The sequence below is a fragment of the Thamnophis sirtalis genome, unplaced genomic scaffold (assembly GCF_051295495.1).
Source record: "Thamnophis sirtalis isolate CommonGarterSnake01/CBP01778 unplaced genomic scaffold, rThaSir2_p1.2 scaffold_2, whole genome shotgun sequence".
Classification (NCBI taxonomy): Eukaryota; Metazoa; Chordata; class Lepidosauria; order Squamata; family Natricidae; genus Thamnophis; species Thamnophis sirtalis.
In genome coordinates this window covers 1,015,787-1,157,980 of record NW_028261382.1, presented here as the reverse complement: position 1 = coordinate 1,157,980, position 142,194 = coordinate 1,015,787, and the positions used below count along the sequence as shown (strand labels likewise).

General features: G+C 47.4%; 3 protein-coding genes across 5 annotated transcripts in view; all 3 read right to left on the bottom strand.

Annotated features, from left to right (window-relative positions):
- ANXA2 (annexin A2) overlaps positions 1–6,960 on the bottom strand; it is an 18,339-nt gene extending 11,379 nt beyond the window's left edge. The window contains exon 1 of the mRNA XM_087703968.1: positions 6,849–6,960. The gene's annotated coding sequence lies outside the window, so the exon portion shown is untranslated. The remainder of the gene's footprint in view (positions 1–6,848) is intronic.
- Positions 6,961–18,011: 11,051 nt separating this feature from the next.
- ICE2 (interactor of little elongation complex ELL subunit 2) lies at positions 18,012–40,316 on the bottom strand. Its single transcript, XM_087703961.1, has 15 exons — positions 40,270–40,316; positions 37,869–37,973; positions 35,602–35,863; positions 34,474–34,593; positions 34,135–34,269; positions 32,644–32,769; positions 30,921–31,080; positions 28,627–28,796; positions 26,430–27,324; positions 25,313–25,476; positions 23,330–23,459; positions 22,790–22,874; positions 21,677–21,727; positions 20,283–20,541; positions 18,012–18,534 (listed from the first exon to the last, which is right to left on the bottom strand). Exons 1-15 carry the CDS (start codon positions 40,308–40,310, stop codon positions 18,340–18,342), a joined length of 2,898 nt encoding a protein of 965 aa, XP_087560087.1. The 5' UTR covers positions 40,311–40,316; the 3' UTR covers positions 18,012–18,339.
- Positions 40,317–50,146: 9,830 nt separating this feature from the next.
- Positions 50,147–114,970, bottom strand: RORA (RAR related orphan receptor A). Of its 3 annotated transcripts, none has more exons than XM_087703960.1 (10): positions 114,949–114,970; positions 68,402–68,487; positions 65,878–66,019; positions 64,277–64,675; positions 60,850–60,971; positions 59,742–59,874; positions 57,742–57,849; positions 57,191–57,301; positions 55,417–55,529; positions 50,147–52,805 (listed from the first exon to the last, which is right to left on the bottom strand). In XM_087703960.1, exons 3-10 carry the CDS (start codon positions 65,888–65,890, stop codon positions 52,641–52,643), a joined length of 1,164 nt encoding a protein of 387 aa, XP_087560086.1. In that variant the 5' UTR covers positions 65,891–66,019; positions 68,402–68,487; positions 114,949–114,970; the 3' UTR covers positions 50,147–52,640. The 3 variants fall into 3 exon arrangements, with proteins under 3 accessions (XP_087560086.1, XP_087560084.1, XP_087560085.1); XM_087703958.1 differs by lacking the exon at positions 114,949–114,970 and adding an exon at positions 98,276–98,391; XM_087703959.1 differs by lacking the exon at positions 114,949–114,970 and adding an exon at positions 98,276–98,391 and having other exon boundaries at positions 64,496–64,675.
- Positions 114,971–142,194: the final 27,224 nt, after the last annotated feature.

Below are 142,194 nucleotides of genomic sequence, written 5' to 3'. Positions count from 1 at the left end.
GAGGAAGTCGAAGCCAGCAGCCTGCTGCACAATTAATAAGCCAGCTATTAAGGGTGAGGCCAGGATGGGAAGCCACGGTTTGCCAAGAATGTTCCAGGCCCCACCAACCTCATTTGTTCCTCAGTTCTGAAGGCTTCAAGGGGGGAAGAAAAAGAAAAGTGAAAGAAAAGAAGGAGGGAGAGAAGGAAGGAAAGCATTCAGCACATGCTCTAGAAAAGACGGGGAAGAATCTTGAAAGTCAAAAGAAGAAAAAAAGGGGGGAGAGAAATGTTGCAGGGCAGAGCGGAGGGCCCCCATCCAGCAAAGCTGAGGAAGGTTTTCCATCCTGCAGAGCCCAGATTCCACTCCCACTGTGGAGCAGGAGGGGGGCTGCCTGCCCCTCCCACCCCTGGCCAGGCTTCAGAGAAGTTGTTCCTCTCTGTCCCCAACTCCTATCAGTCTTTGCAAGCATCCTGTTCCTTCCGGGCTGGGCGGAGGGACGGTGGTCCTTGGAGGCTGGGATCCTGCCATACCATTCCTCTCCCTCTTCCAAGAAGGAGGCAATGCCAAATTCCTTAGCTCGGAGAAGGCTTCCAGGGCTGCCCCCAAATGCAGCCAAAAAACCCAGACTATTGTTTGCAAACTTTCCTTTTCAAATCCACTCTCTGGGCAAAGCAAGCAGCCAGCTTGCAAAATCCAGAAGGGGTTTGAGAGATGGGCAATTGGGGACCCCCCATCGGGGGTCTCCAAAGCTGGCTGGGGAATTCTGGGAATTGGAGTCCTTAAAGTTGGCCAAAGTTGAAAAATGTCACTTTAAGCCAAAGAGAAGAGCTTTCCTTCTTGCTATTTCTCTGCTGGCAATCCTATGCCCAGGTATACTGCCTGCTGCTTTGGAGGCTCCACAGCGCCCACCAGGGCATCTCCTATCTCCTTCCTGGACCTCGCTCCTCTCTTCTCGAAATGATCTAAACTCCGAAGTCCCGGGGCTGCTCGTTCATCCCCATCCAACGCCCGCGACTCGGTTTTATCCTCCACCGGAGCCCCGGAGCGCTCTCGGTCTTCATTTCCAGCGTCAACACCTGGCAGAAGCAGGAGCAGCAACGGGGCTCCAGCCTGGAGGAGGGGAGAGGACGGAATGCCAGGAACGCCTGGCGGAAACACACCCACCCACGCGGGCACACACACACAGGCGCGCGCGCGCGCAACCCGTGCCAAGCGCAGCCCTCCTGCCAACCCGCCGCTGGAAGCCCGGGCGGATCCCGCTGAGCCTCCCCCGGGCCCAGGAGGGCCAATCAGTGCGAGGACGGTGTGTGTGTGTGTGTGTGTGGAGATGCCTCATCCAAAGGGAATCCTGCAAGGGTCACTCCCCCCGGGGAGCGATCTTTGATCGGGGAGAAAAAAAGATCGCCAGGGTTGAGCTACGTGGCAGGCCGCCCTTACAGGTGAGAACTGCTGAGCCACGGTGCGGCTGCTACTATGCCGCTGCAGAATCTGGGCGTTTCCAGCCAGGAGGAGAGGATTCTAGTCCTCATGGAGGAGCGTTCGAGCCCCGCCGGGGCGTTGGTTCAGCAGCTTAAAGGGGCAGCCTCTTCCCTTCCCTAAGCGTCCTTCTCAGATCCAACTTGGTTCCCATTAAATGTTTCATTCAGCTCCACACCGGGAGGGGGGGGGTTGAATTTACAGAGAACAACTTCTTGCCTGAGGCTTAAAACAAAAAAAAAAAGGCATATTTTAAACCCAGGTGTCTAGTCCGGAGGTTCTCCGTCCTCCAGGTCGTGGTTGCCCCAAAGGTGCTTTTTTCAAAAGGCAACTGGACTTTCTGGTTTTTTTTCCTTGAAGTCCTTTCGCTTCTCATCCGAGGAGCTTCTTCAGAACCGAAGAACCGGAGCTTCTCGAATGAGAAGCGAAAGGACTTCAAGGGAAAAAAAACAGAAAGTCCAGTTGCCTTTTTGAAAAAGCACCTTTGGGACTTTAAACTCAGCTCCCTTTGTTCCTACCCCCCCTCCCCCTCCCCACTGGACTTTCTGGTTTTTCTCTGAAGACATTTCGCTTCTGGCTCCAAGAAGCTTCAGAGAGCTGAAGAAGCTCCTGGGATGAGAAGCGAAACGTCTTCAAGGGGAAAAAAAAAACAGAAATGCCAAGTTTTCTTTTGTTTGTAGCAAGTCCTAACTAACCAACTGCGGCGCAGAAATTGAAGGGTTGGGAAGGGAGGCGCAGAGGCTTGTTCTGCTTCTATCTGGCGCTGCTGCTCTGTGCAGGCATGAGAAAACAGCAAAGGGGATCAAATCCCAGCTACTCCTGAGAGTGGGAATGAAAGGCTGAGTTGTGTGCTCAGCACAATCGGGCACAAGATGCTTACGCAGCAGACCAATTTTTGGGCCTCTTCCAACCCCAGTGAATTATCTTGTGTTAGATTTCCCCCCAAGGACTGATGCAAAACTTCAAGGCAAAGTCTTGGCCGTATCAGTGCAGTCTTCTCCAACTTGATTCCCTCCCCCCACACACACACTTTCATACCCATAATCCTCAGCCAGCAGGGGCAAAGACAGTGCAAAGGAGTTGGTGCTTCTTGGGCAGAATAGAATTTGATAGGGCCACATCTGGAAGTCACCAAGGCAGAAAGCAGATGCTTCGATCCAGAGACCTTCCCTCTTACTTTCCCAATAAAAGGCAAGCTTTCTGGTGTGAAAGTTAGGCCTGCGACAGCCCTGTGAGGTAGGCCAGGATGTTGGTGCCCAGCAGGAATTAAGAAAATTCGAAATATGTTTGAGTAGAGATTTGAATGTGGAGTCCCAAGCTTTAATGGTCCCTAGTATTTCTCAAGATTGGCAAATGAAGGATGGGTGGACTTCAACTCCCAGAATGCAACCTGAAGATGGGTGGACTTCAACTCCCAGAATGCAACCTGAAGATGGGTGGACTTCAACTCCCAGAATGCAACCTGAAGATGGGTGGACTTCAACTCCCAGAATGCAACCTGAAGATGGTCGGATTTCAATTCCCAGAATTCCCCAGCCAGCCAAGCTGGCTGGGGAATTCTGGAAATTGAAATCCGACCCTCTTATAAGTTAAGAAACACGACCATAATCCCACAGTAATTGCTGTTCAGTGCACCAAAAACCCTTTGCAACTAGTTTTTTTTTTAATCCTTTTAATCCATCCTTCCAGCAAATTACCCTTCTCTTAAGAAAAGCCGAATGGCTGTTTCACAGCCCGAAGCTCATCCGTGCTGGGCCAAGATCTAAACTGGCTTTGCCCAGACAGACAGACTCCTGGCTGGGACCGCTGCCATCACCCCTGGCCGCTCCCTGAGGTGCAGCCATTGCCTGGCAGGTGGGAAAAAAGGGGAGGGGGCTCTCCTCTTGCCAAGGAGGGGCTGCAAACTGCGGGGATGGATTCCTGGCTTGGAAGGAAACCTGGGTGTGGTTGGGCAGGAATGCAGGCAGGGAAGAGGCGGCTCTGGAAAACCCAGGGAAGGGAGGATCAGCAGGAAGAGGCCATCATCCACAGCTGCAGATGTTTCCTTCACTAGGAAGGTGGGGGGGGGGTGTGAAGCTAAGAAAATCTACTACTCATTGTCCTCCTCACCCCCCAAAAAATCAGGCAATGTGTTCAAAACCAAACATTGTACAGCACCGCTGTAAATTCAGAATGCAGAATAAAAGAGTTGTTTAAGGGATCTTGGAGGTCTTCTAGTCCAGCCCCTTGTTAAGGCGAGGGACTCTATGCTTGGGGTCTCCAAATTTGCCCACTTAAAAGACTTGTGGACTTCAGTTCCCAGAATTCCCATGGCTGGCTAAGGAATCCCGGGAGTTGAAATCCACAAGTCTTAAAGGTGGCATGTTCGGCCCATATTATTCTGGACAAATGGCTGTCCAGCCCCTTCTTGGCCACCTCCAGAAATGGTGGTGCTGAACCAGGGTCCACCCCGCACCAGGCCTTTACTGGACACTCCCCTCTTTTTTAATTAAAGAGTTTTTTTAAAATTAAACACACATTAAAGCATTGGACAGAGTGTAACCGCCTTGGCAATGTCTCTGCCATACATACTAGACTATAAAGTTAAATATTATAACCCCCCATGATTATTTACAATTGGTCCATTTGGTATTTAGAAATATAAGGATATTGTTATTTCCCTCCATGTTGCTTTGTTCTTATCTTATACATTTTCACTGTTATAGTTTCATACGTAATTCTAATCTCCATTCTATAAATCTTAGTCATTGCTTATTTTGAGTCTTTCCTTTTCTGTCCCAACCGTCAGTAAAATTTATCCCAGATCTTATAATATTCTGAATTTGTCTTTGCGCTGAGTTCTCCTCTTCTAAGCCTGCAGCTTCTTTGCAAAATAGGGTCTGTTTCCCCTTGCTCCCCAGCCCCCACCGGAGAATCAATCCCGGATGAAGATCGGTGGATAGTTTAGCTCCAGCTTCCCTGGGCCCTGAGCCCCCCAAATCTTTTAGGGTGGGTGGAGGTTTGAACCCAGGTCTCCATCCCTGTCACCTGAGGCTGCGCCACCTCTTGGCTTCCCTGCCTGGTGGAATTTCTTCTCCCTCCCCTCCCTCTCCCCAGCTCCTCTCTTCCTCTCCTTCTTCTCCTCTCTCCTTACTACCCCTCCTTTACTTCCTCCCCTTTACCCTTCCTTCTTTTCCCTCGTCTTTCTCCCTCCTTCTGTTGTTGCCCTTGTTTATTTTCTTCATTCTGGATGGATTTTCGGGGTGAAATTCCAACGATCCCAGCTTCATATTTAAATTTCTTCTTCCACGTCTTATTTCTCTATAATAAGCTGGTGGAATTTCTTCTTCTCCCCCAGTCTGAGGCCCTCGGAGACGGAGAGGGGGGGCTGCCAACCCCTTTGCAAAGAAGCCGGAGCCCATTTGGGCCTCTTTTAATACCAAACACATTCATGCTTAATAGCAAACAGATTGGTTGCAGTGGGAGGGCTGGGCCCACTTTTGATGGGAGACTCAGCAGCCACTGCAGCAACACGAAGGATACTTAGAAGAACCTCTGGTTCCCTTTCACGCCCGTCCTTATCTGAGACAACGGAGGAGCCATTGGGAAGTCTCCAAAAGCAACAGATACAGGCCAGATTCCCAGATTCCTAGGCTGAGGCGCAAAGAGTCACATCTCTGCTCCCAGAACTCTTTTGAGGCCACAGCTCTTGACACCCAATTTCCAAACCAGGCTGCAAAGGTGATAGTCCACAATATTTCGGGGTGGGGGTGGGGTGGGGTGGAGTTGGGTAGCTTTTTGTATATCCCTGTGAGGTTTTTACTGCTCACCAACTGCATGAAGAGGAGATACGGTTCCTCCACCCTCCACAAGCTCCTTCGGAGTAAATTAAGCCCAGAGTTTGGCTTAACTGTTTTGCAGCAAAAGTGAACCAGAAGCTGGTCTGATCTCTGCCTCTCCGTTCAAAGAACAAGGAGAGCTTTCTGTTGTGCAACAAACTCCATTTTCTCCCCTAAAAACATACCGCAGGACAATAAACTATACCGACATTCAAGGGACCGCAGAGAGTCCTGGCAAGAGGTGGGAGGATGCGGCTGAAACAGGGTCACAGATGCGGGGAGGGTCTTACTCCCACCCGCCCTCACCCCGCAGAATCCCCCCTTCTCCCCCTCCCTCCCCCTTCTCCACCAGACGTTTGGCAAACCCGCGCCAAGCACAGGGCGTGGCGCCCGCTTTGCTCAACAGCTCGTACCGCATTGCTTGCTGTAACATGCCAGGCGGGGGGGAGAATCACACTGGGTGACATCACAGAGACGGCGCCCAGCGCGCCCCCCCACTCCCCGAGCCACACCCGAGGGAGGGTCGGTGCAAGGAGAGGCATCACCGCTGCAGCTGGCAGACAGGAAAAGCACCAAGCTGACTAAATCGGGGTGGGGCGAGGTGGGAGGTGGGCATCAGCGGGCCTTATTAAGGGGCTCCATTGCAACAGCTCTGCAGCCCCCCCCCCCCCGCTCCTCTCGGGAGAGTTTGAGAAAAGCTTTTGCGTCCTCCCGAGTCCAATCCCCCCCCCCCGACACACACACACACACAGATTTCCTTTACGGCCCTCGGACCTGGGTTGGCAAGCGGGCATCAGAAGCTCCGGGCTGAAAGCGGGCGAGGCGAACGTGCCTGACCCTCCTCCACACACCCCAAAGAGGAGGGTATGAGGGGCTCCGGGGCAGGAAAAAAAGGAGGTGGGGCTTCAAGCAGCCTGCTTCTTCCACAGGTTTGGGGAGGGGGCTTTCTTCATGCCCGTTTTGAGGCATTCAGCCCCATGCGAGCCCCCGACTTACACAGGACCGCGCCCTCGCTTGCCAGCTGAAGCGACGGGTGTGAGCCCTGAAGGTGGCCCGATGGAGCCCAGGAGAAAAAGGGGACGGGGCGCCTCCCCCTTGCAGGAAGGGTCCCAGGAGGGGAATTCCCGGCACCTACCCGGGGGAGAGGGAGGGGGGTGTTGCAAAAAGCCAACGCCGCTTGGCGCGCTCTCCGACGGGGAAAAGCAGCCCCGATTTTCTACCCGCCCACAGAAGAGAGTCCCGAAGCAAAGAGCAGCCGGGGGTCCCGCGGACATCCTCCCCCTGCCCCGCCCCCCAAGGGCTCCCCGCCATCCTTGCAAGAGCCCGGAGACCCCGAGGGGGCTCGGCCACAAGCCCTCTCTCCGCCCCCTGGCAGGACCCAGCTGGGACCCCCACCCGAGGCCGGGCACCGACGGGCATCAGCTATGCCCGACGGCGGCTGGGGCAAGGACGGGGGCGCAGCGGGAGACTCCGGGCAGGGGAGGGAGGGCGCTGCGGGGCGCCGGCCATCCCCGCTGCAGAGCCTCGAGGAGGGCAGCGGCGGCCGTTGCCGGCGAGGAGGACGGGACTTACCGGGCGGGGCTGCAGACTCCGAGCGCCGGCCGGCCTAGTAAGAGCGGGCGGCGCCCGGACGGCTCTTTTGTAGCCGGGCTGCCTCCCAGTCCCCGCCCGCCTTGACGGAGGCCAAGCCCGGCCCGGCCGCAGCCTCTGACTCAGCCCCGCCGGGACGGGAGGGGCCCTGGCGCAGCTGGCACCGACCCCGCGGGGGGAGGGGGAGGCTGCAGGCGCTTGGCCCCCGGCCCGGATCGACGGCGGGGCGGGAGGAGCGGCCGGCCCAGTCCCGGCCTCCAGAGAGACAGCAATGGGACCTCCGGGGCAACAGCAACTTCTGGGGGGCAGTTCTCTCCCCCTCCCCCCAGTTGCATTAGACCCGAGAGCAGTGCTGCCCCGTCCCTTTGCTCAGGCAACGCAACCCCCCCCCCCCCACATACACTGGTTCTGCAAGAGACGTCTGGCCCAGTTGTCCCCAAAAGTGCCCTGGGGGGGGGGATAGGTGCCAAGGGCCTCCTTTGAAGGCTGAGGGACCATCTTCTCTGTAGAGGGTCAGACCTCCCTCTAGGGGTGAAATCCAGCAGGTATTGACGGGTTCTCCGGGAGTGGAAAATTTGAGTAGTTCAGAGAACCGGCAAATCTTTGCAACTTTAATAAGATTTGTATGCCGCCCACTCCCTAGGGACTCTGCTGGCCCCAGGAGTGGGGAGGGAATGGGGATTTTGCAGCATCCTTCCCCTGCCACACCCACCAAGCCACGCCCACAGAACTGGTAGTAAAAAAAATTGAATTTTGCCACTGGATAAAGACCCCGCCCCCTCTGGAGACTCCAGCCAGCTTCTTCTGGAGCAAGCCAACGGGGCAACTCAATGAATGGGAGAAGCTTCCAACTCAAGGAGAAGACAAGGACTTCCTCCTTTCCCTCTCCCACCAATTCCACCAGCAGACCTTGGTCCCCAGTGAGGTCAGAATCAAAGCTGGCTTTTGCCGCTGAGGCTTGCCTGAAGGTCCCTGAGGGAGACTTCATCCCAACCCAACTGGGCTTGAAGTTTTCCTTCCAGTTGAGATGAGTTGAGGGATGTAGCGAGGAACTTTCCTTAGCTGAAATGGAAATGGACCATCCTCTGAGCATCCCCGCCCCCCTCCCAGCTCCAACCAGGCTTCACTTTTTAATCCACATGGAGTTGGCACCCAACCAAGTGGAGTCATGGCCCCCTGGTATGGACTGGATGAAGCTGGCCGTGTCTTGCAGAACCAGAAGGGCTTCGCAGGCTAAGTGGATTGGGGCTGGGGGCTTCTGGAGAAACTTGTTTTTCATGACCCTCCTTTGCCCAGGGATGAGATCATGGCCACATTTGGGGGAGGGGGGGAATCAAGATCACATTGGCCCTTTCTCAATGGTCTCTTGCAACTCTTCCAACTGCCTGCCTGCCCATTTCACTGACCAACTCAAGAGTTACAAAGCAGGACCAGCTGGATTGAAATCACCAAGTCCCTCCAATTTTCTAAGGGCGGTTCAACCACTCAAACCCTAGACATTGTCCAAGAGGCCTTTTGCAACCCAAAAGGGGAGGGAATATAAAGTGACGGTAAAGTTCACACAGCTTATTGTTTTTTTTTCCTGGTTTTATTGCTCTTTTTTTTTGTATTTTTCATTTAACCAACTTGGTGTCTTTGGAACTGTGACTAGAACAAAAGGAGGGATTTGTTTTCTCTTTCCCTGCAAAACAGGATCCTCCAGAGCAACCGATTTCTTTCGAAATCTATTTTTCCTCCTGCTTGAGCAGGGGGCTAGACTGGAAGACCTCTAAAGTCCCCTCCGACTCCGTTGATCTGTTATTTCCAGTAGAAAAGACAAGGGGGCTGCTTCGTTGGTTGGAAGGCTGCTGCACCGTCTTTGTCTTGATTTAACCTTTTAAATCTAATAAATCTTAGTAATAGAAGAATTCTATCAGCTGGCACTCAAAAACGTTCCTTGTGCACGATATTCACGCAACGTGAAATATTTCGTGTTTGGGAATATAGGGAACTTCTTAAACCTCCTTTGCCTGTTCTTAAACTTCTGCTGCCATTTTTAAAGGGACCGGTTTTGAGTTGAGAAAGATCCGAACCCTAACCTCGATGACGTTGAAACTGTGATGAGCAGGCTTGTTGTTGGCTTGTGGTCAACCAGGCGGAGGAAGAGGGCCAGCGGCCTCAGGCCTCATCCTAACCGGCTGATCCTCCAGAAGAGAGAATGCTTTGCCTTAAGTCTCTCCTCTCTGAGCCAGCACTCCTGCCCTGGGGCAGATTGGTGGAGAATTTTGTTTGCTCTGTTTAATCCTGTGCAAAAGAGCATCTAGTATCTCTGGAAGGAGGAGGGGAGGAAGAAGGGAGGGAGGGAAAATAGCAATAGCAATAGCAGTTAGACTTATATTCTGCTTCATAGGGCTTTCAGCCCTCTTTAAGCGGTTTACAGAGTCAGCATATCGCCCCCAACAACAATCCGGGTCCTCATTTTACCCACCTCGGAAGGATGGAAGGCTGAGTCAACCCTGAGCCGGTGAGATTTGAACAGCCGAACTGCAGATAGCAGTCAGCTGAAGTAGCCTGCAGTGCTGCATTTAACCACTGCACCACCTCGGCTCTTCATGTAAATGAAAAATGCTCCAGAGATGGAAAGAGGAGTAGGGGTGTTACACACCCAATTTAGTCTCAACCACATTGACGTAACTTCATTTCCAGCCTCCCCTGTGGTTATTTTTATTTCTACCTTGTCTGCCTTTATTATTTATATAAATAGCTCAAGGCAGTGAACACATCCAACACACCTTCCTCCTCCTATTTCCCCCACGACAACAACACTTTGAGGTGGGATAGGCTAAGAGCGGAGGTCTGGCTCAAAGTCACCCAGCTGGTTTTCATGCCTAAGGTGGGACTTGAACTCCCGGTCTTCTGCTTTCTAGCCGGGAGCCTTAATCACTAGGCCAAGCTATATTTCAAGAGCAGAAAATAGGACAGGTATCGCCCCAAGATCCGGGCGCATCTCCTCTTTTTTCACCCAGATCTTTGTATCTTTAACGCATTTCTACCCAACATCTTCTAGCTATTATCCAGCCCATGATGGATAACATCGCCACAACAATATTCTAGGACAGAATAAATCATGGGGTGCAAAATGATTTTAGGGTATAACATCAAAACATCACAGGTGTTCTGGGAAGCCTCTTGTGCACCCAGATCCGTTTACCAGAGAAAGGTGACTTGTCCCTATTTTGATTTCCGAGGACCCCAAAAGGTGGGAGGGGACACAATTTGCAAGCCAGTTTGCCCAAAGAAACGATTGTGAATCCCTGCGAAGTGTGAGAGGCGTCCCCTAAATTTGAAAAAAAAAACATTCTAGGCTGCTGAATCAGGCAGTGATCGACTGTGAGGCAGCATCATGTTTGAATGCTGACCGTGAAAAAGACTTCACGGAAGGCCCGTTTTATTACACAACACCGATGGAATGCGGCTGTGTATCTGGGCATCTGTTGTGGTTACACAATTACTCCACTTTTGCCCTCAAAAAGGGGAGAATAGCACCAGAAAGACAACTTCCACTCCACCCAGTTGGCCCTGCCCAAGACATCCGAGGTGCCCAACCTGGCGGGCAGAGTATTTTTCTAAGGAAGCCCATGATCTGCCCGTTGCTCCTGCGGTGTTTATATTGCTATGGCCATGTTTGGTGGCTGTTTTGACGGAGGGCCCGTCCGTGTTGGACAAGCACTGGAAAGGCAAATGGATCTTTGTTAAGACGTTTGGAAGACAACTAAAGACGCAGCTGCACTCAAAAGACGATAAACCAAGGCTACAGCGAATGCTGGTCTGTATTTAATGTGTTGAGTTTTGCACCTAAAATTACCTAGGCCCATGATGTGCCAGGCAGAGCTCTTTCTGTGGGCACGTGCGCCATCTCCAGCTGCTCTTCTCTTTTCCGGGCAGCTGGTCTTCATAGGCGCTAGTGCCGGAAAACAGCCTGAAAAACGCCCCCAAAATGGCCATTTTCTGGGCCGTTTCTCAGACCAAAAATGGTCCAAAAAACAGCCTGATATTGGCCCCCAAAAACCAGGCATGCATGTGCCAAACAGCTGGTCTTCAGCTTTCCAGCGCTCCGGTGTGCGCATATACACATGCATGGACCACACAGTTTGGGCATTCGGTGCTGAAAAGGTTCCCCATCACTGACCGAGGCCAAGATTACTCCCACAAAGAGCCGGTTGTCAGAATTGTTTCCAGGTCAACCAGAGAGAGAATTGTAAGTCTTTATTAAACATAAACGTGGGGATTTCAGGAGGGCCGGAGATACGTGTTCAGACGACCTCGGCGTTCTGACGGGTACCGTCTCGAGTTAAACCTTGGTTAAGGCGAGGGGCAATGGAGCCAATTTATGGAATCTCTCAGAGTTAGATCTACAAGCTTTTGCCAGTCATTAACTCCTGCTGAACCCCCTGCACGGAGATATTGCCTGTGGGGGTGGCGGCACCCACAAAATGGAAATAAAGCAATGCTTAGCAACTGCTTGGTGTAAAGGGGATGAAGGAAGCATGTGTCAACATCGAATAAGAAACAGGCGTGGCTAGAATTTTACCCAAAGTCCGGCCATTCCAGTTTCGTGACTCGCTTAAAAAGGAAATTAATGTGGAAAAAAAAATAACAAAGGGTATGTGAGTGGGTGGATGTATTTTTTTTTGGGGGGGGGTGTAGACTCCTGATTTTTTAATGTTTCAACCGCCAGACATGATTACACGTTGCAATCAAATAGCAATAGCAATAGCAGTTAGACTTATATACCGCTTCATAGGGCTTTCAGCCCTCTCTAAGTGGTTTACAGAGTCAGCATATCGCCCCCAACAATCCGATAGATAGATAGATAGATAGATAGATAGATAGATAGATAGACAGACAGACAATATAGAGATAGATAGATAGATAGATAGATAGATAGATAGATATAGATAGATAGCAATAGCAATAGCAGTTAGACTTATATACCGCTTCATAGGGCTTTCAGCCCTCTCTAAGCGGTTTACAGAGTCATCATATTGCCCCCAACAACAATCTGGATCCTCATTTTACCCACCTCGGAAGGATGGAAGGCTGAGTCGACCTTGAGCCGGTGAGATTTGAACAGCCGAACTGCAGAACTGCAGTCAGCTGAAGTAGCCTGCAGTGCTGCATTTAACCACTGCGCCACCTCGGCTCTTTTTCACGAATGGCAGAATGTAGGAAAGTTGAAAAGTTCCAACCGCCCAGCAGATCCATCAAACCTTGTTTATCAAGGAAGCCCCCCCCCCTAACCCCCCCAACCCATTAGGAGTGTTTGGAAGAATTCAGGGCCTCCTCCTCTTTGACTATTGGCTGCTTCGTGGGACTTCACCCGAGGGACTCTGGGCATCCTCAGAGCCCGCTGGAAGGCCAGGAGGGTTGGGGAGAATTGAGAGGTTGGGGCGCAAAGGACAATTCCGAAAGGCCCCTTCCTGTTTCGCAGCCCCGCCAGTTCCCGCTTTCCCATCCTGCCCGCCAGAGAAAACAGGATCTGGAGGGGAACTTCAGCAGAGTCCACTTCAGCTCCCCACTTCCAGCCGGACTATCTGACTCACAGCTGCCATAAAATTCAGGTGTGACTAACTTCACAACTTGCTTAGCAATGGAAACTCTGGCCCTGTTGTCACAAGTTGGGGGATTACTTCCATTCTGACTCCTGGCCGTGGAGAGGCACAGTTTGTGGTTGCCTCCAGCTGCACTCCATGGCTCTACTCTGCCCTGAACTCACAAACTGCAACAGGGAGGAAAGGGGAATGTTTTGGGGTGGGTCTTGCTTTTTTGGGGGTACAAAGATCGGAGCTCCCCTTCTTCTTCGCTCCCAGATAAGGCCGACCCGAGAGAGCCTGCTGAGGAAGGCAACCGGAGGTTGGGTGTCCAATGTCATCCTGTCCCAGCTAAGACAATCTCAAGACCCAGCATGTCTCCGGGAAAGACGGTGCGCCCGTAATCCATCGGAAAGGGAGGAGGGAGACAGCTGAAGGTTCCCAGGGAGCTGGGATGCCTGTGCAGGCACGGACCCGCCTGCTGGCACCAGATCCGAGAGAGCCAGCTAGTTTCGGAAGAGCATCAGAGAAAACCCATTAGCGACATCGATCCACCGGAGTCGCTGCTGGGCTCCTGGCGGCCCTTGATCGATGGATTCAGCCGACTGCAGGGGCCCAGGAGACCAGCAGGAATGAAGCTGGAGGAGAGAAGAGCAGGGCGGGGGGTCTATTTTGCTCTTTCGTGGGCAATTGTGCTTTAAATAGCCAGCGGCTTCTCATACGTTTACCCCAGTGTTTCTCAACCTTGGCAACTTGAAGATGTCCGGACTTCAACTCCCAGAATTCCCCAGCCAGCATTCGCTGGCTGGGGAATTCTGGGAGTTGAAGTCCGGACATCTTCAAGTTGCCAAGGTTGAGAAACACTGGTTTACCCCAGTAACCTTGTTGGCTGAGCAGCATGGAAGCGGGAGTCCAACACAGCCACTACACAGCACGGATCTAGCCAAGGCCTCGGTGGTGGAAAAGGGAGCTCGGCCAGGACCACAAAACTCAGGGCCTCTCAACCGATGCAAAAGTAGACTCTCCCTTCCTTGGTGGAGCTCCAACAGGCAGGGCTGGGTGAAGGAGGAGTTCCAGCGTCTCGGAAGCAGAACAAGAGCAGAAATGGGGGCTTGGATTCCGGAATTGAGGGATAATTAGCAGTTAGACTTATATACCGCTTCATAGGGCTTTCAGCCCTCTCTAAGCAGTTTACAGAGTCAGTATATTGCCCCCAACAATCCGATAGATAGATAGATAGATAGATAGATGATAGATAGATGATAGATAGATGATAGATAGATGATAGATAGATAGATAGATAGATAGATAGATAGATAGATATAGATAGATAGCAATAGCAGTTAGACTTATATACCACTTCGTAGGGCTTTCAGCCCTCTCTAAGCGGCTTACAGAGTCAGCATATTGCCCCCAACAATCCAATAGATAGATAGATAGATAGATAGATGATAGATAGATGATAGATAGATGATAGATAGATAGATAGATAGATAGATAGATAGATAGATAGATAGATAGATAGATATAGATAGATAGCAATAGCAGTTAGACTTATATACCACTTCGTAGGGCTTTCAGCCCTCTCTAAGCGGCTTACAGAGTCAGCATATCGCCCCCAACAATCCAATACATAGATAGATAGATAGATGATAGATAGATGATAGATAGATGATAGATAGATGATAGATAGATAGATAGATAGATAGATAGATAGATAGATATAGATAGATAGCAATAGCAGTTAGACTTATATACCACTTCGTAGGGCTTTCAGCCCTCTCTAAGCGGTTTACAGAGTCAGCATATCGCCCCCAACAATCCAATACATAGATAGATAGATAGATAGATAGATAGATAGATAGATAGCAATAGCAATAGCAGTTAGACTTATATACCGCTTCATAGGGCTTTCAGCCCTCTCTAAGCGGTTTACAGAGTCAGCATATCGCCCCCAACAACAATCCGGGTCCTCATTTTACCCACCTCGGAAGGATGGAAGGCTGAGTCAACCCTGAGCCTGGTGGGATTTGAACAGCCAAACTGCAGTCAGCTGAAGTAGCCTGCAGTGCTGCATTTAACCACTGCGCCACCTCGGGGTTTGTGTGTGTGTGTGTGTGAATCGGGAGGGGGGGATTCCTGTCTGGCACCCTAACTCAGCCAAAGCTGCCAGCTGGGCTAAACCCTTGAGGGACAGGAGGATGATCAGCCCTTGGTCGTTGTGACCTCCTCTTTGGTCTGAGACAAGAGCCGTGTCCAGGGGCTCCAGCCAGCGGTCTCCATGGATGGATCCTCCCAGTCTCAGCAGCGGAGGGGGAGGGGGACGAAGCCTCCCCGGGGAGATTGGAGGCCACTCAGGGAGGCCGAAGCCGAAGGTCTCCCGCAGTGGAACGGAGCCCTTCGCTGCCTGCATCATCGGCTTGGCTGCAAGGCGAGCTCAAAATGCAGCGACGTCGCATCGGATGCACTGCTGCAGGGCCGCATTCGCCCAATGCAAGACCGCCAAAGGGGGGAAAGCAAGAGGGGGTCCAGAGGGGGCTGCTTGGTGAGGCATTAGCCCAATGGGCCAGGACAGTCCTTGACTTACGACAACTTCCGCCACCAAGCGAGTTGTGCTTGATTTCACTGCTTTTGCTATCATCGCTAAGCAAATCTCCCTGCCCCCCCCGCAAATGTGGTTTCCTCCATTGACTTTGTTTGGGGAAGTCCCCCCCCCCCAAGAGGGCGATTGGATGTGCCCCAATTCTGATGAGGTGATTGCGGGGACTCTGTGAAAGTCATTCAGTGCAAAGACGGCTCCCCAAGTTGCTTTTTCAGTGCTGTTGCAACTTTTAATGGTCACTAAACAGATGGTCGTAAGTCCAGCACAACCTATGTTTTCATTTCGTTACAGGCACAGCCGGGGGGGGGGGGGAAATCACGGGCGAACGACGCGGGGCCGATGGGCGTTTGGGGAACCTCTCTGGGTCCTGCCAACGGCACGTTATTTTTATGTAGCAGAAAAACCAAAATTACAGCCGTTTGTGGATTTCCTGTGGAGAGTCAAAAGGGAAGTCTGCGTTTCTGAACTTTGCTTTGCACGGGGACAGCCAATCTCCCCCTCCGACTCGGAGCCAAACTGAAGCAAATCGATTTCCAATCCAGATTTAATCTTACGGTGGGCGTACAGATCCCAAAAAATAAAGAGGGACTTAAGCTTATCATCTCCCTCGGTGTCCATTCTGCAGAGGGCCACCATAACAACTTGACACGACTGATTGAAACAGTAACCGCAAGGAAAATTGCACATCAGGAGTTAATTCTTTTTTTTATTTAAAATTTTAGGAAAAAAAAACACTTTTACAAATGTTTACCTCCCCTCCCCATCCAAATCCCCCTCCCAACCTCCCCCTCCCCCCAATTTCCCAGAACCAATACAGGGTATAAATCTTTTAACAAAGATATTCTAAAATAAACTTTAAAAAAAGTTGGTATCATCTTTCATTTGAGCTTTAACTCCTCTTTGCTAGGCTAACTCTAAACAGATTATATATCATTCCTTGTTTCTTCAGTCATAAACTATCTGGGATTTCTTAGTCCTGTATTTATTTTGAGTATAGTCAATCCATCTTCTCCACTCCAGTTTATATCTCTCGTTTGAGTGGTCCTTGAGATGTGCAGATATTTTAGCCATCTCTGCTAGGTAGGAGTTAAATTCTTTTAAACCAGAGAGGCCTCCAACCTTGGCACAATCCTAAAACCTGCGGACTTCCACAGAATTCTGGGAGTTGAAGTCCACAGGTCTTAGAATTGTGCCAAGGTTGGACGCCTCTGGTTGAAAAGAATTTAACTTCCGATGTGCCGTTTTCCTTGCACTTAAAAAGTTGCTACGGGTTTCAAACCCTCAAAACCTCTAAATGCAGAACTCCCTGTCTTTTTAACACAGTATAAAAAGGGCCCAAGTTAAAGCATTCATTCAGCTACCCACAAAACCAGCCAGCCAAAGGAGGGCTGAACATGGACCAAATTTCCCTTAAAGCAACTGAACTGCCTGTATCTCCAAGCAGAGAAGAGGTTTGCGGCCGCATTTAAGAGGTCCGTTTCCAATAGGAACTTTGGACCGTCATTGCGGAGTCCGAGTTCAGAGGAAAATATCTCGACTCCTCTGTTGCCAAGCAGTGTTTCTGAAATCCCTCTTCCAGAGACAGCCGCAGCTTCAGAGCCCCACCCGATTATTGTGCATGACTCATCTCGCAAATATTTTCCTGGTGGGAGGTCAGACGGGATTTCGAAAGAAAACCTGATGTTCAGCAAGGCTGCAACAACCCGAAGGCTCTGCCTTCTCACTGAAACCAGTTTGTTGTGGCAACCAGATTATAAAAACGTACGGCCCTTCGGGAAACAGGCGAGCGTTACGTGTGGAGGTGGCGAGGCCCAAACCGAGCTGAAACCACGTTCTTTCCTGGAGAAAACCCTGCCTAAAATAAATAATCATCAGGGCAGAAACACCCACAACAACAATAAAATAATAATAATAATAATTCTGAAAGCTTTAGTGCAGTGTTTCTCAACCTTGGCAACTTTAAGTCCTGTGGACTTCAACTCCCAGAATCCCCCAGCCAGCGCAGCTGCGCTGGCTGGGGGATTCTGGGAGTTGAGGTCCACAGGACTTAAAGTTGCCAAGGTTGAGAAACACTGCGTTAGCGCCTGGAATGTGGGACGGGAGGGATGATGCCTCAGACAGCGGGTGTAAATTTTGCAACAACATGGCGCCGCCTTGGCAGTAAAACATTTCTGTGCCATGGCATCAAGGCTGCCCTGCCCACTTCACCCTGGTCTCGCCTGGGGCAGGAGCACGGCACCGCTGCGGCCACGCAACCACGGGCTCCAAGGTTAATTAGCTTGGCGTACAAAACAGCAAAAGAGCGCCAAGCTGGGCAAAAATCCCAAGCAAAATTCAAATTTTGCGTTTCACACACATCCCAAAAAAAAAACAACGAAAGAAATTCGAAATCAACAACTGGGGGATTTTAACTGTATTTTTAAAAGCTCAAACCCAGCCCGGCACTCACTTTGACCCTCTGAAATAGGAAATAAATAAAAAATAAATCGAAGGTCTGAAAGTTTCTAAGGTTGTTTTAAACTCTCAAAACATCTAAACGCATTTGCGCTTTGGAGGATGGCGTGAGGTGCCCGAGGACCGAGGGATGATGAGTCTTAGCAGACCCTTAAAAGACACCAGGGACCTCTAAAAACAAAATCTAAACTTAAAAGCAGTCCGTGGCTGCGACCACCACTGTTTTCCTAACATTCCTGCAGAAAAGGGCAGGGAAATTCAAACCAAGATCTAGCAATAGCAATAGCAGTTAGACTTATATCCCGCTTCATAGGGCTTTCAGCCCTCTCTAAGCGGTTTACAGAGTCAGCATATTGCCCCCAACAACAATCCGGGTCCTCATTTCACCCACCTCGGAAGGATGGAAGGCTGAGTCAACCTTGAGCCTGGTGGGATTTGAACAGCCGAACTGCTGAACTGCAGTCAGCTGAAGTAGCCTGCAGTGCTGCATTTAACCACTGCGCCACCTTTGGCTCTCCGCTCCAGCTGCTCAAAAAGGAGCAGAACTCCTTCAATGCAACTGCCCATTTCAACAGAAAGCTCCCGCAGGGCTTGCTTTTCACCCAGTAACGTTACGGGGAACAAACGGCGAAATACAAGCGGTTGGGATTGTCCAGAGTTGGCTGCCCTCCTTCCCGTGTCGCTCCGGGCGTTCTCAAGGCAGGAGAAAACACTCCGATGCGCCTCTCGAGTGCCGAATCCGGGGAAAGGTTTTGGGGCGACCCTGCCCGGCTTGATGGGATTGTCCACCACCTTCTTCATTCACAGAAGCCCTTTTGCGGAGGAAGACGGCTGCTCCTGCTCGCCATTAAGCCAGGGGGGGCCCTTGGTTGGGACGGGCTTTTTTCCAGAATTTCCGGTCTGGGCCTTGACAGGCCGTCCGGGAGCCCTTGTTCTGCGCAGCCCCCCGCTTCTTCCTCGGGGGCTCGGCCTGCAGGGGTTCAGTGGGGATTGGGCCTCGGTGGCTGGGCGTGCTGGGGAAAGCTTTGGCTTTCCTGCTCATCTAGAAGCCAGAAAGGGAGAGAAAGAGGAAACGGGCTTCAGAATGACTCAACGTTCCGGAGGCCGAAGTTTTAGTTTAGTTTAGTTTTGGTTTATTTGTATGCCGCCCTTCTCCAGGAGGGACTCAGGGTGGCGAACAAACTCAAAGGAGAAAGGGGACATAAACAACAGTACACATAATTAAAATACACGAAAATCACACAGCCATACCAGTCGAGAGGGGAGGGGAACTCATCAACCCCAGGCCTGCCGGCACAGCCAGGTTTTGACGGCTTTCCGGAAGGCCTGGAGAGAGGTGAGGGTCCGGATCTCCGCGGGGAGTTCATTCCAAAGGGCTGGAGCTGCCACTGAGAAGGCCCTCCCCCAGTTTCTGCCAGAACTGGTTAAAATGGAAGCCGTCGCCCTGAAACCCAGGGAAAACTCTTGCCTTTGGGCTCTGCTGCTCCCAAGTGAAAACCCGTCAACGCTGGAGTTAAGTGAATTATGTGTATGCAGTGACAACACAGCCTTTTATTATAAAGGACAGCCCTGTACTTTAGAAAAAGGCAGCCCTCGCGAGTTAGCTAATTGCTTTCTTGGCTTTCTTCTTGGATTTTCCTCTGCAGAGCAAAGGGAATGAATGCATTTATTTTTGTCTTTAATTAACTTGTCCCTTTTTCAGGCTTGCGGCCTGCTTTGTGCACGAAAAGAGGGTCGCTGTAAACATGTGTTGTTGTGAAGGGCAAGGGAGGGTTTCGGTATCACGAGGCTGGCATGATCCGCTTCCCCCTCTTCTGTACCCGTGGAACCCCTTTGCCTCCAGAAGTTGTAAACGCTCCAGCCCTGGAGGTTTTGAAGAAGAGGTTGGGCAACCATTTGTCTGAAACGGTCCAGGGTTTCCTGCCTGAGCCAGGCGGGTTGGACTAGAAGACCTCCCAGGTCCCTTCCAACTCTGCTATTGTATTTCTATTTCTATTCTAATCAAGGAGAGAAGCAAGCTGGAATTGAGAAGAAACTTTCCGACAGTGAGGACAATGAATCAGTGGAACTGCTTGCCACCAGAAGTTGTGGGTACTCCATCATTGGAAGTTTTTAAAGAAAAGACTGGACAGCCACTTGTCTGAAATGGTTTGGGTCTCCTGCTTCAGCAGGGGGCTGGACTAGAAGACCTCCAAGGCCCCTTCCAGCTCTATTCTGATACAAATTCTGATTCTCTGAACTCTTTACAGACCGAGGATTGGGCCTTACAGAATTAAGATATCTCTATCTCTATCTATCTATCTATCTATCTATCTATCTATCTATCTATCTATCTATCTATCTATCTATCTATCTATCTATCTATCTATCATCCATCCATCCATCCATCCATCCATCTAAAATTGAGGACAAAGGAAGGATATGTTAAATCCCCCCAAGTCCCTTCCAACTTTAATTCTATTCTATTCTAACCTCTAGGAGAGGGGTCTCCAGCCTCTAAGACCCCCAGAATACCTCAGCCAGCCATGGGAATTCTGGGAGTTGAAGTCCACAAGCTTCCAAGATGGGAGACCCCTGCTCTCTAAGACGTCTATTTGCAGAACTCCTGAAAAATATACTCAAATGTCTTCTGGAATTACTTTCAAAGGCCATGAGGAAGCCCACTTTGAAAACTAACATCTCTGGAAACGTTTTGTAATTTAAAAAAAAAAAAGGGGGGGGGGCTGTTTTCTTGAAGGGGGGGGGGCTGACACAAACCCTAAGTAGTTTTTCCAAACAACCCTTTCTCACCTTGGTGGTCCTGGCGCCCCCGTCCGCCACGGGTGGGAAGGTGCAGGGGACACGGCCTTGGGCAAAGTGATGCTGCAGGGGGACGTTGGGGTCGAGGGGCACCCAGGGCACAGAGAGGGCAGCCGGGGCGGTGGGCAGGTCGGCGTGAGCGGCGTGCAGGTTGTACATTGCCCGCGTGGCAATTCCATCCGAGCTCTTGTAGATGGACACCGAGGAGTCTCCCGCCAGGTGAGTCAAGAGGAAGGAGCCCTCCTGCAAACTGACAACGCAACCAGCCGTTACAAGCCGGCACCAAACCTGCAGCGCCTTTTCTGCAGCGGCCCCCGTTCTCCTTCCGCAAAGCTCTAAAAACCCGGCTCTGTTCCTGGGCTGCTACATGCGCCAAGCCCCCCCTCCCCTCCCCTCCCCCTGGCTGCATTGTTCAAGGTCCAGATAGGCTGCTTTCGTCTGCACTTCGCATTTGATGTTTTAATGGTTCTTTTTTTTTATCATTTTAATGCTTTTTACTATTTTTTTTTAGTTTATTTTTAGTCTTATACACAAATTAACAAGCATACATTATAGCAATAGCAATAGCACTTCGACTTATATACCGCTTCATAGGGCTTTCAGCCCTCTCTAAGCGGTTTACAGAGTCAGCATATCGCCCCCACAATCCGGGTCCTCATTTCACCCACCTCGGAAGGATGGAAGGCTGAGTCCACCTTGAGCCGGTGAGATTTGAACAGCCGAACTGCAGTCAGCTGAAGTAGCCTGCAGTGCTGCATTTAACCACTGCGCCACCTCGGCTCTGATAGTTATTATTCTTATCACATTTGAACACTTTTAAACATTTATTTTTCCATATAAAAAATTAAAATGTATGACCGGGATTGCTTCGCTTACCATCCCATACACCTATTTTGTTTTACAGCCCCCCCCACTACTTTCCTTTCCTGTTCTCCCTTCCTCCCTTCTCTACTTTCTTCTTTCCTCCTCTCCTTTCCTTTTCCTTAGTAAAAATTAAAGCTTTTTACTATTTCTATCATTTTTTAAAATTTTAACTGTCATGTACGGTTTGAATTGCAAGCCGCCCAGAGTCGTTTGCCGAGGTGGGCGGCTAAGCAAATTAAAATCGAAATCGAAATCCAAAGCAATCAATGAATCAATCAATCAATCCGGCTGCTTCCTCTGGCTCTGTGGGAGGCAAAGGGCCTCCTCTGCCCCTTGTCATGCGGTTTTGAATATGTGTGATGATGATCCAGAATAGATCCAGATCTCCTCCTCTTCCTCCTCCCAAATTCCAAGTGTTCGCTAAGAGGCTCCTGGAGTTCTGGGTCTGGCCTGAGTTTTAAGCGCTTGCTACACCAGGCAACATTCAGAAAGAGAAGGAAGGGAGAAAGCCAAGGACTTACCCAGCCACTTTCTTCAAGATGTTTTGGAGAATATGCAACGAATTGGTTGGACTGTGGAGGGAAGGACAGCATTCACAAAATTATTAGGGGAAATTAATGTATTATGCAAACCGTGGAAACGGCTGTTTGTCCAAGAGATAAAACAGGCTGTGCAGAAATCTGAGGAATGTATGGATTCGGAAGGCAAAAGCTCTCCCTCGGGGAGCAGCCAAGGACCAGCCGGTGAGAGGTCAGACTCCATCAGCTGTTTCAGTTATTTTAAATCCATTCCGAGCAGCTGCAGGATGTGTGGATGAAGCCGTGACGCCTGGCATTTGACAGGAAGTGCGGCACCCTCAACTGTCAGTCACTTTTAGGGGCAACAAGTTCCTAAACCTCATGACTCAAAGGAGAGTTTGAGAAACCCCTGGACTTCGTCAGCTGTCATTCCGCCAAGTGAAAATGTTGAGTAAAAATTGTTTAAAATAAGGAATGTAAGCTTTGGGGAGGGGCTTCTGTGGCTGACTATGTAATCTGAGTATCTCTACTGTAAAATAAAAGCCCCTCCCCTAATTAATATTGGCTCAGGAGAGCAGGAAAGCAGGTAGTCCTTGCCTTATAACCAGTTCCAGTTTACAACGGAACCAAAAAAAAAATGTATTTACAACCCAGGTTTGAAGTACTGACAGCTGACACTCCTCCCACTCGGTTTATGACCAGTGTGTTCACTTAACGGCCATTGCAAAAAAAGTTGTAAAATTGCGTGTGGACACGTGATGACCTGCTTAATAACCAGATCGTGTGTCCAGTCTCAGTTACGGTGATATATTGAGGAGTACCTGAAATCTAAATATTAGTAGCTCACAAATAAAATTTCTATCTAAATGACCATTCCACCGAAAACTAACAAGAGAGTTGAGTATTTGTAGACCAAGGAGAGGAATATATCATACAATTAAAGGGTAAATACTGATTTTTTTTTAAAAAGCCCATGACTTTTACTGCATTTGCTGGAAGAAAATATTTAAATGGAGAAAGAGGAACTGATGGCGAGGGACTCCCTGTAAATCAACCTTTTGTTATGGGAAGTTTGTTTGTTTACTTGTAACGTCGTTCTGCCACCCATTTACTTACTTAAATGTGCCAAATCGTCTTCTTAAGGTCTTCCCCGTCAGCCGCTCCAGCAGGAAGAGTTGGGAAGTCAGGGCATCGATGTGACCTGGAGGAGGGAGAGATTTCCCAAACGGAAATAGCAATAGCAATAGCGGTTAGACTTATATACCGCTTCATAGGGCTTTCAGCCCTCTCTAAGCGGTTTACAGAGTCAGCACATTGCCCCCAACAACAATCCGGGTCCTCATTTCACCCACCTCGGAAGGATGGAAGGCTGAGTCAACCCTGAGCCGGTGAGATTAGAACCGCTGAATTGCAGATAACAGTCAGCTGAAGTGGCCTGCAGTGCTGCACCCTAACCACTGCACCACCTTGGCTCGGAATTTCACTTAATGTCTCACTTAGCAAACAGAAAGATTTGGGCTCCATTGTGCTCATAAGTGGAGGATTAACCTGTCCTACCGTCAGTTGCATAAATCCATTGCTAGGAAGGACACCGTATTCTGTTTTGCAAGGATGTAAACATTAAAAAAAAAAAGGCAACCTTTAAAATCCACTTACCCAGAGTGAAGGAAGTATTGGAGTGTAGCAAACTTTCCATCCAGAGCCGGCAGATTTCGTCTTCGGTCAACGTTTCTACGCCGTAGAAGGGCTGGTATTCTAACTTCGGCAGCACGTAAACAGGGAAGTGCTGGGGAAGAGAGAAATGCTTTCCTACTTCAATGCATTTCCAGCCTGCCTAGAAAGCAGGAAAGCAAAGCGTAAACCTCACCCGAGGGACTCGCCTTCTCTGAGACCAGCTGCTTAGAGTTACAAGTAATAGCAATAGCAGTTCGACTTATATACCGCTTCATAGGGCTTTCAGCCCTCTCTAAGCGGTTTACAGAGTCAGCATATCGCCCCCAACAACAATCCGGGTCCTCATTTCACCCACCTCGGAAGGATGGAAGGCTGAGTCAATCTTGAGCCGGTGAGATTAGAACCGCTGAACTGCAGATAGCAGTCAGCTGAAATAGCAGTTAGACTTATATACCGCTTCACAGGGCTTTCAGCTGCTCTCTAAGCGGTTTACAGAGTCAGCATATCGCCCCCAACAACAATCCGGGTCCTCATTTCACCCACCTCAGAAGGATGGAAGGCTGAGTCAACCTTGAGCCGGTGAGATTAGAACCGCCGAACTGCAGCTAGCAGTCAGCTGAAGTGGCCTGCAGTGCTGCACCCTAACCACTGCGCCACGGCGTTGACTGATTAATAGGAAACTCAAGAATCTGTGTTAACTGTTAGGGATCACTCGGAAAAGTTCTTGCTCAGCCAATTTCTGTTTTTTTCCTATTCTAGAGAAAGCAGATCGTCCTGCTGTATTTCGTTTCTTCGTGAAGCTGGAACTGGAACAAGAAACAAGGGGTGTGTCAGCCCCCTTTTCTTGTGGGTCTTTGGCCTGCCACACTCTCTATCATTCTGCTGTGCATTTTCTGTTGTGGGGAAAATGGGACTGTGGGGGGATTGTACGGAGTGAGATGCCATGTAGCCATAACCACATTCTTTCTAGAAAGCAAAGGTCATCCTTTGTCTCTGGGCCTCTGCACCTGACCGGATCTGGATCTTAATAAATTGGAACTTTTGAGCAATATTTTGCCTTGGACTCTGATTTACTTCTGGATGCTATTTGGAGCCCTGATAGAATGTACCTCTTACATCAGGGTTCACGGGGGAGCATGTGTGAAGTCAAAGATAGAATTCTAGCATAGAAGCACCTAATACTCACCCCGGAACACATCGCCAAGACTACAGTGCTAAAAAAATGGCCAAGGACCCAAAACATTCACTCCTATTTCTTGCAGGAAAGGCTTGTAGGAATTCAGCCCTGTAATTCTGTCCCCTTTGGAAATCCTGTGGGGGAGTGGGAGATGGCGAATCAGAGATGACAGCCCCACAAACTCCCCTTAAAAGGGATTATCCATATTGCAAATCATCTGCCGAGAATTCTCTCTCTTACTGCTCATGGCAGTGTTTCTAGATCACAAACTCATTTCCATTTTTTAAATCGCCATTCAAACCTAGAACCACTACACCAGTGTTTCTCAACCTTGGCCACTTGAAGATGTCCGGACTTCAACTCCCAGAATTCCCCAGCCAGCATTGAGAAACACTGATCTAGAATATGAAAGTCTGCATAAAATTCCTTCCTATGCAAGGATTGAGGAACATTTGAAGTGTCTAGGACAGTGTTTCTCAACCTTGGCCACTTGAAGATGTCCGGACTTCAACTCCCAGAATTCCCCAGCCAGCGAATGCTGGCTGGGGAATTCTGGGAGTTGAAGTCCGGACATCTTCAAGTAGCCAAGGTTGAGAAACACTGGTTTATGGACTCTCCTGCTTACATTTAATGCCCTGGAAGAAACGGTTCTTGCAAACGACCTCAGTCCAAAGACCCCAGCAGGAATCCAGCATCGGAACCGGCTAAAATCTAAATCAGCCAAAGCTTATTTAGTCCCCCACCCCCACCCCAAGAAAGCCACCCTCCCACCCAAGAAGAGAACCTACCCTCCTGAACTTCGCCTTTTTCTGATGGGGTCTCAGCTCGACTTTCTGGATGGTGGTCCGTACCAACAGCAACATGTCATCCAAGCTGTACAATTTATAGACCAGGTTTCCGCGTTGGGGAGGCTGGTAGTCAGCCGCCTCTTCGACTGCGTCCCACAGCATCCCTTTCAGGAGAGAGACGGAGGGGTGGGGCGGTCATTCTGGCTCTAGTGGACAAAGATAGCAATAGCAATAGCAGTAGACTTATATACCGCTTCATAGGCCTTTCAGGCCTCTCTAAGCGGTTTACAGAGAGTCAGCATATCGCCCCCAACAATCTGGGTCCTCATTTTACCCACCTCGGAAGGATGGAAGGCTGAGTCAACCCTGAGCCGGTGAGATTTGAACCGCTGAACTGCTGATCTAGCAGTAGCCTGCAGTGCTGCATTTAACCACTGCGCCACCTTGGCTCTTGTGCTTCGCCCATTAAAGAAATATTTCTCCCCAATGTGAAATTCACCTGGGCCCTGAACAATAGCAATAGCAGTTAGACTTATAGACCGCTTCATAGGGCTTTCAGCCCTCTCTAAGCGGTTTACAGAGTCAGCATATCGCCCCCAACAACGACCCGGGTCCTCATTTTACCCACCTCGGAAGGATGGAAGGCTGAGTCAACCCTGAGCCGGTGAGATTTGAACAGCCGAACAAAGAATGGACGGCGCGTACAGGTGCACCAGAAATGTTTACAGCAGTCTGGAAGTTTTAAGACGGGTGTCAGGCTGTGATGGACAGGTGGGTGTGGGGGATGCAAGATCTTGAACTTTCAGCTGGGTGGGGGAAACCGGGAAGCTTTCAGATTTGGGTTTTCCCAAATGTGCCAACGTGGCTCTCTTAGTACATTGGAACTTTGAGGAATCCTTTGCCTCGGACTCTGATTTATTTTCGGATGCTATTTGAGGCCTGACAATGGATGGGCGACAACTTCCAGAATTCCTCAGGCAGCTTAGCTGGGGAATTCATGGGAATTCCCCATCTTAAAGTTGAATTTTGAGAGCCGAAGTCCACCCACCTTAAAAGCTGGCGACCTTTTGAGAAACACGGGTTTACGGCGACCGCTTATATCCGTCACATGACCTACCTTTCTGAGGCCCCTGGTAACAGGTTGCCCAGGTGAACTTGGAGGAGGTGCCTGCGTTTGCTGCAGTATTTTGCCCTGGCTCCACAGCTGGAGAGGCCGAAGGACGAGAAGGAGCATCTGCCTGGCCGTGGGTAGGATTCAAACCCGCTTCACTGGTTACCGGCGGGGGCCCCTGAGAGTTTGGGGAAGGGGGATTCAGTAGCTTCGTCTGCATTTTCAAAATCCGGCCCAGCGGATCGGTTTCCTGGGATAACCGTGGGGGAAGCCTGCAGGGAGAAGCCTTTGGATGGGTCTCCGAAGACTCGGCCGCTTCTTCCGAGGGGGGCTGTGAAGGGCTGGGGGAAGGAGGGGCAGAGGCCCCAGGGCTGGGGTGGGAAGGGAGCGCGCCCGGTTCAGACCCGTGGCCAGGCTCACGTTCTGTGTCAATGACCAGATGTTCCCCATCCGTGTCGCTGCTGCAGGACAGGGCAGGGGATCGGACGGCAGAAGCGATGAAGGTGCTGCCGTCCAGATTTCTTTCTTTGGCTAAAGCGAGGCTTCTGCCCTCTGAGTCCGTCTCCATCGGCTCCAAAGCTTCACCCGGTGAGTTTCCCTCACTATCCAAATCCGGGGGGTCCTTTCCCGGGGGCGACGTCCTCCCGCTGCCGAAGCCTGTTTCCTGGTCTTTTGCTCGACTGCTCCCCCCTTCTCGCCCCTTTTCCGTTTTCACGCACTCCGAGAAGACCTCAGGCCACCCGGGCAGCTTTGCAGGAGAGACCCCAGCTGGAGAAGCGCTCAGAGGCTTTGCGGCCGAGGCAAAGCTCTCCAGCTGGGTGACGTCCGTATCGAAGTCCAGATCTGCAGAGACGGATTCCTGCAAGGGTCTGCCTTGGCAGGTTTTAAGCTCCATTCCCGGCTGGAAGAGAAAGAGGGGGAAATGGGGATGCAGCCCGGAGACACACAGGAGGCGTCTTCCCAGTTTCTTTTCGGTGTTGAGCATTAACTCTGTCGGGCGAGCGCTGTTTGTTTATTCTGGATTATTATTCTATTACACGACCTGTGTATTTATTTTACACCAAAGGATTCCATGTGGCGATTAAAACAACCTCTCTTTCTTGTTTATTGCCTGTTTAAGAGCCGAGGTGGCGCAGTGGGTAGAGTGCAGCACTGAAGGCTACTTCAGCTGACTGTTATCTGCAGTTCAGCAGTTCAAATCTCACCGGCTCAGGGTTGACTCAGCCTTCCATCCTTCCGAGGTGGGTGAAATGAGGACCCGGATTGTTGTTGGGGGCAATATGCTGACTCTGTAAACTGCTTAGAGAGGGCTGAAAGCCCTATGAAGCGGTATATAAGTCTAACTGCTATTGCTATTGCTATTATCTCTTTCCAACTAAAAAAAAATAGTAGGCTTCAACAGCCAATCTTCTTCTTCTTTTAATATAAGCTCCTTATCCTATACTGCAGCTGTGATACAAGGGTATCTGCCAGAGGGATCTAAAGGCCTTGGGAGTGGAGATCAACAGCTGGGAAACCTTGACCTCTGGCCCTTCAGCTTGGGAGCTAAAGACGCAGCATGGCCTTCTCCAACTCGAAGAGACGCTTGTTCGGCCGGCCGAGACAAAGAGGCCGTCCCGGAACCAGCGAAATCTGGGGGATGGACAGGGGACAGAATGGACCTGCCCTCGGTGTGGAAGGGATGGCTGCTCCCGAATTGGCCTTTTTAGCCACACCAGATGCTGCGTTAGGACCTTCTTCCAGAGCACAGAACCATCGTCTTTGGAGACTGAAGGATGCCAATAAAATAGCAATAGCAGTTAGACTTATATACCGCTTCATAGGGCTTTCAGCCCTCTCTAAGCGGTTTACAGAGTCAGCATATCGCCCCCAACAACAATCCGGGTCCTCATTTCACCCACCTCGGAAGGATGGAAGGCTGAGTCAACCTTGAGCCTGGTGAGATTAGAACCGCTGAACTGCAGATAACAGTCAGCTGAAGTGGCCTGCAGTACTGCACCCTAACCACTGCGCCACCTCGGCTCTTTTAAAAATGATGATGATAATAATAATAATAATAATAATAATAATAATAATGTTGTCTATGTAACAAAAATAAAATAAAATAATATAAAAGTAATAATAATCATCATCATCATCTTCATCTATGAAATTTAGGTAAAGTTCCTTTTAGCACTTCAACCAAAACGAGACTGAAACTCACCAGCACTTCTGGCGGCTTGTCTAGTATCACAGCCCGGGCGACAATACTGGACTGCTTTGTCATGTGGAAATCTGCCAGGAATTCGTGAAAAAGCTGGTTTTTCTCCCTCACCGTCATCTCCTTCTTCGGCAGAGGAGGGTCGATGTAGGCCACTTTGACTGGTTTCAGGCCTTTGGAGGAAAAAAAAAAAGCGGGTTTTCATTTTTTCCCCCCTCCAATAGTAAAGGATAATTATCTTTCATCTAAATATGAAAGTACAAGAAGTAACATTTCCCAGATAACAAGAACTGGATTCGCCTCCCCAAAACTATTTTTTTCCCCCCAAACCATTATTAGTTGGAAAGAGATAAACAGGCAATAAACAAGAAAGAGAGGTTGTTTTAATCGCCAGATGGAGTGTAAAATAAATACACAGGTCGTGTAACAGAATAATAATCCAGAATAAACAAACTGTGCTCGCCAGACAGAATTTAGGCTCAACACCGAAAAGAAACTGTGAAGGCGCCTCCTGTTTATTCTTCCTAGTCTGCTTCCTATTTGCTACCTCAAGATCAACAGTCATTTTGTACAAAAAGGAATGACATTTGTTGGCTTTTGTTTCCAGACAAATGCAATACTTTCAGCAAGATTATTCTGTTTGGACTTAAGGCGTAATTCTGAAGTTCAACAGGAGGCTCAATCAGGAAAATTGACAGGGAAATGGAAATATGCCGAGTCTACTTGGCTCCACGTAGAGTTCTAATTTCAGTTTGAAATTAACTTGCCTAAGTCAACCTTAGAACCACATTTACATTTCTTTTTAGAGGCAACTGTGGACTTTCTGGCTTTGTTCTTTTGAAGACTTCTGAAAAAGCACCTCTGGACGACTGAGAATCTCTACAGACTTTAAGCTATAAGATTTGGGGCAAATGCCCTTCAAGTGGGGTGGGAGTATGAACAAATTTCCAGAGAAAATTGCAGACTACAGGATCCATTTGCACCACTCAGGGGACCCTGAAGACACAGATAAACCTCCAAGGGGCCTCAACGACCCTCTAAAAGGATGCAAATGACCAGCTGTCTGCAAAGAGTATCAACCCTTCCCTTCCCCACCATCCAGTCAGAGGCGAAGAATATTCTTGGCTGAGAAGTGAAACATCTTCAAAAGAAAAAAAACAACAACAAGAAAGTCCAATACAATATAATAGCAGAGTTGGAAGGGACCTTGGAGGTCTTCTAGTCCAACCCCCTGCCTAGGCAGGAAACCCTATACCGTTTCAGACAAATGGCTATCCAGCATCTTCTTAAAGACTTCCAGTGTTGGAGCATTCACAACTTCTGGAGGCAACTTCTGTTCCGCTGGTTAATTGTTCTAACTGTCAGGAAATTTCTCCTCAGTTCTAAGTTGCTTCTCTCCTTGATTAGTTTCCACCCATTGCTTCATGTTCTGCCCTCGGGTGCCTTGGAGAATAGCTTGACTCCCTCTTCTTTGGGGCAACCCCTGAGATATTGGAACACTGCTATCATGTCTCCCCTAGTCCTTCTTTTCATTAAACTAGACATACCCAGTTCCTGCAACCGTTCTTCCTATGTTTTAGCCTCCAGTCCCCTAATCCTCTTGGTTGCTCTTCTCTGCACTCTTTCTAGAGTCTCCACATCTTTTCTACATCGTGGCCACCAAAACTGGATGCAAATATTCCAATTGTGGCCTTCCCAAGGCCTTATAAAGTGGTATTAACACTTCACGTGATCTTGATTCTATCCCTCTGTTCACGCAACCTACAACTGTGTTGGCTTTTTTGGCAGCTGCTGCACATTGCTGGCTCATATTTAAATGGCTGTCCACTAGGACTCCCCTTTCACAGTTACTACTGTTGAGCAAGGGACCACCTATACTGTACCTGTGCATTTCGTGTTTGTTGCCTAAATGTAGAACCTTACTCTTTTCACCACTGAATCTCATTTTGTTAGATAGTGGCCAATGTTCAAGTTTGTCAAGATCCTTCTGTATCTTGAGCCTGTCTTCTGGAGCGTTGGCTATTCCTGCCAGCTTGATGTCACCTGCAAATTTGATGAGTTCCCCATTTATTCCCTCATCCAAATCATTGATGAAGATGTTGAAGAGTACTGGGCACAAAACAGAGCCTTGGGGTTCTCCACTGCATGCTTCCCTCCATGTAAATGCAGCTCCATTGAGGACTACATGTTGAGTGTGGTTGGTCAGCCAGTTACGAATCCATCTGGTGGTGATGCTGTCTTTGGCTCAACCCTTCCCTCAAACGAAGCCCCCCCAAAAAATACCTCCACAAGCTCACCAGTAACAGAAACTGTTTTCACCGACACAGGAAGTTCCCACTGCTGCTTATAATCCAGACCGTGATTGTTCAACAGAGTATATAAAGATTCACCCGTCAGAATCACCTGGGGACAGTATTTGGCAGCCAGTTGCTCAGCATTTAGATCGGTGCTAATGTCCTTTTAAAAAAAATATGGAGATGATAATAAATTGTAAATCAGGTTGAACAAAATGACACGATTACACTATTAAGGTTGAAGAATTAACTAATGTCCCAGAAGTTTATTTTAGCACACGATAATATTAGGCAAACATGACTATTTATATATCCGTGCACTTAAGAATCAACACGATTAGGCAAAGGTGACTATGTATCTTGCCCTTAGGAATCAACAATCGCTTTGTTCAGTCATGAAGTCTGCATCCCGCCCGCCTTCTACAAATACCTCACTCTTACCTATGCATGTGTGGGTGTGTTTGTGCTTAAAGATAAGATATCTTAAATTTTAGAGCTTGCCAATGATCTCATTTTACCATGGAACAACGCTTACTTTTGTTACTCACTGCCCAAATATCTCTCAGAATTGTCCCTAAACTGGCTCTGCAGCAGCTGTTTGAGAGTACAGAACGTAATATAATGATGAAGACATTTTTCTATTGAACTAGAACAATGGCTAACTCTGATTATTGCCAAAGAGAGGACATTTTTGAGTTAGGTGGAACTAAGAGCCGAGGTGGCACAGTGGTTAGGGTGCAGTACTGCAGGCCACTTCAGCTGACTGTTATCTGCAGTTCAGCGGTTCAAATCTCACCGGCTCAAGGTTGACTCAGCCTTCCATCCTTCCGAGGTGGGTGAAATGAGGACCCGGATTGTTGTTGGGGGCGATATGCTGACTCTGTAAACTGCTTAGAGAGGGCTGAAAGCCCTATGAAGCGGTATATAAGTCTAACTGCTAACTGCATATAATCCATTCTAAAAACTAACCAACTGCAAATGTTGGCTTGGTCCAAAGTTATAATTTCTATCCTGTCTACAATAAAAAGGGAAGAAGCTGAAGCAGGCCGATTACCTCTTTCAGACCAATTAGATCGCACAGGTTGGGTCTCCTCCGGATTCCATCCACCAGCCAATGTCGGCTGGCGATTCCCCGGGGGAGAGCCTTCTCTGTGGCCGCTCCGGCCCTCTGGAACGAGCTCGCTGTTGAGATCCGGACCCTTACTACCCTCCCGGCCTTCCGCAAAGCCATCAAGTCCTGGCTGTTCCAGCAGGCTGTGGGGAGCTGAGAAGCATCTACCGCCACGGAAATTGTGAATGTTGGTTTTGTTTTTAATATGTTGTCTTTGTCTCGTTTTCCCCCTTTCCCTTGTCTTTTGTGAGCCGCCCGGAGTCCTGCGGGAGTGGGCGGCATACAAGACAAATAAATAAATAAATAAATAAATAAACAAACAAATAAATAAACCTAATTAAGCCCTTCTGATCAGGAAGAAAAAACTCAAGTTCGCACCAGCGCACGGCTCTTTCGCACAGTGCCAAAGTGTGTTCACACCCGGGGGGGAATTTCTTTCTGCTCGCTTTTACTTTTAAAAGAACAGCTTCAAAACTCACCGCCATGAGAATTCCGAGTGACAAGGGGAGCTATGAAGGTGGAGGGAAAACGCAACAGCCATCAGGATCACCTGCAGGGGACGGTTAACGCGATTGAAAACGAGCAACACGTGGCTTGCCTGATTGCAATGCTTACATTGTGCAGATGGGCAGCCCGGTCCTCCGGAGTCCCACAGAGTCGCTCATGCTTAGCTTTATCCGCAGGTAAATTAATTGATGTTGGCAGCCTGGGGAAGAATCGCTTAACAAGGTGCACCGTTCCCTTGGAAGAGAGAAAATATTTATTTATGTATTTATGCATTTATTAAATTTATAGGCTGCCCAATCCCGAAGGACTCCGGGCGGCTTACAAAGAAGGAAGAAAAAATAAAATAAAAATAAAAAGAATAGTTTAAAAATTCACAACACGCATTCCTTCTAACCGGGGCTGGACCTTAACAATAAGGTCAACAGCCCCAGGGCCTGCCGGAACAGCCAGGTTTTAACAGCTTTCCTGAAGGCCATGAGAGTGGGTATGTATGTGTATATTTAAAGTCACAACCCCTGGTATGCCCAAATATGGGAGGATGATCACTACTTCCATTCTCTGTCCTTCGGCTCATCACAAGAGACCATCCAGACAGAAACCCAATATTTTTTACTGTTGCCTTTTTGTTACATTTGTTGTATTTGTGCTGATAAATAAATAAAGGGAGACTAGTATAGATCTATTTCAAGCTATTTAGCTCTCATCAGCTAGGTTCGATTCCCAGTAAGGGTATGGCTAGCTGATGAGAGCTAAATAGCTTGAAATAGATCTATACTAGTCTCCCTTTATTTATTTATCAGCACAAATATAACATACATACATACATATACATACATACATACATACACATACATACATACATACATAAAATAAAGGAGGAGAACCTTGTGGCTTAGTGGCTAACACAACTGCCTAATATGTAATACAGCACAGGTTCAAATCCCAGTAAGGGTATGGCTAGCTGATGAGAGCTAAATAGCTTGAAATAGATCTATACTAGTCTCCCTTTATTTATTTATCAGCGCAAATATAACATACATACATACATACATATACATACATACATACATACATACATACACACACACACACACACATATACACACTTGGTTGAATGGCTGCCCAAGGAAAAAGCCACATTGGCCTACTTCTTGGAGGGTCAAATAGAGGGACAGTCCACCCCCCCCCCCCCAAATCTCCAAGCAGGGATGGAACTCCTTCTTCCTTAAGAAAAGGTCTGACTGGATGTTTGGAAGGGAAGGGGTTCCATTCCTTGCAGACAGCTGGTCATTTGCATTCTTTTAGACCAGTGTTTCTCAACCTTGGCGACTTTAAGTCCTGTGGACTTCAACTCCCAGAATCCCCCAGCCAGCACAGCTGTGCTGGCTGGGGGATTCTGGGAGTTGAAGTCCACAGGACTTAAAAGTCGCCAAGGTTGAGAAACACTGTTTTAGAGAGAGTCCTTGAGGCCACCCGGAGCTTTTGTCTGTGGCCTCAGGGTCACCAGTCGGAGCCGAAGAAGCTTCTTGGATGAGAAGCGAAATGTCTTCCAAGAGAAACCAGAAAGTCTGGAAAAAGGGGGTTTTCTGGGAAGCTTACCAAGGCAAGGAGACATTTTTCAAACTTGAGGGTCAGCTCTCTACTGAATCGTCCACCCATCAGGCTGGTAACTTGGTGGAGAGAATACCACTCAGGGTAATTCTTCACGCAGCCCATACAAGCACTCAGGAAATCCTCAAGGAAAGGGGGAAAAAAGGACGGTATTTGCTTATGTTTTTACATCATGAAGGAGCTTCTGCACAGAATATATATATATATATATTTTAAATCAATCACTGTATGAGTGGGGAAGAAACCTCCCAACCATCTACTATTATTTTAGAGCACAGGGCTTCCTCAATGTCCGGAAAAGGCAACGGGGCCATCTTTTCATATTACCTTGGTGTACAGCAAGGCGTCTTCGGAGATGTCACTGTAATCCTTGGCGCAGCTTCTGGCAGCATTGCGGGCGAATTTCAAGAATTCCGCAACTTCTTTGCTCACGAATTCTTTCATTTGCTGAAAGGTATGCAATGGCGGTCGCTTTTAAGTCGTAATTCTTTTAGACGTTTGCTGTTACGCTATCTCCATAGCAAACAAGGAAAGGGAAGAGAAGGGAAGATAGAAGAAGGGAAAGGAATATAGAAGAAGGGAAGGGAAAGGAAGATAGAAGGGAAGGGAAGATAGAAGGAGGGAAAGGAAGATAGAAGAAGGGAAGGAAAAGGAAGATAGAAGAAGGGAAGGGAAAGGAAGATAGAAGGAGGGAAGGGAAGATAGAAGAAGGGAAAGGAAGATAGAAGAAGGGAAAGGAAGATAGAAGAAGAGAAAGGAAGATAAAAGAAGGGAAGGGAAAGGAAGATAGAAGAAGAGAAGGGAAGATAGAAGAGGGGAAGGGAAAGGAAGATAGAAGAAGGGAAGGGAAAGGAAGATAGAAGAAGGGAAGGGAAGATAGAAGAAGGGAAAGGAAGATAGAATAAGGGAAGGGAAAGGAAGATAGAATAAGGGAAGGGAAGATAGAAGAAAGAAAAGGAAGATAGAATAAGGGAAGGGAAGATAGAAGAAGGGAAGGGAAAAGAAGATAGAAGAAGGGAAGGGAAAGGAAGATAGAAGGGAAGAGAGAAGAAGGGAAGGGAAAGGAAGATAGAAGGGAAGAGGGAAGAAGGGAAGGGAAAGGAAGAGAGAAGAAGGGAAGGGAAAGGAAGAGAGAAGAAGGGAAGGGAAGATAGAAGAAGGGAAGGGAAAGGAAGATAGAAGAAGGGAAGGGAAGATAGAAGAACGAAGGGAAGATAGAAGAAGGGATGGGAAGATAGAAGAAGGGAAAGGAAGATAGAAGGGAAGGGATGATAGAAGGGGGGACGGGAAGATAGAAGGGACGGGATGATAGAAGGGAAAGGAAGATAGAAGAGAAGGGAAGATAGAAGAAGGGACGGGAAGATAGAAGAAGGGACGGGATGATAGAAGAAGGGAAAGGAAAGGAAAGAGGGGAAAGAGGAAAGGGAAAGAGGAAAGGGAAGAGGCAGTCCTTACCAGATACTGAGTGTAATCCCTTTGCTGAGACCAGGGTAAGAGCTTTGGGTCGGCATTTACATATTCAGACAAAAGAAACAAGTATCTCCTTTGCTCCTTCTCAGAGAGGCTGGAGACGAAAGGGTAGGGGACCCGGGGCTCTTGGGGAGGGGCCACAGAAGGCTCTGCTTTCACTCCAGTCTCTTGGCCAGGCTGCTGCTGCTGTTGCTGCTTCTTCTTTTGGGGGCCCGAGTGGGATGGAGCAGCTTTGCTCTCCGAGTGCCTGAAACAGACAGAGCCACCGTCAGCCTCCATTGCCCTTCAACCAGGGGCCGGTTCCACACCGTTACTAAAGATAATCCACAACGTACAACCCAAAAATTATGCTGCTCTGCAAGACATATTTGTTAAAGTGAAATGCGTCCTATTTTGCCACCTTTTTTTGCTGTGGTTGTTAAGCGAATCACTGCAGTTGTTAAGTTAGTAACACGGTTGTTAAGTGAGCCTGGCTTCCTCGTTGACCTTCTGGCCAGGTCACAAAAGGGGATCACGCAATCTCAGGACACCGCAACCGTCATAAACGTGAGTCAGTTGCCCATCGCCCAAATTTCGATCACACGACCGTTCTGCAATGGTCGTAAGTGTGCAAATCGGTCATAAACCCCTTTCAGAGTGACTGTAACTTTGAAGGGCCACTAAATGAAGTTTTATAAGTTGAGGACTTCCTGCACACAGTTCCGACCCTTGCTTTTCTTTTTTAATTCTGGCCCAGGTTGGTCAGGAATCTCCAGAGGGTGATTTCCGAGTTGCACCACCTTGAAGACCGGGTTTAAAAGTTTACTTAGAAGGAAAAGTGCACGGGGCGATGTTTGAGTTTACGCAGGTTAAGCACCGGCTGGGATAATCCTTTTCGCTCCGTTTCGTTTGCTTTTGAAATCTCTCCTGGGTGGATTTCTATTCCTGCCCTCGGGAAAGAACACGGAACTCAGCACAAACAGCTGGCAGGAAACAGGGCTGACCCCCAAGGCCCAGTTAGGAGCAGGTACAATAACATTTAAAAAGGCATCTTCTTCCACCAGCCCTAACCATTTCCTATCATTGCTCAAGCTCTCTTCAGCACATCTGGACACGTGCTGCTGGCAGCCAGCAGAGCCGGACAGTGAGGAGGTTGGGGAGGAACCTGGGCCTGTCCTGGAGTCTGGGGAAGGCTCGGACGAGGGCTCTGCGTTGGAGGCAGAGAGGAGACCAAGGTCAATAGAGCTATTTTTACTCTTGTACTTTGTAAGCCGCCCGGAGTCCTACGGGATTGGGCAGCATATAAATGTATTAAATTACAATTATGCTTGAGCCAAGGTGGCGCAGTGGTTAAATGCAGCACTGCAGGCCACTTCAGCTGACTGCTATCTGCAGTTCGGCGGTTCAAATTTCACCGGCTCAAGGTTGACTCAGCCTTCCATCCTTCCGAGGTGGGTGAAATGAGGACCCGGATTGTTGTTGGGGGCAATATGCTGACTCTGTCAACCGCTTAGAGAGGGCTGAAAGCCCTAGGAAGCGGTATATAAGTCTAACTATTGCTATTGCTTTCTCAGGAAGCCTAGCTCAGAACACGTGATGGGGTGCTCCGTGTGTGTGCATCTTTCAAAGCCGCTGTGATCGCAAACAATTCGCTTTGTGGTTCTATGCATCCTGCACACACACACACACAGACACCCGTGAGGCCTCGTGAATGGTCCCACAAGCCGCAGCCCTCACTGCACAGCAGGCTCTTTCTGCCCTTAACTCTGTCGGAGAATCCTGGCCGAGTCAGGAGCATATTTGGGACGAACTAAGCGAAATTTCAGCTGCTGACCTAGCCGAAAAGGAAGAGCGTGAACTGTGTCCCAAGGAAAGGTCTCGGCAGCGTCGTCCCCACCGCTCTTAATAACACCGCACAGCTGTCTCTCGGAATGAGGGAAGGCATCCCTCCTGGTGGCACGAACTGGCAAATTTAATTAAGCCCTTCCTTCTCCCAAGGAAATGCTGACAAGGGACTCAAGCGGCTTAAAATAGCACCTTCCGTGGAGAAGGGGTGGGGGGAGCGGCCTATCCGGAGAGGTCAGCAGCTTTTTTGGGGGGTGGGGGGGGGGAATTGAATTTCCAAGCCCCTGCAGAACAAAAGTCTTTTGGCTCTTCCTCCTGTGTCACCAGGTTGGACCTTCCTTAATCCAAAGGAGAAAAGATTGCGGGAGGGGAGGCGGGAGGGGGGGAAATGGACAAACACCTGGAGCAGCTGTTTTAGGCATTGTTACCTCTTTGATAAGGACGTTAGTTCGGAGAGAGTCGGAGCCAGAGAGTATTTCTCATAAAGGTCTCGCGAGAAATACACATCGTGACCGTTTTGAGGCGGGATGTCCCTGAAGTGGAAGGAGAAAGAAATCGGTCACACCTACACAAACTTTTAAGGTTCATAAAAAAGTGAAAAGGACGGAATTTTGACTCGCAGGGGGGGTCGTCAGCCAACGATCACAGATCGATCGATTAATATCCCAATTTTTTTCCGCCGCTCCACTCCGAAATAGAGATGGTATAAATAAATACAATTATCTTTTAGGTACAATGTATGCCTGGGAGTAGGGAAGTATAAAAAACAAGAAAAGGGGGGGGGGCTATTATTGAAGCTATATTAGTTTTTACTGTTTCAATGCTTTTTAAAGTTTTTAAATGTTTGCAAGGTTTTAATTGTAATATATGTTTTCAATTGTGAGCCGCCCAGAATCATTGGCTGAGATGGGCGGCTATAGACATCAAATCAAATCAAAGGCTACACACATACAGCACACACAAACATATGTGTGTATATTTTTGTGTGTACATACATACATACATGTATGTGTATGTATGTATGTATGTATCTATCTATCTATCTATCATCTATCTATCTATCATCTATCTAATCTATCTATCTTTCTATCTATCTTTCTATCCATCTATCTATCATCCATCCATCCATTGATCCATCCATCATCTATCTATCTATCTATCATCTATCTAATCCATCTATCTTTCTATCTATCTTTCTATCCATCTATATATCATCCATCCATCCATTGATCCACCCATCATCTATCTATCTATCTTTCTATCCATCTATCTATCATGTATCTATGTATCTATCTATCTATGTATCTATCTATCTATCATCTATCTAATCTATCTATCTATCTATCTATCTATCTATCTATCTATCTATCTATCATCTAGCTAATCTATATATCTTTCTATCCATCTATCTATCTATCCATCTATCTATCATCCATCCATCCATTGATCCATCCATCATCTATCTATCTATCTATCTATCTATCTATCTATCTATCTATCTATCTATCTATCTATCTATCATCTATCTAATCTATATATCTATCTTTCTATCCATCTATCTATCATCTATCTATCTATCATCGATCCATCCATCATCTATCTATGTATCTATCTATCATCTATCTAATCCATCTATCTATCTATCTTTCTATCCATCTATATATCATCCATCCATCCATTGATCCACCCATCATCTATCCATCTATCTATCTTTCTATCCATCTATCTATCATGTATCTATGTATCTATCTATCATCTATCTAATCTATCTATCTATCTATCTATCTATCTATCTATCTATCTATCTATCTATCTATCTATCTATCTATCTATCATCTATCTATCTATCTATCTATCTATCTATCTATCTATCTAATCTATATATCTATCTTTCTATCCATCTATCTATCTATCCATCTATCTATCATCCATCCATCCATTGATCCATCCATCATCTATCTATCTATCTATCTATCTATCTATCTATCTATCTATCTATCTATCTATCTATCTATCTATCATCTATCTAATCTATATATCTATCTTTCTATCCATCTATCTATCATCTATCTATCTATCATCGATCCATCCATCATCTATCTATGTATCTATGTATCTATCTATATCTATCTATCTATCATCGATCCATCCATCCATCATCTATCTATCTATCCATCTATCTATCATGTATCATCTATCTATCTATCTTTCTTTCTATCCATCTATCTATCATGTATCATCTATCTATCTTTCTATCCATCCATCCATCCATCTATCTATAATTGCCTATGCATATAACACACACACACATATGTACACGTGCGCACACACACACACACACACACCGCACCCTCCCACTTCCCCCCAAACAAGAGCCAAGTCTTTAGGGCAGGACAATTAAATCACTTCCCTTATAATGAGATTAATTACAAATCACCTTGCAGTCTATTGTTAAGGGACTGCGGGCCTTTGCTGCTTCCAGCCCAGCAGCGACGGGGAGGATGGGACCTGTAGTCTGACCACAAAGGAAGGCGGGGGGGGGTCCACGTCCCCCCCCCAAATGTAATTAATGGGGCTGGTACCCCTCTTGTCTATTTTGAAAAGCCGCCCCTCCCTTCTGGCCCGATCCGTTCCCAGCCTCTGGCGTCTCTCTAGGGCTGGGGAGGGAAGGGAACTCTGTACATGCCCAGAGGCTCGCTTTCCTCCCCGTCGTCTCGCACGCTCCGGGGCCCTGGGCTCCACAAGGCACGGCAGGGCACAGTCCTGCTCCCTCCCACTCCCCCCAAAGACCCCAGGCGACCCCCGCCGGAGCCCCACAGAGCCCCTTACCAGCTCAGCGACATCCAAGCGGTCGCCGCCGCCACCGCCATCTTGAGCGCGGCCCGCCGCCCTTTGCCTTGCGTGGGTACCCGACCTGGCGGCGGCATCAGCAAGCCCCGCCCCAAGCTCCCGGGATGGACCAATCCACGGGGTAGACCTCACCGTGAGGCCACGCCCGGGAAGCAAACTGTCCAATCAGAGGGTGGCAAGGAAGGACGCGCAGAGGGGGACTTGACGCCGTCGTGCGTGAGGGCAGAATCTCCGACCCCTCCCCCCCCTCCCCTCTTTTCAGCAAGCGCGCCACGTTTCGAATTGGAAGCAAAGAACGTTGATTTTTCTTGCATGCGGATCAGTAAATTGTAGATTTAGGAATCAATCTGAATATTTAGCATCAGCAGCTTGGAAAAAGCAAGAGTATAGGGTTTCCTGCTTGAGCAGCGGGTTTGACCAGATGACCTCCCGGGTCCCTTCCAACTCTTATTATTCTGTTATTCTTTTTGATCGAGATTGCAATAGCAACAAAGAGCATCCAGCAAGAAGTAATCTGGAGCTATGCTGGCTGGAGAATTCTGAAGTCCACAAGTCTTAACATGGCCAAGTTTGGGGTTGGACTAGAAGACCTCCAAGGTCCCTTCCTACTCTGTTATTCTGTTATTCTTTTTGATCGAGATTGCAATAGCAATAAAGAGCATCCAGCAAGGAGTAATCTGGAGCTATGCTGGCTGGAGAATTCTGAATTCCACAAGTCTTAACATGGCCAAGTTTGGGGTTGGACTAGAAGACCTCCAAGGTCCCTTCCTATTCTGTTTCTTCTGCCTTTTATTTCTTGTGAGCCCTCCATCAAGTTCTGGTGGTGAAACCCAGTTGGAAAAACTCTAGATCACAAACTCATTTCCATTTTGTAAATCACCATTCAACCCCAGAACCACTACACCAGTGTTTCTCAACCTTGGCAATTTGAAGATGTCCGGACTTCAACTCCCAGAATTCCCCAGCCAGCAAATGCTGGCTGGGGAATTCTGGGAGTTGAAGTCCAGACATCTTCAAGTTGCCAAGGTTGAGAAACACTACACCTTCCCATCCTGTCCCCCCCTTTAGGAAAATCTGATAAGGCACACAGGAGGGGGGAAAGTAAGATGATGAAGTTTTCCATTAGAAGCTGAAGTTTTATTACAGGAGACCAGTACATAAAGCACATCTAAAATTGATGTGTTCAATGCACCTAATAAAGGTAATGTAATATTAAAGGTACAGGTTCTAAGTACAATATAACAACATTCATATTAGAATGAAAATCAGCGTATTTAAAAGACAACATTAAATCTCTTGTTTTTACAATTGTATTTACAAAATGAGTCAAAATACTTTATTCAGGATCGGGATAAAATCGCTGTGACTAAGCTGTCAGGTATAGGAGTGAATTCTAAAGGAAGTCTTGATTGCAGTGAAAAAAAATTAGGTCATAACAGGGCAACGACCATTAGTATCATTTTATTACAATATTACTTTTAATATTCATCTCAATGGCTTATACTTTTTTTTAATAACTAGAAAATGGATTTATATATACTGTACACAAAAGACTACACGTTTTTGCATGTCCCGTACAGATTCATGTCAATTGGTAGGTATTTACAGAAGACTAGAGCATTTCTATCAATGAGGTTGGTGATGTATATGTGCTTAATTCTCAGACCGATACATATTTATAATCAGCATTTATTATTTCTCAGATACCATGAGAAACATTTCTTGCACAGACTTGCATAATTTATAAAACAATGAAACCCGAACACTTAGGGATTGGTATAAAGGTGGTGAAACATGGATTACACAAATAATAAGAAGAACTCCGGTTAAAAAGTGATTATTTTTTTAATCAATAAGGGAATGAACAGTAATAATGGACTTGCATCTTTAAAGACGATTGTTTGTTTAAAGAAACCGAATGATTATTACGTACAAAACAAATGTACGTAAGCTGATTAAAATGTAGCCAGGGTGCAGATAAATTTTGATTCCCCCCCCCAAAAAAAAACCGATTGGTGTATTAAATCAAAAACAGAAGCAGTACATGGAGCTGAGGCTTTAATAAGTCACTATCCTCTATTATCAAAAAGAGTGGTAAACAAACAGCTTCTTAAATTCCTCAAAAATGTTTGCTAAAGATTTTATAACCAGTTAATAGTCCATAAAAGAGTCATAATAAATATTTCAAAGTGTACTCCTCGTTTTAGATATTTGATATCCATTATTGCTAAAATAATACTGGTTCTAATTTTTTTTTTTAAAGTGTCAATTTCACATGGCGGTTCAATTTCAGTGCCAACTTTTGTCCAAACTTAAGTTTACGATGCCGTGGAGAATTAGATTTGCACTCTTTAGTTTGCCTCTACACGTATCTAGATTTACAGTAAATGCAAACTGTTGGATGATGGGTGAGTGATTGCCCAGGACAGGAACAGCAGAATTTATATCAGCATCTTTATAATATTTGTTCTTTTTTTTTCCCTTGGCAAGTATTGATTTATCAGGCAGGCAGACTTATAGTGCCCTCCTATGCAGATCTACTCACAACTCATGGCAAGCTGAGTGGAACTCCTTGAAGAAAGGAGGTGGTGGATCTGCACTCGTCCACAAGTCATTAAGGTTGGACACACCCCGGATTTAGATTTTAATGATGTAATTGCAATTCCTACTTTTTGCCCACCAGATCCTGGAATCACAAGTTCACTTGTTTTTTTTCCAGACAGTATTTTCAAAATAAGATTGTTAGCATCACAGCAGAAGCTGACAAAGATGCTTAAAGTTGCCTTATAGATCACCTGCGGATTCCAGGACTGCCTAATTATAGCATTGGAGCTCTTACAGATGTCCAGTTAAAAAAAAAAATCTGATGTTTTAATCCTGCCCTGGGAACTAGCAGGACAAGTTCAAATTAAACCCAGATCGTTTGGAGCAAAAACAAGAACCAAAAAAATCAGCCCGAATGATGGCGAATTCCTGGCCTTGGAAGAACTTAATCAGGAGGATAAAAAGAGAGGAAAGATACCATATTGGATATCAAATGTCATAGCGAGGAGTTAATTTCCTCCTGATTAAATATACTAGAGACAACTTTATAGAATTATATATTTGAAGAAAAAACCATGACGCCCGACTAATACTCTGATGCAGGTACTTCGTTGGGCACGTGGGCAGGCATGTATAAGGTCTATACGTACCTGCACGCACACACACGCACGCACACACACATAAATATTCCATGAAATATTCGTACAAGATCAAGTGTGGTATTGCCTAGGAATAAAAGAGGGGAAAGGGATTGCTTTTCGTCAAATTAACTTCGCTAGCACCACACATCCGAAGAACACAAAAGAACAGACGCTAGCTCTAAACATCTATTTCTAAAATAGAGTATATAGTAAAACAGATATTATACAGCATAATGTGGTATTTGATAAACAGATAAATATTTGCACCGCATAGGGTTTCCTTTTTTTTTTTTTTAAATAGTATATCTTTATCTATAGAGAATGAACGCAAAGTAGTTTATAACCGTACAGGAGGTGAGCAGAACGACACGGAACAGTTAAATATGACTCAGAAGCTGAGACAAAGAATGACGTAACAAACCGAGCTAGAGAAAATGTATACAGGCCATTACAAGTCCTTAAATTAGTAGTAAAATAAGGAGTTGGTTGATCAAGTTTAAGAAAGCAGTAAACAAGAGATTTTGCATTTACATGCAGATGTCTACAATTGGTATGTCTTTAAATCTATGCACAAAAATCATTTGTTTTTTTTATTGCTTGACATTCAGTTATGGCTAGAGTATTATTTGTTTTAACCTTTATTGTGTACTTTGGAAATAAGAATATTGTCAAAGGTGCCATAAAATGGACAGCACGGAAAACAATTTGCAAATAAACCACCTACCGCTGCAATTCTTCTTACGTTTTTTATTTTTATTTTTTAAAAGCCTTGTCTGGGGTTTGTTAAATACGTTAAATATATTCCAAGTGGGAAAAAATACATCGTCGCTTGAAGCCTCCCTTGGGCTCAAACATCCATACAAAAAACGCATCTCCACGAAAAAAGGAGCAGGCAGACAGGACAGTTTTACACAGAGAGAAGCAGCCAGCTAACGTCCTAGTCATCGAAAGAGAGAGACCACTGGAGGTTCTTTTGTCTTTTTCTTATACAAATTTTTTTTTTGTCGCGTCAAAATAGAAAATTTTGGAATTAGGAAAATATATATATACAGTACCTCTGTGGTTCGTGAAATAAAATTCACGATATTGCTTATGAATTTTCTGCATTTCGAGAGGATAACACGTGATTGTACGGTCCTGTGCATTTATGCATCTTCGGTAAATGAAGTAGACGGTGAAGCTGAGGAGGGGTGGAAGAGGGGGGATATTCTGAATTTCAAAGACGATGGGATGAACATCTAAGAGTAACTAAGTACGTACCACAGTGATAAGACTCTATAAAGTCTGAATGCAAATCATGATTCTTCACTTGGGAGATTCAAAATGCACAGGAATTGAGGATTTTTATTTTTTTTGGATTCAGTTGGTTTATTGCTCTGAAAAGTTAGGATTATGCCCTGCTACCCATAAAAATCCAATCGGTGGATTTATTTATTGACATAAAGTAATGATAGGTTACAGCTCATTTTATTTCTAGAGCAGTGTTTCTCAACCTTGGCAACTTGAAGATGTCCGGACTTCAACTCCCAGAATTCCCCAGCCAGCATTCGCTGGCTGGGGAATTCTGGGAGTTTAAGTCCGGACATCTTCAAGTTGCCAAGGTTGAGAAACACTGTTCTAGAGCTTCTCGTATCTAATTTTATTAAAACAACTGTAGGACTAAGCTAATGCCCACATATGAACACCATATGCCCATATTCCTCTATGAGTTTGCATGAGAGTGGGTGATGGCAGGACAAATGAGAGTAAAATGAAGGATGAAAATGATGTCCCAATAACTTTTGAGGATCTAGACATGCAGATGTTGCAGGCTTTTAAGAAGAGACTGGACAACCATTTGTCTGAAATGATACATGTTTCCTGCCTGAGCAGGAGGCTGGACTAGAAGACCTCCAAGGTCCCTTCCAACTCGGTTATTCTGTTCTGTTCTGTAGCCTCAAAAGGTACGGCAACATCATTTGTTAACAAACAATTAACTGCTTGATGGGACAGAAGTTGGAATGGTTTCCTAAATACTTATTTATTTATTTATTTTAAAAAACCACCCACCCACTGTTATATAATGAATTTTAAATTGGTCACACTGCTATTCTTAAATTACGGTGGTTTAAAATGGATTTGAATCAAAGGATACTCTAACCCAACCTAGGAAATTTCTGGCTTTGGCTGCCCCATAGCTTAACGTGCTTTTCTTGCCAAACATACAGGTGAGGTTGTATTTATGCTTCCTTTTCTGAAAATGATTTAAAAAAGAAGACCCAACAACTCCTAAGTGGGTAACACAGATAGATCTCTATTCCGTGTTCTATGCTAACTCAGTAAGGTCATAGATGTGTCTATGTGTTTCTCAACCTTAGCCACTTTGAAGATGGGTGGAACTTCAACTCCCAGCATTCCCCACTCAAATTCTGGGAGCTGAAAGTCCAGAAGTGTGGACCTTGCCAAGGCTGAGGACTATCTTCGGGGAACTTGGATGAGACGGCTGTGGGATCTGCAGCTACGTCCTCATTGATCGAGTAGCCCATCATGTTGCCAAGTTTCCCAGAACTGACCTCTGACCTCCATATTCATTGCCCCTTGGCCCTCTCTTTTGACCTTCATGGGTCTCAGAAACCCCTTCTAATCCTTGACCCCTTTGGATGAAACTTATGTCCCTGGCAGTCCCAAGACCTATGCATGTAGTTAAGAAGTCGATCCTTAGGAAAGCCTGCAGTCTAACTGGTTGACCAATGCGGAGGGGAAAACCACCATAATTGGTAGATGTGATTGGATTCAGAGGAATCCAGTCACGTATTGGAGATGCCATTCGCTTCTCTTTGGCTTGTTCAATAAATTCCTCATTCTTTTCCTCTAGGACTCCTCTTGTTAAGAAACATGGGGGGGGGGGAAAGGCAAATATTCCGTGTTTCAAGAGAAATTCTCATCTCTCTTTCAGCCTCCCTCCTTCAAACGTTTTGGCACACAACGTTTGCGCTGACTATTAACGTCTATTATGGAATTGCTTAGAGCAGTGTTTCTCAACCTTGGCAACTTGAAGACGTCCGGACTTCAACTCCCAGAATTCCCCAGCCAGCGAATGCTGGCTGGGGAATTCTGGGAGTTGAAGTCCGGACGTCTTCAAGTTGCCAAGGTTGAGAAACACTGGCTTAGAGGGTCATTACTACGGGCTGTTTAAAATAATTTGGGTGGTCTTTTCAATTAAATGAAAAACCCGCGCCTGGCCATTGAGCAGCATATGTATTCCTCTAAATAACAGGGCTTCTCAACTTCACCAAATTTCAGAGGCGCGGAGTTCAACTCCCAGAATTCCCCAGCCAGCGCACCTGAGATGCCTGGGAATTGAAGCCTACCGTTTTTAATGTTGCTGAGGTTGAGAAAAACTGCTCACATATCATTGGGGGGATTTTAAATAGCTTTTTTTAAAGGTTGTAATGATCTATTTAAGTAAATAAGTCAGAGGTGTATGGAGGGAAGGAATGAAGAGTCAATCGCGGCAACTACAGCCATCTAATCATTTTCATCTCCTCCCAGCAGACAGTATAATTAATGATCTCAGTATAACGAAGTCTGCTTTTTCCTTTATGTTTAATGCTGCTGAACATGGCCAGACTCTGCAGGTTGCACCAGATGGCAAACCTGGAGAGATAAATAAATAAGTTAAAAATTTAAACCAAGTTGCACGAAAGGTTGATTTTGCATAACAGGATGAAATTGTATTTGGCACCTAAGGGAATCTTTCCGGACTGGGGATCACTCCCAATCTTCCACTCATCCCTTGTAGACTTTTTTTTTTAATTGTAGGTAAAAGTGGCCTTGGAAAATCTTGCCACGTTCCCTCAAAGTTTCTTCACTTGGGAAAAGCACAAAATAGTATCTAGGAATATTCAGGATTCAATGATTTTGTTGTTGTTATTAAAAAAAAGATAAAACAGTGGTTGTTTGACATGCATTATGGGTCAGTGTTAACTTATTTCCCCAACACATACTGTAAGCCAGGGGTGTCCAACCTTGGCCACTTTAAGACTTGTGGACTTCAACTCCCAGAATTCCCCAGCCAGCCACGAATGGGGGAATTCTGGGAGTTGAAGTCCACAGGTCTTAAAGTGCCCGAGGTTGGACACTCTTGCTGTAAAGCCTCTCCTGTTGGTTTCGTGTGAATCTTTAACAGGGTTTAAGTAGCCAAAAGTTGAGAATCTAAACAACTGACACTCCACGGGGACAAACGTAATTCTGTCCAGATTAGTTGCTCAATGTAAGAAGACGTTGCCACGTTTCTCAAAAGCGTTTTGACCCATAACTCCCTGGTCTCCCTGTTGAAGAGTTTGAAAGGTCCCTGAGCTTTAACCAAAACTTCTAAATTCTTGGGCATCTATTACTGATCACAAGATGGATTGTCATTCACAGTTAAGTCAATCATAAGGTGCTTATATACCCTTTTTTTTTCTCTTTTCTTTTTTCCCAATTCGCACAAAGAATGGTCAGGAATTGTGGTGGTGAATGGCAGGGCCGGAACGAGAGAGGATTCGGGGAGGGGGGTTTGGCAGTGGTGTTAGGATTATTATCTGGCTGCCCCTTGACGACAGGTGATTCAATCGACATTCCTTAGCAAAAGAAAAAAAAAAGAAACATCCCTCAGCCCCCACCCCACCCCACACAACCACAAAAAACGACAACGTAAAACCCTGTATAACAAATATGTAATTTTCCCTGAGTATAAACCCACAAGTGCTCTACGCGTCCATATTGCACTAGAGAGAAACGAACGACATGTGCAAAAATAAAGCAACGAAGACGGAAGCTCACGGATACATCCTTGACAAGAATTATTTTGCGATGGCCTCACGCTTTACGGAATGTCGGAAAACACAAAAATCACTTCCTTTCACCTACGACGCAACGGGAAAAAAAAAAGGACCCACCACCCATGCGCCTCTGCTATGGCACATTCAACGAGATCAAATGCTTTTTTTCCCCCAAAGACAAGTAGACAAATCCCATCCACAAAAATAATACAAAGTTGGTTTGCTTTTTCTTTTCTTTTTTTTAGAAAAATTACATTGCTTTCTTTCAGGTTTTTTTTTTTTCACATTACAAAATCTTTTTTTTTTGTTTGTTTGTTTCTACCTTTACACAAATCACATTTTATTGCAGGAATATTTCAAGTGCCACCAAATATTTATAGAAGGGTTAAAAAAATAGAAGTCTCTCTAAGTGGTCCAGACAAGGCTTTATATAGAATATTTTCTCCACCTTCTATTTTTGACTTACATTATCTTCAACACATTTTCTTTATTCCATGGACACTTAATGGCCTAAAAACAACCACACACTCCTACACCCCACACGTTCGAGAGTACAAACACACTCACACCTTGACAACCGTAGGACAATGAAAAGCTCCTAAAAAAGACAACCAGGTTGGAAAGAATGTCACGTATCATGTCAGTTCATAATTCTAAACAATATAAACACGACTGAGAAGGACCGTGGCATCAAGGCCTTCTTTTAAATCAGTGCAATAACTCCGCCAAAAAATAGGATGGGAGAATGAAAACCCAAATTAATTTGAACTGCCAGTTTCCTGGAAGTCGCCTGCAGGTGTATCGTCAAGCTCTGATATTGTCCCACCACAGAACATGCTACACTTTACACAGCTGAAACCCACCTGGAGTTTGTTATATCCAACAAGTACCTTAGGCTACCCACTTTGAAAGTTAAAACGTATTCCTGGATTTTATGTTTTGGCTGGTGGGTTCCCCCTCTCGTCTGATGTCCAAAGTAGATATTGCTGATTACACGTGGACTCTCCCAGCATTTGTCATACGAGATTATCAGCATCATTTTATCGTAATCAAAATACAATTTGCAATTAACTAAAAGGAGATGATAGGAACAGAGCAAGCCGTGGTGTTCCCCGTGGTCCTTCCCTAAAGAATCAGGATGTATGCTTTTGAACTTAAGTGCTGGAGAAGACTTTTGAGAAGAGCTAGGATTTATTTTTTTAATGAATCATCCAACAAGTCAATCCAGAATTCTCAGCAATGGCACAAAAGACCAAGCTCAGATTATCCTATTTTGGATGCTTGGTCTTTTGTGCCATTGGTGAGAATTCTGGATTGACTTGTTGGATGATTCATTAAAAAAAAAATCCTAGCTGTTGACGCTCTTCTCAAAAGTCTCTAGAAGACAATAGTTAATAAAATTTCTCTGGGAAATGTTCTTGTGCGCATAAGATGGGAAGGAAAGAGAAGAAGAGGATAACAGCGAGGTGGTGGGATTCGGTTACAGTGGTGAAGAGGACACTGTTGGAAGACCCAAGAGACCAAGAGAAAGACAGATGGTCATGGAGAAAATCCATCTAAGTGGTTGCTAACAGTCAACAACTTGGTGGCACGTAATTAATACATCAATTTAAGGACCCAAAATCCTATTTGGGAAAGAGAGAAGGAAAGAGGAGAGAATGAGCACCTATTGTTGTAACCCAGTTTGAAAGATCTGAAGGAGCAGATGCAGAAAATCTATCTAGAAGTTGACTAAGAGAACTTGGCACAGACTTGATGGCACTTGATCAATCACCTGAAAGGAAGACAAGGCTCCATGTCAGAACCGTGGAAATTTACAAGCAACCAGAAGCTCCTAGTATTAGCACCTAAATAAAAAAAGAGACGCTGATTTCCAAACCAAAACTCAACTTTTTTCTTTCATAGACATGACCGGATGTGAGCGAACTATGATCCTACAGAAGGCATGATGATGAAGCAGAGGATGAAAATATTCTTCTCAAAAGTTTTAGCTGCCTACTAAAATGGTCTCTAGGTCAAGGATAAAGAGCTTGAGACAAGAAGACACATCCCTACATATGCTTTAGATTGGGATGCTGAACCTCGTTATTCTTTTAACCTAGTTTTTAAAGAAGAGTAGCAAGTCTGGCTGACATTACTAGTTATCTAGTAATGATACAAGTAATGTCAACTAGATGAATAAACATCTCAATCACTTCCATTCATGATGGTATTTTTTTTTTACCATCAGAAAGACAACTTGAATCAGAACTGGAAAATGAGACTCAGAATTATTAAGGGTTCCTTAGTGGTCAACAAATTAAAAAATATCTAAGCTACTCTGATAAACAGGAGTTAAGATTCACTGCTAATACAGACTGTGCTTCAAGATGGAGGAAGTGAAATAGATGAGAATTAAAGACTACGGAATTGGTTTCTTTAAATACGGGTGATTCAACAACTCAACCAAAGAACCTTAGGTAGGTCTTACGTGGAAGGAGATCCCATTGAACTCAATGGGGCTTCCCAATAGATCAAAGGGCATAGGATTGCAACCTTGGTCACTGGCTCTAAACACAACCTCGAAGACCAGGAATCCAGCTGGCACTTCTGGTCACTTTGAGGGAACCCTCTCCAAGATTTTGAAGCAAAAATGGAAGGTCATAAGGAGAACTCCAGTCCAACTTGTGTCATCCCCTTTTGGGTGAGATTTTGCATTTGAATAGGTGGATTTCAGTGGCCATGATATAAATCATTCTTCACACAGAGCTTCTTGCTCATGATTCCAGGTGGCTCAAGTGTAGCATGTGGTAGGCAGAGCATAAATTCAGGTTGCTTTAGATTTCGAAAGGCGGAGAGGACCAAGAAACCAAGATGCCGGTGGCAACTCCAGGATCCAAGCCACCGACATGTTCAACCACCTCCCACGGCATCCTCTGTTTGGAAGAGATTGTAAAGCAAGGGGGCAAGTAGCACCTCTTGTGTTTACAAAGGAAGTAGCCACACACAAGAGCACATTTTTAACAAGCCTCCAGGTGTGTCGCAACTTAGCAAATAGTCGGGTCTCCATGCACTGAATACAAGATTTACGTCCATGGACACGATCCGCGAGAAAAAAAAATTACATGCACCCTATACCTGTCTTAATTTGTTGAATCTGTTTCTCTTCTCTCCACACACCCACAGACAAAAACACACACAAAATGTAAACAAAAGTATTAGGACCAATATTTCCAAAACAAGTGTCTAAATTTGGTTGTCGGAATCCATGTTTACTCACTCCAGGAATGGGCTGATTTTAAAAAGGTGTTGCTAAAAAACCGACACATTTGTTAAGTGATTAAACACAGCTCTATTTTTTTCTTCTTCTTTTCAATCCCCGTTGTCAGTAACCTGGTTTAAAAACAGGGATTATTATTTCTTGCTCTCCAATAAAATCATAGTTTTTAAGACCCAGAGAACGGCTTAGAAACTTGAACTTCCCTCCCTCCCTCCCGGCCCATTACACAAGACCACAGAAGGGACCTGGGCCGGCCTCTCTGCCAAAGGAAACGTGGAAAGTTAGCAGCACATCCTCCTTTGCAGTGTTCCCCTCTCCCTCTTCCAACCCTCCTCCGTCACAACTTGGATTCTGGTGTACATGCAGCACAAACACTGAACACGCCAGCATATAATTTAAAAAGAAAAAAAAAGGTGCAAAACGAAAAGTGCCTTATCAATTCAACAATAAAAGCTATACCAGTTAACTACATTTTTTTTTATATTAATTAAAACAATATATAAACAATATCATCTCTTTTGCTATATATTGACTTCATGCCCATTTACCCTGTAATAGATTATAATGCTATTGCTTTATGGACTCTTCCCACCGCCGTTCCGCCTGGCGGCCATCGCGGTGCGGTGAAAAGACATCGTCCTTCATGAAAACAATGAGCAAAAGTTGTGCAAAACTGATGAAGCGAAGCCTCCGCAGTGCGCACACACACCAGTCGCCGGAGTCGAGCTGGAGATTCGGTCCGGACCCTCGTTCGGCGAAGCGTCTCTGTGGGCAGTGAGTTACAAGGACAGAGGGAAGCCCTCCTTCTGTGTAAACAGAGGCTGGAGACCAGGCAGAAGGGGGAAAGCCCCCCCCCTCTGGGTGGGCATCGCAGCAACGGGGTCAACGGGACCAAGGAAGTCCAACCCTTGTTTCGTCTCCCCCCGCCCCTCCTTTGCCTGGCGCCGGAAGATGTGCAGTGTGCTGGCTTCCCCACGTCTTACGCAGGGCCACGAAAGTGTCTCGGTTGAATCTCTTCCTTCTCTCTCTCTCTCTCTCTTTCTCTTTCTTTCTCCTGGAAGGTTTGTCCCCACCAGAGCTTCTAGAAGGCTGGAGAGGATCCCTTTACCCTTCCATCTGCACCGTTGGCTCAAATTCTGAAGTGAACAACTCCTTGTACAAGGGAGGAAAATGAAGCCGCACAATCTCCGGGTATATTGCTCTGAACGCCATGAGCTTCTCTGTATGTCGTCCACACAGGGCTCTTAAGGTCGAGACTTTGCATATTAGCTGCGAGGGGAAAGAAGGGAAAGGGTCAGTGAAGGGATCGGCCATTCTTTTCCAGAGAGGGGAGGGGGCTTCAAGGGGGGAGGCCATAAAAGCCTTTAAGCATCTTTGGGAGGATGGGGGGGGGGAGGTCAAAGCGGGAGGGGAACCTCATGGGTTGCACCAAGGAGCTGTGTTGGGGCCACCAGGCCTTTCTCTTTTGGGTTTTATCATCTGCTGCTGTTTTGGCTGTAAAGGCTCCTTCCCTGTAAGCTGCCCAGAATTTGGTGTTAGCAATAGCAATAGCAGTTAGACTTATATACCGCTTCATAGGGCTTTCAGCCCTCTCTAAGCGGTTTACAGAGTCAGCATATTGCCCCCAACAACAATCCGGGTCCTCATTTTACCTACCTCGGAAGGATGGTAGGCTGAGTCAACCCTGAGCCGGTGAGATTTGAACCGCTGAACTGCAGATAGCAGTCAGCTGAAATAGCAGTTAGACTTATATACCGCTTCATAGGGCTTTCAGCCCTCTCTAAGCGGTTTACAGAGTCAGCATATTGCCCCCAACAATCCGGGTCCTCATTTTACCCACCTCGGAAGGATGGAAGGCTGAGTCAACCTTGAGCCGGTGAGATTTGAACCGCTGAACTGCAGATAGCAGTCAGCTGAAGTGGCCTGCAGTACTGCACTCTAACCACTGCGCCACCTCGGCTCTTATGCTTATGTGTTGAGATGGGTGCTGATGTTTTCAGTGAGTAAAATGTTAAAAAGTTGTAAGTGGTGTGAGATGCGACTTCTCTAGCTGGTTCCTCGTCTTTCAATTTATTCTACTTGTTCCCCTTTTCCATTTTAGGGTCTGCAAGGCAACAAGGGTTAGAGAAGCTGAGGGACAATGAGGAGGGGTGTGTGTGTGTGTGTGTGTGTGTGTGTGTTCCCCTTCCCCTAAAATCAAATGCTGTATTTCAGAAGCATTATGGGTTGTAGGTGATTATGGGACCCATAATGCTCATCTAGCAATAGTGGTCTTATCTTCCTCTAGTAGCAATGTCCCCCCCCTCACAAAAAAAAAAAGGATGTAAGGAACATTGGATTCCTTCCAAGAGGAAGAATTATACTTCATACAACTTTTAAGAATTACATTAAAATGGCTGCAGAAATAATGACCAATTTCTAAAGGTTCAGTTGGGCCCAACACAACCCTGAGATTCAAAGCCTTTGACTGCGGCTCAGCACTTGCTGCAACTCCAAGGGGTATGGATAAACACAGCAGCGTGCCTACTGTCCCTGTCCCACTGTCTCCATTTATGTGTCCTCTTTTTATGTGTTCGTGGCTGTGTTTTGCTTATTTATATCCATGTATGTTTCCTTGTACTTGTTGGCAAATTAAAATAAATAAATAGTAGGGAAGCCAGGATGGAGAGGAGAAAGGAGAGGAACAGGAAAGGCAGAAGAAGGGGGGAAGGATAAAGAGGAGGAAGAGAAAGAAGAGAAGGGAAAGGAGGTGGGAAGAAAGAAGGAGAGAAGAAAGAGAAGAAACTGGGGGAGGAAGGAGGGAGGGAAGAGGAGAGGGTAGTAAAGAGGGAAAGAGGGGGGGAAAGAAAGAGGGAAGGAGAGTTGAAAGGAAGGAAGGAAGGGAGGGAGGAAAGGAGGGAGGTTAAGAGAAAAGGAAGGAGGAGGGAAAGAGGAAGGGAAGGAGGGAAGGTATGTGAGAAGGAGGGGGGATCGAGGGAGGGAAAGGAGGAAAGGAGAAAAGAAAGGAGGGAAGGCAGGGGAGAAGGAAGTAAGGGGGGGAGGGAAGAAAAGGGTATGGAAAAGAAGAAATGAGGGAAGAGAAGAGGGAGGGAAGGAATAAGATACCTAACCTTTGATGTTTATAATGATTTGATAGTATGGGAATATCTCGAAATTGTAGTTGTATTGTTTTTTACAAGTTATGGATGTTGTATTTTCTTTTTACCAATAAAATCTTATTTAAAAAATAAAATAAATAAAATAAATAAAATAAATAAATAAAATAAACTCCAGAAGAAAGAAGTACTTCATCTAATGTTCTCTAGAGCAGTGTTTCTCAACCTTGACAACTTGAAGTCCTGTGGACTTCAACTCCCAGAATCCCCCAGCCAGCATAGCTGGCTGGGGAATTCTGGGTGTTGAAGTCCACAGGACTTCAAGTTGCCATATTTGAAGACCTCTGATCAACTGTATGTCTTTCTATCTATGTTTATCTAATCTAATTAATAATATAATATAAACATAAAATATAATAATATAATATAATCCATACAATATATATAAAAGGGAATGGAGTGCTACTCCTGTTCCCTTTTCCTATCTCTATAGACCAGTGATCTCCGACCTTGGCAACTTTAAGACCTGTGGACTTCAACTCCCAGAGTTCCTCAGCCAGCTTGGCTGGCTGAGGAACTCTGGGAGTTAAAGTCCACAGGTCTTAAAGTTGCCAAGGTCGGAGACCACTGCTCTAGAGCAATTCCTCATAATTGGTTCATCTTTATTATTCCAGGTTTATTAGCTGATCCCTGCAATTTTCCTCCGTCACATTTTAAACAAGCATCGCAGAATATTCCGTAAAAGGTGCTGCTCATTCGGGTGAAAGTTGCCGTAGATTCCTTACCTTTGTTAATATTCCATCTTCCCGATGGTTTTTCTGCAGTACATGTTGAAGCGCAAACTGGATTTTTTGCTGGAGCTTTTCAATTTTTACCTTTTCCTGAAGCCACGATCGATCTAAAAGGAAAGGAAGAATGGGAATGGCCGTTCAGGTGGGTCTCTTCAATTACAATTTGCGGATGTTGTATTTATTGGGTCGAAGTGTTGGGGGGGGGGGGTAGCTCCACTGCCACAAGCAGAGCAATCCAGCTCTCCTGATAGCGCACCAATCTCAGGGGAGCCTCCATCTTCCCTTCCTTGGTAGAAAGCAAGAGAGGCTGAAGAGCACTCGATGGTTCTCCATCCTCTGATTCTTTCTTTCTAGAAATGGCTCACATTTTCCCTGAAATTTTGGAGCAGCAGCAGCAAAATAGCACTAGCAATAGGCCTTATATACTGCGTCACAGTGCTTTTACAGCCCTCTCTAAGCGGTTTACAGAGTCAGCCTCTTGCCCCCCAACAATCTAGCTCCTCATTTTACCCACCTCGGAAGGGTGGAAGGTTGAGTCAACCTTGAGCCAGTCAGGATCAAACTCCAGATGGTGGGCAGAGTTAGCCTGCAATGCTGCATTCTAACCACTGGGAGGGAGGGAGGGAGGGAGGGAGGGAGGGAGGGAGGGAGGGAGGGAGGGAAGGAAGGAAGGAAGGAAGGAAGGAAGGAAGGAAGGAAGGAAGGAAGGAAGGAAGGAACTAACTAGCAATAGCCCTTAGACTTATATACCACTTCATAGGGCTTTTACAGCCCTCTCTAAGTGGTTTACAGAGTCGGTGGCACAGTGGTTAAATGCAGCACTGCAGGCTACTTCAGCTGACTGCAGTTCAGCAGTTTGGCTGTTCAAATCCCACCAGGCTCAAGGTTGACTCAGCCTTCCATCCTTCCGAGGTGGGTAAAATGAGGACCCGGGTTGTTGTTGGGGGCAATATGCTGACTCTGTAAACCGCTTAGAGAGGGCTGAAAGCCCTATGAAGCGGTATATAAGTCTAACTGTTGCTATTGCTATTGGTATATTGCCCCCAACAATCTGGGTCCTCATTTTACCCACCTCGGAAGGATGGAGGGCCAAATTGCAGGCAGCCATCAGTCAGCAGAAGTAGCCTGAAATATTGTACTCTAAACTGGGCCACCACACATCTTCCTTCCTTCCTTCCTTCTTTTGCAATAGCCCATAGACTTATATACCACTTCACAGGGCTTTTACAACCCTCTCTAAGGCACTTTACGGAGTCAGCCTATTGCCCCCAACAATTTGGGTCCTCATTTTACCCACCTTGGAAGGAAGGAAGGCTGAGTCAACCTTGAGCCTGATGAGATTCGAACTGCCGAATTGCAGGCAGCCGGCAGTCAGCAGAAGGAGGCTGCAGTACTGCACTCTAACCACTGCGCCACCACGGCTCTTTAAATATTAGCTGTTGGGCTTTAAAAGGTTTTATTGTGAGAAGAGAGCTGCTGGGTCTACAAGCTTCAGGACCTCACGAAAGAGGAAATCTGAGCCACGTCATCCCTCTCCTCAAACATCTATTTGACTCTCAGGATTACCAAGATAAGTGATGAAGGCAGGTTTTCCGGTAAGAAAAGCTGCAGAGTGCTGGAACTGAACTAAATATATTGCTCTGAAGGGAAAGCACAATATTTTGGCTCAGGGGCAGAAAATATTAACGTGGGATTTCATACTCCCGGAATATCACCAAGAGGTTAATTTGAAAAAAAGCAAAATTACTTCCTTGGATTGACGTCTTACCTGCAGATAGTAAAACGAAAGCTGAGAATAATGCAATCTCGTCTTCAGTAAGGTGCATAGAACATAAACTCTTTCCAAATTCAAACACAAAACTAATGAAATCTTCACAGCCTGCAAAATAAAACAAACAGGGTCTCTTCCAAAGAATGCAACATAGGATATACTGTGTGTGTATGTATGCATGCATGCATGCATGCATTATGTATGTATGTATGTATGTATGTATGTATGTATGTATGTATGTGTATATATATTCAGTCCCTGCTTTTGCATTTAGTATACTAAAACTCTGCTGCTTGGTATATATTTCTAGCTTAAACCCGTAATTTTTCAATTTAAATGTCAGGGCACCATTGTATGATACTTAAGTCCCATGGAAGGCTAAAGAACTGTAATTAAATTGTGCCCCTGGGTATTTATGATTAATCCTTTGAGTTATTTCCATAAAATATATTTGTTTGGGATAAAAATATATATTTTCAAAAAGCAGCACTTTCTAGAAACGGTGTTTAGAATGTTAGCGCATTCTAATGGAACATTTCTTGCCTTACCTAAAGATTTGAATACATCTGGGCCAGCGTATTTGCCATCAAAGTACACTGTGTTGTTTTGAGAGTCAAAGGCACGGCACATTCTGATAAATACAACCTCTAAAGACCCTAAAAGAAATAGGGAAAGGTTTTTCAGTGGCATCATTAGGTCTGTCTTAAAGAAATAATAGGCTTCAGGTTGCTTTTAAAAGTGGGTCTTGTTCACCAAGGACCCCTTGTTATGGGCTGTTACTTCATTTTCAATTGTATATGTTGCATATTAAATCAATGTCATCTAATATAGATAGATAGATAGATAGATAGATAGATAGATAGATAGATAGATAGATAGATAGATAGATAGATAGATAGATAGTTAGTTACAACCCCCGGTATGCCCAAATATGGGAGGAAGATCACACTTCCATTCTCTGTCCTTCGGCTCGTCACAAGAGACCATCCAGGCAGAAACCCAATATTTTTACTGTTGCCTTTTTGTTACATTTGTTGTATTTGTGCTGATAAATAAATAAAGGGAGACTAGTATAGATCTATTTCAAGCTATTTAGCTCTCATCAGCTAGTCATACCCTTACTGGGATTTGAACCTGTGCTGTATTACATATTAGGCAGTTGTGTTAGCCACTAAGCCACAAGGCTCTCCTCCTTTATCATATATATATATATACATATACATATATATATATATATATATATATACACATATATATACTACTAGTATAGATCTATTTCAAGCTATTACAGTAAGGGTATGGCTAGCTGATGAGAGCTAAATAGCTTGAAATAGATCTATACTAGTCTCCCTTTATTTATTTATCAGCATAAATACTATCTATATCTATATCTATATCTACATCTACATCTTATCTATCTATCTATCTATCTATCTATCTATCTATCTATCTATCTATCTATCTATATTAAAGGAGGAGAACCTTGTGGCTTAGTGGCTAACACAACTGCCTAATATGTAATACAGCCCAGGTTCAAATCCCAGTAAGGGTATGGCTAGCTGATGAGAGCTAAATAGCTTGAAATAGATCTATACTAGTCTCCCTTTATTTATTTATCAGCACAAATACAACACACACACACACACACACAGTATATAAAACTAATGGAAAAAGAAAAAAAACATTTTCTTCACTTATTATGAAAGGATCTTCTAGACTAGTGTTTCTCAACCTTGGCGACTTGAAGAAGGGTGGATTTCAACTCCCAGAATTTCCCAGCCAGAATGGAGAAGTCCACCCATCTTCAAGTTGAATTCTGGAAGTTGAAAGTCCACCCGTCTTCACGTTGCCAAGGTTGAGGAACACCACTTTAGAGTGAGTTATGAGTTTTCTGGGTTTCTCTTAAGAACCTTTCAGCAGCGTGTCACAAATAATTACGGCACTTTTACGGGAGTGATTCTAGGGTGAACTGAAACAAAGGCGGATTTTCAGCCTCTGCCTGACTGTCACGTCATTTCCTTGTCTGGATTCTCCTTTATCACCAGGAAGGAAGGGGTGACTTCTTCCTCAAAGGCTCTAAGGCAGTGTTTCTCAACCTTGGCGACTTTAAGTCCTGTGGACTTCAACTCCCAGAATCCCCCAGCCAGCGCAGCTGCGCTGGCTGGGGGATTCTGGGAGTTGAAGTCTACAGGACTTAAAGTCACCAAGGTTGAGAAACACTACTCTAAGGTTACAACCTCCGTGCCATCAATGACACTTGGGTTTCAGGAGGCTGCAGGTGGCCTTAGTTTGAGGGTAGCAACAACGAGCTCTTCGCTAACGAACGGAGTTTCTACTTTTCATGTTTTATTCATCGTAAAGGGCTTCTTCCTGTCATTCTTAAAAATTTAACTGTGGGTTTGGTGTTTTTTTTGGCAGCAATTACTAGTCCCCAAAAACAGAGCAACGGAGAAACCCGTGATTGACAATAATTGAGTGGAAAAGTTCGTAGTTTTAGCTGTTGGGGGGGGGGATATTGGATTCCCGGCGTTTCACAAAAGGCACGCACCTGCTTTTAAAAGCACAATCTGATCGTTTTGGCATAGTTCCATAAAGCCGTCGATGCGCTTGGCAAACTCTACGACATACTGTATTGCTTCTGTTATCTTCACCGCACATAACTGCCACATGACCTCTCTTTGCTGGGGGAGAGAAAGAAAACCCAAGTCTTTCACAAACTTTTCCCAGGAAAGACTCCGAGCGGTTAAAAAAACGATTCGTCTTTTAAGGAAATCAGAGCAATAGCAATAGCAGTTAGACTTATATACCGCTTCCTAGGGCTTTCAGCCCTCTCTAAGCGGTTTACAGAGTCAGCATATCGCCCCCAACAACAATCCGGGTCCTCGTTTTACCCACCTCGGAAGGATGGAAGGCTGAGTCAACCCTTGAGCCGGTGAGATTTGAACAGCCGAACTGCAGAACTGCAGTCAGCTGAAGTAGCCTGCAGTGCTGCATTTAACCACTGCGCCACCTCGGCTCATCGGTTCTGACTCCAACAGCCCTATTGCTAGCTTCAGATGTTACCTTTTATTTTTCCAAATTGGCACTTTTAAATTGCAATACACTGATAAAATTTGCACTTTTAATTGCAATACACTGATATATATATTCCCTTTTAAAACCTCCATCACAAATTACCCCCTCTAGACCGATTAGATCCCACAGATTAGGCCTCCTCCGAATCCCATCCGCCGGCCAATGCCGACTGGCGACTACCCGGAGGAGGGCCTTCTCTGTGGCTGCTCCGACCCTCTGGAACGAACTCCCCGTGGAGATTCGAACCCTCACCACCCTCCAGGCCTTCCGCAAAGCCCTCAAAACCTGGCTGTTCCGACAGGCCTGGGGCTAAAGAGCCGTTGCCCCCGTCTCGAATGGTATGACTGTTGTGTGTTTTTAAATTATGTATTGTTATGTTTTGTGTTTTATTTTCTGTCTGTATCCCCCTTCCCTGGTTTGAGTTGTGAGCCGCTCTGAGTCCCCTTCGGGGGGGAAAAGGGCGGCATATAAATAAAATCAACATCAACATCAACAAAGCGCTTGGAACACAGGAAAGAGGGGGGGGGGCTGGCATCTACGCAATAGATCTTCCCAAAGGAACAACCCCCCCCCCAAAATACCTTGCTCTGGTAGTTCTCGATTTCCTCCTGCAGAAACGTTTGCCAGGTGATCTGCTGAAGCTCTTCCCTCAAGTACTGGCAGGTTTCCATGTGGGACTTTGAGATGTTCTGCGCAAGGTGTTCTAAAGAAGGGGGAAAGTTCGCACGCATTAGCCAAGAAGGCCGCACGGGTTTCTGGGTGTAACTCCTGACTGACTGGCCCGTTCTCGTTCATCTACCTGGGGCTGAAATGAGCTTCTCACCGTCGTTTCTTTTCACCCTGACTTCTAATTCTGACAGTCACGGTGAGTGACAGACGATTGGCCCTGGATCCAAGCAATTCTGGCTAAGCGGCTGTTATTTCAGCTTTAAGATGTGGACACTCCTGATTGCTAGCTGGCTGGCTGGCTCAGGGACCCTGGCATTTGTCTGAATGGCACCATTTCTGATCGCTTGATGGGAGAGGAGAGATGGCTAAGTAGCAATAGCAATGGCAGTTAGACTTATCTACCGCTTCATGGGGCTTTCAGCCCTCTCTAAGCAGTTTACAGAGTCAGCATATCGCCCCCAACAACAATCCGGGTCCTCATTTCACCCACCTCGGAAGGATGGAAGGCTGAGTCAACCCTGAGCCGGTGAGATTTGAACAGCCGAACTGCAGAACTGCAGTCAGCTGAAGTAGCCTGCAGTACTGCACTCTACCCACTGCGCCACCTCGGCTCAAGTGAACCAGTAGAATAGAATAGCAGAATTGGAAGGGACCTTGGAGGTCTTCTAGTCCAACCCCCTGCCTAGGCAGGAAACCCTATACAGTTTCAGACAAATGGCTATCCAGCATCTTCTTAAAGACGCCCAGTGTTGGAGCATTCAGAACTTCTGGAGGCAACTTCTGTTCCACTGGTTCATTGTTCCCATTGTCAGGAAATTCCTTCTTGGTTCTAAGTTGCTCCTCTCCTTGATTAGTTTCCACCCATTGCTTCTTGTCCTGCCCTCGGGTGCTTTGGAGAATAGCTTGAATCCCTCTTCTTTGGGGCAACCCCTAAGATATTGGAAGACTGCTATCACGTCTCCCCTCGTCCTTCTTTTCATTAAACTAGACCTACCCAGTTCCTGCAACCGTTCTTCATATATTTCAGCATCCAGTCCCCTAATCCTCTTTGTTGCTCTTCTCTGCACTCTTTCCAGAGTCTCCACGTCTTTTCTACATCGTGGCGACCAAAACTGAATGCAGGATTCCAAGTAACAAGGCATTATAAAGTGGTGATCTTGATTCTCTCCCTCTGTTGATGCAGCCTAGAACTGTGTTGGCTTTTTTGGCAGCTGCCCCCCATGGCTGCCTCCTATTTAAATGGTTGTCCACTAGGACTCCAAGGTCCCCTCCCACAGTTACTACTGGTATATTGTTCTCCCTGTCAGGAAATTCCTTCTCGGTTCTAAGTTGCTCCTCTCCTTGATTAGTTTCCACCCATTGCTTCTCGTCCTGCCCCCAGGTGCTTTGGAGAATAGTTTGACTCCCTCTTCTTTGGGGCAACCCCTAAGATATTGGAAGACTGCTATCACGTCTCCCCTCGTCCTTCTTTTCATTAAACTAGACCTACCCAGTTCCTGCAACCGTTCTTCATATATTTCAGCATCCAGTCCCCTAATCCTCTTTGTTGCTCTTCTCTGCACTCTTTCCAGAGTCTCCACGTCTTTTCTACATCGTGGCGACCAAAACTGAATGCAGGATTCCAAGTAACAAGGCATTATAAAGTGGTGATCTTGATTCTCTCCCTCTGTTGATGCAGCCTAGAACTGTGTTGGCTTTTTTGGCAGCTGCCCCCCATGGCTGCCTCCTATTTAAATGGTTGTCCACTAGGACTCCAAGGTCCCCTCCCACAGTTACTACTGGTATATTGTTCTCCCTGTCAGGAAATTCCTTCTCGGTTCTAAGGTTGCTCCTCTCCTTGATTAGTTTCCACCCATTGCTTCTCGTCCTGCCCCCAGGTGCTTTGGAGAATAGCTTGACTCCCTCTTCTTTGGGGCAGCCCCTGAGATGGGTAGGGAAGGAAGCTGCAGCATCCAGATGTTGCTGCCTTGTGTTTCAATGCCGTTCAAAGCATCCAGGTCTCCCTGAAGGAATGGACTAAGGAGCTAATCAAATGGGGACTACAGGACACACGCACTCCCTCTTTTATACTGGGGTGATTTTCCCCAACTGAATCATTATCCCACATTCCCTGCAAGAGAGAGGCTGTTATTGCTTCATTCATCCAAGAAAAGAAGGGTAAGTCTTGGATTAAGACCTCGGTCCTCGGATTACGACTACAATTAGGATCTGAATGCCCGTTGCAAAACAAGGAGGCAGTTGTTAAATGAATCCCACCCAATTTTACAACCTTTTTGGCTGTGATTGTTCAGCCAACTCCTGCCGTTGTTAAGTGAATCCTGCCGTTGTTAAAACGAATCCGACTTCCCCCATCGACCGCTTATCGGAAGCCAGATGGGAAGGTTGCGAGGGTGTGGTCACGTGACCCTGGGGCCGCTGGGACCATCCTAAACGCAATGCCCAAAGCCTGATCACGTGACCATGGGGATGCCAGGACGGGCATAACTGCAAGGGCCAATTGTGACTCCCCCTTTTCAGTGCCACTTAGAACGATTGCTAAGCCATCGGTTGTAATTCGAGGATTATCTTTCACTGTGGCACACAATTGCTCTTCAAGCAGATTTCACGTGGGGCGAAATCGTAAGTCATTTTCACCACCACCACCACCCCAAAAAATAATACTTCTGTCGGCCGTAAGATGCAGACTGACTCACGTCTTACTTTTTTGTGGCAAAGGGGATGTTATACACACCAGGCTGTGCTGGTTTCACAAGCAAATTTTAACCACAGACATCTGTGCTAGTCGTTCCCGACTCTAGGGGGCGATGGTGCTCATCTCCGTTTCAAAGCCGAAGAGCCAGCACTGTTCGGAGACGTCTCGGTGGTCATGTGGCTGGCATGACTCAACGCTGAACGGCGCACGGAACGCTGTTCCCTTCCCACCGAAGGTGGTTCCTATTTTTCTACTTGCATTTTTTTACCTGCTTTCGAACTGCTAGGTTGGCAGAAGCCGGGACAAGTCACGGGAGCTCCCTCCGTTACGCAACGCTAGGGATTTGAACAAATTTCTGATGGGCAAGCTCAGCGTCTTACCCACCGAGCCACCGCATCTCTATAGATAAGGCGGACCCCCAATAGTATCAGACGAAGCAGCTCAATTTTGTAAGCCGTGAAATGTGGGGGGGTCTCAGGAACGCTGTAGCAAGCCACTCTTCCCGAGCCGAGTTGGGTCTAGGGGGAAGGGCTGGATTCTAGGGCCGGAGAGCCTCTTGGGTGGGGAGGCGAGGGGGGGGGCTGCTTTCCATCCAAGGGCAAGCAAGAGAGCAACTAGGGGAGGGGTTCCCCGCTCTTTGTCATTACCTAATTCTGCCATGGACACAGTAGGAGAGGTCTCCCCATTGGTAAAGGAGCAATATGGAAAGAAGCCCGTCGTGGGAGCGAAGTCACAGACCGGTTCTGGTTTGATGCCATTAATGTCAAGGCCCGATTGGTCTGGAGAAGGTTGTATGTCTAAGTAGAAGCTGCTAACCGCAGAGTCGCCTTTGCTACCTTCGGAAGGTTGACCGTCTATGTAATTACTCAGGTCGTCGTGCAGCTCCGTCAGGCCGTTAGCCGTGATGCTGTAGCTGGGGGTCAGCGGCTCCGCTTCTCCGGGGGGCTGCGGGTGGTCTCGCTGCTGCTGCTGCTGCATCCGGTGCTTCTGGACCTCCGCGTACAAGCTGTCCCGCTGCTTTTTGGACATGCGGCCAAACTTGACGGCTGGAAGAGAGTCCAAAGCAACAGATTTGGTCACCTCCTCTTCCCCCCCACCCCAAGGTCAGCTTTGGGGAGGGGGCCGCAAGATTCAAAAGGGCAAAAAGCCACAGGGCCCTTTGATATTAGGGGACGGCAAAACACCCCCCCACTGATCGGGCCTAAATTTCAGCTAGATAAAAAAAGGTACAAAGGTGTTTAACTTAAGGAAGGAAGGAAGGAAGGAAGGAAGGAAGGAAGGGAGGGAGGAAGGAAGGAAGGAAAGAAGGAGAGAAAAGGGGGAGGAAGGAAGGAAGGAAAAGGAAGGAAGCAGGGAGGGAAGGAAGGAAGGAGAGAAAAGGGGGAGGAAGGAAAGGAGGAAGGAAGGAAGGAGAGAGAAGGGGAAGGAAGGAAGGAAAGGAGGAAGGAAGGAAGGAAGGAAGGAAGGAAGGAGAGAGAAGGGGAAGGAAGGAAAGGAGGAAGGAAGGAAGGAAGAAAGAAAGGAAGGAGAGAAAAGGGGAAGGAAAGAAGGAGAGAAAAGGGGGAAGAAGGAAGGAAGGAAAAGGAAAAGGAAGGAAGCAGGGAGGGAAGGAAGGAAGGAGAGAAAAGGGGGAGGAAGGAAAGGAGGAAGGAAGGAGAGAGAAGGGGAAGGAAGGAAGGAAAGGAGGAAGGAAGGAAGGAAGGAGAGAGAAGGGGAAGGAAGGAAAGGAGGAAGGAAGGAAGGAAGGAAGGAAGAAAGGAAGGAGAGAAAAGGGGAAGGAAAGAAGGAGAGAAAAGGGGGAGGAAGGAAGGAAGGAGGGAAGGAAGGAAGGAAAATGGAAAGGAAGGGAGCAGGGAGGGATGGAAGGAAGGAGAGAGAAGGGAAAGGAAGGAAGGAGAGAAAAGGGGAAGGAAGGAGAGAAAAGGAGAAGGAAGGAATGAAGGAAGAAGAAAGGAAGGAATGAAGGAAGGAAGAAGAAGGAAAGGAAGAAGAAAGGAAGGAAATTTGAAGCGACGCTTTGCCACATGAGAAAGAACATTGGTGGCTTAAATCCAAATGCTGAATGCCACCATAACATCTGGATGACGGTGCGTGGCGTGGACACAGGGAACCCAACCCCCCGAGGCTACTAAAGAGAGGGGGTTTCCAGGGGAATTACGGCGGGGCAGTGGGGGAGCATGCAACAGCTGGGGAGGGTCTCTCTCTCTCCCCCTCCCCCTCCCCCACCAGAGAGCGGAGGAAATCTCACCATCTCGCGACATCCCCACGGCCAGGCATTTCTGCAGGCGGCAATGCTGGCAGCGGTTTCGGCTGGTTCGGTCAATTAAGCAGTTTTTCTGGCGAGGGCAGGAATAGGTGGCATTGCTCTGCTGGCTCCTCCTGAAGAAACCCTGCAGAGGAGGAGGAGGAGGAGGAGGGAAAGAAGGCGGTGAGGGTGCTGGAGAAGCAGTCCTCATCTTACCACCATTCATCCGTTCAAAGATACAACGGCACTGAGGAAAGCAACCTAGGAGCTTTTTCCACTCTTAAAGACCGTTGCAGCATCCTTGTTGGTCACATGATCGAAAATTCAGGTGCTTGGCGACTGACTCGTATTTATGACGGCGGTGGCAGTGCCTTGGGATCTCGCGATCCCCTTCTGGCACCTTTGCACTGCTTCACAAACCGTGTGACTAAGCAACGGCAGCGATTCGCTTAACAACGGTGGCAAGGAAGGTGGCAGAATGCAGCAAAGCTCACGAGACCACCGTCTCACTTAGCAACATAAAACGTTTGGCTTGATTGTGGGGATAAGCTGAGGACTTCACCCACAGGGTCCATCCTTAGGGCAGGTCCCGGGGGCATTATGGCCTCACTGGCTGGGGAACTCTGGGAGTTGAAGTCTTTACATGGCCAAGGTTGGGGCCCCCCCTGGTCTAAATCGTTTGCCTGGGAGCCCCGAGGAGGCCAAGGAATTGGTCTGAAAAGAGGAGATGGTTTCCCTTCCTTTCCCAAGGAAGCAAAGGGCCCATTCTGGGCTTCGGGGCAGGGCGGCTGTGCCTCCGTTTTCCTGGCGTCCCCACTACTTGGGCAACCTGGCAGAGCGGTGAGCCTTTAAGCTTCTGTTTGGTCTTTTGACAATTTCCATTTAATGAATTGATTCCTACAGTTCATTAACATGCCCACTTCCACTTCTGTATACACATATGTCTTAATTAGCTGCTCATTGGCTGTTTAATTACAAGAAAGCAGCTGACAGCTGTCTTCTAATGGCAGCCTTCTGAAAGGGATACACACACACAGCCTGTAACAACAAAGACGTATTCATAATCTCCTGATTTATAGCTAACACTTACAGATTTCCATGTATCATTACCTTTCACAATATTCCAATAATTGCCAATTAGGAACCAGGGAGTTGTTTTTCCCTTACTCTTCCAATTTTCTAACCCTAATTCTGGATTTTTAAAACAAACACACTTTAAAAAAACAACACACCACCTCTATTCTATTTTCAGAAGTTTGGGATTACTTCGCAAAGGATTTATCTACCTTCTGGCCCTGGAGATTCAACTTCTGGCCCGAAAATTAGGATATTATTTAATCCCTGTTCAGGATGTCCCCAAAGTGCTTTTTCAAGAGACAACTGGTCTTCCTAGTTTTTCTCTGAAGACATTTCGCTTCTCGCCCCAAAAGCTTCTTCAGCTCTGGCTGGACGATCCTTTCATTCTCCACTATCCAGTCAGAGCTGAAGAAGCTTCTTGGATGAGAAGGGAAAATGTCTTCAGAGAAAAACTAGGAAGCCCAGCTGCCTCTTGAAAAAAAGCGCCTTTGGGATGGACAGTGACGGTTTGCATTTCTGTCTTGAAGTTGGTACATTGATGGGCCTCCAAGATGTTTAAGAAAAGGACCAGAGAGATTTTTCTAGCAGGATTTCCATCTACCAAAGCCTCGCATAAGAAGCAAGAGAGCCACAAACTTTCTAAAAAGTGAGTTCTCTCGCTAGGAATCTCTCTTTCAGAAAATTCAGAAAATTGAAAGAAAATCCAGGAAAGAGAGGGTGTTCCTGGACACTCAGAAGAGGCATTGATCCTGCTTAGAACATCAGAAATGGAAAAAGACTCCAGCTGCATGATAAGCCAACGTCAAAACACCTTAAAGCGGGGAAGTCCAACCTGGGCAACTTTAAGTCTTGTGACTTCAAGGCTCAGATTTCCCCAGCCAGCCATGCTGGGAGTTGAAATCTAAAGTCTTAAGAGTTGCCAAATTTGGACAGCCCTAAAGACCCTTCTGCTACAGAGAGCAAGACCCGTGTGGAAGGAAAGAGAAGTCGGACGAAGAATAACGAGAAGCCCCCTCAACGCTTCAATGGTTGAAATTGTGCACCGGATTCCTGAAATTTAAACCCAAGCCGTCAGACCAAGATGTAGCAAAAGCAGTTAAGACTTATATACCGCTTCATAGGGCTTTCATGTAACAGATGTCCTTTTTTTTTTTATTTCAAGGGCAGGATGAAAAATAAATGTTTCCCCCCCAGGATGGCTGTAAAGCTTCAGGAGAGAAATTGCAACCGGAAGTTTTAAAATCCACCCACGGCGGATGATATTGCTAAACAGATTCAATATTTCATCTCGCAGAAAGACCAAAATAAGTCCTCGGATAAGCAGATGCAATAATGTCCTCTCTTCTCACACATACACACAACACAAGTGTGTTTCTGTGTGTGTGTGCGTGTGTGTGTGTGTGTGTCTCTCTCTCCCCCCCCCCGTGTGTGTGTATAGCATAAGGCTTACCTTGCAGCCCTCACAGGTAATCACACCATAATGGATTCCTGAAGATTTGTCTCCGCAGATCTTGCATGGAATAATTTCAATTTGAGCTGCAAGAGAAGCACGCCACCGGTTAATTATATTTTCTTTTAAATACCTTATAAAAAGCATTCCCTGATCAGCATTTGTACATTGAAAACTAATAACCTGCTCAACATTCTACCGCATTAACTATTCATCGCAGAACGGTGCGGCTTCCCCCAGGGCCTTGTGCTAATTTATGGCTGCTTGTTATATAATAGCTTTCAGGTTATTAAAATGGGTCATTTGAGAGGGTGCTTTAAAATGTTGTTAGATTTAGTGTCTCCCAACCTAAAAGGACTGGACTCCAGAGATCTCCCTTTGGCCAAAAACGGTGCAGAGAAGAGGAACCACAAGAGACCCGAAGACGGCAATGTACATTGATCTCACAAAAAGCTAAATCGCTACCAAAGATGCTGCCGTTCAGATAAAATTCCAATAAAGCTGGATTACTCCAATCTTGGCCCATTGGGCAAGAAACCACAGAGACTAAAAATACCGTTTTGCAGCCTGATTTCCCTGTTGCTGGGATGGGCACATAATATGCCACCTCTGCCCATTTCATACCCTCCCACGGATCAAGGCCTCCCCTCCCCCCCGGGATCTGCTTCCTTCAGATGCCTTGGATGACCGAGACCACCAAGCACATCTGGCAGACTATCAATGGGGGGTGGGGAGATTTTCTTAGATCAGACAAATAAGCTTCCGAATTATACCAAATGAATTCATTCCCGACGAAGATAAATTAGTCATAGATTGGAAATCATCTGGTTTATATTTAAGCAAGATGGGGTGGGGGGTTGTTTCTCATTGGTTACACCAAAGTCTTCTCATATGGACCACCTTGCCAGTCTTCTGAATGACCTTGGCTCGGATCTTCAAGAAGGCTCTCCAAGAAATAGCAATAGCAATAGCAGTTAGACTTATATACCGCTTCATAGGGCTTTCAGTCCTCTCTAAGCGGTTTACAGAGTCAGCATATTGCCCCCAACAACAATCCGGGTCCTCATTTTACCCACCTCGGAAGGATGGAAGGCTGAGTCAACCCTGAGCCGGTGAGATTTGAACAGCTGAACTGCAGATAACAGTCAGTTGAAGTGGCCTGCAGGGTTGACTCAGCCTTCCATCCTTCCGAGGTGGGTCAAATGAGGACCCAGATTGTTGGGGGCGATATGCTGACTCTGTAAGCCGCTTAGAGAGGGCTGAAAGCCCTATGAAGGGGTATATAAGTCTAACTGCTATTGCTATTGCCACCAGATACTTCCGTAATCATTCTACTTCGCTGTGGCTTCAAACGAAACTAGGGTGCCAACAGGCAGATTTATTTATTATCATTTATTTATTATCAAAATTTATATGCCGCCCAATCCCGAAGGGCTCCGGATGTCCCAGATGCATCGTAGCCATACAGCCAACCTCAAAAATGCAGGGAATTGTCTTGGAAACAGAAACAGCCTAACTACCTGTGTCTGTTTCCTGAAACGTAGCCACTTAGTCGCAAAATGAAAGAGAGGTCGAGCAAGAAGGAGCAGGAGAAATATTTTTTTTTTTAAAAAGAAAAACGGAGGAGGATTATATCCACAACCCTTCCATTCAGAAATAATGCATAAACTACAATAGAACACTTTCTCCTGTAAGCTTCTTGGCTTATCAAAAAAACGACAGCATTTTTTTTTTCTTAGAAAAACCCCATTTTTGCTCCTTCTCAGTCGGCTGATTAAATATGCCGCTATTAAAGTCCCCGACATTCATACATATTTAGGAGCACAAATAAGAATTCCCCTTCTAACGCAGAGGAAGCAAGCGGCTGAATTAAGCAAGGCCTGTTTGAATACCTAACATCCTAATAGCAGAGCATTTTCAGCTCCATTACCTAAATAATTTTCGAGGCGCCCTGAAGTAATTCATGATTATTAGATAGGATTCACCTAAATCATCCAAAGCTTGCAACTATGTTGGGGGGTTTGACAAGTTCTTAGAGCAGTGTTTCTCAACCTTGGCAACTTGAAGATGTCCGGATTTCAACTCCCAGAATTCCCCAGCCAGCATTCGCTGGCTGGGGAATTCTAGGAGTTGAAGTCCGGACATCTTCAAGTTGCCAAGGTTGAGAAACACTGTCTTAGAGTGAATGGATGGATGGGGCAGGAGGGAATCTTTCTTAAAAGGGCCAGGCACAATCTTGACTACCTATATTCTCAAAAGCTTCTCAACCTCGGCACCTTGAAGGAGCATGGACTTCAACTCCCAGAATTCCCCAGCCAGTATACCACCCAAATTCTGGCACTTGAAGTCCATGCTTGCCAAGGCTGAGATGGACTGCTCGGAAGGATGGTTTTTAAAACTGAGTTTTTACTTTCTACATTAGCTAGACTAGACTTGGCCAACATAGGAATTGGATGAAGACAGGATAAGGACTCGGCTGTTTTAATGAGACCGAAACAAGGGCTGCATTTGCTCCCTCACGCATTCGGTAACGGGCCTTCTTGGTTGAATCAGAAAGACGGGTATCTTGGAAACCAGAATGTGGCTAAAGAAAACAGGATAGCAATTAGAATCAGCAGCCACTGTACCGAAGTTACTGCATGCAAAGAAAGAAAGAAAGAAAGAAAGAAAGAAAGAAAGAAAGAAAGAAAGAAAGAAAGAAAGAAAGAAAGAAAGAAAGAAAGAAAGACAGAGAGAGACAGAGAGAAAGAAAGAAAGAAAGAAAGAGAGAGAGTGAGAGAGAGAAAGAGAGTGAGAGAGAGAAAGAAAGAAAGAAAGAAAGAAAGAAAGAAAGAAAGAAAGAAAGAAAGAAAGAAGAAAAATGCTAAGGAAATCAGTTGAAACATGCACATTGGTACGAAAAGCGCTCGGGGGACAACGCTTAAGGGTTACAAACCCATGTAGGGTTACAACATCCACTCTCCACAAAGGTGTGACCCACACAACAGCAACCCCCACACAGGGATATGATTCACTACCCGTGTTACAGATCCGTCCACCCAGAAGCATTCAGATCAAGGTAAAGTAGCATCACAGCCTTAAAAGAATGACAAGGCAACATAAAAACGGCCCTTGCTGTACACAAAATGCTTCAACAACAGCACCAGAGTGTCAAGACTATTACACACAAAGGCAGCATAAATTCTTGTTAAAGGATTTTTAAAAAGGGGAGGGGAGAAATGCTCTCCATGGCCGCTAGGTGTCACCCGCGTCAATGAAATCAGTTAAGGAAAAAAAAAAACATTTCAATCCTTGTCTTTTAAGTACTTGGTCCTTAAGGAGCATCCCTGCAATAAATAGAAACCCATTCTGGATTTCTACCTCTCCGTGCTCTTTCCTAGTACAAGAACCTGGTGATGGAGAGGCTTCCAAATGACTCGAAGGCCTTCCTTCCGCGTGTCCAAAAGGAAGCAACCCAGAGGGGAGATCATGTACAACTAATTAATCTCGTTGTGGTATCTCAATATCCTGGGTGACCTTGAAGGGATTCTGGAGCATCCTTTCCAGCTCAAATGCTGCCCCCCCCCCCAATTCATTTTTCTTTTGGTTCCCCCCCTTCTTTTGGGGGGATGGTGCTGGGATGGCAGCTTGACCGCTGAAGCAAAGAAGATGCAGATGCCGGTAGAACCGAGACGGCCACAAGACGTCAAGTGATTTACTGGGCCATCCCGGATGAGAAAGAGGAGCTGGGAGGGAATGCCCAAGGTGGGTGCAGCGATGCCCCAGGTCAGAAACCAAAGAGCCAGATCAAAGTAGGATGGAAGCACGAAGGCAAGAAAGCAGGAAATCAACAGGGAGGTGGACAGTTCAGGAGGGGATCAGTCTGGCCTGGGAGGCCAAGAGACAGGCAGATACCTATGGAAATGAGAGATGATCCAGACTGGATTCACGACCTTAGGCAGAAATCCAGTCCTGCCAGAAACCTTACCTGGCTTGAGAAAGGACAGTGAAGGGAGGGATGAAAGCTCCCACATGAACTCCATGCTTCTGCATGCTGCTTAAGGAGGAGGTTGGGCTAGAACAGTGTTTCTCAACCTTGGCAACTTGAAGATGTCTGGACTTCAACTCCCAGAATTCCCCAGCCAGCGAATGCTGGCTGGGGAATTCTGGGAGTTGAAGTCCGGACATCTTCAAGTTGCCAAGGTTGAGAAACACTGGACTAGAAGACCCTCCAAGGTCCAACTCTGGGATTCTATGCTCTATGGTCCTCCCACAATGGCGCAGTAGTTAGAGTGCAGTACTGCAGGCTACTTCTGCTGACTGACGGCTGCCTGCAATTTGGCAGTTCGAATCTCGCCAGGCTCAGGGTGGACTCAGCCTTCCGCGGTGGGTAAAACGAGGACCCAGATTGTTGGGGGCACAGAGGCTGACTCAGTAAAGCGCTTAGAGAGGGCTGGAAAGCACTGTAAAGTGGTCTATAAGTCTAAGGACAATTGCTGTTTCCTTCCTCAACACCAAAACAACTCCTTGGCCTGCGGGGCACCATGAGGGCATCCGTCTGAGTCCTTCTGAAGCCCAGAAGAGAAAGTCCATCTTATTAGCCTCGAGAAACAAATGGTCAAAGGATTTCTACACTGTCCTGCTAAGCGTTTTGGGTCCACAAACCACGCTAGCTCTTTGTGCAACTGTGGCCAAAGCAATGACCTTCCATACAAAAGATTACGGATACGCTTCAAGGCGCTAGTCGTCACTTATAAAGCCCTTCATGGTATTGGACCTGGGTACTTGAGAGACCGCCTGCTGCCAATCACCTCCACTAGACCGATTAGATCCCACAGATTAGGCCTCCTCCGAATTCCATCCACCGGCCAGTGTTGACTGGCGACTACCCGGAGGAGGGCCTTCTCTGTGGCTGCTCCGACCCTCTGGAACGAGCTCCCCGTGGAGATTCGAACCCTCACCACCCTCCAGGCCTTCCGCAAAGCCCTCAAAACCTGGCTGTTCCGACAGGCCTGGGGCTAAAGAGCTTCTGCCCCCCTCCTCGAATGGTATGACTGTCGTGTGCTTTTAAATTGTGTACTGTTATGTTCTTTTTTTATTATTATTATTCCCTGTCTGTACCCCCTTCCCTGATTTGAATTGTGAGCCGCCCTGAGTCCCCTTCGGGGAAAAGGGCAGCATATAAATGTAATAAATCAATCAATAAATCAAGATTCTGGGTATGTTCAAGGTCCCTGGAAGGCACAACCTACTCTCTCCTTCAAAGATGCTTTTCCATAAGAGAATGGGACTTGGGTTGTTTTTTTTTTCCTTTGAAAATGCCTCGCTTCTCATCCAAGAAGCTTCTTCCGTGTCTGAAGAACAGAAGAAACTTCTTGGATGAGAAACAAAATGTTTTCAGAGGGGAAAACCCCCCCACCAACGAAGACCAGTTGCCTTTTGGAAAAAAGCACCTTTGGGACAACCAGGATCTGGATGATTGATAATCTCCATTGATGGGAATTCAGTTCATTCCCCCCCTTTGCCAAGACTTCGCCTCGTCCTCCCTTCCCCAAAAGCTGGCTTGGTCCTCTGGGTGCCAGGACCCTGTGCCAGGTAAGTCACTCCTGGCCCAGGATGCCCCTAAAACCTTGGGGTGCACCATCTCTTTCCTGCAGAAAAACCCTGACGCTGAAACCCTTCAAGCGAACATTTCATCCTCCAATTTGAAAAGAAGGAAGAGATGTCTGCAGGCATTGAAGAATCCTTGGAAATATGAATGCGGTTGAAACAGAAATAGAAATAATTATTCTTGGTTGATCTGCCAGATGTTTCGAGGCCTGGGGCGAGCCGTGTCAAGAAGATTTGACTAGGTGCTGGTGCCCACATCCATGCTTTGCCACCTCGGATGGAAAAACCCAGCCCTCTCTCCCTTCGTCCTGACTGGGCTGGGCAGCATCCTGACCTTCAAAAGAGGTCCCCTCCCCCCCCCCGGAGAAACCGTGGTTTGTACAGTTCAGCTTATAGCCTTATCACTGTTGAAAGGCCCCAAAACGGTTGGCTACAATGGCATCTTTAGCGGGAGCCATTCGACAGGGAAATGCAAACAGGTTTTAAAAAGCTGAATCAGATATGAAACCATCCCTTCAGCCAATAGCAATAGCAGTTAGACTTATATACCGCTTCATAGGGCTTTCAGCCCTCTCTAAGTGGTTTACAGAGAGTCAGCATATCGCCCCCAACAACAGTCTGGGTCCTCATTTCACCCACCTTGGAAGGATGGAAGGCTGAGTCAACCTTGAGCCGGTGAGATTTGAACCGCTGAACTGCAGATAACAGTCAGCTGAAGTGGCCTGCAGTACTGCACCCTAACCACTATTGATAGTAAAAAAAAAATAGGTATGTGTATTTCTTGACCTGGGACTTAGTCGCTGTTTACTACTGTTTATTAATTAACTATTTAATTAATTAAATCGATGCTGATTAGATACCGGGTATAGCTATAAAAACCAGGAATTCTTCAGGGAAGCCTGCTGGCCCTCCCTTGCCAATCTCCTCCAGCGACGAGCATTTCAGCTCTTTCCGAGCAAGACAAAGTTAACTCAAATATATTTTTAACACACACACACACCCCTCAATCTACTTAATGCCAGTCTCCCGAAGGAGAGTGGCTCTGTAATCTGCTTTCGATAAAGGAAATGCCGGGCTTCCTGATTGCATAAGTCCATCAAACGAGGCGCAGGAACAATAATCAGATCAAGTTTATTTGTGCACAAAGACGGTTGGGATCAGCTGACTCTTTAAAACCCGGCTGAGTGTTTGGCAGAGGAACCTTTTGCAGAGAACCCCTCCGAGGCCGGACACGCAGGATTACAAGGACAATTGTTTATCCTCCCCCCCTTTTATTGTTTTACCATAAATTCCGAAGTTACTAAAAACGTAGAAAAGGAAAACACGACGTAAATAAAATGACGCATCCCTGCTGATCAAGGAATAAGCAATCTAATCCTGCCATTTCAAGGCTGCCACAAAAGAAAATAATGTAGCAAGCGAGTTTGCCTTTTAAAAATAATTATTTATTTGGGGGGGGGAAAAAAACTCCCAAAGGCTCGAGGATGGCTCCCAAGGAAGAATGCCGTCATTGTTACCGGCCTGGGAAGAGAGAGGAGGCCGTTTGCTCTCCCGTGAAAAAGGATTTTTGGATTCTGCAATGTTTAGAGTGCCTGGATACAAAATTGTTGCATTGTGACTTGCAAAGTTGCAGCATCGATACAATGAGGGAGTTCAGGGTTGTTGCACAAGAGTAATGAGCTGAGCGGTGGAAAAATCTCTTCCTGCAATTATCAGAAAGGGGTGAGTTGAAGACACCCCTATTATTCAGAGATTCATTGCCTTTGGGCCTAAGGAAAAATGATTATCTTTGGGGGGGGAAAAGCCACTTTCTACATTATTCACTCAGTCTACCATTAAATGAAAGAGAAAAAAATCATTAATATTTTGGGCAATGGTGGAAGGGAGTTCTCGTCGACTGAGAGGCTGGCCCGGTGCAGGCGTGGCTTGTAATTAATTGTTTTGCATCGAGAAACCTGGGCTTCATTTCATTGTCCCCAGGATCCAGGAAGTGGCTGGAAGAGCAGCATGCAACCTTTTCAAATCTTTTCAACCCAGTTATGTGGTCTGAGTCTCAGCGAAGGACGAAGCAGATTTCTGTCCTTCCCAGCTCCGTTGCAAATCCCATTGGGGAAGCTCTGGTGCCACTGCTCAGCTTCTGCACATGGCAACCCCAATGTGACGCTTAAAAGGACAGGGTCCCCGCATCGTTCAGGATAGAAGGGAGTCTTAACTGTGGGGGACCAAGGAATAAGTCAGAAGGTCCCCTTGAATGTCTTACCCTTCAGTATACCATTCCTGTCCATCTCCCTGACTGCCCAGTCCCCAGAAATATGCAAAAGGAATAACCCCAAACATGGACCTGTTGTGCCTTGCTTAAAGCTAAACCAATAGCAATAGCAATAGGAGTTAGACTTATATACCGCTTCATAGGGCTTTCAGTCCTCTCTAAGCGGTTTACAGAGTCAGCATATCGCCCCCAACAATCCGATAGATAGATAGATAGATAGATAGATAGATAGATAGATAGATAGATAGATAGATAGATAGACAGACAGAGACAGAGACAGATAGATAGATAGCAATAGCAGTTAGACTTATATACCGCTTCATAGGGCTTTCAGGCCTCTCTAAGCGGTTTACAGTCAGCATATCGCCCCCAACAATCCGATAGATAGATAGACAGACAGACAGACAGACAGAGACAGAGACAGAGACAGAGACAGAGACAGAGACAGAGACAGACAGACAGACAGACAGACAGACAGACAGATAGCAATAGCAGTTAGACTTATATATCGCTTCATAGGGCTTTCAGCCCTCTCTAAGTGGTTTACAGAGTCAGCATATCGCCTCCCCACAGTCTGGGTCCTCATTTCACCCACCTCGGAAAGGATGGAAGGCTGAGCCAACCTTGAGCCGGTGAGATTTGAACAGCCGAACTGCAGATAGCAGTCAGCTGAAGTGGCCTGCAGTACTGCACTCTAACCACTGCGCCACCTCGGCTCCTTCAATCAAGCGAATGGAAGGGGACGGATTCAGAACCAGCCATATTTCATAGGCTGAAGATGTTTTACAACAACTGAAAATAGCAAAAAAGAAGAAAAAAAGACAGTCCTTAAGATTAAGCTCCCTCTTCAGACTCACTCTAAGAGGCGGCCAACATTAGTGGGGTACCAGAATTGAATGGAGCACCATAAACTTTCTGCCAAAGTTTCTCCAGCTTCAGTACCAGTGCTGTCATTGGGGGGGAGCAGGAAGTCATCTTGTTCCGGATTCTTAAACCAAGCCTGGCCATCGGTTGAAAATTAGCCGGAAGTCCAGCAAGAGGACCAATTACTCTCCCACCCTGTCTTGCTAGCCCAGCCTGGTACCCTTCCCACATGCTGCTGCTTCCTCTCTCATCTACTAAGCTGGGAAGTTGGCCATTCTTGTGGGTCAAAATGAGAGATGCCCAACTTCCTTTCGATGTTGTCCAGACCAGGGGTCTCCAACCTTGGCAAAGCTGGCTGGGGAATTCTGAGAGTTGAAGTCCTCCAGGCTTAAAGTTGCCACGGTTGGAGACCCCTGCTGCATATCAGACACCAAAGCAGCCTTTTGCAAACCAAACAGTTACCGTAGACCAGTGTTTCTCAACCTTGGCGACTTTAAGTCTTGTGGACTTCAACTCCCAGAATCCCCCAGCCAGCGCAGCTGCGCTGGCTGGGGGATTCTGGGAGTTGAAGTCCACAAGACTTAAAGTCGCCAAGGTTGAGAAACACTGCCGTAGACAAACTGAGTTGCAGGAGTTTAAAAGAGGCCACTTCCCTTCCCTTCTGAAGCATGTTCTTCTACCAGGTGGGGTTCAAGGACTTAACAACGCCACAAGATGCTGTTTCCGTGCCTTAAAAGCTCTTTTTCCTGCACCAGATCACTTAATCCGCATTTCCCCCCATCACTGAGCCCCCAACTGAACACTGAAGCAACGTCATTTCGCTTCCTCCGTTCAGCTTCAGAGTTTCTTTTGGGAAAGGGAGAAGCGTCTATCTCTGTTTGATAAATGACTAAATACGTTCTTCAACCGCGTAGTCAATTCCAAATGTTCCCACGATTCACATTATTAAGTCAAAAGAATGCTAATATTTTGTGGACATCGTGACACAGAATAACTCTTCCCCCCACTTGTGCAATCGTCTGAGGACCTTGCCAAGCCGGCAGGTCTGTCGTTTCCTAGGTCCATCTCCTTCCCTTCTTGAAGGACCACATTCGATCTCCTCCGCTCTTCTCTTGCCAGTCCTCCAGGAGTTCCCCAAGATTCTCTAAGAGGCAGTGGTGAAATTCAGATTTGTTTTACTACTAATTTGTTCTGTGGGGCGTGGCTTGGTGGGTGTGGCAGGGAAAGGATATGTAAAATCTCCCGTGGCACGACAAAACCGCGCTCCACTAAAGCGCGCCCGATTAAACCGCGTCGCTGATGTCATCAGCAGGGCGACAACAGCGACCGCGGAGAAAAAAGGGTGCTTTAAATAGCGCTTTGAAAGCAAGCCGATTCAAGTTAAGGGTTAGGTTTAGGGTTAGGTTAAGGGTTAGGGTTAGGTTTAGGGTTAGGTTAAGGGTTAGGTTTAGCGTTAGGTTTAGGGTAGGTTAAGGGTTAGGTTAAGGGTTAGGTTAAGGGTTAGGTTAAGGGTTAGGTTTAAGATTAGGTTTAGGGTTAGGTTAAGGGTTAGGTTTAGGGTTAGGTTAAGGGTTAGGTTAAGGGTTAGGTTTAGGGTTAGGTTAAGGGTTAGGTTTAGGGTTAGGTTAAGGGTTAGGTTTAGGGTTAGGTTAAGGGTTAGGTTTAGGGTTAGGTTAAGGGTTAGGTTAAGGGTTAGGTTTAGGGTTAGGTTAAGGGTTAGGTTGAGGGTTAGGTTTAGGATTAGGTTTAGGATTAGGTTAAGGGTTAGGTTTAGGGTAGGTTAAGGGTTAGGTTTAGCGTTAGGTTAAGGGTTAGGTTTAGGTTTAGGGTTAGGTTAAGGGTTAGGTTTAGGATTAGGTTAAGCGTTAGGTTTAGGGTTAGGTTTAGGATTAGATTTAGGGGTTAATTTTAGCTTTAGTGTTTACAGCATGCTTTTTTCTCCGCGCTGTTGTCGCGCTGTGATGACGTCAGCTACGCGGTTTCGTCGAGCGCGCTTTAGTCGAACGCGGTTTTGTGGTGGAACCAAAATCTCCATTCCCTCCCCACTCCTGGGACCAGCCAGAGGTGGCATTGGCTGGTTCTCTGAACTACTCAAAATTTCCACTACTGGTTCTCCAGAGCCTGGCAGAAGCTGGTTCCTTTGGTATCAGGGGAGGCAACAACCCCTGTGCTCCTGCAGAGTTGAATTTCTTTAAATTAGCTGCATGCTCTCCCCTCTTCCCCTCATCGCTTTTAAATCAGTCGAAATTTCCTTCCCCTTTGATGAAAATAAAGGCAAGGCACTAATTTCTTTTGGAGAGAATTCAAGATACAGAACAGAAGCTGTAGAGGCCTGTCTTTTGATCAGCTGGCCGTCTGTTCTTACCACGTCCTTGACTTAGAACAAAGCCCCAGTGATGTAATCAGACCTCTGACTCCTTCCACGAAGGCGTAAAACCAGGGCTTTGAGGCACCAGTGCTCGGCACACCACCGACTCCGAATTCAACCGGATTTCTGATGACCTTAAAGAGGCAGGAGCCGCACGGCGGTGTTTAGCCAAGCGAAAGTAGTTCAGTGGGTCTCGTACACGAAAACTTCCTGTGAGATCAGAGCTTATATCTACCCGTGCTTACGAGAAGCATTTCCAAGCCTCAACAAATCCTGTCAAAAGGATTTGTGCTTTTACAGCTTCAAAAGAGCAAGATAAAAAAAATAAAATAAAAAAAAATATATTGGGGGAGTATATATATTGCAGCTCACAATAACACTTTTAAACCTGTAATTATTTATCCTCTGCAGATTTAGGAAGCCTGTAATTACTGCTTAAGCTTTTGCCAATGTCTGGCATATTTCATATTTGCCAACACTGGTTCGGTTGAAAGGAATTAGCCACGCTGTTAAAAAAAAAATCTGTTCGGTATTAGCTGCTGTGCAAACGGAAAGGATGCCTCTGAGGTGGAAGATCCCCATCGCCACCCGCCTTAAAAGAAAATAGCCTCCTCTGAAATTTCCAATCCTGCTCAACGATTTGAAGGGGGACTTCAGTTCAGATTGGACCAGGTTGTTATATAAAACCCTGATTACACTGGATAGTAAAACCGTAAACCAGTATGTCTCAAGCTTGGCCACTTGAAGAGGGCGGGGGGGGGGGCTTCAACTCCCAGCAAGCTGGCTGGGGGATTCTGGGAGTTGAAGTCCATCCCTCTCCAAGTGGCCAAAAGTAGGAACGCTGCCATAAATCAAAGCACTGTAGAGATTAGGTTGATGCCGATCCCTGTTCTCTGATTCCAGGTCCCCAAATTTCCAGCCAAGGTAAAGAGTGAAGAAATTGCAAACCCAATTAGCAGTAACTTTGGAACGATCAAATAAAGCATATTTTCATCCCCAAACCCCGGAATTAATATCTGCTGAAGAAACATGAGCTTCCTATGGAAAGTTAAAATGACTTTGGGATGAGCAGTTGGTACAACAACAAGCTTATTTGCTTTCTAGCTAAATGTGTATGACCTCTGGGTGGCCCTCCGACATGAATGCAACTGAAGAGATCTACAGCTACAAAGTCTGCTTGTGTTCTATCCAAAAAGATAGCTTAGTTACCTATTTGTGTGTGTGTGTGTGTGTGTGTGTACACACACACTGGAGTCCTTGACTTACAACAATTAATTTAGTGAGTGACCATTCAAAGTTACAACAGCCTTGAAGAAAAAAGTCACTTATGACCTTTGCAGCCTTCCCATGATCAGGTGCTCAAAATTTAGATCCTTGGCAATTGACTCATATTTATGACCCAAAGTCACCTGATCCCCTTTTGCGACCTTCTGACAAGCAAAGTCAATTGGGGAAGCCAGATTCACTTAACAACCGGTTTCCTAACTCATCAACTGCAGTGATTCACTTAACAACCGAGGCAAGAAAGGTCATAACATGGAGCAAAACTCACTCAACAGGTGTCTCAATCAGCAAACCAAAAATTGGGGTTAATTGGGGTTGCAACTCAAGGACTACCTGCGTGTGTGTGTGCCTTAAACAAAGGGGCGGAAATGTTATGCAATGGGAATTGTAAGGTCTGGTGAGTGTGTACGCTGCATTGCTTTGCCCTGTTGTGTAAGAGGTCCACATAAGATACCTGCTCCTGGGCAATTACAGGTTGCCACTGTTTTAATTGGAGGGTGGACAAGCCAGGTTTATGCACCTGTTGCCCAACTGCAATCCAAGCACCGAGATACGACATGCTTATCCTTCCAATTATGCAAGGATAATTACAACATAGATACACCAACCACAATTAGACTTAGGAGGCCTGGCAGATGAGGCCCAGAGAGGGCTTGGAAGAATGCAGCGCCAACGTATTTTATGCCACAAGAGACAAGGACGGCATTCCAGCCCAGATTTCGATTCCAGCCCAGATTTCGATCGCAGGCAATTAAACTGGGATTATTGGCACAGAACTCAATCATCCCCGATAGGACAGTGACCAACATTGACATACAGGGTGTCCTCAGCTTACGACCCTCCATTCAGCGACCGTCTAAAGTTTCAAAAACACTGGGGGTGTGGGGAACATGGCTTATCAACGGTCCTCACACTTACAAGAATGACAGAAACCCCTCGGACAGGTGGGGTTCAGCAACTCCCAAGCAGGAGGGCCTGCAGGCATCTCCAAGTTCACCCCAACCTCTCTTTGGATCACGGAAACATTGTCTTTACGGACACAGATTAACAGAGTTGGAAGGGACCTTGTAGGTCATCTAGCCCAACCCCACCCCACCCCACCCAAGCAGGAGACCCTTCACCATTTCGGACAAAGGGGCGTCCAATCTCTTCTTGGAAGCCTCCAGTGATGGAGGCTCCCACAACTTTTTCAGAGTTTTTCTTACAAGGCTTCGTGGATCTTCATCGATAGAAGAGTTTTTTTAATCATTTCAGCAGTAGCACAAAAATGAACCGGGGATGGGGGGGGCGGAGGGGTAAATGCAGACCTTTCTCTCAGAACCACACAAGGGCTTTCGTCTCCTTCAGCAGCACCTCCATCCTGGGACCAAACGCCTCCCGGAAGTTGGTGGAGCCAGACTGACCGACAGGCGAGTTTTCCAGCTAACGGCTTTGATTTTGGCTCTTTCTGGAGTGTGCAAACATTGGAGAGGACGGGAAAGATTCGCCTGCAGACTTCGGCCCATTCAGCTGCTATTAAAAGCTGGGAATTGTTTTTCTTGGTGCCTTGACAAAGCCAGGTAGACGGGTGCTCTCCCTCCTCGCCTCTCTCGGGCAAAGCAAGGGAGGCTTCGGCAAATTGGGACGGATCCTGCCCTCTGGACAACCTTGCAGAGAGCAATGGCTCTCTGCTCCGTGGGCTCTCGAGTCGTGGCCCTCTGGCCTTCCAGATGTTTATGGGCATCACTTCCAGTTACCCTCCCTACAATTCCTGGACGACTGGGGGTGGTATTACAGCAGAGTTTCTCAACCCTGGGCAGATGGGTGGACTTCAACTCCCAGAATTCCCCAGCCAACCACTCCACCCATCTTCAAGCTGGTCAGGTTGACACACAGGGGGTTACAGGGAAGCAGAAGACTCACAAAGAGAGAAAGGAAGAGAGAGGGAGGGAGGGAGAGGGAGGAAAGAAGGAAGGAAAAGAAAAAAAGGAAGAAAGAGAAAAAAAGAGAATGAAAGAGGAAAGAGAAAGAAAATAGAAAAAGAATAAATGAGAAAATGAGAAAGAAAAAGGGAGAAAGAAAGAGAGGAGAGAAAGAACAGAAAAATAGAAAAAGAATAAAAGATGGAACGAGAAAGAAAAAGAGAGGGAGAAAGAAAGAGAAAAGAGAGAGAGAAAGAGAGAGCGAGTGAGTGAAAGAGAGAGAGAGATGGCTAGATAGCTAATCCTAAACTTGGTATTCCAAACTCGGCCGAGATAGGGGAAAGAAAGAAAGAAAAACGGAAAGGCAAAGAAAAACCGACAGATCTTGACAAGTTATTTAGAAGCTGTTGCTCGGCTGCCGCTGTGCCCCCCCCTTCCCCTTTCATTCAGCTGACCGGGCTGAGTCTGAAGGGCCGGCTTCTTTCTCTGGCCAATGGAGTAGCCGAAGAGAGCCGGACAATGCAGCCTTGGCAGAGCTCCGTCGAGGGAGAATGAACTGGCCTGCCCCGTATCGCGTATCCGAGGGGGAACATAATCCCTGCTCTGTTCTGCAAATATCTGCGCTGCGAGGGCAGCCGAGGACACGTCTTACAAGAGGCCAGCAGCCGTGGATGGCGGGGAGGGAGGAGGGGAGGGGAGGGGGAGGGAGACGGCTCTCTTGCAGCCTGGGAACCAGGAAAAGAAGGGGGGGGCAGGGGGACCGGCCAAAGGTGCTGGGTGGTGCCAGGCCACATTCGGATCGAGCGGGACCCCTGTGTGGCTTCTGCTCCCCTAATCAGCTCACAGAAATAAACCACCTTTTTAAAAACTCCGACTTTCAGCACTGGGGAAGGAGTTTCTCCTGGTCACAGTTAGGAGTCTGCAGCAGGGGGTCAAATTCTGAGATAATTTGGGGGTTGTTGAGGGGGGGGGAGAGCAATCCCAGGCCACAATCCCGCAGAGGAAGCTCAGAGCAGAGATTCCCGTCATTCACAGTAAGGCTTTGCCCTCGCTTGCCCTTCCTCCTTGCGCTCTTAACTTATTCCAAAATTGACAGTCCTCGGCTTGTGACCATTCAAAATTACAGCAGGAAAGACCTATACGCGCAGCCCGTCCATGTCTGACCTTCGTTCATATCCCTGGGGGTCCTGTAAAACACAATCTGGGAAAATTGGCAACCGGCTCGCCTTGATGACCGCTGCAACATCTTGGGGCCACATAACGCTAATTAATTGGTGACCTTCCCAGCCGATTTCCAAAAACAAAAAAGTCAATTAGGGAAGGACTACGGGGATTCAGTTAATGACAGGGGCCCTGGAGGTCTTCTAGTCCACCCCCCCCCCATGCCCCTGGGGTTGTCAGAGATGAGGTCTGTTCGTCCTGTGAAGAATGACTGATAAATTTCACTGCTCCATAAAGAACCCAGATAATTTCTTCAGGCAACATGGAACGGCACCTGAATTCAGCAGAGTGGATTTGAAATAGTCCTCAAAGTATCTCTCGAATGGTAGACATTCCAATTATTCTAAGCGACACGAAGCAGCCCCTAAACAGTCCAATGTCAACTCGTTTGCCTGGTTTGCACAACACACACACAGGCCACACAGTAGGATCTGTTTGCTTTCGGCTTAGCCTGTTGTATCAACACAGCCATTGTCGTTTATTCCGTAAACCCTAACCAGGCACCCCGAGCGCCCTTTCCGCTGGGTTCTTGCCTTTCAGCCCTACCGGGATAAACTCCCACCGGCCGTCCCTCCTTGGCTCTGAGACCAGGGCTGTCTCTGCAATCCGGCTGCCTCCGTGGGGCCTGGCGTCTCCCAAATATAACAAATCTAAAGTAATTTCGCTCACAGGGAGATCCCACTTCTGAAATATTTACACTCTTTGGCACTTAATTCGCTGCATACGGAATGAGAACAGCCACAGAGCCGCATCGCGAGCGGCTTTTGAGCAAGAACGGGAACCTTTTACAACTGGAAATTCCTGTGATCCCGAGTGTTTCCTGTGCGCCTTTACGATCAGACAAGCAGAAGATGCTTTGCACCCTGCAAAAACTCCAAGTGAAAAAGAGAGAAGCACCACCTCTTTCATCCAGGCAGGTTGAGTGCTGAAAAAGGGCCACTCGATGTACAAAGAAGCATGTTTTTAGAAAGCTCTGGGCTTAATGCCCATCAGCTGCAATAATTATCAAATTATGTAGTGATCTGTGAACAAAGCAGAATTTGATTGACCTTCTGCCAGAAATTATTTCCCTTCTTTTTCCTAAAAAAAACCAAAAACCCACAACACAACAAATTCAATGCTTGCACCAGAAAATTGTGTAGACATTTTAAGGAGCTTATTGGTTATGGAATGAATTTTTGTTTCCTTAAGACGAGGCCCTACTCTCCTCCTGCACGCTTCTTTGCTTACGCTCAAATAATTTGTAAACCGCATTATTAATAGTGCCAAACTACGAAAAAGGTGGTTCAAAGGGAAAGGAGGGTTGGGATTTGTTCCAGAATGTTGGTTAACCCAGTGTTTCTCAACCTTGGCAACTTGAAGATGTCCGGACTTCAACTCCCAGAATTCCCCAGCCAGCGAATGCAGTCAGAAGTCGAGCTTCCAACGCTTGGGCCAAACGTCTCTCAAACTGTCTCCAAATCAAGCCACAAGATTTCTCAGGAATGAAAAAAACCTGGGCTCTAAACGTAGATCTGGTCTGTGGCCCCCTGTGAAATCCCCCCCCCCCCCGTGAAAAAGAGAAATCCTCTCTGAATCCAAGAGGAAAAAATAAAAGGACTTTTTGATGTTTCCATAAACGTGGTTCGCATTCATGCCCCCACAAGGAGACGTGCAGGCACATATGCCTCCCTTCGTGAATTTAATCTTCTGGCATGAAGGGATCTCCACAGAATCAAAGAGATGGAGGGGACCTTAAAGGTCATCAAGCCCAACCTCTTCCACCCCAAACAACTATCCCCATTATAACCATCTTAACAGTAGAAAGCTCCTTTATAAACAGCATCTTCTTCTTTCTCGAGGCTCAAGCAGGCTCTCTACCCTTCCTCGGCACCATTTAGTTATCAAGCTTTGTCCGGCTCTTTTCTTATTTACTTTTTTTAAATTCGTTTTATTAGTGGGCTGCATGGATTCCTTCTGCAAGGAGAAGTGACCCAAGTACAGTAGAAATCCTGCCCCTTAAACTTATTTTGGCAAACCGGGTAAGAATATCTTGTTCAGAGCACACTGGCCTGGCTCCGTAATTTCTTAAAGAGAGTCTGTTACTAAACTGAAATCAGGGCGTCTCGTCTCAGCAGCTAAAGGGTCATTTGATGGTTTCGGCTTTTGTCAAAGGGAGAAATTTGATTAGCTCTGGTCTCTAAACTAAAAGCAAAGTTAGCCTGGAAGGAAGGCAGGGCAGCTTCAACTGGGCCTGTAATGAGAATGGCAAGGAGGAGGAGGAGGAGAAGGAGGAGGAGGAGGAGGAAGAGAAAGAAGAGGAGTATGAGAAGAAGAAGAGGAGGAGGAGGAGGAAGAGGAGGATGAGAAGAAGAGGAGGAGGAGGGGGGAGGAGGAAGAGGGGGATGAGAAGAAGAGGAGGAGGAGGAGGGGGAAGAGGAGGAGGAGGAGGAGGAGGAGGAGGAGGAGAAGAAGAAGAAGAAGAAGAGGAGGAAGAGGAGGAAGAGAAAGGAGTATGAGAAGAAGAAGAAGAGGAGGAGGAGGAGGGGGAAGAGGAGGATGAGAAGAAGAGGAGGAGGGGAGGAGGGGGAAGAGGAGGATGAGAAGGAGAAAGAGAAGAAGAGGAGGAGGAGGAGGAGAGGAGGAAGAGGAGGATGAGAAGAAGAGGAAGAGGGGGATGAGAAGAAGAAGAGGAGGAGGATGAGAAGGAGAAGAAGAAGAGGAAGAGGATGAGAGGAGGAAGAGAAGGAAGAGGAGGATGAGAAGAAGAAGAGGAGGAAGAGGAGGATGAGAAGAAGAAGAAGAAGAAGAAGAAGAAGAAGAAGAAGAGGAGGAGGAGGAGGAGGAGGAGGAGGAGGAGGAGGAGGAGGAGGAGGAGGAGGAGGAGGAGGAGGATTGGTTATGTCCGTCTTGGAATTCAAAGAAAATTTTCTGTCTGGCAATGACGTCTCTAGGAAGAACAGATAACCTAGAAAAACGCCTGGGCTCTTGGCCTGGATGGGCTTTGATGGAGGACGGATCCTTTTCATATGCCGAAGGCCAAACCAGCCCCTTCCATTGCTGCATGCAAGACAGAAGGGACTTTAAAGAATGTTGTGGTATTCTCTCTCTCCAAGATTTGGACAGAGTTGCCAGAAACGGAGTAAACAAATTTGCTTTTATTTCCTCCAAGGATCTTTAAAAAGGGAAGATTTGATCCATGTTTCCAAGAGTCCCAGCTCCCTCTACCCAATGGGATCTTCAAAGAAGGCAATGCTGTTGGGGTTTTTTTTGGGGGGGGGGGGTCCTCGGTTTTTGAAATTGCTAATTAATTGATGTAATTAATTATTTGGGGAAATACCACCCTGCCTCGTTCTCCTCCACTTTTGGGGTTTTTATGGCCCTGGAATCTGGTGGGGTTTTGTTTAGGGGGCACTTGTGGCATCACCACTTCCTTCCAGGGGTCTCCACCCTTGGCCACTTGAAGACTCGTGGACGTCAACGCCCAGCGTGGCTTGCTGAGGAATTCTGGGAGTTGAAGTCCACAAGTCTTCAAGCGGCCAAGAGTGGAGACTCCCGCTCTACTCAATGTCCCTTCTTCTCTCGGTCAAATCCAGCACTTAAACTAAGAGGCAGCTCAACCCCGATGTGACATGTGAGAGAAAGAGGGGAAGGCAACTTATGCAGTCCCCAGAGTGTATTGTAGGGAGAGATGTTAGAGTAGTGTTTCTCAACCTTGTCAACTTGAAGATGTCCGGACTTCAACTCCCAGAATTCCCCAGCCAGCGAATGCTGGCTGGGGAATTCTGGGAGTTGAAGTCCAGACATCTTCAAGTTGACAAGGTTGAGAAACACTGTGTTAGAGACTTCAGTCAGGCAAGATTGCGTCTTTAGGTGTGAAACAATAAAGAACTCAGCTTGGAAGAATCCCCCTTGGTTTTGAGCCTAACCACCTATTGACTAAATCGGGTTTAGTCAACAGGCCAGCCCCCCCCTTCTTTATCAGCCAAATTCCTCGTCATCGCCAGGGCCTCAACGTGGAAAACAGCACATTGGCGCCCCCGTGGCTCAGTGGCCCACCCAAAAACGGTCTTATGCAACCCTCCCCACCGGCAGGCACATCCCCAGCACCCACGCAACTCTAGAATGTCTCAACTCATGACCCAACTAGGTAACATCATCAGTGGTTAAAGGAGAGTTGGGTTTGCTCAGCACTGATGATGTGACCTAATTTGGGTCATGAAAGAGAGCCGAGGTGGCGCAGTGGTTAGAGTGGAGTACTGCAGGCCACTTCAGCTAACTGTTATCTGCAGTTCAGCGGTTCTAATCTCACCGGCTCAAGGTTGACTCAGCCTTCCATCCTTCCGAGGTGGGTGAAATGAGGACCCGGATTGTTGTTGGGGGCAATATGCTGACTCTGTAAACCGCTTAGAGAGGGTTGAAAGCCCTATGAAGCGGTATATAAGTCTAACTGCTATTGCTATTGCTATGAAAGTCTGCATGGAAACAACCATCTCAGAGAGCACCAAGAACCCCTTGGATGGTTCTCTTTTTGTGCTTTCAAGGAAGGAAAGAAAAGCACTTTGCAAGCAGGGGGGGTGAGGTGGGGGGCATCATATTAGGACCCCAGGGGCCCAAAGGGGGAGTTTGTTCCTTTTGCCTCCCCCCATTGTCCTACTGGAAATGATCCCTTTGACATCACGGGACTGGGAGGAAAGGCAAGGTTTGCAACGATGACCCTTGCCCAGGGATCCAGGGAGGCAAGAAAGGGCGGGACAGGTAAATCGAGGCAGGTTGGGATGAATCAAGCAGGATGAACCAGCTCTCCCCAGCTGCTCCCTGAGCGCTTCACGTCGCGCAGGTAGGTTTTTATACGGCACCAGCCACCGACTTAATAATTTAATTATCAGGCCAGGAAAATCTGCACTTCTTGTTTTTGTTGGGGAAAAAAAATAACAAGTGCACCAAGACTGAATCAGCAAAGAGGAGATGCCTCACTTTCCATACCGGAAAATAAAACCTCATCTGCCCGTGTGGGCTTTGGTGGCATGAAATCCACATATATTTGGAGCAGAGCCTTGGCGAGTATTAGATGGAGGGGAATGAAGGCCACAGGTTACGCCTAAAACTCTCCGGGGAAAAGAGGGTTACCGGTTTGTTGGTTTACTTTTTAAAAGGGTCACTTGGGCACCCAGCATCCTTCCAAGGTTTCAACGTCCTTGAAGTTCCATTTTTGATCTTGGGATGGGGCTTCTCTGCCCAAAAAGGCTGTTTTTGGTGCCAGCCTTTTTCTGGATTCCTCGCGTCTCACCCCATAAACCAGGTTACATTTCTCTGAGGGAAAGTTTTTGGTCCCTTCGTTGCACCCTCCCTCCCTCCTTCTTTCCAGAAAGGAATAACGAGAATAAATCTGCTCAGAAATCATGTTTAACCTTTGGCTTGTGGATCTGAACTCCAGGTAGAGGCTATCCCGTCAGGCATGGGACTAAGATTGTAACCCGCCCGAATGGTATGAATGTTGTGTTTTTAAATTTGTATTGTTCTACATGTCTAAAGTTTGTCTTTCCCCTCTCCCCTCTTGAGTTGTGAGCCGCCCTGAGTCCCCCCAGGGAAAAGGGCGGCATATAAATTTAATAAAATACCAAATACCAAATAATTAAGAATGGAGGGGGGGGGGGAAATCTTGCTCCAGGAGATTGAGATTTAATGAATTTGTATGCCGCCCAATCCCGAAGGACTCCGGGCGGCTTACATAAAAACAATTTAAAAATACTAAAAATCAGTAAGACATCGGAGTACAATTTTTGTGTGTGTCAAAATAGTTCTAGTTTACCACCAAATTCTTGTATAGCCTAAGGCATACCCCTCCCTCCCCCCTCCCCCCAACCCCCTCCTCCTCCCCCCCCCCCGACTTCCCAGAACCCGTACACGGTATGGATTTTTAACAAACACAGTCTAAAATCTGTTGAAAAAAAGAAATTAATGACATCTCCACATTGACCTTAGCTTCTTCTTGCTGAGCTAACTTTAAACATTTTAAATCATTTCTGATCTTAAGCATAGGCTAACTGGAATTTCATAAGGCTGATTTAAGGCCACGAGAGAAAAGGGGTGCATTTATACCTATTGGAGATGTGGCATGAAGCACCTGGAACAGGCGGAGTCCCGCAGCCTGCGCTGCATGGCCAAAGGTGCCTCTTGCCCAGAATGAGATGGCATGGGTGCCCTTCCAGGGAAGGCGTAGCTCTTTGGAGGAGTTGCGGAGCCACACCACAAACGACGCTCTTCCCTTCGACTTAAAAACACACAGCTCCGATCTACCCATCAACGTATCTTCAAGGCAGACAAAATAACATGCGAGCCATGCTCGTCATGCTCCAAGTGAAGTCCTAACAGCCAACATCAGCAGCCAGAGAAGCAGGTCCATGGCAAGAAGAAAGGAGAACTTCAGGAAGGACCAGATCTACCAAGAAGGACTCTGATGGAAGATCAGCCAGAAAGTTTAGGAAACCTCTAATGGAAACGAGAACGTCAAAACTGCTGCTTTCTAAGAAGAAAGAGGCTCCTTTGATCTGTGCTGAACGTCTAAATGAGCCAGGAAGAAAATCTGCAACATTCAAAACAGCAGAAAAAGGTGTAAGGGAGAAAACTACCCATCCAATCTGTTCTTCTGACGGTTAATAGAGAAATCTAATCTGGCTCTGGTGATGAGCTGGAGAAAAGGAGAATAAAAAATAGTTGGTCAGCTGCATGAATGAAGAAAATGAAGAGAAGACATGGCTGTGTTTCCCATCCCTCTTTTTCTTGCTTGGCTACAGTGAAATCTCGAGCTGGCTTGCTCGGCTCTGAAAATATTTCAGACAAAAAAATATCTGCTTTTTGTCCAGAATAGAATGTGCTAATTTCCATTCTGAAATATGTTGCATTATATGAGAGAATCTACCAGGAAAAAATGCAAGCAAACAGGGGTGGTGGTTTTTTTGTGTGTGTTATTGTTTCTGGAAAGCAGAAAATAAATAAATACAAGCTTTGGGGAGGAAACAATGGATTAAACAAACAAAAACAAGAACTTATAGAAAAAGAAAACATGGGTTTATACAAATATATGTGTGGGAGAGAGAGAGAAGGACAAGGGGGAAAAAACCCTGTGCTTTAAAGAAGGGATACAAACTTTTAAAACACGTATCCAATTACTTCTGTCCAGTAACACACATGAAAGTAATGTGTTAAATAAATATTGTTACTGTACTGTAGCCAATAACTATGATTAGATTTACCTTCACTGTTTGGCTTTCCAAAGCTCTTTTTTGTTATGTCAATATTTCAGACAAAGCAGACCTTCCACTCTCTTTTAAAGTACTCCTGATCCAGGGAATGAGTATTTGTTTATCCAATTCCTAAACTGCCCTCTTTCAAATACAAGGTTTAGGGTAGGTTAAGTGGACAAACTTCCCAAAGTAATCCGGAACACTGAATTACACAGAGCTGCCCTTCCAGCAGGAAATGAGTGAACTGATTTGCAAAGCAAACAAAATGCATTGCAACCTAAAAAATACTCTATTTTGGACAATAAATACCAGTAGAAACCTAATGGAGAGAAAAAAACAACAAGGTTGTTATTTTTTGACAGTGGGCGGCATACAAATTAATTAAATAAAATAAATAAAATAAGTTTCCACGTATGATAAAATTTCATGGAAGTTGTTGATCAATGAGAAATGTTGATCTATGAAGACAGGACGATGTTCGTTTCATCACTTTACTTAAAAATGCAAAAAGGTGTTACAATTCAAATCATCTCTCCACCGATAATAGGGAAGAATATAACTTGGAAACTGGCACTATTTTGCTGGAGGCTTCCACAATGCTTCTGGCCTTCGCCATTGCTCAGCTACAGATCTTCAGGGAGAAAAGGCTAGTTCGAGAAAGACTTCCAGCCTCAACTGTCTGACTGGCCCATCATTTTTGATGGCTAGTGGTAGGTAGGGAGATGAATCTCCTGAAGGTGTTTTGAAAAGTTACATTCTTGGGATGAAACGATGGAGAGACGAAAGGGGAGAAAAACAGCCAGACTGGCAGAGTCGATCGTAATTCCTCCACCCGAGGTTCAGGAGGGTTTTGGAGACATGCTCCAGCAAAATGCTCTGAGCTCCGGACTATTTGAAGAAGCCTCCTGAGATGTCTCCAGTCAATGAATTGGAATTGGAATTTATTCAATTTGTAGGCTGCCTTATTCCCCGAAGGGACTCAGGGCGGCTGAACAAAAGCCAAGGGAAGGGGAACAATTACAAAAAGTAAGACAAAACAATCAGACAATTTAAAAACACAGCAGACACAGCAAATTCGAGTAGGGGGGGGGACTCGACCCCAGGCTTGCTGGGACAGCCAGGTCTTCACGGCCGTCCGGAAGGCCCGAAGGGTGGCGAGGATCCGAATCTCCACAGGGAGCTCGTTCCAAATGACAAAAGTTGCTGTCAGCAATCATCCATCAACACATCCGAGGCACCCATTCTGCACAACTGGGACGTTAATCACATCCTAAGAAGAGCCTAGGAGGGAGATTCTGGACAGTGGGCAGCAAAGGGATTTTGTAAATGAGCAACAGGCCTGCATGTCCCAAATCTGAGTTTGAGGGCATCCCATATCCTGGAACCTCCATCACTAGAACCTCTCCTTTTCTGCCTTCTGAATTGTGGAGACCATTTCTCCATGGAGACTAGGAAGCGAGAGCAAGAAAACGCTTAATACAGTGGCTGTGACAAGATTTAGTTTCCCCACAACAATTGTGCCATCCTGGATGACAGCCAAGTACATCATTCTGGAAATTATAGGAGAGAGAGTGCAGGAGGTGTCTAGGCTGGTACTCAGGAGAATTGTAATCCAGTTGATCAGGAGGCATCAGGCATCTTCCCTTTGCACGCCACCCAATCCCCAATTCTCAAACTTAAGAATCAGTGAAGTCAGCATATCTCAACCTTGGCAGCTTTAAGATAAATGGACTTCAACTCCCAGAATTCCCCAGTCAGCTATTCTGGCTGGGGAATTCTGGGATTTGAAGTCCACCTGTCTTAAAAGTTGCCAAGGTTGAGATATGCTGTCCTAAGCACTGTGATTACTTCTGAACAGGTATTTCCAGGCCAGTGTGTGCATTAACACACAACTGAAAACCAACAACTCAACACACCTCTCAGCCAAAGTCTTGATCCTGCTTCCCCGCATCCATGGCAGACTCCCATTGACGTCAGCCAAGCCTCTGTGGGTGGAGTGCCTACACCGATGGATTGGGGAAATGTTTTTCCTGGCTTCTGTCAGCATTGCACCAGCACAAGTCAAAACAGGTCAAGAATCAACTCATCAACTGTTGAGCACGGATGTCAGTTCGCACCAAACACTCCAAGAAATGTTCTTTGTGGAAAACATGCGCCACCAAATCCATCTCCCAAGGTAGCAGGGAAGGCGCCGGCAGACCAGCGGATCTCAAAACTTTAATGCACACTTTCCCTGAGAAGAGGATCTCTTGGAGACCCCATATTTCCATGGGAGAAAAGGGCTAAGTTTGGAGATCATGGATGAGGACACATGAGTCTCTCTCACACACACACCTGCAGATGGAGCCCCCAAACCTGAATTGTTCTTTTTTTATTATTATTATTTTTTATTATGAATATTTTTTATTTCCATTTTCATAACACACCCTCACATGCATACTATACATAGCCCGTATCGTATAGTATTAAATAATAATTACATCAGTTCCTCTTGTCAACAATACCCAGAAAAATAGAAACCCATTATAGCTCTTCTGCTCTCCATCCGTATGGAGAACAAACCTGAATTGTTCTTGAGGGCCTCTGATAACTTAGGTTGTCTTGCTGGTAATTTTGCTGGTAATTTTTGATGGGGATCACTCCGTGGATGGCAATTGGCCAATTAATTGTGACCCTGATATTGCTGGTTGTTGCGTTGCTGTTCAAAGTTACCACTGTAGTATTGTGTGTGCTTATATGTGTGTGAGACCTTACCATGGGCAGTTTATGTGTTACGTATTTATGTTGTATCATGATTGATTCGATGGTTGGTTGTAATGTGCTATCAGGAAGGAAGGAAGGAAGGAAGGAGGGAGGGAGAGAGGGAGGGAAGAAAGGAAGGAGGGAGGGAGGGAGGGGGGAGGGAAGGAAGGAAGGAAGGAAGGAAGGAAGGAAGGAAGGAAGGAAGGAAGGAAGGACAGACCTCAAGATGTACCCATAACCGGAGCTCCAACAATTGGTCAGAGAATGCTATTATTATACTCTGCTTTGGGACTGGCCTATGGCTTGAACTTGATGTCAAAGAATCCACCCAGCTGGGTCACTTCCAAAGCCAACGGGCTGCTTTCTTTATAGTGCCTGAAGCATTCTCACTCTTAACCTCCCCTAGCCCACCAGTTCAGGGACTGGGAAGGCAGTGCAGGTGGAGTGAACGCCAGTCCAGGGGGTGCCTGCCCGTATTCCTGGGCTAATGGTGCCAACCAGCTGAGCTTTGCAAGGCAGTGGTCAGTTAGTTTCCCCCCCCCCAAATTTGCCAGTCCAGGGGGTGCCTGCCCGTATTCCTGGGCTAATGGTGCCAACCAGCTGAGCTTTGCAAGGCAGTGGTCAGTTAGTTTCCCCCCCCCCCCAAATTTGCCACAACAGAAACAAGAGAAAGGGAGTTTGGATGTAGGTGCCAGTAAAAGGAACCTAATCTTTAAAAATGCTTCATCTACAGAGCCAATTCAGAGAAGGCAGAGTGGGAGAAACCAAGCTTTTCCTCTGGTTATTTACTGATGAAATGAATACCCTTCGAAAGAGGAGTAACCTGAACTAGATGACACGATAGAAGGAGCAGGGAAACAGGAACAGCCTTTAATGAAAACATGCCAGCTAAAATATACAGTCTGTCAAATCTGCATAAAACAACAGATTGCAATTAAACATGAAAGGAAAACCTTCCACAGACCTTCTGGGAGTGAATTCATCTACGGCGACCAGGTTCATAGTTCATGCTAAAACCAGGGTATTAACCATAGCTTGATCCAGCCACAGTGGTTGCATTCTGTGTGAATTCCACTGCGCTGAAACCGATTATTGTGACGCCTTGTGGCCTCCTGCCCCCCTTTTTATTTCCACCTTCATAGCTCTCATTTCTGACAAGGAGATCACAAGCTCCAGTCACAACTTTGGAGGCTCAAGCAGCAGAGAGAAATATTCCAAAATATCAGCAAGAAGGGCAAGACACGGTTTAATAGATGGCAAATTTCTGCACTCTTTACTGAGCCTCACAGCAGTCCTGCTCGATGTGCCGGGCCTCTAATGTCCCTTCTCAATCACGGCTCTATTATTTATTATTAACAGAAATCTGCCGTACGACAGAGTTGTCCAATTACTTTCACCTTTCCTTTTTAACAACAAAGGGCCTGCTTCACCACAATATTTTTGTTTCCTTGAGCTAATTACAGCAGCCTGCCTCGGTTCAGAAGGCAAAGTGCTTGGAGAGTTTATTTCCCAGAAATGAAGACTTAGGCAAAGTGTAGCTTTATTGTAGCAAAACTACAAAACCTTTATGGAGGAATGCCGGGGTATCCAATGCGGGGGGCCGTTTATAATCATCAGTGTTGGGACTATCTTCTTCTCCAGGCTCTGTGCAAAGAACTCGGAGTGACTTTTTCCTTTGGGAAGGAAGATACAGTTCCTGTCTGTTCCTTGCTTTGGTAACTCTCTGATATCAGATTATGGTTTATTTTGTTATTGACCGAGATCTGGGCTTTGCAAAGCGAGGCTCTGAAAGGCTCAGCTAAAATGCCATTTTGCTATTCTACAGCGTTACTGCAGGGGTTACTTGCTGCTCCGAGCCTGTGGAACGATCTCCCCGCAGAGATCCGGACCCTTCCCACACTCTCGGCCTTCCGGAAAGCCACTAAAACCTGGCTGTTCCGGCAGGCCTGGGGCTCTTGACCCTAAAATACGGTCCAGTCCCATTTAGAACGGAGTATATGGTGTGTTGTTTTTTAAATCTATCTTTTCTCTTTCCCTGTATTTTATTTTTGATTTTATTTCGGTATTGTAAGCCACCTGGAGTCTACAGGATTGGGCGGCATATAAATATTATTAAACTTTAAACTTTACTCAGGACAGTCAACTCACAGATTATTCCCATGGCTTTTTAACCGTAAAAACGAAGAGCCGCTTCATTTCATGTAGCGATGGGGAGCTGTTAAACTGTACCACAACCCTCCAGATACCCACATTGACATAAGACAGATGAAAAAGAAACAATAGAATGACAATTCTGACAATTATCACAAATGGCCTAATTGAACTATCTTCTTTTTCACCCCCCTCCTCTGACTCTTAACTTTTTATCCTTTTGAATATGGAGCTCATTTTCAAAGGGATACGGCAGAGTCCCTGCAATCTGCTGCCCCTAATTTTTTTGGGGGGTGGTGAGGACAGGAAAATACGGAAGGGCATGTGTTCCATTTTAGTTCTACATTATTTTGAGAGTCCTAATCTAAATCATTGAATCTCCCACGAAGCCCTACAAAACAGCAACATGCGGTAAAATAATCTTACGATCAAGACCCATTTTCTCCACTTCCACTGTACATTTTAGCTTAAAAAGTCCCTGATGCTTCCCATCTCCTTTTCTCTGCACAAACCAGCAAATCTATCACTTCCCAGCAGCCAGAGGTCAGCCCAAGACAAGGGAGAGGTACAGGCATTATTTAAAGAGAGGGAGGGAGGGAGAGAGAGGGGGGGGGAGAGATATGATTTTCACAAATCTGTTAGCAATAGACCAAGGCTGCAGTCCGTCACGTTCGAGAGAAATTAATCAGTGCTATTAACGTCGATTCCTCCCGCAGCTTTTGACTGCCAAATCGAAAAAGAAACAAGAAGGGCCACGAGTCAAGAAGGCGAAGACAACAGCGTAACACCAACATTCACAGTCATTACCGGAGATCTGTTTCCTCTGCCCGCAAGACTAGAGATGGGAAGATTAAGACCTAAATGTGATATGACAAACCCAGCCTAAAGCAACGTGTCAGAGACGATATCGCACAAAATCATTTTTGTGGGACTTGACAATCACCCAAGCCTCTCACCAGCCAGCTCCCATTTCAACTGGTTTGATGCTCTCCGGGATGTTCAACCACCTAGCCAACTTAACTGGCACCCGGTGCCCATTCCTTTCAGGCAGGGACAATGCTCTGGGAAGCTGCTGCCCACGATGGATTCGATGAGCTGCTAGGTGGGCGCTTTGGGGGAGATTTCTGTGCCTCTCGACTGGGCTTCTCCACAACCCCAGAGCTCAGCCTTGAGTTTCTCTATCGCAGGCAGGCTCCAAGCTCCCCGCCATCATTGGGGAGCAGCCTCGGGGTGCCGAAGCTGTTGTCCTAAATGTTCAGGACCCCCCTTTCCCAAAGGAAGCCAGCCCCGGTTTCCCTACAGAGGAAGACCTGCACATCTAGCCATGGTTTAAGGAAGGGAAGTTCGTGCCAAATCCGTTCCATGCCACGGAAGCCATTTAACAACTCTATTAGCCCAATTAAACGGCGCTTCTCGAGCCAGGGGAACTCGGAGGGTCGCGTAAAGTGAGAACTGCGGAGGAATCGGGCTGGCAAACTCCAAGGCAGCCAAAGCCGGGGGCCAATCAAGCCTCTCCCGGAGCTCATGAAACCAACACGCAACTTCTCTCCCCGGCTGGACTCTCGGGATCATCTTTTGCAGCACCGTAAACAACAACAACACCCAACGCTCCCCGCCCAGAGGGCCATTGCTCAACCCCCGCGGACTCCACCAGCAAGAGGAGCAGAGCGGACTGGAAACTTGGCACTGCTATTTGGGGGGGGGGCGAGGGGGGGCTTGAAGTATTAAGCAGCGAGGCGTTACTTGAGGCTTTGCCCACGTTGCCCTGCAAAGGGGGAGACTCGGGGCTCTTAAGGCGCAGAAAGACCCCCCCCCAAAAGCCCCGCGCCCCAATTCTCCAAGACGGCTCCGGTTTTTCACGCAGCTCAACGGGGTCCCGGACTCGCCCCGCTCCGGAAGGGGAGTTGGCGCGGGGAAGAAGCCCGGACGCCATTCCGAGCGGGGCTGCCGGAGCCCCAACACGCGTGGCTCTCCCCGCGGAGGGGCAAAGTCTGGCTGCCGTCCAGGCACCGACCGCGGCTCCTCCTCCTCCCGGGAGACCCCCCCGCCCCGGGACCCCTAAGGCCGGGCCGGCACCCTCGCCCGCAACGCCCCGCCGAAGCGGCGTCCGGGGCTCCGCCGCCCGCTCTGCCCTGAGCCCGGGGAGCCGGGCCGGCGCTGCGGCCAAGCGGGCTGGGACCGAGCCGCTGCCGCCCCTGCCCAGCCCCCCCAACGCAGGCAGGCCGGGCATGGCGAGGGGAGTCCGGCGGTGGCGCTCACCTTTCATCGCGGCGCTGACCAAGCACATCATTCGGCGGGGCTGCGGCGGCTCCGGCTGCGGCTCCTCCGCGGCAGGCGCCCGCCAGGCAGCGCGACCGGCCCTGGCAGCGGCGGAGGCAACGGCAGCCTCCGCCTCCTGCGCGCCGCGGCCCAGCTGAGGCGCCATGTGACCGCCCGGAGCCCCGCCGGGCCGCCCCTCGCTCGCCTCGCCCCGCCGCCGCCGCCGCCGCTCCGCCTCCCCGCCCTCCCTCCCTCCCTCCCTCCGCAGCAGAGGCGGGAGGGGCGCGGGGGCTGCTGCGCTGCTGCGCCAGGCCGGGCGAGGGGGCAGAGGGGGAGGGCTGCCCATGCCCCCTCCCTTGGGACCCCGCAGCAGGGCAAACTGGGAGGGAGGGGCTCCGGGACCCCTGCTTCCTTCCCCTCCCTTTTTGGCCATTTCGGGACACACACACACACACACAGACAGCAGTGGCCAGGTGGATCCTGCCGGAGTCAAGGTGCACCTGGGGTGGGTGGCCCCCACATACTTTGCCCTAAAAAAGGCTAAGCATTGGTGAAGCCTGGCCATAAGCATCCCCCCCCCCACAGTCCCACCATCCACATTCGGGGAACTTGCCTTAAGAGCAGCTTTAGCCCCCTGGGTCTGCAACCTCTCCAGCTGGCTTTCAACAAGTAAAGCCAATGGGGGGGAACCAGATTTGTTTAACAACCTTGGCAGAAAAAAAAGGCCATAAAATTGGACGTGGCTCACTTAACGTCCACACCACGTATCAACTGAAGAAAGAGAAAAAGATGAAAATGAGCCTTGCATTCTCCATGTCTTGTGGGGTGGGGGGGAACCTCCAGATTATCGACTGAGTCTCGTCTGGTGGCGCAGACCAAGAGACCCCCCCCATGGAACCCACCCACCCACCCCGCCGCTGATCAGGAGCAGCCCTCCAGCTCTTGGAACTGGAGAAGGGAAGGCAGAGACACACACATACACACCCCCCACAAACCTTCTGCTGGGCCCAGCTCGGCCTGTTCACACAATTCGTGGCTGATGTGTTTGGGTACAATTTTGACAAGACAAAAGCAATAATTAGGACTTTGGGACTTGAACGAACTGCAGATCATGTCGCTCGAGAGAAATGGCCTTTTCTGCTGGGCCAGGGTTTACCGAATGGAGCAGAAATGAAAAGCGGCAGCAGGAAGGAGCAGGGGGGTTGGGGGGTGGGCAGGAAACCCACCAAACTGAATTCCGCCGCGTTTTGTCTGCCTCAGCAAAACAGAGTTTCTTCGCTCCCTTCTTTCTAGATGGGGAAAAAAGGCAGGAGATCAAAGCTTTCAACGGGATTGCTAGAAGCCAGAATTGTATACAAACAGTGTGTGTTAAAATATGCCTGGGAGACAGCTGGCTTTGGAAGGGGTGGGGGTAGCACGGAGGGAGGGGCTGCAGATCTACAAGAAGGCTCCTTCTGGACTACAAGCTCCATGCGGCTATTCTTCCCAGGCACCCTGGTTCTGGCAGATGCACCAAGTCCCAGGCGGTCAGTCTGACAATCCCTCACACCCAATCTGTCCCCCCCTTGGAAAAGAGAGAGGAGGGAAGGCCAAGAGCATGTCAAAAGTGCTTCCAAGATCTTCGGTTACAGCCTGGAGTCACGCCACGGGGATCAGAACCAGCCACAAGGATGTCACAATATCCACGAAGCCGCTTCTCCCCTCTAATTGATGGCCAATGTTCTTTGTCAATCTCCAGATGCAAAAGAGGTTTTGCCTTCTTGGTGTGGAATATTCACAGAAGAGGCCCCCGAATGTTCCTGAAGGTAGAAATTCATTCTCCGGACCCTCCGTGGCCAGAACCATTGATATCCCACATCCCTAGGCTGATTTGGTCTTAAGGCACCTTGCCAATGTGTAGGTGGGCTTCAAAGGACTGCAGCATTCAACCGCCATTAAGCAGAGACCCCTCGTCAGAGGAGGGGGGGCTTCCTGCTCTGAAACGGGCCCCTCCCTCTCTGCACATATCGTATCTTCCTTCGTGTTCATCGATCATTTCTCCCTTCTTGAAAAAGGAACTGGAGCATCGAGACAGGAAGGAAAGGCCGAGGCAAAGGGCGAAGCTAATTGTGGGAAACTCTTTAACACCTTTTCGTCTCCGTGGCCAATTCCTCCCCATTTTTTCTTCCTTGTGCGCGTCGCATATCAAGTGTGCACAGGTGTGTGTGTGGGGAGGGGAGGGGTGTCAGCTTGTACAGCCTCTCCTAATAAGAGCGAAAGCCATTTGTTGCGTTTTAGATTGCGTTGACTTGGCACTCTGCGATGCTGCATACAAGAGCCTGCAGGGAGATGGTCCTTGTCTTACGACAACAATTGGGTCTGGAATTTCTGTCACGAGGCGATGTGATGGTAAATGGGTCATGAGGTGGGTGAAATGAGGACCCAGACTGTGGGGGCGATATGCTGACTCTGTGAACCGCTTAGAGAGGGCTGAAAGCGCCATGAAGCGGTATATAAGTCTAACTGCTATTGCTACTGCTAAGGTGTCCTTCACCCTGAGTTAGTTCTTCAGAATCAAAAGCCATTAATATCGGTGGGGAAAAGACAGGCAACAGGAAGGACTCTGTCTTCTGCCTAACCTTGGCCAGGGGATGGGGAAAGAGAAAGAGAAAGGAAAAGAAAACCAACAATCGTGGCCCTTTATGTAACTCCCTGGCACTCCAAGATAAACCATAATTAAAACCACATTTCAAGGCAGACCCAGAAGCAAGGAAAGACGCAAAGAACCACCCAAATCCAGAGGAAGTTTCTGCATTGCTAAGGAAATATGTTGGCTTATTTGGCTCAGCCCTGCGCTCGGATAAAATGTGCCTTGCACCTATTCTCTAAATGTTCTCTTTTTATTCTCACCAGGAATAGGGTAACATCTGCACAGCTCAGGGTGGGTTTACATCAAGGTCTTCCTGATATCAGAAGGAGCCTACAGCTACTTCTACATAGGTAATACTTTGGGGTTACAGCTTTCTGAAATTTTGATACACACGTCAACACGCTTCCATCTCACGAAGAAAGGAAAGATGGCTTAATGGTGTTGTAAGGCAGGCCAGACCACGGTTAGTCTCTTCTGGTGACAGTTCAAGTCGTACCAGGCCATGAGTTTGAACAATCTCATGCTCCATTAAGCCGGTGTCTGACTGTCAAATGTTTAACCTTAAGATCCACAGCTTTAAATGATTACCGATCTTATATTTTGTTTCCAACCCAGACAAAGAGAAGCTGGTAATTAGGGTTGATTTCTGGTGGAGCAGACGGATTGTGACAATAATCGTTCGACGCAGAAGTAACATCACAAACATATATTTAAAAGATAGCAATGCCACCGTCGTTTCAAGGAGACAATACAACAGCTGCTTGGAAGCATCCCTTCCAAACTCTCACACACCACAACATGGGAAGGCTGGCAAAAGCAGGAAGGCTAATCTTCCAACCAAATGAAGAGGGGGCTGCTGTTAGAGTGGGCATCCAAGAAGCCCACTCTGGTGGGGTCGCTCATCTCAATGGTGGACAACAGCTGAAGGTCTGCCCTCATTCCCCAGCCTTCACTAACAATGGGGGACAACTGAGCCAATGTTTTTCGGCCCTGGTTACCCCAGAAAACTACAGACACCTCCAAACACAACCAAGGAAGGAACAGTGGCCAACAGCAGGTGTGAGAATGCCTGGGAAGAGGGAGCGTTGAAGGGAAGAAAGCAGATGAGGGCCAATCTTGCAAGGACATCAGACAGACCGAGGGACAGTGAGGAGACATGCCCCATGCAGGGATAATTTAGAGAAAAGCAATAACAACTGCTATTAACTAAAAAATTAATAAAAGGAAGAGAACAAAACATGGGCAGCTCTCAGTTGACACATAACTATGGATAGAAGCAAAGATGGGATTCGCGTGTCATCCTGAGTGTAATTTGCCTTGATTCATTTATGCAAGTGAACACAAGGAGCTGGTCTTAATGCATCTTTGGCTCTTCTTCTGAATCTCCACCGCAGCCCCGTTCAGAGGGGTTGGTTTATTCCCATTTATGTGAGGTTCTGCAGCTTGCAAAAGAAGAAAAATAAAACACAACGCAAAAGGTAGCTTGGTTAGCAAGGTGATACGGCAGCCTTTCCATCCAGTCAAGCAAAACAATCTATTTCTTATGTATCCCTGTGTTATGAAACGCTCCCTTGATTGCTATTGACATTTCTGTCAACCACACTACGTGTCAATAATGGGTTTACAGCTTACACTCAGAGCCCGCGTTTACTGAATGGCATTCATCAATGTTGACGTGCTTTGACCAGTGGCAGATGCTCTGCCCCTGGTGAAGGGACCTTTCTCTGGAAGGATATTCAATGGGTCGAGATGGGTGGTGGTGGTGGAAATGGGTGAAAAGAAGATGGAAGATCTACGCAAGAGTTTCTCAACCTTGGCCACTTGAAGACGTGTAGACTTCAACTTCCATCTTCACCTCCTCACCTTGAGGTCCTCTGCTGCTTTAGTTTCACTGAGCCGAGGTGGCGCAGTGGTTAAATGCAGCACTGCAGGCTACTTCAGCTGACTGCAGTTCTGCAGTTCGGCTGTTCAAATCTCACCGGCTCAAGGTTGACTCAGCCTTCCATCCTTCCGAGGTGGGTGAAATGAGGACCCGGATTGTTGTTGGGGGCGATATGCTGACTCTGTAAACCGCTTAGAGAGGGCTGAAAGCCCTATGAAGCGGTATATAAGTCTAACTGCTATTGCTATTGCTATATTCCTAATTAGAACCACAATGGGTGGAATGATGAGATTTATTGGGGTTAGGACGGGGGTTATCTGGAAGGATCTCGGTTTAGTGAAATGCGCTTCCAGGCCTGTGGACATCCAGATATTCTTCATTGCACCTTTGTATTGTGTTGTGGCTGGAAACCTGTTCGCGTCCACCTTCCACTACTGGCCAGAGGTATTCAGCCATGTGTGTGTCACGCCAAGACTTCATTATCGATGATTTCAGCTCAGTTTCAAATCATGGTTGAGGAGGCTACTCAAAGGCTTGTCAGTTGTCAAACTTGAGTGAAAGATTATGACATGTTTTTCTGCCGTGAAATATGAGGGTCAGGTTTAAAAGCAGGATACAGAAAAGAGGTTTTCCGCAGGGATCCAGCCAAAGAACTAGAACATTCTGTACCCGGAACGGAATGACACCATTTAGCAAGGAACACGTAACACTTGGGCAATCTGTGGTCTTGGTGGCTTCTGGCTTTCAGAGGAATTGTGAGAAGCAAAATCTCAGTTCACACAAGGGAAGGCCCGGTTAGCTGCTTGGTCGTAGAATCGGTCAACGGATCAAGAGCCAACAATCATGAAGATTAGACCAGAAGATAGATCAGATAAATCGAGATAGATAGATAGATAGATAGATAGATAGATAGATAGATAGATAGATAGATAGATAGATATAACAATAGTACTTAGATTTATATGCCGCTTCACAGTGTTTTTACAGCCCTCTCTAAGCGGTTATAGAGTCAGACTATGGCCCCCAACAATCTGGGTCCTCATTTTACCCACCCTGGAAGGATAGAAGGCTGAGTCAATCTTGAGCCTGGTGAGATTCGAACTGCCAAATTGCAGCAGCTGGCAGTCAGCAGAAGGAGCCTGCAGTACTGCATTATGGCCACTGCACCACCGTGGCTCATAGATAGATGATAGATAGATGATAGATTAGATAGATAGATAGATAGATAGATGGATGGATGGATGGATGGATGGATGGATGGATGGATGGATGGATGGATGGATGATAGACAAACAGACAGACAGACAGGGAGGGAGGGAGGGAGGGGGAGAGCTCAGAACAGACTTTCTCAATCAGACTCCTTCCATTTACTTAGCCCCTCCCAACTTTGATTGACCCCAGCCATGCTGTCTGTGGCCAATGACCACCATAGGCAAGAAGGCAGCGAAGGCTCTGCGATAGAGTTCTCTTGACCTTTAAGTGGACTTTTAAATGTTCCTCTCAACCATGAACATTGGGGAAAGGCTGGAGTGTTGTGAAGTTCTTCACTGATTCCATTGGAAGCTGGGACCTGATCTGCTCCCTCCCCCTCCCCCCCACCGCCTCTCTTTCATCCCATTCCTACCACCTTTCTACACGCTCTCCTTTGAAATCCCAATCGTTCTTTCAAAGCGCGCATCTCTTCGTGCAAATTGATGTGGGGAGTTTCACATCCGTCTGGTGGACCCCGGTTTGGTTTCTTGGGGGCGGGGAGGAGAGAAACAGCCGATCAATAAAACTGAGAACAGAAGATGCGCCTTGACCTTCGCGCTGCTGAGCCGAGCCTGGGAACCTGTTATGTAAGTGAAGAAGCGAGTGGGTGAAGCTGCCTGGAAGGGTGTGTGGCTGTGTGTGCGTGTGTGTGTGTTGCCGTCCTCCAGAGCGGCTTCAAATTAAGTGGGTGGGGCTGTGCAATTAAGACTGACATGCATCAGAGCCATAAATATGCCTGTTGCACATCGGGACAGATGCTCGGGGAGGCCAAAGGCTAAACATGACATCGAGACGGAATGACACATTTGCACGTAGACAAATGGAGGCCTAGGAAGATGACGGGATGGTTTGCTCCTAGGAGCCCCAGTTCAAGTCCCCTCAGCCAACCGAATAGTTGCTCAACCCCCACTCCGCCCTGAAAGGAAAATGGCCCTTGTGAGTCTTCAGCAAATCTCTCTCGATTGGAGCAGAGATTTAAGTCTTAGCTCAAAGCAACTGGGCCCAAGGAGGGGCTCACCCTGAATATGGCCATCTTGAGCACTGTGGTATTCTGCAGAGAAACCAAGGGGATTCTAAAGCAGTGTTTCTCAACCTTGGCGACTTTAAGTCCTGTGGACTTCAACTCCCAGAATCCCCCAGCCAGCGCAGCTGCGCTGGCTGGGGGATTCTGGGAGTTGAAGTCCACAGGACTTAAAGTTGCCAAGGTTGAGAAACACTGCTCTAAAGGGTTTATACATCTTTCTATATATCTATTTGTCTTAAAATGAGGCCACGTTCGCTCAACCCCGTCTTGTTTCAGCAAAGAAGGGAGGGAAGGAAGCCATTGAAGAGGATTCGTTTTCCATTGGGCTCCAATGCTTCTCTTGCTAAAGTCAGCTGCCCTTAGAGGAGGGGGACTCCAACCTTGGCCACATTAAGACTTGTGGACTTCAACTCCCAGAATTCTCCAGCCAGCATAACTGACTCTCTTGTCATCCCTTCCTCTGCAATCTCTCCACTTAGATCAGAGGTCTCCAAACTTGGCAACTTTAGGACTTGTGGACTTCAACTCCCAGAATTCCCCAGCCAGCATAATTTACTCTCTTGTCATCCCTTCCTCTGCAATCTCTCCACTTAGATCAGAGGTCTCCAATCTTTGGCCACTTTAAGACTTGTGGACTTCAACTCCCAGAATTCCCCAGCCAGCATAACTGACTCTCTTGTCATCCCTTCCTCTGCAATCTCTCCACTTAGATCAGAGGTCTTCAAACTTTGGCCACTTTAAGACTTGTGGACTTCAACTCCCAGAATTCCCCAGCCAGCATAACTGACTCTCTTGTCATCCCTTCCTCTGCAATCTCTCCACTTAGATCAGAGGTCTTCAAACTTTGGCCACTTTAAGACTTGTGGACTTCAACTCCCAGAATTCTCCAGCCAGCATAACTGACTCTCTTGTCATCCCTTCCTCTGCAGTCTCACCTCTTAGATCAGAGGTCTCCAAAGTTTGGCCACTTTAAGACTTGTGGACTTCAACTCCCAGAATTCCCCCAGCCAGCCATCTCCCAAAGGATGAAAGGATTCTGGGGGTTGAAGTCCACAAGTCTTAAAAAGTTGCCAAGGTTGTGGATCCCTGACTTAGATGGTCCTGGATTGGTCCGCCAAGGGTCCTTCCTTCTAGATGAGCAAACGCATCTCCTACAAAATGCCCAGCCTGGGCAGAGAAAAGAGGCAGGGAAACCGTGGGACAAGCAGAAGGCCCAGGAAATCCTCTGTGCCACCTCCCTCACGTGGATTCTCTTCTTCAGAGACAAGAGACGGTGCAAAAAAAAATAACGCTTAGCCAGTCTGATGCCCTTCTGCACCCACCGCTCTTGCGAGTAAGGCCTTCCGAGGCAGATCAGAAACCCACTTCCTTCGGGGCTCTGACTTTGCGGAGGTGGAGATGCCAGGCGATGATCCCTGCCAGTTGGAGCCCCCCCCCCAATTTCGCCCGGCGAAATGCAGAAAGAGAAGGGCTGGTCCTTGCCAAAACAAGGTTAGATGTTTCTTACCCCCTCCTCCCCAGCAGAGCTCTCGGGGGAAGAGGAACCAAAGGCAGAAACAACAACAGCTTGTGTTTTACACACACAAACATATATGGGGGGGGGGAGGAGGAAGAGGGAGGGGCCGCCGAGCCTTCTTGATGTGTGGTTTCCTTTGACAATCAAAGAGACGCCTTTGCTGCCAAACAACAAATGTGAAGAATTATATATGCATTTTTTTTAAAAAGAGACAATCACTATTTCTTCCCCAGTTCCAGGCAAATTCAACTTCAGTCAATTTTATACTTCATTAAAAAGCCAGCTCCGTCAGCTTTCCGGCCAGGCAACGATGGAGGGCAGTTAGACCAGAGAAGAAGAGGAATAGTAATAGCAGTTAGACTTATATACCGCTTCATAGGGCTTTCAACCCTCTCTAAGCGGTTTCCAGAGTCAGCATATCACCCCCAACAACAATCCGGGTCCTCATTTCACCCACCTCGGAAGGATGGAAGGCTGAGTCAACCTTGAGCTGGTGAGATTAGAACCACTGAACTGCAGATAGCAGTCAGCTGAAGTGGCCTGCAGCACTGCACCCTAACCACTGCGCCACCTCGGAAGGGGAAGAGGAGGAGGAAGGACGAGGAGGAGGAGGAAGAGGAGAAGAAGAGGAGGCATTTTCTCCAGGGTGCACCCAAATTCCAGCTGACACCCATCAAAGGGCAGATGTTTCCTTCTTATCTTTCAGGTGGGCCCTAAATGCAGCTGCTTTTCACCAAAAGATAAAATCAGAATTGATTCTGGCGCCCATTCGTATTAGAATCCATGATGGACTAACTAAGGTGAATTGTTTCTTTTTTTTAAAAAACGACTTGTTGATAGTTTTCAATTGTTGGGCTAAGACGCAGGCAAAGCTCTTTCCTGGCATCTTAGAAAGCCCTTTGAGAAAATGTTTGCCTTGGTGTCGGGAGCCGATGCCGGGACTTTTCCACGGGCAAAGAAAAGACACTCCAGCCCTTGTCCCAGGTGCCCAGCTGAGCCCCCACAGAGCCTCCCACCTGCCCCAGGTTCTCATTCTGTGGCCTCCGATGGTGAGACGGAGAAAAATGCCGTGGCTTTTCAGGTTTCCTCTTTAAATAAAAGGTGGGGGAACCAAACTCCCAATTCCAGCCGTATGTGTGACTACGTTTCATGCAGCCAGCATGAGTAAGTTGGTGTATGTTTACCGAGCGCCTATTGCCAAGTTTACATAAGCTAATGCATCTATTTTGGGGAGGGCATCGCGAGAGGAGGGTATGCCCGGCCCCGGAATCCAATCCTGACATCGTGGGTTTCCTTCTGGAGGCTGATTTTCCACTGTCTCTTATTTCACTCTCAGGACTGCCTGTCTGGGGTTCTTGGTGTGGTAACTGATGGAAGGTTTATGTCTCCCTCTTAACGCCAGTTACTGAAAGGATCCTCCTCCCCCCCCTTTCCCCCCTTCTAGTAGCTGGGCTTTGAAGCCAGCAAATGTCCCTGAATCCTGGCCCAGACGAAAGGGACCACGAGTTCTTCCACGCAATTCCCAAGTTTGCAGAAATGAGAATTGAGAGGGAGAATTTGGAAGCATCTCAGCAAAAAACTGAGCAACTTTAGAGAGGATCTGTAAGGAAAAAGCTATCCAAAGTCACGTAGAAATTCAACACACAGAAATAAATAAATAAAATGGGGGTAGGTTTCACAGGAGAACAGCCCCATGCAGCCCTCCCCTCCATTTGATGCTCCCTGGGGTGTGGATTACAACTCCCATCACTCCCTGCTTATGAATAATGGAAGAGGCTGTTCCCCAGGGAGGCGTGGATTGGGTCCTTGGGTTAGCCTAGGGTCTAGAGATGGGGCCAAGTGAGATTCCCCTGAAATATGTGGTGGGAAATAAGTTTTAGGAAATCATTATTTTGCTCAGTCTGGAACTCCGTTCCACTCGGGATTCCCCTGGTTTGCACAGCGATGCTCCTTACTAGGTTGGAATCTGATTTGAGTCGGAGTTTGGACCACTGAATAACGTCTCACAGAGTCCAGCTTGGGGATCTCCCCCAAAAAAGAAACCACAAGATAGTAAGGAAGGGAGAAGAACAGGGGGTAGGAGAGGTACCGGAATAATAAAAAGGAATACTCCGAAGAAAAGATACTATAACCATAAAAACAAGAAAAAGAAGAAGTTAGGAGAAGAGGAAAAACGAACAAAAGTGGAATTCATGAGAGCCCAAAAGAGAATGGATAAAAGAGGAAGAAAGGGGGAAAGAGGTGTATTAGTAGATTAAAGGGAATAGTGGTATGATTGGTGTTGTTATTCGACTAATTAAGAAATAAAGAAAGTACAATACTTTGTTAATTGTAGAAAAAATGGAAAGAAATGCTCTCTATGTCAAAACGTAACTAGAGGATATATACTGTTTGTAGTAAAGTAGACCAATAGAGAAATACGAAACGATAATTTGGTGCAATTTCTGAAGGGGCAACTGAAAATATTGTTTATGTACTAAGAAAAAATGAGTATAAAAATGGAAAATGATGGAAGAAAACAATTTGGCTGAAAGTGAAAACCAAGTTATGGTGTAAAATTGATGATGTAAATGAGAGGGAAATTCCAGTCAACAGCTTTGCTTCCATAATATGTGTAAAGTTATATTAAAAATAAAAAACTTTGAGGGGGAAAAAAAGAGTTCAGCTTGGGGATCTGTCCAGGGTAGATTAACCTGATCACCTGTTCCTGTCCTTGCATTTGGGGTCAGGAGACCCTTCAGCATGGGAGCCCAAATCCCTTTCCCTGGGGGACAATCGCTTTAACTCAAACGTATTTGAAGCTTTGTGTGCATGCCTGCCTGCCTAGTCTGAGGCCCGGGAATAAATCATTGCTGCTATTGCTTCGCATTCTCTGTTCTGGTTTTGCTAGTTTATATAATGTGTGAGGCGCATTAAAGGAAGGCCCATCCTAAACCACTGGAAAGCGTGTTCAGCAACTCTTGAGGTGCCCACACACTTTCATGCCTTCCTAGGGACTAGCGCCTGATGGAAGGTCCATTGAAATGACCTTCGGCCTTACAACACGTCTCTTCATCCAATTAATTGTTCTCTCTGTTTGGAAATTTCTCCGTAATTTTAGATTGGATTTAACCTCTGTAGCAGATCAAATATGAATCTGGAGGATGTCTAGTCCACATATCAGCTTCGAATGAATCATTTGGCTTGGAAGCATCAGGCTATACTGTCCGAAGCATTCTGGACATTCTACTGAAGCAGGAGTGTCCAAACTTGGGAACTTTTAACACTTGTGGACTTCAACGCCCAAAATTCCCCAGCCAGCCATGTCCACAAGTCTCAAAGCTCCCAAGTTTGGACACCCCTGTGCTAAAGTAATAAAAATCACCAGTGGCCCCATATACATTGATGGATTGCCCTCCCCCCCTCCCCAAAAGCCTAGAGCATAAATGAGGTCACCCTGGCTAAGAGATGAAAAGACTTTCTCACGTGGGTGGTTTGCGAGCGTCACCATTAATTGCGAGAGGTGAAGATCTGCCCTGGAGGGCATTCTTGGTGAGGAATGGCATGGAGGCAACTGCCGATGGTGGAAAGCAGCCACTCTGACGTGCTAACCAGGTGTGTCTAGGCTGTTGTGAGGTCTGCTAACCACCATCTCCTAGAGTGGCACCTGGGATAATTGAGTACGAGACTGGCCAGGATCTGGAGAAGGAACCAAAGCTGGGACAGAGGACAACTGAGGTTGGCAGACCAACTTTTCAAGGGAAGATGCAACAGCTGCTGGCTTCGGCATTTAGAAGATGGGAAGAAAGGGTGACCAAGGACCAGTTTTCCGAGAGAGGCATGCCTTGTCTCTGGGGCACTGAAGAGAGCCAGGGTGGTCCCCCATAGGATCCTGAAGCCCAGATCTTCTGCGTTGGATCCAGAGCTTCCCGAGAGCCCCTCCTATCCCCCGGAAGCCGCTGGTGCTGCTCTTCTCCTCCGCTTGAACAGGGCACCTCAATCTGAAAGTGACAAATCTACTCCTGGGCTTTGTGTAACAATAAACATCCAGTGACTCCCCAAGGGCTGGGATTTTTATGGACCATTAAACTTGTCAGTTGGGAGACGTCTGTCATTAACTACAGTTTCTGCAGAGAGGAAGACAAGATGTTCAGACAGGACGGCTTCCAAAGAGCTCTTGAGTCGGGGGTGAAAGGCTTCAAGGCCCATCCAGGGTCCCCATTGGCACATTTGTGGGGTTTTTTTAAAAATGTATGCTGACAATATGATGTGTGAAATTGATCCATGTGTGTTTGTATCATCTTAAGCCACCCTGATAAGGATGCAGGGATTCCTGAATGGCAAGTATAACACAAGGGAGGAGATGACAAAGCCAAGTCTTAATAGGGTCAGAAAGGCCCCCCCCCCCCCCCACCAATAGAAGAAAAACTCATCTGGGGGCCCCATTGCATCCATTCTTTCTGGAGTTCTCCCTATAAAGCTCAATGAAGGTTTGAGGGCAGTTGCTCAAATGGAAATTTCCAGCATTTGGTTATACGTAATTTCCACTCCCGGATAAGCTGCTTGGAATGGTTAATGCATTTATTAATTAAGCCTGCTTCCATAGTGAGTTAAAGATCTCCTGATGAGGCCCTAAGAAGAAGGAGGCTACTGCCAAACACATCCATCACCACCCCAAATTACCATTTCCAATTTCAAGGGTCTTCTGCAAAGAGTCCAAAGTAGGTTTCGAATGCCGCAGGAACTGAAAGTTGTTAAGATTTGGGACAGGAAATCTATCTCTTTGTTCTGGGGAAAGTTTCTGGCATTTCCTCCGCTGACAGATCTAGTTTAATAAGGGAAGCATTAAGAGATAAAGAAATAACTTTTCCCAAGAGCTGCCAAGAAGAAAGAGACAGTGGTCACCAGAATCAAGGAACTCCATCTTGAAGGCATCTCAACGCTTCCTCATCCACTGACAGGCGGCCTTCTTTGTCAGAGAGAGGGTGCTCTTGCGGATTAAGGACAAAGTCCAACTTGCACGTTGCAGCTTCCCAGCACCAGCTGTCTCATCTCAGGGACAGAACCAGCTTCATTCCTTCAAGCGCTCCCAAAAAAGAACTGTGGTCCTGAACAAGCCATCCATAATCCAAGAAAGTCTTCATGCTAAGAGTGAGTCTTCTCCACTGGACAAAAAGAGGTTGACCTGTCCAAAGTCCTAGCTCTGCCCAACTGCCTAACCAGGGGTGAAATCCAGCAGGTTCTGACAGGTTCTGGAGAAGCTTCTGGAGAATCGGTAGCGGAAATTTTGAGTAATTCGGAGAACCGGTAGCGGAAATTTTGAGTAATTCGGAGAACTGGTAGTGGAAATTTTGAGTAATTCAGAGAATCGGTAGCGGAAACTTTGAGTAATTCGGAGAACCGGTAGGGGAAATTTTGAGTAGTTTGGAGAACCTGCAAATGCTACCTCTGGTTGGGCCCAGAGTGGAGAGGGGAATGGGGATTTTGTAGCATCCTTCCCCTGCCATGCCCACTATGCCATGCCCACCAAGCCACACCATGCCCACCAAGCCCACAGAACCAGTAATAAAAAAATAATGAATTTCACAACTGTCCCTAATCCAATGTTTCTCAACCTGGCCAACTTGAAGATGGGTAGACTTTCACTCCCAGAATTCTGGGAGTTGAAGTCCACCCATCTTCACGTTGTTAAGCTTGACCAACACGGGCCTAGAGAATGGATCCACTTGTTTCCATTCTACGTCTTCTGTACAGAATATAAAATCTTAGGATCCTGTCCAGGACATCCTGTCCCAAACCAATGGATGTTTATCTTCAGGGATGGAGCATCCATGACTCCAGGAAGTCAGCTGTCGACCCCAATATTCCCCAACCTCAGCCGCTCAAAGTCCCAGAATTCCCCAGCCAACCATAGGGATGAATTCTGGATTTGAACTTCCCAGAAGGGAAGAATTCTGGGAGTTGATGTCCACCCATCTTCAAGTTGCCAAGGTCCAACCTCTCTTCCTCGCTTTGCTCAGCAAGGCCTGGCTGCCATCAGGGCCGGAAAGGAGAACCTTCCTTGTCAGTCATAGAAAATATCCACCTGACTGATGGCCAAGTAGCGTGCGGAAAACAAATGGCCGCCTCTCTCCCTTAATGGCCGCTTGAGGAATTTGAAGGGTTCCAAGCAGCTGGTGGGGAACAGGTGTTCCTCCCCTCCCACCGAGGGGGAGAAGAATCAATCGTAATCTAGCAGTTGGTTAAAAAAAGAAGGAAAGTTTCAAGCAAGCAGAAGAGGCTCCCGTGGAAAACCAGAGCCGAGGAGGAGTTCTCTTAGCAGGGCAAAGAGTGCTTCAAGGACAAAGCAGGAACTTGCAGCTATTTGAGGCAACTTCATTATAAAATCATTTTTAATAAGCCATCGGAGCCAAGAGGAGGAAGAGCTCTTGCAGGGAAGGCCCCCGAGGGACCCCCGGGCTGCCCGGTTAGGCTATTAGGCAGAAACACACAAGGGACCACCAGCGCTTTCTCTGGCCTCGGGGGACAGGATTCAGCCGCACGCTTTCCTCTGGGGGCTTCAGTGCCAACAGCACCCACCACAAACTATTATATGGGAAAGTTCACCGTTCGGGAGAGAACTCTCTCTCTCTCTCTCTCCTTCCCCCTCCCTCCCTCTCCCTTCCTTCTTTCTTTCTTTCCTTCTTTCTTTCTCCTTCTTTCCTTCCTCCCTCCCTTCTCTCTTTTTCCTCTCTCTTTCTCCCTTCCTCTCTCTCTCCTTCCCCCTCCCTCTCCTTCCTTCCTTTTATTTCTTTCTTTCTTTCTCCTTTCTTCTCTCTTTTTTCCTCTCTCTTTCTCACTTATTCTTTCTCCCTTATTCTCTTTCTCTCTCCTCCCCTCCTTCCTTCCTTCTTCCTTCCTTCTCTCTCTTTTTCTCTCTCTTTCTCCCTTATTCTCTTTCTCCCTTATTCTCTTTCTCTCTCTCTCCTCCCCTCCCTCCTTCCTTCTTCCTTCCTTCCTTCTCTCTCTTTTTCTCTCTCTTTCTCCATTCCTCTCACTCTCTCTCTAAAAAATATATATCAAAACCCAGCCTTGACTTCTTCACATTCGGAACGCAAAATAACAGCTCAGTCATCTGCCTAGGAAGGGAATGTAGGCCTTCCTTGGGAAATTTCTTTCTCCTTTCTCCTTCCATGAAGCTTAACAAAGAGCTTGTGCACGCACAACCCCACATACACACGAAAATGTCCTCTATGACCAGCGTGATTTGTTCATCGGCCATAACAAGAAGAATACCCTTAAAAGGCCAGTCTTTGACGGACGCCCAAAGGACAATGGAGAATATGCTGGTCCTTCTTTCAGAGACGGTTCTGGGCATCTCACAAAGGCAAGGCTCTTCCCAACAGATTTGGGTTGGATGTCATACCTACCGATGAATTGCACCTCAAACTCCTCAGTTGCCATGTCCCTCACAAGGCCTCTTCTCTGGAAGACCCTGGAGAGGACCGATTGCAACCCCTTGAGGTTTTCTAGAGAAGAGGCCGTGTGAGGGACACGCCAACCGAGGGAAACCACTTGCCTGCAGGAGCCGTGCAGGACTTTTAAGCAGCTACCGAGGAGGGGGGGGGGGCGTCCGTGGGAAACAACGAGAGGAGCCCCCATTTTGGTTTGCCCTGCAAAGGTGGGATGCCAGGGTGGAAGCGGGGGACCCAAAAGAAAATCTCTTTTGGATCCAGTTTAACTTTATTCGCAACCTCAAGAAACCTGAACTCGCTGTCACGTTCCCAAGGATCTCTGTGGAATCACGAGGACTAGAAGATTATTTAAGGATGTTCATGCTTCCTGCAGCGAACAGCAAGTGTCACCTGGTTTCTAAGCAAACTCGCCTTAGAAGAATAAAGCAATCCACTGAAAAAGCTTTCAGGCAGGTAAAAGATGAAGATACAGCAGATATGAACAATGGTATAGGATTCCAGAAGCCAAAGGTTTTTGCTTTTTTAAAATCAGCTTTCCCTCCTTTGGGAAACCATTTATCCAGCCTGACTCAGTTTCTAACCAGATGTTTAGAACTCCTTAAATTTTCTGGCCTTTGCGTTCCATTCTTATCAAAAAAACTCTGCCCCCCCCCCCCCGGGTCAAGACAAATTCTGTTTCAGAGAGAATATTTCAACCAGAAGATGACTCCACCAAGGCCTGCATCTACCTGGACATCATCCTCTTCTCTTTTTTCCAACCTTGTGGTCCCCTCTGAAGCTCCATCGATTTTAAAACAACCCTTTCCCTGTTCAGCCTCCCGCCTGTTTCTTGATTTGGGAGGGGTCTCAACCCAAGGCAGGCAGCCCCGTTAGGACAGGTGGGGTGTCCCCGCCCCCCACAGCAAAGTCAAAATGATGAGAAGGAGAGGCTTACTTACATGTGTGCGTCTTCTTCGTTACGGAAATGCCTAGGAGGAAGAGAAAATGAACTTTGTTAGCAAAGCAAGGAGACTCTCTCATTAAAGGTAGTTGCAGCCAAGGATGAATTAAGTGGCACCTTTACAGGTAACAGAACCACAATAGACACCAACCATAATAGACCCCAGAAGTAGGATCTCAACAGACCAGTGGAGAGGACCTTGCCAGGTTCCAGCTGTTTGGGGCTGCTGGCTTCCTATGGGATGTCCTTTGACTTAGCAATAGCAATAGCAGTTAGACTTATATACCGCTTCATAGGGCTTTCAGCCCTCTCTAAGCGGTTTACAGAGTCAGCATATCGCCCCCACAGTCTGGGTCCTCATTTCACCCATCTCGGAAGGATGGAAGGCTGAGTCAACCTTGAGCCTGGTGAGATTTGAACCGCCGAACTGCAGAACTAGCAGTCAGCTGAAGTGGCCTGCAGTACTGCACCCTAACCACTGCGCCACCTCGGCTCTTCTCCTTCCCACCTGCATCTCTGGCATCTCCCAACCACAATCCAACCTGGTTGAATCCTGCTCAGTTCCTCCAAATCAACCCAGGCTGACTCTAGGAATTTCTGACTATTTAGAGATGCCAAGGAAGGAACCGGACCATCATTACCAGCACAGCTGCTTAATCTCCGACTTCTGCCCCCCCTCCGTGCCCTGGGAAGAACTCCGGTTAAAAATTGGGGGGGCCAGAATGTGCATCGGATGCAGCGTAAGCCCAAGTCTGATTTTTAGCATGTCAACAAGCAACTGAAAAGATTTGATAGCGAGAATCCCGGTTGTGCTACGAATGACAAATCTTTCTTTTTCCTTGGAGAGCCGGCCTCCCCACGCATCCCCCCCCCCCCCGATTGGCTTCACTAATGTAAAGAGGTTTCATTCAGAAGGAATGAATGGATTCCGAGCGAAAGGGAAATTACAATTCATTCACTACAAGTTGCAGCCCGGGCTCATTGAAAGCTAATAACCCCGAGTGAAACAGACCCAGTTCTTGATGACTTGGCTGGGCAAGGAGTAGAGTTGGTGCCACGTATTGAAAACACGGTAAGTTCATACTATTTGTCTAAGTCCTAGGGAGGCGTTGAAGTCAAAGGGAATGAGGTTGTATAGTAGTAAACATGACAGATGTAGATGTGCTGAGGAACACAAATAATACAAATTTATGTTATAATCATACAGCTGTATTGACATAAATAATAATACAGCTGTAATATGTGTGTATAGAAGAAAGAGGCTTCTTTGAAAGTTAGAAACCGGCTCTTTTAATTTTGAAAAAAAACAATTATAGTGTCCACTTTTGAAAAACAAGTTTGGGAACTCGGCGGATGAGCTTTCGAAAGAGAATAATAGCCAATTCCCAATACGAATTCATTTTCCATTCTGGAGAACGAACAGTGGGCCAAACTCCCAGATTTTTTGCATTAAGTCCTTCGAATCCACCCATAAATCCTCTTGAGAATCCCTCTTGGTGGTTTCCTTCTTGGGCAGAGAACTAGCAAACCACCAGGGTTGATGCGGGAAGCGCGGCCGGGTGGAGCCCCCCCCACCCCCAAGGTCCATCATCTGAGAGACATGATTTCATGCCACCTGGGCTTCCAAAGAGGATTTCCTTTGAAGGGATGGGTGACTCCAAGAATCGAAGAAGGGAGGCAGGCAGCTGAATCGATGGAGAAAGTCCCCCCACCAACCGCCAGCCTTACGTTTTATACGCTTTGAGACCCTGATACGTTTTCTATGTCTGTTTCTTCTGAAGTTAGCCCTTATTTGCTTAGGTGGGCTTTCTCCAAACGGCCAAGGAGCTTAATCCTTGCTTAATATTCTTACCAGCAAATGGAGAAACCCAAGAAAAACTCCAAAGCTGTGTTTACCAACCTTGGCAACTTTAAGATGGATGGGCTTCAACTCCCAGAATTCCCCACCCACCTATCCTTCCTTTTCCCTTCCCCCTTTCTGTCTTTTTCTTTCTTTCCTTCCCACTCTTCTCCCTCCCTCCTTCCTTCTCACTCTCCCCCTTCCTTCCTTCCTTCCTTCCTTCCTTCCTTCCTTCCTTCCTTCCTTCTTTCCTTCTCACTCTTCCCCTTCCTTCCTTCTCACTCCTGCCTTCTTCCCCCTCCTTCCTTCTCACTCTCCTGCTTCCTTCTTTCCCTTCTTCCTTCCTTCCCTCCTTCCTTCCTCTCGCTTCCACTTCTCCTCCTCCTCCTGCTCCTCCTGCTCCTCCTGCTCCTTCTCCCCTCTTCTGCAAAAATCAGAGCGTCCAACATGAAAAGAGCCCACTGCTTCCTGTCCTCCCTCCTGAGCCTGCAAGGAAAGGGCTGCGGGAAGGGTGGCTGGATTGTGCCTCCGGAGCTCCTGTAAATGGATAATTAGTCACTCTGAAGGCAAAGTCGAAATAAAGGAAAAATGGATAAATTTAAATTATACTCCGCCTTTACGACTTGGCAGTTTAAGCTCACAATGATGTGTAATTACAAATTAAAGCTGTATGATCATGCTATAATTATATGCCATTATTCAAATACTCTCCCCGTGTTTGGGAAAGTCCTTTAATAAAAGAAAAATGGGGGGGAGGCACAGAAGGGCTTCACAGGGCAGAACCAGACCCCCTTTCTCTCCCCTTTCGTGGAAAAGCCCACACCTTGTCATAACACTGGTTAGGCTGAGCAAGGCCCACCCGCTTCCCTCGGAGGCTGCAAATTTGCAACCCTTCCCAGCTTTTCTCCTTAAAAAAACCCAGGAGTTATTTCTTTGCACAATTCCTATTTTTGTCTGCCATGTGGCGGTGAGTTTGCCTCTGATTCTGCAGAGGGTTTCAGAAAGCCCTTTCAACTGTAGCACTTAAAGCATTAGAGATTACCTCCCTTTTAAATTTTTCAGAAGCCCATGAAGTTTTAACTTCTCGCTCCTTCTCCCGGGGAAGAGCTTATGGCTCGGGTCAGATGTGAATCAACTGAAAAGAAGGTGAAGCAGAGATGGGGAAGGGGGGAAAGGAGGCACACACCCTCACACACACACACACACACACCTTCCACTTATGCAAAAAAGGGATTTGAATTTCTACAAATGGCTCTTTCCCTGAAAAATCTTCAGGAGGAGAATTCCCTGAAGAGCCTTGCTTGAAAAAAAACAAAAAACCAGCACTTAGTGGAGGGGAAAAAATGTTTAAAAAAGGAGAGAGAAAAACCCAAGGGGAAAACTAATTCAAACTCAACAAAATAGAATGAATGACTGTTTGTTACGGAACCTAAACGAGATTGAACTGACAAGTGTTTGACAAGCTTGGAATATGTTTCCATATTATTTTTAAAGAAAGCAACATTGGGGAGATCAGAAAGTGGCGGCTTCCAATATTTATAGCTCAGTTTTAAAATAGTTAATGAAAGATCGTTCGCAGGTTTTAATGCTAAGATTCCTCCTCCTCTTAATAGTCCCCTTGAGTCCAGATCTTCTGAACAGAGCAGCTTCTGGATAGCAAGACCCATCATTCCCCAGCTTATTCTATCCTTTCGGGGGGAGTTTTGGAGGTTAAAGACCCATAGATGTGACAGGAAGTAGATTGGCCAGGCTGTTTCACTCTAGACTTTAAAGACTTGTGGACTTCAACTCCCAGAATTCCCTAGCCACCAGGGCTGGCTAGTGGGTCTCACCCAGCAGAGAAGGAGAAAGTCTCGACATATTATGGTCAAAATAGTCAAGATGTTGGCCTCAACGATGCAACTGGAGCTCCATGACATCTTGGTGTCAGGGTTCCAAATAGCACCCAAAATTCAATCAGAGTCCGAGGCAAAGTATGGCTCAAAAGTTCCAATTTATGAAGAGAGCCATGTTGGCACATCTGGGAAAACCCGAATGTGAAAGCTTCCCGGTTTTCCCCACCCAGTTGAAAGTTCAAGATCTTGCCCCCCACACCCAGAAGTCCATCACATGGTCCAATCTCCCACTGCCACGCTGGCAGCTTCCACCCATCCAGTTCCGGTCAGGTGCAGAGGTGCAGAGACAAAGGATGACCTTGGCTTTCAAGAAAGAATGTTGTTATGGCTACATAGCATCTAATTCCGTACAATCCCCGCTCCCATTTTCCCACAATAGAAAAGGCACAGTAGAATAATAGAAAGTGTGGCAGGCCAAAGACCCACAAGAAAAGATGGCTGCAGCCCTGACACATGGCTTTGTTGACCATAGCCGGGGGAGACCCCTGAAAGCCACCCATGGCCTGCTATTAGAGATTCCAGAAATTGGGGGAGGAGGGAGGGGGAGCGGACTGCCAGTCCGTTTTCCTAGCGTGGCTCTTGAAGTGGGAGAGGGCAGCCGAGTTCCCAGGCTCTTCTCTCTCCGATGCGCCATCCATTCTGGCAAAGCCCAGAGGATTTAAATCAATATTTCTTGGGCCAATGGACCATGAGACGCAGCACTGGCTGACTCCCTCTTAAGAATCCGTGGAGGCGGCTGCTCTAATTAACTCAGCCGAAGCTGCAGGGGGGTTCTCGCACCCTGAAGACCCCCTCTGCCAAGCCAAAGTTCAAAGCCTGAGGTCTCTTTGGCTCCTTTTCTATCTTCGGCTGACTGCTTGCGATCCGATCCGCAGGAAGGATGAAGAGGAACGGAAGCTTTCCAGGGCCCTGGTGGCATCAAAGGGGCTGGGGACCCCTGCAAAAGGGGGTCAGCAGTGACAGCTCTTTGCAAGCCACGTCCCTGATCCAAGAAGCCCATTTCTTCTCCTGCCTAAGACCACGAGGAGACGACCAGTAGATAGAGGTGTTACAATATCTCGGGGGCTGCCACAAAGAAGAGGGAGGGTCAAGCTATTCTCCAAAGCACCTGAGGGCAGGACAGGAAGCAAATGGATGGAAACTAAGCAAGGAGAGAAGCAACTTAGAGCTAAGGAGGAATTTCCTGACAGTGAGAACAATATACCAATAGTAACTGTGAGAGGGGGCCTTGGAGTCCTAGTGGACAACCGTTTAAATAGGAGCCAGCCGTGGGCAGCAGCTGCCAAAAAAGCCAACACAGTTCTAGGCTGCATCAACAGAGGGAGAGAATCAAGATCACCACTTTATAATGCCTTGTTACTTGGAATCCTGCATTCAGTTTTGGTCGCCATGATGTAGAAAAGATGTGGAGACTCTGGAAAGAGGGCAGAGAAGAGCAACAAAGAGGATTAGGGGACTGGAGGCTAAAACATACGAAGAACGGTTGCAGGAGCTGGGTAGGCCTAGTTGAAAAGAAGGACTAGGGGAGACATGATAGCAGTCTTCCAATATCTCAGGGGTTGCTCCAAAGAAGAGGGAGTCAAGCTATTCTCCAAAGCACCTGAAGGTAGAACAAGAAGCAATGGGTGGAAACTAATCAAGGAGAGAAGCAATTTAGAAGTGAAGGGAAATTTCCTGACAGTTAGAACAATTAATCAGTGGAACAGAAGTTGCCTCCAGAAGTTGTGAATGCCCCAACACTGGAAGTCTTTAAGAAGATGCTGGATAGCCATTTGTCTGAAACAGTATAGTGTTTCCTGACTAGGCAGGGGGTTGGACTAGAAGACCTCCAAGGTCCCTTCCAACTCTGCTATTGTATTGTATTGTGGAACACCTTGCCCTCCAAATGTTGTGGGTGCTCCAACACTGGAGGGTTTTCAGAAGAGAGCAGACAACCATTTCTCTCAAAATGGTAAAAAGGTTTCCTACACAGGCAGAGGGTTGGACTAGAAGACCTCCAAGGTCCCTTCCAACTCTGTTACTCCTAGATGCCTTGTCTATGCAAAGGGGGAGAGGGCTTTGGAGCCCCCACCCCCACCCCCAACTCACATGGTCCCCATCTGCTCAGAGGCCTTGAGTCACCAGCCAAGAAGCCAAGTGACCTTTCCATTGAGGCAATGCTAATTAACCCAAGGGGAAACTCCTTGTTACTCCGCTCTCTGCAAGAGGGGAAATGCTCGGCTGGCTGAGAAGAGGGAGATTGTGTGTACACACACACACACACACACACACACACACACACACACAGAGTGATAGGCTACAACCCGAAAAACCACCATTCCAATAGAGCAGTGTTTCTCAACCTTGGCAACTTGAAGATGTCCGGACTTCAACTCCCAGAATTCCCCAGCCAGCGAACGCTGGCTGGGGAATTCTGGGAGTTGAAGTCCGGACATCTTCAAGTGGCCAAGGTTGAGAAACACTGCAATAGAGTAACTTAACTACCAAAGGAAGATGAGGTGATAAGAAATTTTTTAGAATGTGCAGAGATGAACAAACGGACGGAAGAAATGCAAGGAAAGAAGGAATCAGAATATTGCCTAACTTGGAACAAATGGTAGAAATGGTTAGAGGTCGGAAATAAGAAACCCTAGAACAGTGATGTAATAGAAGTATTAGGAGAGAGGGATAAGACAACAGATAAGTTAAAAGTTAGATAAGAAGGGAGAAAAAAGAAGGAGAAAGAATGCAAGGATCCATCCTGGGAAGAGGAATGACATTTCTGCATGATGTTGTGGCTGAGCACTTCTAGACCAATCACACCCCCCCCCCGCCTTCCCGCTTCGGAGCAGCAACCTCTCCCCTGCTCCTCCAGCTCTTCCCTTCCCCTAAAAACCCACTGGCTTTTCCCCACTTGTGGGCCTCCGCGCAGTTGCCGATTCCAGAGAGCCCTTCCTGGCTTATGAAAGACATCCAAATATTTAGTCTGTGCTAATTGCCAAGTCGCAGAAGGTTAAGACGAGCGGAGCGGAGCTGATTTCGCCAGGAGCATCCGTGCTGCTTCCTCGCCTCTTCTTCTTCCCGCCAATCAAATCATGGAGAAACGAGGGGTCTCGAAGAGGACACGGCAATATCAGGGGCGCTGGTGAAATAAAGTTCCTGCCTCCGCCCACCCGTCCAATTTCTGCTTCAGCTTAAGAGGCGAGGCATATGCCATCCTGGCAAACACCTGGCATCCCAAATTGATCTACTTTCTAGAACAGGACCGTCCAACTTTGGCAACTTTAAGGCTGGAGGCTTTGCTGGCTGGGGAATTCTGGGAGTTGAAGTCCTCCAGGCTTAAAGTTGCCAAGGTTGGAGACCCCTGTTCTAGAATACCCAGTTCTTTCTGCAAACTTGGTTCCTTACTGTGTGTGTATGTGTGTGTAATAGCACCAGCCACACATAAAAAGAAGAAATTAGTAAGTTTAAAGGGAGAGGAAGAAGAAGTGTGGAGGAGAGGTAAGGGAAGAAGAAAGAGGTAAGGGAAGGTGGGTAGAAGGGAGAGAAAAAGAAGAGGAGGGAGGAAGAGAAAGAAAGAGAAGGAGAGAAGGTAGGAAGGAGAAGAAAAAGGGTAGGGGTAGGGAAGAGGTAAGGGAAGGAAGAAGGGGATGGAGACGAGGAAGGAAGGAAGTAGAGAAGGAAGGGAGGGAGAAAAGAAAAGAAAGAGAAAACGAGGTGGTGTCTTAGCAGGTGCGAAGGATTGTAAACAAAGCATTTTAAACTATACCTTACAACCTTCCAAATGGAATAATAATAATATAAGAATGGCAAAGAAAAAGAATAATTATGTGAATGTATATCTATAATCTGTATGTAAGAGAATAAATGACAGTAAAAATATAAAGCACAATATAGGTAAATAATATTTGGTCATAAGCAGCTAAGTTTAAATAAAGAAAGAAATGTACATAAAAATGGATAACGAATAAGGAGATTATGAACGAAAGTTGGAAATGTATAGTAGGGAAAACACTAACTGCAAAGAAACCGATTCGGAACTGCGGTATGATATACGATGGAACTTACTGTTCCTATGTTGTTTTAAAGTTACGTGTTTGTTTTTGTTGATGTGCTTATGTGTTTAAAATAAAAAGAGGGAGGGAAAGAAAGAGAGAAGGAGTGTTGAAAGGAAGGAAGGAAGGAGGGAGGAAAGGAGGGAGGTTAAGAGAAAAGAAAGGAGGAGGGAAAGAGGAAGGGAAGGAGGGAAGGTATGTGAGAAGGAGGGGGGATCGAGGGAGGGAAAGGAGGGGGAAGGAAGGAGGAAAGGAGAAAAGAAAGGAGGGAAGGCAGGGGAGAAGGAAGTAAGGGGGGGAGGGAAGAAAAGGGTATGGAAAAGAAGAAATGAGGGAAGAGAAGAGGGAGGGAAGGAATAAGATACCTAAACTTTGATGTTTATAATGATTTGATAGTATGGGAATATCTCGAAATGGAGTTGTATTGTTTTTTACAAGTTATGGATGTTGTATTTTCTTTTTACCAATAAAATCTTTTTTAAAAAAATTAAAAAAAAATTAAAAAAAATTATCATTGGAAAAAATAAATAAATAAAGGGGGGGATGCTTAAGGGGAAATTATTCCCTAAAATATGCCCCAAAGGAACCTCTATCTGACTTCTTGTAGGACAACACGGAATGGAGTGCGGGTGAACACGGCACGGCTGGCTGTGAAACAGTCCAACCCTTTCACAGGTAGACCTCAACGTATGACCCTAACGGAGAGAGGCGACAGTGCCTGGTTCGATGACCTTTCTGCAGCAGTCATTAAGCGAATACATGGCTTCCAATGGTGGGTGGTGTTTTGGGCCACTTTCTAGCCAACAGGACATAAACCATGGAGGTGAGACTGTGGGACCCTGCAAAAGGGCAGGGAAGGCAGCCTGGATGCTGAGCTCCAAAAAAATGGGACCTCAGAGCGGGAACAGCTGTCCGAACTGAATCTAGTTCATAAGTAGCCCCCGGGGAGGTCCGTCATAACTGTGAATGGTTGCTAGGTGACTGGTTATAAGTCAAGGCTGTATTTAACTGCAGGTTCCATTTCTCTGTATTTCCGTCCTACCTACCTGCTAAAAGAATCCAGCTGTGCTGCGTCTTCTTGGTTGATTATTTTATCTGTCTCTCTTTTTCTCTATCATTTTGTGTGTCTGATTGACTGTCTATTGCAGTGTTTCTCAACCTTGGCCACTTGAAGATGTCCGGGACTTCAACTCCCAGAATTCCCCAGCCAGCATTCGCTGGCTGGGGAATTCTGAGAGTTGAAGTCCGGACATCTTCAAGTGGCCAAGGTTGAGAAACACTGGTCTATTGTCTCTTTATCTCTCTATTTATCTTTCCTTCCTTCCTTCCTTCCTTCCTTCCTTCCTTCCTTTCCTTCCTTCCTTCCTCTCCTGCTCTCTCTCCCCCCACCCCCAATCTCTGTCTGTCCATGCTCTTTTAACCATGTTGGCTGCCCAAACTCACAACTGTCAGTGGGGCTTCTGACCATCCATCCCTCTCATCCCGCATTCGCTGGCTGGGGAATTCTGAGAGTTGAAGTCCAGACATCTTCAAGTTGCCAAGGTTGAGAAACACTGGTCTATTGTCTCTTTATCTCTCTATTTATCTTTCTTTCCTTCCTTCCTTCCTTCCTTCCTTCCTTCCTTCCTTCCTCTCCCGCTCTCTCTCCCCCCACCCCCAATCTCTGTCTGTCCATGCTCTTTTAACCATGTTGGCTGCCCAAACTCACAACTGCCAGTGGGGCTTCTGACCATCCATCCCTTTCATCCCGCATTCGCTGGCTGGGGAATTCTGGGAGTTGAAGTCCGGACATCTTCAAGTTGCCAAGGTTGAGAAACACTGGTCTATTGTCTCTTTATCTCTCTATTTATCTTTCCTTCCTTCCTTCCTTCCTTCCTTCCTTCCTTCCTTCCTCTCCCGCTCTCTCTCCCCCCCACCCCCAATCTCTGTCTGTCCATGCTCTTTTAACCATGTTGGCTGCCCAAACTCACAACTGTCAGTGGGGCTTCTGACCATCCATCCCTCTCAGTCGGTTGCATTTGAAGAGAAGAAGACTCCTCTGGTTTGGTTGATTTCCTTCTCAGCTTTTGCTGCTTCAGAGGTTAAAACCCACCATCTCTCCTGGCTAATCGACCCCAGGGGGTGATGCTGGGCTTGGGGTTAGGCTGGCATCCCACCTGCGGCCTGTGGCTCGGACAGGGCCCTCGCGAGCCTTGCGCCGGCTGTATCTGAGCATGCCGAGGGGAATCTTCTGCCATCCTCACCCATCAAAGCCACTGAGCCTTTGAAGGAGCTCCATGCCTTTATCCCAGCCACTCCGGTTATTACCTGGTTTGCCTCTAATCCTCCTGTAATTGTTTCATTACTGGCAGGATTGAGGTGAGTGTGTTCAGCCCCACTGCATTCCGGTTACATCAAACCAGCCTGGATGGGGAGAAAGACATGGGAGGGAGATGGTGAAGGAGGAAGGGAGAAGAGGAGGAGGACTATGGGGTCCTTGGGGCTAGAAGGGAGAGGAGGAGGAGGGGGACGTTTGGAAGGCAGGAGAGGGGAAGGAAAGAGGGAGGAGTGGGGAAAAGGGAGGGGGAAAGGAAGAAGAAGAAGAAGAAGAAGAAGAGGAGGAGGAGGAGGAAGAAGAAGAGGAGGACTATGGGGTCCTTGGGGCTAGAAGGGAGAGGAGGAGGAGGGAGAAGTTTGGAAGGCAGGAGAGGGGAAGGAAAGAGGGAGGAGAGGGGGAAAGGTAGGGGGAAAGGAAGAAGAAGAAGAAGAAGAGGAGGAGGAGGAGGAGGAGGAGGAGGAAGAGGAGGACTATGGGGGTCCTTGGGGCTAGAAGGGAGAGGAGGAGGAGGAGGAGGGAGAAGTTTGGAAGGCAGGAGAGGGGAAGGAGAGGGGAAGGAGTGGGGAAAAGGGAGGGGGAAAGTTAGAAGAGGAGGAGGAGGAGGAGGAGGAGGAGGAGGAAGAAGAGGAGGAGGAGGGGAGGGAAGGAGGGGAAAGATATATTGAGCAAAGCGGACTAACCAAGGGCTCCAGAGAGCTGGGGAAAACAAATGTTTACACTGGATTTCTCCAGCTGCCCCTTTGAAACGCAGACGGGGGGGGGGGGTTGGCTGGATAGTGTGGAAGGACACTTCATTCCTCCCCCTCCTTCTTCTCCACCCCCCTCCACCCCCAGCTTCCTGGTCTGCAGACCGTCTGTGCCTTTAAACATCTGGGCGGCAACAGCAGCAGCAGCAGCGGAGTCTGGGGAAAACCGGGGCGGCCCAGCTCCTCTTGGCTGGCTCGTCTTAGGAGGAGGAGGAAGAGAGTCTTCCCGCCTGCCAAACTGCTGCTCAAGGCCCAGGAATGCCTGCTGGGACAGGACTTGTCAAAGTTTAGCCCGAGAACAAGGATGGGAACAAAATGTGATCGGAGGGCTGACAAAAGAGACTTTCCTCTCCTACCAGCCCCGGCCTGACCGGAGCTCCTGCAGAGAAGCGCAGAAACAAGGGCAGCCTTTCCGTTGAGAGGAGCAGTCCAACCTCAGCAGGTCATGGGGTTCCTCGGGCCCAGAAGAGTCTCCTTCTGCTTACGCCTCCCCCACACTGAGAGAGAGAGACAGAGAGAGAGACAGACAGAGAGAGAGAGACAGAGAGACAGAGAGATACACAGAGAGAGGAGAGAGAGATACACGCAGAGACAGAGAGAGAGACAGAGAGAGAAACACAGAGAGAGAGAAACAGAGAGATACACAGAGACAGAGAGAGACAGAAAGAGAGACAGAGAGAGAGAGAGTCAGAGAGATACACAGAGAGAGGAGAGAGAGAGAGATACATGCAGAGACAGAGAGAGACAGAAAGAGAGACAGAGAGAGAAACACACACAGAGAGAAACAGAGAGATACACAGAGACAGAGACAGAGAGAGGAGAGAGACAGAGATACACAGAGACAGAGAGAAACAGAAAGAGAGACAGAGAGAGCGAGACAGAGAGATACACAGACAGAGACAGAGGAAGAGAGAGAGAGAGAGAAGAGAGAGAGACAGATAGGAGAGAGAGACAGAGATATGCAGAGACACAGAGAGAGAGACACACACACAGAGATACACAGAAACAGAGAGAGAGGAAGAGAGAGAGAGAAGAGAAAGAAAGAGACAGAGACAGAGAGGAAGAGAGAGAGAGAAGAGAGAGAAAGGCAGACTTCCCAATGAAGGAAAAGAGGAGACGAACAGAAGAGTTGTTGGTTTGGGGGAGACGTTGGCTTTCTAAAGACAAGAACCAAACGAGAAGGTGAAGCTGGTTCCCCCTCAAACCCACCATCGCAAAGTTCCCTTCTTCATCCCTTCCAATCCTTCTTGGTCCCTTTTTTGGGGGGTGGGATCTCCACCTGAGCTGCTCTTCTTCGCTTCTGCCTTCCTCCAAGACCTTCTGGGGCTTCCCACCCCCTTCAACTGAACAGTGGAGCAAAGGCCCTGATTGGGTCTACCTGGAAGAGCCAGAAGGTTGCCATGTCTACGTAACATGCAGCCCCCGCCCTCCCCATCCAAGCCCCATCCAGGAGGAAAACACCCATTGTCCATCGCGCGACACAACATGCTACGGTTTCATTGCTGTGCCCTCGCTGCCGCTAAAAATACCCAGTGCAGCATTTTGAGTCTCTCTGAATTCTGGTGCTGGTGCAGCCAGGCCAGGTTCCGCCAACGTCAAGCCGAGAAGAAAGGCCAGCTTATATAAGAGGCTCTGCCTGTTTTCTCTGGAGACGGGAACATTGGGTGTAACCCCAAGAACGGCGGAGGCTTCGGGACAGGCCCAATCAGACCTTCAATTAACTCTTCCCGGGGAATCGCTTTCGGCTGACTCCGACAGATGTGTTTTTCCAGAGCTGCCAACCAGCGCGGAGAGCTTTGAGTTTCAGGAGAGGCTCCGGGAACGAGAGCAAACTGTGCTTCGGGTTCTCCTCTGGGAAGGGCGAGGCCGCCGGAGATGACAGCTGAGCTCCTGAAGTCCCACCACCATTGCGCAAACATAACCTGCCCGATTCCCTGTGGCCTCGGGGAGCAGGGGCTCCTCCTTGGGTGGAAGGCAAGCGCTTGGGGGTCCCAAGCCATATGGAGACCAAGCTGATCTCAAGAGAAGCAGCACACTTGGAGCAGAGATGCATTGCTACTGGTTGACAGGGGTTCGGGTGAAACGGTAGTGGAAATTGGGACTGGGTTGCCGAACCGGTAGGGACGGCAGGATGGCCACGCCCCTGAACTGGTTCTCCGGTTGCTGCAGCTGCTGCCGGCTCCGTTTTTAATCATTTTTTTAATGTTCTGCACATGCTCAGAACAATTTACACTGAACTGCGCACGTGAGCAAAGTGGTCCCAGCAACCCACCCTTTACTTGGAGATATTAAAAAAAAAGCTCCAGGAATTGTGGGGGGGGGGGGAACATACCAGTGTTTATCTGCCTCTTCCTGCTCCTTCCTCTTGGTAAACACACCTTTTCCTAACATCTGCCTTCCTCAAAGCAATGCCGATTTTCTTTTCCTGAAGTGCTCAGAACTGCAGCCATTCCTTTCTCCTGGCTGAAAGGGGCGGTGGTCCCCTTGGCAGAAGCCCCCCACCCAACTCTCTCTCTCTCCCAGGGCTGGCTCAGCAAGTGGAGGCTTGGAAGGCAGAAATCAAGGAATCTGTCAATGGGATCGTGTGGATTTTCCATGGGAGGGAGCAAGGAGGGAGAAGGTGCCCTTGTTTGTAACTCACCAGCTGCCCATGGGGATGGGGGCTGACCAGACACTGCACAATGAGAGCCTTTGGTGCCAAGCGAGCACTGGGCTCTCGGTGCCTGTGGGGAGATGAGGGGGCTTCATCTCTGCAGAAGGGCTGGGCCTGCTCCCTTCCGAGGGTATCACTGGGACACGAAAGCCTCAGCATCAGGACCCCCTAACCAGCGTCTTCCTATGGCAACATCGGCAAGGCCTCTTCCTGGTGCCACCTGTTGCCAGGGCTGGAAAGACAGAGCAGCTGGAGCCCATGTGGTCAAATACTTTTCTGAAAGGGGGGGGGTTTCCACCCTGATGGACCCCCGATCTGAGTCAGGAACGAGGAGAGCAATTGTGCCCCCTGAACCATCTCAAGCTGCTTTGCAATGGAGGTGTTTTCCTTTATTTAGTATTTCCACTAAAACCCTTGGTGGATTCAAGTGACACCCAGAGATTAGGGCAAACTGAGTCAGTAGGTCACCGTTAGACCCACTTTCCATTCCAGGCAGAAGAAAGGAGGAGGAGGAGGAGGAGGAGGAGGAGGAGGAGGAGGAGGAGGAGGAGGAGGAGGAGGAGGAGGAGGAGGAGGAAGAATAATAGCATCCTGGCTGAGGAATTCTGGGCGTTGAAGTCCACACATCTGGAGAAACGGTGCCCAAGACCAGAGGCCTTCAACTTTGGCAACTTTAAGCCTGGAGGACTTCAACTCCCCAGCCAGCAAAGTTAAAGTTGCCAAGGTGGGAGACCACCTGCTCAGGACTACAGAGCATGCACAGAGTGCATTACAGCTGCTTTCATTGGTAGTTTTTCATAAAAAAAACCCCACAAAGTATTTTTGCAAGCCTTTTCCAAGTATGCAACTACAGCGTCCGATCAGAGTTGGAAGGCGCTTCCGAGAGACCCCCCTCCTCGTCTTTGTGGGTGGTCCTATTTCCCCCAGTCCTTGTACCTCTGACAGCCTCGGTTGCTATAGAAAAGGGTTAGGAAAGGAAATCTAAGTTTCCTTGAGTACTTTTCGATTCTCGGTTTTCCTCGCACTAATCTGCCTTATGTTGGGATACTCGGAAAACTGTTAATATTTATTCTTTCCCTTTTTTTAAAAAAAAAAAAACCGAGTTCATAAATTTCACATTATACGTTTAAGTGCTGCCTGACCTACATCCCTCCAATATTTTCATCCTTCCTGGGAGATTTGCCTGTGTTTTATATTTTCAAAATAGCAGCATTTTGTTCACTGAAGTTCAAGCCCTTTCCCACCCCCTGGACTCCAAACTGTTCCGAGGTCAGCAATTAACAGACGGAGGGGAGAAAAGAGGAAAGGAAACAGACCCCCCCCTTCCCCACCCCACCCCCCCAGGCATTGGAGCTGGGCATCCATATAAATCTACCAAATGAAACTCAACCAACCAACCGATCAACAGAAGCTGCTTTCATCCAAAGTCTGTCATGAGCCCTAAATTGAAAAGTCCACGTGGACCATTCAAGTTCAAAGTGGGTGTGAAAAAGACGAGAAAAACGCTAGAAAAATATGGAGTCCAATCAGAGGTTTGGCCGAACCGGTAGCGATGGCGGTAGGAGCTCCGCCCACCCGCCCGGACGCTTCTGCGCATGTGCAGAAGCATTGCACGTGAGCGCACCAGCAATAGTGAACCGGTAGCAAACCATTTAGCAACCCACCACGGAATCCGGTACAGCTTGCAACAGTTCATTGAACGACCATTGAAAGTTACAACGGCACTGAGAAAAGTGACTTGTAACCCATTTTTCACACTTATAACCATTTTTTCACACCATTGCGGCATCCCCATGGTCATGTGGTCAAAATTCAGACACTTGGCGACTGGTTCATATTTATGACGTGTCACGTGATCCCTTTTGTGACCTTCTGGCCAGCAAAGACAACTGGAAAACCAGAGTCACTTAACAACCGTGCTACTCAATCAACAACTGCAGTGATTCACTTAACAACGGTGGCAAGAAAGCCAACAGCCAAGCTCAGAGGCCACCAAGGATTCTTCAATGAGGGTTAACTCTGTGAACATCTCGCCTCGCTCAGGAATTCTGGGAGTTGAAGTCCACTCATCTTAAGTTTGCCAAGCTTGAGAGAAACCACTTCAGGGTCTTTGGCTCCTGCAGTTTGCTTGGAGAGTGGGGGGATCACCCAACCCCAACTGGGTGCCCTCTGGAAGTGTGGGGCTATGCCCATAGCCAACGCCCCCAGCAGCTTCCAGGGCTGACAGGTGCTGGACAGAGGGGAGCGAGTGGGCCTGACCAGCCTGCATGGGGGCTGCTGACGGTATAATCAGGACTTTCTACCCCCCCGCTCAGGGGTGGGATGCTCAGAAGTCTGCTACCAGTTCGCTTCACGCACATGCACGCCGTTCGCCCGAACCAGTAGTAAAAAAATGCTACCGGTTCAGGCAAACCAATAGTTCTGACGATCAGCTGTGCCGCACAATTTGCGTGACACAGCTGATCGTTGGAACTACCAGTTCACCCAAACTGGTAGCATGTTTTTACTACCGGTTCGGGGGAACCGGTAGCATTTTTCACTGCCCACTTCGGGCAAACCGGTATGAACCGGTAGCATTTCAGCCTTGTCCCAGCCCCCCCCCCAAGGGGACGTAGGAGGGGTAGAGGATGAAGCCCCCAAGATAGCATTCTTGTGTGAATCCTGCCCCAGAGTTGATATCTTAATCCTTTCTTGTGCTTCTATCGCAACCCCTTCCTCCCCCCCCCTCTGCTTTTTCTCTCCTCCCTCCTCGGGTTTGCTGATCCCCTCGTTCCTCTTCTACTGAATTATCCCCTATTATTTCCACTGCCTGAAGATCTCACAGCTGAAGCATTATTCCTAACCATATTTCGTATTCCTGGTGCATGCTGTAATCTGGTTTTGAGTTTTTATTTTCAGCCGAGATGCTGACGCAGCAGCAGCCGTTGCTCCGCTTGGATTTTTCGCTGGGTTGGAGTCCTTCCTCTCCTTCCCCCCCCCAGTTCTTTTTTTTTTTTACACTAGGAATTATCTTCATTGTTGAGCTGAAGGGGGGGGGCTTTATTTTTGAAGTCCACAATTCTTAAAATTGTCAAGGCTGAGAATGACGTTGGGAAGTCAAAGGACCAAGATGAAGGGCAGAGAAAGGTTTGATTCCCTCCCCCCCAACTTGCCGCCTCTTGACCTTCCCTTGGCATTTAAACCTTGGAAGCCAGTTTCCTATCTTTATCCTGTGGGGGGGGGGAATCCCTCCCCCGTGGGGCAGATCTGCCTCTTCTCCTGCCCCCACCCACCCCGCACTGGTCAGGGGAACTGAACTTCAAATCACAGCACCTTCCAAGCTTCACAACCAAAGGAGTCCCATGCTCTTCCATTCCGGGCATTTGGGGCACCCGACATCATGCAGGACACAGCATTAATTCCACCCCCCCCCATCAAAAAACAAATCTAGGAGGACATCCTTCTGCTGGACCCAGGCAGCTGGAAAGCATCCGAGTGATGTGGGCTGGTTTAACTCTGCCTAACTCATACATCTCCTGGGCGTGCTGACTCTCGAACTGGCCCGTCCCGGAGTCCTGAGCCGGGCAGAGCTATATATTTTTTTTAAAAAACCCACCCCATCTTCACTGTGGCTTTAATCCAGCTGTGGACGAAACTCTCTGTGGGTGGATTCGATCGACTGGAGAGCCCAGGTTTTGCTGCAGGCAGAAACATCTCGCTCACGACGGTGCCATAAAGCTCCTTAGACAGAAACCACAGCTGTGGCTCCTTCAGCAAGGGGAGAAATGCCTTGGATGGGGCATGAGCATCAGCCGGGGGTCAGTGAAGAGAAAACCCACCACTCGCCTTTTAAAGGGGGTTTAAGTTTGTTCTGGGTTCCTGCTCTGGAAGAGATGCGACTCGGCTCTCAGATTCCCAAAAAAGGGGGATCAATGTGCAGGAGGGCCTCCTTGCAAGCTTGGACTCCAATCAGTCCTTCTAGATTGCTCTGCCTTTGTGGAAGCATCTCCTCGAGCAACAACATTCCTCTTTCCATAACCTTGTTCTTCACTTTGCATCTTCAGGGTTATCCTGTCCTGGTGTCGCCATCTTCGTTTCTCCTTCAGCTCTTGGCTCCTAAGCCCTGGCCACTTTTTCTCCTGAGCTTTGTGGTCAGGTCCTTGGACAGGCTCTCCAAAATCAAACAGGTTCTTCTTGGTCCAAAAAAAGGTGTTCCTTGTCCTGGATCAGATCACCCAAGGAGAACCCAAAAAATCACAGCTGCTATTAACCGTGGTGGTTGACTGGGATCTCTAGCCTGGAGGCCCGTGAATGTCGAGGGCTCGGGAGAAATAGCAAAAGCCCGTCCTTGCCACCTTGGGGAGGTTATCGAACCGAGGTGGCGCAGTGGTTAGGGTGCAGTACTGCAGGCCACTTCAGCTGACTGCTATCTGCAGTTCGGTGGTTCTAATCTCACCGGCTCAAGGTTGACTCAGCCTTCCATCCTTTCCGAGGTGGGTGAAATGAGGACCCAGACTGTGGGGGCGATATGCTGACTCTGTAAACCACTTAGAGTGGGCTGAAAGCCCTATGAAGCGGTATATAAGTCTAACTGCTATTGCTATTGCTATTGCTATTGCTATTGCTATTGCTATTGCTATTGCTATCTATCTATCTATCTATCTATCTATCTATCTATCTATCTATCTATCTATCTATCATCTATCTATCTATCTATCATCCATCCATATCTATCTATCTATCTATCTATCTATCTATCTATCTATCTATATATCTATCTATCTATCTATCTATCATCTATCCATCCATCCATCCATCCATCCATCCATCCATCCATCCATCCATCCATCTATCTATATCTCTTATCTATCTATCTATCTAGAGCCGAGGTGGCGCAGTGGTTAGAGTGCAGTACTGCAGGCCACTTCAGCTGACTGCTATCTGCAGTTCAGCGGTTCTAATCTCACCGGCTCAGGGTTGACTCAGCCTCCCATCCTTCCAAGGTGGGTGAAGTGATGACCCAGACTGTGGGGGCGATATGCTGACTCTGTAAACCGCTTAGAGAGGGCTGAAAGCCCTATGAAGCGATATATAAGTCTAACTGCTATTGCTATCGGAGAAATCACGGTGGGAAGTTGGTGCTGGACCAGGTGGATCCGCAGGAACGATGGAATTTGAAACGAACCAAAGGTGACTTTCTTTGCTTGAAATGGAAGCTGTATCCTCAACTGGAAGGGGGAAGGCGCCAATGCTCACCTAGAGCAGCTTCTTTGAAATAAAGTATTTCTTCAGGCACATTGATTGCCCGAATCTTCAAACTGGCAAAGTATGCTGGCAAGACAGCAGCACCAAGCACCTGGCGCTGCGGATCAAGGGCATTTCGTAGGTGGCCTTGCCCTCTGTTCTGTAGGGGGTGCCAGCCCTCCTGACTCATCTGCCATACCGGATGGCCCAAGTGGCCCTCGTTGAAGGCTGCCTTTGCTGACCTCCAAGGGGATGGAAGGGGGGGTGGGGCTCCCTGGGTGGATGGTCTCCAAGGACCCCTCCCATCCTCCACTTCCATGGTCTGGGGGGTCCAGCAATCCTTCCGCTAGCCAGACCAGCCTACGATTTAATAACATTTTTGCTCTGCCACTCTAATTAACTCCGTCACTGTATCCGCAGTCAGATAAAATGCTCATTTCACACCACATTAATTTTTATCAGCTGAACATTAAGCGGCACAAAGCTATCTATGCTTGGTTTAATTTACATACTGACAGAGCCACAAAGCATTACAGCAGGAGACTGCAAAGCAAATCAGTAGAAATGGCACCCGAGATGAAGGGAGGGAGGGAGAGATAAAAGAAGGAGAAAAAAAGGAGGAGACCAGGAAGTGTCAGATCATACATTACAGCCCGCCCTAGGAGTTGGCAAAGGCCTCGTGCGCCCAGGAGACGGCAAAGGGGAGCAGAGAAATGAAGGAGAAACTCAGGCTCCCTCCGGCTTCTCTCTCTCCCATCCTAAGGACCGATCCCTCAAGTAGGGTCAACAGATCCTCCAACACGGGTCCTGCTATGAAGTTCCTAGCAAATTGAGATTGACCAAGTCCCGCTCACTCAAGGAGAGGCATCTGGATATTCCCTGGCTGCCCTGCCCCATCTTCCCTTCTCCGCCCGGCTGAGCATGAAGGGAGCTGCAATCCGGCATATTTGCGGGCCATGGAATTAAGAGAGCTGACCAAGAGAGAGACGTCAAAGGGAGCAGAGAAATGAAGGAGAAACTCAGGCTCCCTCCGGCTTCTCTCTCTCTCCCATCCTCAAGACCGATCCCTCAAGTAGGGTCAACAGATCCTCCAACACGGGTCCTGCTATGAAGTTCATAGCAAATTGACGTTGACCAAGTCCTGCTCACTCAAGGAGACGCATCTGGATATTCCCTGGCTGCCCTGCCCCACCTTCCCTTCTCCGCCCGGCTGAGCATGATGGGAGCTGCAATCCGGCATATTTGCAGGCCATGGAATTAAGAGAGCTGACCAAGGGCTGGATTTTGCTGCTCTTTCCCCCTCCGTTGGGGGCTTCTCGGCCTCCTTGAGTATCTCCTTTGAGTTTGCTTAGATCAGTGTTTCTCAACCTTGGCGACTTTAAGTCCTGTGGACTTCAACTCCCAGAATCCCCCAGCCAGGAAAAGAGCTTTTAAGGCACGGAAACAGCATCTTGTGGCGTTGTAAGTCCTTGAACCCCACCTGGTAGAAGAACATGCTTCAGAAGGGAAGGGAAGTAGCCTCTTTTAAACTCCTGCAACTCAGTTTGTCTACGGCAGTGTTTCTCAACCTTGGTGACTTTAAGTCCTGTGGACTTCAACTCCCAGAATCCCCCAGCCAGCGCAGCTGCGCTGGCTGGGGTATTCTGGGAGTTGAAGTCCACAGGACTTAAAGTCGCCAAGGTTGAGAAACACTGTCTTAGATGGAGGTTCCCTTCCTAGAAAGTAATGAAGACTTCCACCTGGCGGGGAGGAGGGGCTTTGGAGTAGAGCGTGGCATTCAGCCTGAGCCAGAGTTCATTGCCGCGACCGAACGGCCGCCAAGCGGAACTTGGTTTGGAAACAAATCCATTTAAAATGTCATTTTAATTATTTATGAACCCTGACATCAGCGGCGGCTCCACTCCGAACGCAGCCACTCGCTGCCCATCGGAGGCTCCCTAAGATATGCGCCCAGCAACAGCATTCAGCTGCCTTCCTGCTTTCGGCCACGCTGCTAATGCACTTCCATGCACGCCGCAGCCTCTCCGTGAAGTCACCCATGCGCATCTCACAACTGCTGGGAAGCTGGAGGCGCAAGACTCGTGGCGGTGGGGGGGGAAACTCCGGCACTGGAGACAGGAGGTCCTTTCCCACACTTGGGAAAGACAGCACGCCAAGGCTCAGCCTTCTGCCCCGCCACAGCTAGAGGGAGGGGTCTGTTGGGGCTGGGAGGGGCCTTTCTCTGGCCCCTAAAAGACACTGGGCCATGTGCTGAAGGAGAACCTGAAGGCCAGGTCCAGGGCTGTTGGGAGCCTAAGTTTAGCCGGGGTCAGTGAAGTCCAAGGAAAGGACCAAGGGAAAGGACCAAGGATGGCCGCATCTGATGCTAAAAGGCTTATGTTGGGTTGAAGAAAAATGGCGCCCCCTTTTTTATTGGGGACATGACAGCATCTCTACCTTGTCCACACCTGAGCTTTCCAGAAGATGAACAGGGACCCCTTGAGCTGTAAAAGCTGGCAGAAGTCGAGAGGTCCATTTATAACCCCCTATATTTTCTTTCTTTCTTTCCTTTCTTTTTTCTTTCTTTCTCTTTCTTTTTTCTTTCTTTCCTTCTTTCCTTTTCTTTCTTTTTTCTGATCTTTCTTCCTTTCTTTCCTTTCTTTCTTTTTTCTTTCTTTCTTTCTTTTTTCTTTCTTTCTCTTTTTTTCTTTCTTTCCTTCTTTTCTTTTCTTTCTTTTTTCTGATCTTTCTTTCCTTTTTTCTTTCTTTTTCTTTTTTCTTTCTTTTCTTCTTTTTCCTTCTTTTTCTTTCTGATCTTTCTTTCCTTTCTGATCTTTCTTTCTTTCCTTTCTTTTTTCTTTCTTTCCTTCTCTCCTTTTCTTTCTTTTTCTTTCTGATCTTTCTTTCCTTTCTTTTTTCTTTCTTTCTCTTTCTCTTTTGTTTCTTTCCTTCTTTCTTTCCTTCTTTCTTTCTCTTTCTGATCTTTCTTTCTTATCTCTCTATCTCCATCCCTCCTTGCTCCCTCCAGCTAATCTTCTAAGCTGCCCATCCACAAAGTGATTCTAGGCAGCTTCCAAATATTCAAAACACAGCAAACACCAGCGTGATAAGAAGGGCATCGGTCCTCCAGGAAATCCCCCTCCTTCCCTTGCTTCCCCAGTTGAAAGCGATGCCTGGACCCCCCAATCCGAGGCCTGGAGGAAAAGCCAGGTTGTCAACATCATTTGAAGGGGGGATAAAGTGGGGGCATACAAATCTTGGGTGGGGGAGGAAGGGATGCTACTCCAAATGTCGGTCCTGCTGGAGGGGGGAGGGGATGAAATGCGTCCAAACAACTGTTTGAGTTTGGTATAGTTTGGCCAACATCTCCTGGAGCGAATGTCACCGACTTCCCTGTCAATCACTTTCATTGTCCCCTGCACTTGTCCTGCTCTGAGCTCTTCCGGCAGTTTCCCTGAGTTCCTGCCTTTTGATGCATCACCGAGAATGGAAGATCATGAGGTGGCTGGCAAGGGAGCACAATGGACCTCAAGTTTCCAGCTCGCTCTCTCTCCCCCTCCCTCCCTCTTTCTTTCTCTCTCTCTCTCTCTCTCCCCGCAGCTCCTTCCCCCTGAATGACTCTTCAACAGGCCCAGAAACAGCCTGCATAATACGACTGGCTCCCTGTTGGCAGGCAGAGAAGGCCTGGGCCATGCCAGCACGCGTGTTTCCTCCTCTTTTCCTGTTTTGTTTTGATCTACACCCGCTTGGAATTCTAATCGTGCTGAGTAAAAGGCACTTTGAGAGGACCTGGGGGAGGGGAGGAGACGTTCCCTGCAGTCAAACTCCAATGCACAGTAGCCAAAAAAAAAAGGGGGGGGGAATGCAAACCTAAAGTGAAGGTGAAGAAGCTTAAGCACCCTGATGCTTGAAGGACCACCCTTCCACCCCTGCAGAGAAAGGTTTTCTGGATAAAGGATGGTTCAACACTCCTAAGGATCTCCCAGGGCCCTCTGGGTCAAGGATCATGAACAGCAGATGATCCTCCTGCTCTGAGGATCCAACATCTGAATGATCACCTTGGGTGATGATTTCTGGATTGGAAGAGTCAATTCCACTTATGGTGGAATAGGTGGGTCCTAGCAGGAAGTTCTGGAAACAGGGTCCAAGCATGAACTAGCTGCCCACAGGCGTGTCCCACGCTTCCCTTCTGCACCTGACTTTAGTGGTGGATTTCTGGACGTGGTCAAGGGGGAAAGGAGAGAAAGAGGAGATGGAATCCTGGTTGTCAAAACCAAAACTCGCAGGGGAGAACTCAGACGTGGCAGGCAAAATGTGGAGAAGTTTGAAAACCAAAGAAGGACTGTGTTGGATGGAGAACTGGTCCTTGAGAAGGACTTTGGAGGATCCACGCCTGGAGAGATCCTGACGAACCGTTGCTGGAAAAGGAGGCCACCCTTTCTCCCCATAGCTCATTACAGATTCTTTTTGTGTCACGAGCTGTTTCAAAACCGTAAAATTAGTTCCGGTAGAGTTTTCGGAGAATCACCCCAGAGAGGAGGCTCAATGAGTTATGTAAGGCTTAAGCGCATCCACTGTTAAAAGTGTTAACTCTTCATGAACTTTAGGGAAAAGGTCCAGGTTTTACCTGGGGTGGGTTGTGATGGTGGTAGTGATGACGTAGAGCTCCAGATATAACCAGAGCTCAGCCAATTACAGGAAGCGGCTTGATATCATCCAACTATCCCTCCATCTAGACCAAAGTTTCTCAGTTGTGGTAACTCTAAGACAAGTGCCCTTCAACTCCCAGAATTCCCCAGCCAGCATAATTCAAGGAGTTGAAGTCCACACATCTTAGAGTTACCAAGGTTGAGAATCGGTGATTAAGGCAGAAGAGAGAAGTCCTCCAAGGTTGACCTCCTCGGGAACGTTGAGCAAAGCCATTCCTCTCCTCCTAACTCAACCACCAATGGACTCCTCTGTTCATTGGTGCTTCAAAATAGAGCAACATTGGGTGGGTTGGATGCTTTACTGGATGCCACCTCAAATCCATGAAGGAGCACAAGGTATATCAATCTGGATGTCAATCAATGTCATGCTTGCTGTAGCCGGCGCACTTTTATGAGAAAAGGACACATTTGGGTCTCGTGCGCAGCTTTCTGATGCCTGCTACTAAACATCCATCTCTCTCCCAATGCTTAAACATGTCTCTATGAAGCAAAGTCGCCAACCTCTCTAGAAAGGAAGCTGGTATTAGCCAACTAGGGGCCCATGCCTTGTTGAGGCCCACCTTATGGTTGAAGGCAAAGGTGGATGTAGACCAGTGGTTCCCAAACTTGGCAACTTTAAGACTTGTGGACTTCAACTCCCAGAATTCTCCAGCCAGCTCTGCTACTAAACATCCATCTCTCTTCCAATGCTTAAACATGTCTCTATGAAGCAAAGTCACCAACCTCTCTAGAAAGGAAGCTGGTATTAGCCAACTAGGGGCCCATGCCTTGTTGAGGCCCACCTTATGGTTGAAGGCGAAGGTGGATGTAGACCAGTGGTTCCCAAACTTGGCAACTTTAAGACTTGTGGACTTCAACTCCCAGAATTCTCCAGCCAGCTCTGCTACTAAACATCCATCTCTCTTCCAATGCTTAAACATGTCTCTATGAAGCAAAGTCACCAACCTCTCTAGAAAGGAAGCTGGTATTAGCCAACTAGGGGCCCATGCCTTGTTGAGGCCCACCTTATGGTTGAAGGCGAAGGTGGATGTAGACCAGTGGTTCCCAAACTTGGCAACTTTAAGACTTGTGGACTTCAACTCCCAGAATTCTCCAGCCAGCTCTGCTACTAAACATCCATCTCTCTTCCAATGCTTAAACATGTCTCTATGAAGCAAAGTCACCAACCTCTCTAGAAAGGAAGCTGTTATTAGCCAACTAGGGGCCCATGCCTTGTTGAGGCCCACCTTATGGTTGAAGGCGAAGGTGGATGTAGACCAGTGGTTCCCAAACTTGGCAACTTTAAGACTTGTGGACTTCAACTCCCAGAATTCTCCAGCCAGCTCTGCTACTAAACATCCATCTCTCTTCCAATGCTTAAACATGTCTCTATGTAGCAAAGTCGCCAACCTCTCTAGAAAGGAAGCTGTTATTAGCCAACTAGGGGCCCATGCCTTGTTGAGGCCCACCTTATGGTTGAAGGCGAAGGTGGATGTAGACCAGTGGTTCCCAAACTTGGCAACTTTAAGACTTGTGGACTTCAACTCCCAGAATTCTCCAGCCAGCAGAGCTGGCTGGAGAATTCTGGGAGTTGAAGTCCACAAGTCTTAAAGTTGCCAAGTTTGGGAACTACTCATGTAGACCAACACAGAAAGTTCCAGCTGGAAAAGCAGACCGTTAATAACGGGGTGGCCGCAGTGATAAATCCCAGCTGCTGTTAGAAATCTCAGATGGCCTCTTCTGTGACACTCCAGAAAAAGGGCCAGAAGAAGCTCAGGGGAGGGAAATATCTGTCAAGTGGGATCCTTCGGTCACCATCCTTTTTTATCCTAGCCCTCCACAAACTATTTGTGGACGATTGTCCTCTTCCAGGAAAGCCTCCTTTACATTGGTTAACTGGGTGCCTTTTTACACCACGCTGTTCCCAAGGTAACCGCCATATAAATATCTTCACTTGAAATACACCCAACAGTAAAAGGGGAACATCAAGTCATACTTATTTTTGGGCTCCAGGGTGGAAGCCTGCGGTAGAGATAAGCTGCGATCCACAGGGAGGCAACCCAAACCCACAGCTTTGGCCTCACACACCTTCAGTTCCTGCGCGTGAAGAAGACACCCAGATCTCTGTAGGTGAGAGAGAAAGACATTTGCCTAAAAAGAGGCACCTTCCTGGGCGTTCCTGCACTTCTAAAGCAGTCATGATCTCCACATCTCATTTGGAAATATCTGCATCAGGGCACACCTTGGCATGGATTTAGCCAGAGGCCCTTGGAGTCAATCAAGGTCTAGGCCAGTGTTTCTCAACCTTGGCGACTTTAAGCCCTGTGGACTTCATCTCCCAGAATCCTCAGGCTGAATGCCACGCTCTACTCCAAAGCCCCTCCTCCCCGCCAGGTGGAAGTCTTCATTACTTTCTAGGAAGGAAACCTCCATCTAAGCCAGTGTTTCTCAACCTTGGCGACTTTAAGCCCTGTGGACTTCAACTCCCAGAATCCCCCAGCCAGCACAGCTGGCTGGGGGATTCTGGGAGTTGAAGTCCACAGGGCTTAAAGTCGCCAAGGTTGAGAAACACTGGTCTAGGCGGAATGTCATATCCAGAAAATCTCGGCCCAGGATGAAATCCCAACTTTTCTTTTTTACAAATGGGCTCAAGCTGCCCGAATGAATTTCTAAATTTCCAGCCACGCCAAACGGAAGGGGCTTCGTCCTGATGCTGCTGTGAGGGATGCCTCCACTGGGATTTTGTGGCGTTAAAAAGAGCCCCTTTTGCAAGAGAAACCTCTTGATGCATCCTGGAGCTGAATTGCAATATTTTGTTTTGAAGCTAAGGAAGGAAACGGTCGGTTGGCCCGTCTCCCAGCTCCAGACTCCAGAGGTGAAGCCGTAAGATCAGCCCAGAGGAAGTGATGAGAACGTCTCGCTCTGCCCTTGGAGGCGAAGCCTTTCACAGCTTAAAAGGTTTCGGAGGCAGCTGGAACTGCTGGCCTCTCAGATAACTCCTGAGTGCTCTCCAAAAAAACCTCGGCCCCTCCTTTGCGATTGCAACCTGGGAAAGCACTTAGGAGTTCCAGGCCAAGATGTAAAAATAAAATACACAGAGAGAGAGAGAGAGAGAGACAAATATTTGGTCTTACGTCTGCCTTGCAGATGCTTGAAAAGCTTAATAACAAAAAGATGTTCACCCAGCCTGACCTCAGATGCTCTCGCTGAAAAGGATCCTCTAATCGGAGAGGGACGCTAAGCATGCCACAAGTGCTAACAAATCCCCGCATTGTTTCCTTCTTTCTCATGTAACAAGGAGCTCCTGTCAGCGGCCCAGAGATGGGCCAGCAGCTCCGAACGGCCAAACTGGTCCCCACTCAAATCTGAGAGCTCTTGGCCAACCTTGTGCTGCCAGAGATTGCCAAAGCATCGCTCCTCCACCAGATGCCCCAAAGGGAGGCAGAATCAGATTCCGATTCAGCCGGCAGAATCTGAGGGTGTGTTTGTGGTTGAGTAACCAACAGAAGAATCCAGCTTTGGACCAGAATTCATGGGCCTGGTTGTTTGGCCGAGTCCCTGGGAAACAGACTGAGGTCAACGGCTCTTGAGCAACTCCCACACTTTTTTTGGGGGGGGGAATGGAGCCAAGGGTGAGCTGTGTCCCCGATGCTGATTGGTTGGGAGAAAGATTGGCAGCCAACGTTTCCAAAGTCAGCCTCCAGAGTGTGACTCAAATCACTCACTCGGGAAGCTGGATGGCCAATGAACTGACTTCATGCGAAAGGTTTCTCCACCTTTGTGGTGGTTTAACACCCTAAAATAATGCATGAAATTGTGTGACACCCCCCAAAATAATGGCACTGATGGCAACAGGCACAGAGGAGAAG

Excerpts from the sequence above, each read along its gene's own strand:
- ICE2 (XM_087703961.1), bottom strand. The coding sequence starts at position 40,310 with ATGGCGGTGGCGGCGGCGACCGCTTGGATGTCGCTGAGCTG. Across the intron at positions 25,477-26,429 it reads TTACCAGGGGCCTCAGAAAG|GGATGCTGTGGGACGCAGTC; the intron begins GTAGGTCATGTG and ends CTCTCCTGAAAG. Across the intron at positions 21,728-22,789 it reads AGACGATTTGGCACATTTAA|TCCAACCAATTCGTTGCATA; the intron begins GTAAGTAAATGG and ends TTCCCTCCACAG.
- RORA (XM_087703958.1), bottom strand. The coding sequence starts at position 98,306 with ATGATGTGCTTGGTCAGCGCCGCGATGAAAG. Across the intron at positions 64,676-65,877 it reads CGTGGGGATGTCGCGAGATG|CCGTCAAGTTTGGCCGCATG; the intron begins GTGAGATTTCCT and ends ACTCTCTTCCAG. Across the intron at positions 55,530-57,190 it reads TTTCGTTTTACTATCTGCAG|ATCGATCGTGGCTTCAGGAA; the intron begins GTAAGACGTCAA and ends CTTTCCTTTTAG.